This window comes from Adiantum capillus-veneris, chromosome 23, assembly GCF_014529385.1.
Source record: "Adiantum capillus-veneris isolate H3 chromosome 23, ASM1452938v2, whole genome shotgun sequence".
NCBI lineage: Eukaryota > Viridiplantae > Streptophyta > Polypodiopsida > Polypodiales > Pteridaceae > Adiantum > Adiantum capillus-veneris.
In genome coordinates this window covers 135,462,949-135,607,127 of record NC_140953.1, presented here as the reverse complement: position 1 = coordinate 135,607,127, position 144,179 = coordinate 135,462,949, and the positions used below count along the sequence as shown (strand labels likewise).

At 43.3% G+C, this 144,179-nt stretch overlaps 1 protein-coding gene across 1 annotated transcript; it reads right to left on the bottom strand.

The window, feature by feature from the left end:
• Nucleotides 1-34,375: 34,375 nt before the first annotated feature.
• On the bottom strand, nucleotides 34,376-114,204 carry ATNUG2 (GTP-binding family protein). The gene is made up of 11 exons (XM_086496451.1): nucleotides 113,946-114,204; nucleotides 100,465-100,598; nucleotides 100,222-100,351; nucleotides 59,231-59,391; nucleotides 58,850-58,951; nucleotides 58,675-58,779; nucleotides 36,225-36,353; nucleotides 36,000-36,140; nucleotides 35,779-35,879; nucleotides 35,591-35,648; nucleotides 34,376-35,504 (listed from the first exon to the last, which is right to left on the bottom strand). Exons 1-11 carry the CDS (start codon nucleotides 114,181-114,183, stop codon nucleotides 34,986-34,988), a joined length of 1,818 nt encoding a protein of 605 aa, XP_086352577.1. The 5' UTR covers nucleotides 114,184-114,204; the 3' UTR covers nucleotides 34,376-34,985.
• Nucleotides 114,205-144,179: the final 29,975 nt, after the last annotated feature.

Here is a 144,179-nt window from a genome sequence, read left to right as displayed (position 1 = left end):
CATACAATTTTTTTCGCCACTTGCATGCCATTTGCTTCACATTCGTCAATCATCCAAGTATAATTCTCTTGATCTAGTGCATGCCATATTTGTTTTCCCTCATGTTTTCAATGCATGTATGGCCTCAATGCACATTGAAAAAAGTGATTGCATTCACTTGAATGCCTTTGTGTTGCAATATCACAATCTAATGTAGACTTTCCTCATGCCACACTAATATTTGAAGATAATGTTAGTGTAATGTGAGCGTTAAAAAGCTCAAAAATAATGTTTCAATTTCAAAAGCTCGAAAATAAAAGCTCACAAATACATTAGGAAAAGTTTGGACTCAAAAAAGGACTTTTTGGCGTTAGAGAGAGAATGTTGTTCGACCAATAGAGTTTGAGTCACCACAATGGTAGCTCCAATTTATTTGATTTTTATCTCAAATTTGTGCGTTTTCAAAAAAGAGTTTTTTCTGTTAAAAAGATCTCAATAAGAAGATACGACGCGATTTGTGCCAATTATTCTCCTGCCATGGACGACGAACGCCGAATGTGCCATAACTCACATCCAATGAGGCACGTCTTTTGATGAACACTTTTCAAGCTACTACTTCTTGTGTAAACTAGTGAGCCTCTTTTCTTTTATCGTTTTTGCGTAGTGTCACTTCACAGCTAATAGAAGCAAAGATGGAAGAAAGACGACCACGACGACCATCCACCTCTGTTAAATCTGTGGAACTATTCAACAGCTTTGACTTAGACCATGGTCGCTGGATGTCTACCACAGTCACCATTGGTAGTTGGGTTCTGCTTCAAACAAGAAGAAGAAAACGAATGTCAAATGAATTCATCATCATCTACAAAGGACGTGTGAAATATTTTCGCTTGTCTCAAACGGGAAAGACAGTGAAAGAGGTGCTCATTGAGCATGCATATATGCACTCCGAACTACGACTACAACAGTCACCTTTGGGGTTTCCTGCTCATAGAACAAACTGTGTGACTACTATATTGCTAAAAAGTTTTTAAAGATCCTTCAAGTTATTTTGTTGACTATTTCTTGTGACCATTCTCTTATCTTTTGTTTTTGCAGATATTTATCCTTCTAACAAAGAAGACTGGCAACCAGTTGAGTGCATAATTGGTATTTTTTATGCTTTTCATGCTTCGGTGGGAGAACTTATGTACAGAATTAGTGCGAGAAGAGCTCTTGCAGAGAGGGGAGTTTTCTTTTACGACTACTTTTACAACGCCCCTTGCTCCTTCCATGGATTTGGCACTTTGAAACCTTTCCCTCTTCCCCAACAAGATTCCCCAAAGTGGCCAGTTCCAACTTCAGAAACCTCTGAGTGTTTTAAACTCAAGCTTCATCAGGAAATTTTGAAGTGTTTGCGACCAAACATTGCAAGCAGGCAAGTACGAGTCAGTCTTTTTATGCCATTACATGTCTTTATAGATTTCTTCCACGATGAGGGGGTTAGAAAAACAGAAACCATGTTCATCTGCAAATCCCAAACTTGCCTTTATTTTTTGGATGATAATTGGGATGTTAGTGATTTTGTGCAAAGTTGACAAGCGCTCGGTTGTGTGCAAGTGTATGATAGCATCACAGAATTTTATAGTTTCTTTCTACTACATGAGGTGGCATCGAGTGAATGGTCAGTTGGTAGCTATGGATCAAGATTTAAGTGACGATGCTTTTAATCCCTTGATGTCCATCGAGATATGGTTTTCAAATTCTTTGCTTACAGTTGTTGTGGTTAGATCAAATGTCACTTTAAGACAGGTTCGAGAGGATCTGTTAAATGAGTCCGATCTCAATTTGCCTTCAAAATTTGTTTTCAAGTGTAACATGCGAAAGGTACTAAGCTACGTGTATTACTTTTATACATTGATGTCTCTATCGTGCTCATGTATCCCAATGTCTTATGCGTACGTTGCATTGCAGGTACCTCACAGACAAGAAAAAAACGACTCTTTGTGCACCGATTACCAGCAACAGACTTGAAATAGTAAACACACATTACACAATGGTTCAAATACTATTCTCAAAGATTACTCGACAAAGGCAGCTCTCTACATTACCAAACACCATTGGATCCTCACTCTCCCATTTTTTTGGAAAATTGTACTTAACATTTTGTAAACTTTGAACCATAATCAAAACAAAAGTCAAATTTCGATCCACTGCTTGTAATCAATTTGTCAAAAGTACATTTCATAATCTCTTTCTAATCTTGTGCGTGCAGTGATGTGGGGGTTGTTGGTCGAGGTTGAGGAGAGGTGGTGGCTTGGGGGTTTGGGGGCTTTGGAGCTGCTTCATGAGTAGGAGAGGTGCTAGGTGGGGGGTTTGGGGGCTCTGGAGCTGTTTCATGAGCAGGAGAGGTGCTGGGTGGGGGTTTGAGGGCTCTGGAGCTATTTCTTCAGGACGAGAGCTGGTGGGAGCTTGGGTTGGGGAGGCATCTGGGGAGATATTGATATGTGCTTGTGTTGGTGTGGCAGACACGGGGTATCTTGTCGGCGGAAGCCTAGGCGTGGGCCTTGGTGCTGGCGGGATAAAAGCATCACGTGCTCCGTCTGGATGCATGGTCGCGCAATTGATCAAGTTTTCAATCATTCTGTTTCTAAACGAAGAAACATCAGCCTTTGAATAATCTGCCAAATTTCTTACTTGCGTTAAGAACATCATGTTTAGCAACATAGCTACTAACTTATTAAAATACAAATCTGTAAACGAGTGTCAAATGCTTACACTTCTACGACTTCCATCAAGCATGACCCTAACAAAATTTCTGCATTGAATAAGACCCTCCATCCACAAGAGTAGGCATCGTCCTGCTTAGGGACTTTACAACTAATAATCGTAAGATTCTCATATATCTGCTCTTGCGTTAAAGCTTCAAGAGCAAACACAAGCTTCCGAACAGATCTGCACAAAATACAATTAAATTTCATAAGCGACTTTTAACAAAATTCTATGCGATGTCAAACAAAATACAAAACCTCTTACCTACGTACTTCACCATGAAATCCATGGGATGCATTAGCAAGGTAGCACCGATTTCGTTCAAGGTGTAAGAGAACAAAACTCCAATGAGATCTGTTACAAATAAACATAAGCAAAACATATGTCATCACAATAAATTAGAGTTCAAGATAAAATAATTCACTATTGAAAACATTGCGTACCCTTCATGATAAGCTAGAACAAATTTTTTTGCCGTATCCATGTTCACTGACTGGAACTAGTCAAGTACTTCCACTAAAGATGTATCCTCGGCCATCAAAACGATCGAGAGGTTCGAGTCAAGGACGGCGACATCATCTTGCATATTCCAAGGAAAATTTGAAACTACAAAACTATAAAGTAATTCGTGTCATACAAAATTGAATAATTAAAAGAATTTATTGGGAAAAAAAGAATAGCACGCACCAAAGCAAGCAATTGATGATTGAGTCTGTGAGTTTCCTCGTCCGGTTCTGTAAAATTGCAATCTCGTGGGAGTGATAAGGAAAATACAGAATGCGTCCCCACACAGGAAGGCCAACATAGAAATAGGGAAACAGCAATGACAAATCATCAGCGTTGGCGTCGCTGATGGCATCTGCCATTTGTTCCTCCATCATCTCAAGGCGTAACTGCTCCAATCTCTCACTATCGTCTTTTGTTGTGTCCCGCTCGGTGTTGAGACGGGTGCTGTATCATTGCATTTGTGTAGACACTTCATGAACTTTGACCTTGTCAATAGGTGGTATTCTAAGAATAGTGTCCATTTTTTGGTCTGAAATACCGGCAGGCGGTATTGTTTTGTCATACCTGAATCTGAGAAGCCGAAGTGTGTTGATGTCTCGCGGCATCAATGTTGTCCTATGGGAGTGGGCCGAGAGATGCAGCCGTCCTGGAAAAGCTCTACAAGAAAATCCTCAGCGGCCTCGTGCAAGCACCCCATTGCACTTCGAGACCACCGGAAATTCAGGTTGTTTTGCTCGCAAATCTCGCGAACAACTCTCTGGAATGGCAGTTTAGGTATTGCCAATGAAATGTGCTTTTGGAGCTTACAAAGTTCGAGTAGAACACTCCTATTCTGCTCGTATCTTCTTCTTCGCATTGTTGCGCGTAACTGCGGCTTGGTCTTGCCCGGAATCACATGCGATGTTGATGGTTGCACTGTAGACGAGCTAGCCTGGCCCTACGGAACAAACTGGCCAGAATAAACCTTCCTTGCTGTTTGCTTTGTGCGGGCCATGACCTGAACGAGGAGAATGCGAGGAAATATGGAAATCTGGATGTGGGTCAAAAGGCAGAGTGACTAGAGACACTTCGAAAAAAACGGTGAGAAAAAAACGGGGGAGGGGGTTATATTAGCGGAATAAGTATAATGAGAAGAGGCGGCTGCATTAATCATGGCATCGTGAGGTATGACGGGAAGCGTGCGAGCATAATGATTACGCGCCACGTGGCACATCAGGACAAAAGCACCCCAACGGGTTGCCCTAGCAACAATGGTATGTCGCGGCACAACGCGAGGAGGCGAACCAGAATACTTTGCACTGGTCATATCGCGTTATGACGCGACAATTGGCTGTCGCGCCAGAACGCGATAGCGTTGCTTTTGTAGAGTGGCGGCACCCATTTCGCGTTGTGGCGCGACCATTCCACGGCGACTAACATGTGGCGTAATCGTCACGGCGACTGCATGATGAACGCGTGGTGCGACAAAAAAGGCATCGCGGCACAACGCGAGGAGGCGGACCACAGTACTCTTGACTGGCCGTATCGCGTTATGACGCGACAACAAGTTGTCGCGCCAAAACGCAATAGCGATGCTTTTTTGTGTGGCGGCACTACTTTCGCGTTGTGGTGCGACCGTTCCACGACGGCTGACACGTGGCGTAATCATCACGGCGACTGCATGATGCACGCCGGCCCGATGATGCAGATCAATCGATGTCATCATTGTCCTCGAGAGTCTTATAAATATGACTTGCTCCCCCTTTGTTTGGATGTTGTGCTCTCTCATCTATCTTCGCTTTTGAATTTTCCTTATGGACCCCTTCAATGTTGAAGCAGAGGAGGAAGTGCCTTGCTCTGAGGATGCCCACCAAGACAAACTATCTCATTTTCTATACCGCATTGGGCTTCAGCAGCGCGAGACAGAGATGAGGCCGATGTTCAATCCAGATTTTTCTTTGCATGAGTCGATTGTCTCCACGCAACATTACCTATCAGGTTTTGAGCAGACCTACCAGCAGCAAACGTCTGGTGGCATTGTCGAGATACAAGGAGTTCGTTTTGTTCACATGAAGGATATCAATTTGGACTCCTCCAAGAAACACATATTTTCTAGGAGTTGCCTTAAGCTGCCAGTGCACTTGCGGATAACAGACCACAAGTGTACACTTCATAACCGCAAGTGTCGAGTGGCTGAATATTATGCAGGTTTTATTTTATATTTGCATTTAATTTTGGATGAGCATGCTGATGCTGTAGAGGCCTCGCTAGAGGATTAGACTGGGGAGGGTCAAGAGCCCAAGTCTCGGGGAAGCCTTGCCTTGCAGGTTTCAGAGGGAGTGCAGCTTCCGGAGGGTGCTTTGCCTACTAGTGTTCTACCTACCATACCTATTGGTGATTTGCAGTTTGTCTTGCTTAACGACATTATGGAGCTTTTTGACCTTCGAGAGGACTATTGCCTTGCCATTGTGGAACAGAATCTCGAAGAGGATGATGCTGTCATTGACCCTGAGCACGACAAGTATTCTGTTATAGATGCCCATGTAAATGACGATGAGTTCGTTGACCCCGCAAGTGCACTTGTGATGATTTACAATGGTGTTGCTAGGTATGAGCGCACGCTTCCAACAGAAAAGGAGTTCATGGAAGTGCAAAAAAAGCTAGGGATTGAAGAAATGGGTAAGGCAAGCACTTCTTCATCAAGAAATGGGTAAGGCAAGCACTTCTTCATCATCTTTGGCCTCAGCCTCCAATGCGCCCACTGGAGGTCAGGGCGGCATCAACCTATGGAATGAGGACTTACTTGAGGAGATGAAAACTAGAAGGTAATCTTTTTTTATTTGCCTTAACTTTTCGGTTTCTACTTATCTCATTTCATGACTTTAATTTGTTGCAATTGGTGGTCTATGAGGATACCTTCATTCCTTGCCCTCGTGGACGAGGCATGGGAGATTTAGGGAAGAATTCCTCTCTCGGCCAATACTTAAAGAATCTTAAGTATCCGAGTTTTTTGGTCTTCCATTCGTCCTTCTCCAATGACAACGCGGAGCTACCCTTGATGACGTTGAAGACACTTTCAAGATATTTAGGAGGGGCCGTCATCAGGTGGAACGCAGATAAAATAATGCTTTTAGAAAAAAAGGCCGCATTGTATATGTTTGGCCAAGGGCCAGAAATGTATGGTTTGCGTAGTCGCTATTTTTTGACCCAAGCAACATATGGTTTGGCATGCGGAATCACTGACCCTGCACAATTACTAGAGTATGACAAGCATGCTTTGTTTGGCAATAAACAACCAATTGCGCATCTGCCTACTGAAGAAATGTCTCTTGTGGCTGTGGAGGTGGAGACAAAATGTACTGTCAACAAACGAACCTGCAGGACTAGGTTGCAAAAGACCAAGGCAAGAAGAAGACGATAACACACAGCAGGCAAAAAGGCCAGAATATTTTGTAACTTTTCCTGACGAAGATGAAGAATAGAGAAGCTCCAATGTATATTGTCGATGCCAAAAAATAGTACATTTTCTATCAAAACAATGAGTACATTATGTTTCTCACTTTTGTGACTGGTTGTCTTCTCTTGGCACAAAAAATTATATTGTGTTACAATGCGCTATCTTTAGGAAGTCTCAAACAACTTGGGTCGGAGTTGTCCAAGTTTTTCCAGTGCGTTCGTTTTGAAGTCGCCACTCTACATGTTGCGATGCCACAGAAGATGCCTCCCATATTTCCTTCTTCCGTCGTTTGCTTGCTAATCTCATTGCTTGGCCAATCTGACTGTCTTTGACACATTCCTTTCGGTGTGTTCTATGCATAAGTTTTCGATAAGTCCATTGATGTAGTTCCTCCAAACTGTTGGCTTTGTTTGCACCACCTCCATGACGAGTGTGGCTGAAATAGCCAGTACTGGCTTGGTAGTGAGTTTTCTCCATACCTTGTGTAGACCATATAGCCAAGCTACCATACTGCCTAGCAAACCAAGGCATGTGGTTGCATATGATATGCTGCAAAAAAAAACCAGCCTATTGTTTATATGTAAATATATAATCACAATTTTATCAAATAAATTAATATACCATGTAATGAGTTATGTGTTGATTTGTCCATGCAGCTATGAAAGACCTGTGGAAGGTCTCTAGAGCGTCTTGAAACAATGTATAGTTAGTATCTCTCCAAGTATTGAGCTCACAAAACTTGAATATGGAATCCAAAATTTTCCACACGTTCTCTTTGCGAGTCCTTGCTGCACCATTGTCTGCGTGGTCAACCACTGCATTGTGCAGGTTTCTCCACCGATTGTATCTCAATGCCAACCTTTCCTGAGCACTTTGGCTTTTGCGTTGTCTGCCACTTGTTGGCATCAACAAGAAGAGACGGGATTTCACACTGTCAATAGACAACTTCTTTGGCACATCTCGACCATTCTTAGACCTCTTCTCGTCCTGCTCTATTTTCACATGTCCTCCATGCAAGCCCATATATGAGAAAACTGTTTCCAATGATAATATAGCCCTTTGTTTTGTTGATGCTGGCCAAGTGGTCCAAGAAAAACAAATGTACAGATACATAAGTTTCTCAATGATTCTACAGAGTGCATGCATCGTGCAAATATGTACTCTGGATAGTGGAATATCCAACACTGGGTGGAAGTTAAGGTCCTGCAAGTGCCTGTTCGGTGCTCTCCTCCAATTTCATTTGTCAAGACCAATGACTCCTCCCATGCAATACAAACAAGGGCTTTTACTTGTTGCTCCTTTTGAGATGTTGTACATACACTTTAGGGTTTTGAGATCTCCAGCCATATGCCACTCTACTGTGTATGAACCCATGCCTAATACATCGAGTGTCTTTCCATTTCTCTGTTCGCTTATGACTTCAGGAATACTTGTTTGATGGAAAACCCAATTAAGAATATCGAAATTCTCTGTAGGCACCTGAAATGGAAAACCAAACCAATCAAATGAAACATGTCTAATCATTTTTTGAAGCAAAAACTTGTTGATATCAAACCTTGAATGTGGCTAATAAGAAAATATTGTTTTCGGATTGCACGCTAAAGTTTCTAGGGTCGTCTGAAGCAATGCTTTCATCTAATGCTCTATTCATAAGTGTTATTGTGACACGCTCAACCTTTGTCTCTTTCACTAGCTCGCACTCATCCAGTTTAAGCACAAACTTCAAGACTCCATTGCATTCCTCTTGAGAAACCTCGAACAATTGAACAATATATGTCTGCAAAGCTACTAAATCATAAAATATATTATTGTATTTGTCATAGACCACTTCCTCTGCTGATGGCGATCTGTACATTGCTTCAATGTGAAAAGGAGTGCCCAATATTCGAAGCACTTCCTGGTTGACCTCCAGTCTTGTCTTTCGAATGGAGAAAGGATTTGGCAGCAACGTGTGCTAGAGATTGAACTTCTTACTTTGTTGCTGCATAGTTCTGTAAACAGAAAATCAAGCAAATGGACTATTTACAAGTTTTCAAATGCTACACATATCCAATATACCTAAAAATTGCAGACATTTGATTTGACAGGTGAAGACAATTGATTCAAACACCAGACATACCTAAAAATTGCAGAATAACCTTTGTTGGATATTCCGTCTTCATCCAGAATTGACTGAACATCACGTGTTTGGAGTTGATTCTGTTTCAAAAGAGTGTCAAGTTGCTTAGCAACAATCTTGCAGTAGTGCTTATCGTCCAAAAGTCCGGTGACATCTTTGCATTTTAGTATGAGACCATAAGGAATTGAAGAAGTTGGTGTGTTGCTGTCAATATTTGACTGAGGATGTAACAACAATCTAAGCATAAATATGAAAAGTAAGATATAAAACTACAAATGTAAAGATGAATTAAACCTGCTTGAATGATAATCTTACTTGATTGCTTTAACCCTCTTCTTCAAACCCCCAAAACCAACCTTCAGTTGTTCAATGTCTCGTAAGCGTCGTTCTCTTAACCGAGGACCTAAGACATTATTTTTTTCTCTGAGATCCTGCGTGAGCTGCGTGATGCTTTCGTCCTTGCCTTTCAGTTGTTAAGCGCACTCTGTCACAGTTTGCTTCAAGAAAAATTTTTCTTTGTGTGCAAGGTCTCTCTCAAGCTTAAGAATATCACTTTTGACCGCCAAATGCTTGGTGTAGCCATATAAACCAGAATAACCGTCTCCTACATAGTTCAACAATGACGTTATGTTTTTGAACAGTGGAGTTGAGTTGGTGATAGGATGCTCAGGATATATCCTGCCATCCACCCAAAGATCGACGCTTTTTTTACCTTGAAATCTGAAGTTCTCTTTTGAAGCTTCGGAAAGGATGCCTCGCTTATTCTTCTTGTGGAGGGGCTCGTATTCTCTGGACAATTCGATATGCATATGATACACATCGTTTTGACTCCTCGTCTGAGTTCTGTGTGAAGATGATAATGACATTGAGATGACTTGGTGAATGAGAAAGCTCAAAACAGAGGAGAGCGCAAGAGTGAAGCAAATGGAAGAGTGCTCAAAGGAGGAGACTGCGCGCAGGCGGAAAGCAAGAGAGACACGAAAATGAGAAGAAGAATAACATTCAATGCACCTCGTTGAGTGCCAAATCTTAGTTTTGAAAAATCCAAAAGATTGAGACAATCGGCATTCAATTCGGAGCCGGTCGTATGTTATCATTGTCTGAACACTTTTTGAGAGTTTTAATAAACGTACCCCCCAAATTTGATATCCGAGTTTTTTTTAAAGTGAATATCAAAAATGAAATTAGGGACTTTTTATTATCTGTCTCTAAGCTGACTTGGCATTTCTTACAAGGCCCATTGTTGAGTCCAAACTTTTCCTAATGTAAAATCCCCAGCTCACAGGACATTTATGATAGCTGCTTGCCTCTTTTCAATGGTGAAAGTTTGAATGTAAATTCAAATGAGGCAAATGTATAGCCCATCGGGGTTTCAACCAATGTCACAGATCAGTCTATTACTAATGTAGATGTACATGATGTACTTGATGAGGAAAGGCCCGAGAATGAGCAGGCTAGAGGTATGCCAAAATGGTTGGTGCATACTTTGGTAAATTGGAAGCAACTTCGTCTAGTCGTACTCGCTCAAGTTCTTGCCATGCATCTTATGCATTAGATTTTTATGCTTTGGATGTGTCTAGCTTATGTGATGTTGAGGAACCAAATCTTTTCATGAAGGACAAAATTCAAAAAATTGGATGGCTGCCATTGAATCAGAATATGATTCACTTATAGAAAATGACACATGGACTTTATGTGATTTGCCTCCTGGAAAAAATGCCATTGGTACGAAGTGGGTTTGCAAGTTGAAACACAAGCCGGATGGTGAGATTGCTCGCTATAAGGCTCGACTTGTTGCAAAGGGTTATGCATAACATAAAGGCATAGATTATGAAGAGACTTTTGCTCCCACTTGTTTTATGACTACTGTGCATTTTCTATGTGCATTTTGGTTTGGATGTACATCAATCAAACAGGCGTCAGAGAACGTATCAGTTGTTATCCATGTCCTACTTAAAAACTCTTTGACTTAAACCTACTATCCTTTTTAGAGTATCAAGTAATCAAAGTATTTAAGAGACAAATAACCCTTCCAATGTAAGTAGATAAACCTAAAGGAGTGTATTTCCACAAGTTTTCATTGTGATCATAAGGCCACCACCCCTTCTAATCCAAGTGTCAAAAGATTCCTTTAATATTTCATTTTTATAAAGTGTGATGTATTTAAAACATGATGTAAATTTTTGAATTGCAAAACCCACTATATGGGCATCAAAAGGCCATTACCCCTTTTGATGCAAATGTCTTGCCAGATATTCATTCAAAATAGTAAAATTAAGATTGTTTACACACACACACACACACACACACACACACACACACACACACAGAGTCTTCCCTGAACCAATCAACCTTGGCAATGAATAACTGAATGTGTATACAATGGAGGCAAGGGGTTACATATATACCAACCTTACTAAATTGCCCTACCCAGACTTTGACAAATAAGTAAATTAAATGCCTAAAAGCGAAAATAAATAATGGGATCACATTGGGCAGTTCACTTGAGATGACAAAACTCTAACAAGTATGTGGGCATACATATACGTACCATTAGTTATTGGATATATGCTGATGTATCTATATTTACTTATATGCCTATGTGTATATATATGTTATATATTTATTTTGTACTTATTGTACATATACACAAGGAGGTTCTCGTCAAATATAGTTGCATGTGCATGTGAGTGTGTGTGTGTGTGTAAATGTTGGGTTAAAGGCCCGTGTGTCCGGCTGCCCGTTGTTCAGCCGCCCATGTACAGCCATTCATTTACTCATTCATAATAACTATACTCATAACTACACATTGTAGTGTGAGTACCGCCCTGCCACACACTGTGTCTATCTCCTTCTTCGTGTTGGCTCTCTGTGTGTGTGCTCTCCGATCCCAACAAGTGGTATCAGAGCTTGGTAATGAGAGCATTGAGAGCTTCATCATCATTGTTGAGTGTGTTGAAACTTGCTGCTGTTTCATTGCCGTTTTTCGGTTTCGCGCACGCGCGCATTTCCAAAGAGCAGAAGGTTTTTCTGAGCTTGGCATTGGAAGGTTCAGCACTCTGCGAGTATTTTCATCAGGCGTCCTGGGGTTTAACCCCCCTTTCGGAGCCATTCGTGCCATTAGAAATCCCATCCGAGCTACAGACTAGGAGCTACGTTTTTTCATCTCTCTTTGGTAGTTTTCTGCTGCCAGAGCTTCCATAGCCATTACAGGTGCCATTGTTGTAGTGTCTTCCACTTACGTAAGCCCACAGCTCATTTGAGAGTGTGTAGCCCCTTCTTGGAGTGGCCTCATACACATAGATAGAGTGGGAGTTTGGCGACATTGTCTTCTTCGACTACAGGTACAGGTACAGGTGCAGGTACAGGTACATGTACAGGTACAGGTTATAGGTTACAGGGAGCTTTGGATACAGGTTTCTTCTGTGGTTACAAAACATGTATTTTGACTGTGGGACAGCCATGTATATGGTTGTGGTCTGAGTGGGAGCTTCTACTCTTCTGGGCAGTCTGTTTATGTGTGTTCTTGAGCTACAGGTTTACATCATCTATGTATGTTGATGGATGTGGATATGGCAGTTTGACAGACACTCTTTATGCATGATATTGTGGAGATTTGGTTCACTTATACATAGAGCGGGTTTGCTCTTGCTTGCAGTGTTGCGGTTTGAGTACGGATAGGTACTTGGTTGACAGTAGAGATTGGACTTCGTTGAGCTTGTGCATTGGTTATATGCTCACTTGGATCCATTTATGCTCACGGATTTGTGTAAGCTTGGTCAGCTTATGTCTCTATTGTGGTTATTCAGACATGGAGTATGTTTATGCCTCTATGACAGCTCATTGTTGATGCATTTTGTGGCACAGTTTGCCTAGGCCGGTTGAGTTACAGGTGTCACGGGTTTATGCATTTGTTTGTGGATTTCTACGTACGTTTTTTGACCATATTATGGGCTGATTTATACTCTATGCGTTTGCTCTTTGATTGAGCAGCAGGTGTTGTCAGATTTGCAACACTACTTTGTTGTGGCAGTTTGTTGGTTGGTTACAGGTTTCTCATTGTTGCATTCTTGTTGTAATGGGCACTAAAGAGGACACAGTTTTCAATATTGAGAAGTTGGATGGTGCTAACTTCTCATATTGGAAAGATCAGATTTGGGATGTCTTGGTGCAGAAGAAACAGATTCGACCTCTAAAGTTGCAGGGAGTTAAGCCAGAGAACATGGAGAGGGATGATTGGGAGGAGTTGGATGAGATGTGCAGGTCTACCATTAGGCTTTCCCTTTCAAAGTCTGTTTATTACAATGTGAAAGATGCACAGGGTGGAGCTTATGAGCTATGGCGCGGGATTTGCGATATGTATGATAAGCATTCAGCTGCTTCTATGGTGTATTGGATTAAAAAGCTTATTGATTTGCGAATGGAGGAAGGTGCTTCCATGAATGCGCATTTGAATGAGTTCAATACAATTTTCAGCCAACTTGCTACGCAGGAAATTACGTTTGAGGAAAATGTAAAAGCTATGTTTTTACTTGTCACGTTGCCTGAGTCATGGGACACATTTAGGACAGCCATAAGTAACTCGGTTCCTGCGGATGAGTTGACAAGTACTAATGTGGAGTCTAGTCTTCTCACGGAAGAGATTAATCGAAAGAATAATGCAGGTAGTAAGTCTTCTAGTGCAATGGTTGTCAGAGGCAGGACTATGGACAAGTATAAGTCCAACAGGGGTAAATCTAGAAGCAAGTCCCGTGCAGGCACAAGTAAAAAGGATGTGGAATGTTTTCATTGTGGTAGAAAAGGCCATTTCAAAAAGGATTGTTACAAGTGGAAAAGGGAAAATGGAGATGGTAAGAAGAAAGACCATGATGCTAAGGACAAGCCTAAATCCAATGTCAAGATTGAGGAGTTAAATGCAACACAGCGAGAGTGTAGCTCTCAAGATGACCATGTATGTGCTCCGACTAGTGCTACTAGTGAAGAGCTTGGTGATGTGTTGCTTGCATCCTATTTTGATGACGCTTTTCTTCTCACTCATGAGCGTAGTATGCCTATGGATTGGGTCATTGACAGTGGTGCTTCTTTTCACGTTACGCCTCATAGGTCGTGGTTTCATGACTATGATGCTTCGAGCACAGGTACTGTCAGGATTGCCGATGGGCGTTTTATGCAGATTCATGGCATTGGGGATATTCATTTGGCTATGCCAAACTCTAAACAACAGTAAATATATTTACAAAGAATATAAATATTATTAACATGTATATTAACATAGTACATAGTGAAGCCCAAGAGATACATCGATAAGGGATACAACTAATGGATTGCTCATTTTTTAATAGTACATAGTACATAGTGAAGCCCTTGTTGGAATTAGGGTTGCAGAGAAACACACACAGCTTGGAGAAGACGAAGGAAGCTCAAGGCACACAATAGAGAGTATGTTACTTAGTGTGCAATGGAAAGATAGATAGCCGTAGAGTGATGGGCGTATATACAATGTACGGGGAAAAAAACCTCCTAAAGAGGGAAAAAATGCCCCGGCGGTCCTAGTGTGTTCACACACATCACTACCACATGTATATGGTAACAAATCCCCCCTGGAGTGATGCGGTGAATGAGAGCTGGCACATGAGTAAAGGGAAGTGTCATGCCCTAAGGACATGATCAGTCCACAAAGGGGAGTAAGCCCAAAGCTTTGCGGAAAGCTTCAAGCTTCCCACGAGCCAATGCCTTTGTGAAAAGATCTGCAAGGTTGTCCTGTGTTGGCACATAAGCCAAGCTGATCTCTCCTGCTGAGAGCCTCTCCCTGACATAGTGGTAATGCACCTCAATGTGCTTTGTGCGAGCATGAAAAACTGGGTTCCTCGCAACTGCCAATGCGCTCTGAGTGTCAATGTAGATAGTGTTGGCAGTGTCTTGTCCAACACCCAAATCAGCCATAAGGTGTCTGAGCCATACACACTCAACTGTAGCTGTGAAGATTGCCCTATACTCAGCCTCACAACTCGAAGTGGCCACAGTAGGTTGCTTCTTGCTCAACCATGATATACATGAACTGCCAAGCATGAAACAAAAACCACTTGTGGACACTCGCGTGTCAAAACAACCAGCCCAATCTAAGTCCGAAAAAGCATATAAGTTTGGCGGCAATGATCCCCCCTTGGGATAAAACAAGCCAAGATGTAAAGTGAAACTAAGGTAGCAGAAAATCCTCTTGACATCCTGCCAATGCTTACACTCTGGGCTATGCATAAATCTGCTGACCTATGAGACTGCAAACTGGATATCCGGCCTCGTGTTGCATACATAGATGAGGCAGCCAACAACAGTTTGGTAAAGAGTGACATCAGCAGGATCACCAGCATCATGTAGACTCAACTTCAAACCTGTTTCCATGGGAGTGGCAATAGGATAGCAATCCTCAAGTCCAAACTTACATAGCAATGTCTCTATGTAACTTTTCTGACACAAGGCAATACCACCATCACACTGCTTAAATTGTATACCCAAGTAATGATGCAACATCCCCAAATCTTTCATCTTGAAAGTAGCATTCAAATCAGCCTTAAATTCAGCAATATGTCTCTCATTTGGTCCAGTGATGAGCAAATCATCAACATAAAGAACCACAATGAGAAGTACATCATCCTCACGCTTTACATACAATGTGCTTTCTGTTGGACTGTTACGAAAGCCTCGTTTCACCAAATGAGTGTCAGCTTTCTCATACCAAGCACGAGGAGATTGCTTCAACCCATACAAAGCCTTCTTACATCTACACACTTTGTCCTCTTGTCCTTTTATGACAAAACCGCGAGGCTGCGTTATATAAACTTCCTCAAATATGTCACCATTCAAGAAAGCAATAACAATGTCTGATTGATGTACATCCCAACCAAAATGACCTGCCAATGCACATAGAAAATGTATAGTAGTCATACGACAAGTGGGAGAAAAAGTCTCTTCATGATCTATGCCTTTTTGTTGTGCATAACCTTTTGCAACAAGTCGAGCCTTATGGCGACAGTTCTCACCATCCGGCTTGCGTTTCAACTTGTAAACCCACTTCGTACCAATGGCCTTTTTGCCAAGAGGTAAATCACATAAAGTCCATGTGTCATTTTTTATAAGTGCATCATATTCTGATTGCATGGCAGCCATCCAATTTTCTAAATTTTGTGCTTCATCAAAAGATAGAGGCTCCTCAACATCATGTAAGCTAGACACAGCCAAAGCATATTAATCTGATGCATAAGATGCATGGCGAGAGCCTGAACGAGTACGACTAGACAAAGGTGCATCCAATTTACTGTCACGCAAAGTGTGCACCAGCCATTTTGGCATACCTCTAGCCCGCTCATTTTCAGCCCTTTCCTCATCAAGTACATCATGTATATCTGCATCAGTAATAGGCTGATCTAAAACATTTTCAGAAACCCCTATAGGCTGTACATTTGCCTCATTCGAACTTACATTCGTATTTCCACCACTGAAAAGAGGCAACAAAGTGTCATAAATGTCCTGTGAGCTTACATTACTATCTCTAGTACATGACAGCAAGGGCTGAATAGAATCTTCCACAAACACTACATCCCGAGAAACCAGAATACGTTTTGTTTGTGGATGATACAACCTGTAACCTTTGCTTTCAGCACTATAACCAACAAAAATACATTTGACAGCCTTATCATCCAATTTTATGCGCTGCACTTGTGGCACCAAAGCATATGCCAAACAACCAAAAACATGCATGTGCTCAATAGAAGGCTTTCTATCATGCCATGCTTCATATGGAGTAATAGACTGCAAAGCTTTTGTAGGACACCTGTTAAGTACATAAGTGGCACACATGATGGCCTCAAGCCAAAAAGAATGCGATAAAGCTTGACTTTTGACCATACATCGTGCCATTTTCGTCAGTGACCTGTTTTTCCTCTCAGCAACACCATTTTGCTGAGGTGTATAAGGCACTGTACATTGGTGTTTTATCCCACGACTAGCCAGAAATGCATTAAATTCATGAGACATATACTCCCCCCCTCGATCGGAACGGATGGTGCCCATAGTACATTTCGAGACATTTTCAGCCATAGCCAGAAATTGTTTGAAGCACATAAAAACTTCGGACTTCGCTTTAAGCAAAAATACCCATGCATGCCTGGAGTAATCATCAATGAAAGTCACGAAGTACAGGTAATTTCCCAAGGACGGAGTTTGCATGGGCCCACAAACATCACTATGAACAAGCTGCAACCTGCATGTGACCCGAACTGAACCATCCTTTGGAAATTTAGAACGCTACATCTTACCCAAAATACAGCCTCCACAAACATGTTTGACAGGTGCTTCAAGAGGCGGCAAAGAAGCAACCATATCAGATTTTTGCAAACTGGCAAAATTCAGATGACCAAAACGTGCATGCCAAAGTTTTGCATCTGAAATAGCCCTTGAATCTGCAACAGCATTTGTAAAATTTTGTCCACACTTGTCATACAAAGTGAGCTTATACAGCCCACGGCACAAAAGCCCAGATGCAACAATTTCATCACCAAAACTGAGATCATGAACTGTACATTTGTCATTCACAAATTTGGCTACAAGTCCAAGTCTAGCAAGTGCGGATGCAGACAAGAGATTCTTCTTGATCCCAGGTACATAAAGTGCATCAACAAGTGTGAAGGAATTGCCATTAGCAGCAATGAGCACAATCTCTCCAACTCCTTGAACTAGATAAGAGGCGTTGTTGGCGCAAGTGGCTGAATTCCCATGAGGGACAGACTCGAGAGAGGTAAACAATTCACGATGTGAGGTAATGTGCTTTGTAGCACCACTGTCGAAATACCACACATGTGATCTACAGCAACTGACAAGCATGCATCATGGTTAGCAGGACCGTAAGTGCACTCTGCGCTAAAAGCCCATTCTGCATCAATATCACTGAACACGGTCTCCTTTCACAGAAGACTCAACAATGGCTACATTTGTAGTGGAACCAGCATTTGTAGTAGAACCACCCTCTTTCTTCTTAGCCTCTTTGGCCTTCAACTTAGGACACGACTTGATCAAGTGATCATTGGCTTTACAATAATGGCAACACATTTTCTTTTTTCCCTTATCACCAGAATTTCCAAACGAATTGCTGTCAGCAGAAGCATTAGGAACAGAATGTTGGCCACTCGCAGAAGAACCATAAGAAGTGGCTGCATTGATGTTACCACCCTTACTTTGAGAAGCAATAAAAGCCTGTTCAATTGCACGCTGTCTAGACCTGTTTTTTCAGGAAAGTGACTCTTGCAACAGCAATGTGCATAATGCATCAAACTTGACAACTTCTGGATTTCCTTGGGTCATAAGTCTCCAAGTACTAGCAAAAGTCTGGTAAGGCATCAAGAATAGTCTGCACAAGGGAACTGTCTGAAATAACTTCACCTGTAGAAATAAGTTGCTCATTGATGTCCTTGACACTAGCAAGGAAAGTGTCCATATCATCTTCCTCATGCATAATCTTCGACTCCAGCTCTTTATGCAGCAAAGCAATTTTAGCCTCATTGCGGCTTGCATAAAGACCTGCTAGAATATCCCAAGCCTGTTTTGCAGATTTTGCTGAACGGATGTGAGGAACAATGGTGCGCTTCACAGACAACGCAATCAATGCATGAGCCTGCGCATCCTTAACATCCCAACCAGCTTGTTCTGCCGTAGGCAAAACAACTCTAATAGTTGCAATCCTTGCAGCAAGACCTGCAACATCCTCAACATCGCCTACATCCTCAGAATAAGGACGTACATCAATGCCCTGCACAATGTTCCAGACACCCTTTGACACAAGAACATGTTGCATCATATAAGCCCACATAGGGTAGTTGTCCCCATCCAACCTGTCCTCAACAGCAAACATCTTGAACACATCTGTGTTGTTGTTGTCAGCCATGGTAAATGATGCACCTGATGTGAAAACTGCCCGAAAATAGGAGAAACGGAGCGGAAACAACCTGTGCTATATAGCACAAACCATAGAAGACTATAAGGCACCTGTTATGCAGAAAACGGCACTGACAAAAATTCTGCACAAAATGACGAAATAGCCTGTGCAGTACTGTTTGTAGTGGAAACGGAGGCCGAAATGAGCCCAAATCAAAATTCTGAGCAGACCAGGCTCTACGAGTTCACCCAAAATATTTGTCAACCTGCAAACGCTTGCCAAAGCTCACTAAAATCAAAGAAAGTGAGCAGGCGTGTGTTGGAGTAGCTGGCGACTAAGCCCGGGAGGACGTGACCTGCTCTGATACCAATTGTTGGAATTAGGGTTGCAGAGAAACACACACAGCTTGGAGAAGACGAAGGAAGCTCAAGGCACACAATAGAGAGTATGTTACTTAGTGTGCAATGGAAAGATAGATAGCCCTAGAGTGATGGGCGTATATACAATGCACGGGGGAAAAAACCTCCTAAAGAGGGAAAAAATGCCCCGGCGGTCCTAGTGTGTTCACACACATCACTACCACATGTATATGGTAACAGCCCTAGAGCTGCATTCATAAGGGATACAACTAATGGGTTGCAAGGATATGACCATGAGAAGAAATCTCATTTTTGCTCGAGGGACATAAATTTGATGGACCACTTTCATGAGATTTTTCCATAGGCATCGACCACCTAAACAAAGAAATAGTAGATTACCATTTGCTCAAATTTGCGGAGCAGGCATCGTAGGGAATGGCCACCAGGTGACTATTCCTGACCTCTCCATGTACGTCCACCCCATATGGCCTCTGTGCTAGCCTGCTATAGGCCCCACCACAATTTGCACCACGTCGCCTCCATGCAGTGCTCAGCTCCTAGCCAATCGTCGTGCCCGACTCACCTTATTATTGGTGCTTCCTTGCCATGCATGCTGCCACAACTCCCAGACTTTGTAGCAAGCCGCTTCTACGCAGTCTCGAGGCATGCACTTAATTGTAAACTTCAGTCATCAACTTGTTTCTTTTATTGCTTACGCTGACTTGGTGTGCAATCATTGGAGCACACAAGCAATTATTCTGAGCACTGACTTGGCATGCAATCATTGGCAATGATGATTGAAAATGATTTGAAGAGGCAAGTCATGATTACACATGCTGAGTTGAACACCTGATATTCGTCGATTGCACCTCTGAAATTTTGTGTGCTTATATGTCATGCATCGAATAGCCCTCCACGCTGATTCTAGTAATGTGGGCGGGATGGACGGCCAGGATGTTCTGCCCCCTATAATTGGCTTGCAGGTGTTCAAATTATGGATGTTGAGGTGTCAGCAATCGAACGACTCCATGCCTTCATTCCGACGAGGAAACGCCAATAGATGCAGGGCCGCGATTTACAGCCCCTGACCCCCGACCTTGACGTATCACCCCCTCTATAGCAAGGTCTTTTAAAAAAGAACACCAGGCCTCAATCCCCTCTCTTACGGTAAGCATCCAAAGAGAAAACCGTGGTGTTTATTCTTAGGGGCTAAAACCTAAAAATATTGTTGCATTTAGCTCCCACAAGTTGTGTGTCACCATCTTTTATCCAAGGAGGTGGTATTGGTGATGGCATATTACTCATTCCTTGGCTTAAAAGCTGATTCTCATTTTGTGTTGGCTTCCACTCTAGGTGGCCTTGGGGATGTTAGTACAATTGTACCCTCTTCCCAAAATGCTATTCTACCTCCTCTATGCAAAAATGAAGGGGGGAACTTGCAATGCCCTTGTCAATAGCAAGTCTAGCCTAATTGGACGAAACTCCAATGAAACCAGAAACACTATCAAAGTATTGGTGGCAACTTTGGAAGGCAAGAGAGCTTAAACATGCCATCAATATCAAACCCAAAAAGGGTGGCCCCTACACAAGTGGAAAGGTTCTTGGTCAAAAATATTTTCTCTTTCCCAAAGACACATTGCTCTTGTACACTGGAATATATTCATGTATGTTAAATTTCCAAGAGACTCGACCCTATCCATTAGACACTTTAACTTCTCAAGGGTTTGTAAGGCTATACAAAAGTATCATAGTTGACATCACCGCCAAGGTGACAAAGAGTATCCACACGTTGTTTAATCCAACGTGAGCCTTCACCTAGTTTCATAATTTTTCTCTTCTTCAAAACTTTTCCTTGTTTCACCTTGGTTTTCCAAGTGGCTTCTTATCCTTTTAGCATTGATCAATAGTCTTTTTAACATTCTAGGATTAGCCATATCTTTGTAGTAGAACACTCAATCACAACATTTCATGTAGTGTGTACCCTCGTGTTTTTCTTTCATATTCTTCATCTTTGTGCATATTTGCAACCCCATTTCCAACAAGACCTTTGGGTGTACTAAACCTCATCTAGGTTGTGACTGATTAAAATTTTATCCGACTCCTTTGCATGTTTCTATATTGCTCTTCAATACTTACAAAGTCGTAACTTGTTCGAAACGAGCTTGTCTCATACTTCAATGGTGTCGAACAAAAACGCTTTCATAAATTGGAGAGAGTGAAGGAACCTAATGCCTTAAAGAGTTGGAGCCTAGATGAATAGACAAGGTCGTGGAAACCTTGTAGTTAAGTGCACATATGGTATAACAGTATTGGGATGTGTGACCTCCTAAGTGGGATGTGGGACCCCTAAATTTTTTCGCCCCCATGTAACTTCATAACTTTCTCTTATGAAAAGATCTGAGAAAGTTATTGAGTAGTGTAGCTCACAACTCTCAAGAGCAATTCAAGGAGAGCAGAAACACCCTCAATTTTCTTAATGTGCGAGGCTATGACAGATGTAATGCTTCTTTGGCATGTTTGGTGGATGGAAGTGATCCCAGGAGAGCAGAAACACCCTTAATAATAGGCAAGGCTATGACATTTATGCAATGCTTCTTTGTTTCGCACTCTAGCCAAAAAAAGTTGGCTTGTTTGGAGGTCTGAAGATGTCAATCTAGACATTGTTGTCTTCTTGTATGTAAATGGCCAATTATAGCACATCTTAGTGAATGGGTGAGATGATTTTCATGTATTATTCAATCATTTATAGGGTGGCTTGGTGATTTATGTCATAGCCCAAAAATTGCTCATGTTGTAATTTTTATTTTTCATTTATTAAAGATCAACCTTATAATAAAGTCCACTTTTGGATTTTCTGATTCATCTCATTTATTTGTGCATAAATCCTCATATAGACAAAGTTGAGAAATTTACACACATTTCCATAAGTTTTTCATAGCAATCTAATTCTTGCAAGAAATTATGCACTATAATTCCTTTTAGATGAGCTTAAATTACAAGATGGTTGTGAATTTGAAACCTTGAAAATCCTTAGGTGATAAACTCATCATGTTAATGAAAGAGGCATTGAAGCAAAACTCTCCTTTGTCAACGTTTTCAAGATTTGGTTCTTTTTATTATTGCAAAAAAATAATCTCACACTAAGTTATGAAGCTCGATTCATTGCTATAACAAGTTTTTTCTTATCCATACACCTTAAATCTATGCAAATTCTTCTTTCGATGAAAAATTATATTCAATTTATGAAAATTATGTTAAAACTGTAGTAAATTTTTATGATTTTCCCATCTTAAAACTTACCCACCATCATCTTAAGTTGCTATAAATTTTAGCAAAATTAAAGTTTGACTATGTTCTTTCACCTCATAGGTAGCCGAAGATATGAACGTAATCTATAAAATTTTTTCTAGTTTAACCAAGTAATTCTGAGAAGTGTCTAATCACGGAAATAGTGTTAAGAATGCTTGCCTTTGTGCGTAACGGCCCTATCTCTTTGTCTATTGTTAATTCTTCTAAACAAATGCAATTGACCATAACAATATGGTAGTAAGTTAGGGCCTGACTCACAAGGTTTGCAACATTTGGTTAGGTCCAGTGAAGGAGGCTGTGTATAGCCATCACCGAAGAAGATATTTAATCTCTGTGGAACTGAGGCAAAAATCTCTGTTCCGTCCAACGGATGAGTCGACTGCATCTCTCTCTCTCTCTCTCTCTCTCTCTCTCTCTCTGCCTGTCTACAAGTGAACACACTTCTCCAAATGGGGCATGTGTCTATTTCCTGCACTCGTCAAAAAAAAATCTCTTCCTGCGTAGGATCCAAGCCAACAATCCTCTCTTAGTCCGGTGCATCAGGGCCTGAGTAATTCAAATGAGGCATCTGTCCAGATACAGTACACTCGTCAAAAAACCTCTCGCCTGTAGACTATCCCTCTCTCTCAAGAAATCCATCTCAAAGGCTGATTCTGGATCTAACCAACATGCTCGTGTGCTAGAAATCCACTGTACATGATAAGTGGTCTACCAAATCCCAAAGAAACCACTACAAGAGACGACTCCTGGGTAGGTAAGATAACAGCCTTTTTCATTGGACGCCCATACTGCAAATTGTAGCGCAGATAGTGTGTCGTGCTCTCTACAGTGGGTGCTCCTCAGTGCAATGTGCGTGACAATCTCACTCGAAACAAGCTGGAAACAGGAAACAATAGACAACAACGCTCACAAACACAACAGCAACAGCAACAGTAGACCACACAACTGACTCGACTATCTCAAACAACTGATACAGAGTCTGGCTTGGCAGCACACTCAGCTCCAGCCCAGGACTCTCAGGTACAATGGGGGTGTCGAGGCTCAGATGTGTAGGGAGAGTGAAGAAGTGCTGTGAAGAAGTGCTCTGTGTATAGAATCACTCTAAACGACTACATAAAGATAAACCCAAAATGACCCAAACGACTACTCATATGCACAACCGTAGAGAGCCACCAACGGCTCATAAATGTCAGCCATCTAAGTCTATCCCGAAACTGAGTAGTGGTGACCTGGCCACGACGTCCACTAGGCCACCGTCCGTATCCTGCCACGTGTCATTGTCCAGCCTAGAGAGTCCGTCCAGTGTGAACCAGACCCGACCAACTGTACCAACTGTATGTCCTGTGAAAGTGAAAGTGACATTGTAGCCCTGCTACAGGTTGCCCACCACGAAACCACTCACCGTCCCGGTGAGAGAACCGCTGAAACTGCTAAAGACTGAACTGTAATAATAATTGACTATTGTACTGACATGGTGAAAAGACCGTCACTCATCATCCCAGAGAAGGAGTAGTTGCTATAGCTGCACTCGAAGGATCGGTCTCCGGAGGTGGAGCTATCAAATCAATGATGGCATTTCGTTGTAGGGACTGTTGAGTTGGTCCCCTGTGAAAGGAGCCGCCAGCTGCTGCACGGCAGAGGGTAACAACTGTCCGGAAGTGAACTGAGGACGGCGAGTGACACAGCCATGGCGGTGAGCCCCAACAACACTGTCGCAGCATGTGGGACGATGAGGACTGAAATCCGTGAGGATACTGTGGACTGTAGTACTGAACTGGAGGTTGAGGCTGTGTGTATAGTCCCGTGAAGTGCTGAGAAGGACCTGCAGTCTGCAATGGTGGTTCGGATCCAATCCATCCAAACCCTCCCTGAGCCTGAGCCTGAGCCTGAGCCTGAGCCTTGGCTTGGCGGTCTCCATGTAGAAGCATTTCCCTAAACATTTGTACCTGTGCCCGAAGGTCTTCAATGATGTCCGACTTTATCTTCAACGCTTGCTATAGCGTGAATATCGTAGCATCCCGATCCGAGATGGCACTTTCGGCCACCTTCAGAGATCCCGCCATAGCTACATATATGGCACAGTGGCGCTGGTGCGTAGCAGCTAACTCTTCTGCTCCAAGCCCTATGGTAGCGATAGCATTCCTGGGGTCTTGTAATACTTTCTCCGAAAGATGTACCAGAGAAGTAGAGTCGGCCACCCCTGATGATGTCCCAAGTGGCACCAGTGGGTCACTATGAGGAGGCACTACTGGTCGAGTAGGAGTTGAAGTAGGAGCTGAGACAGGATCTGAGATGGTAGTTGCCGGTGGAGTCAGATGTGTATGGGTGAAGACAGGGGAAGAAGGTAGAGGAATCTCCGAGGGAGAAGCCGCCGATAAATTCGGGAGTCGACACTGGTGGCGAGAGAGGGGTGGTAGACAGAGACCGCCGCGGAAGATGTGTGACTTTAGTCTATTGGCTCTCCGATATTGGCAAGGAGATTAGAGATTCTGCTGCATCTTTGGCCACCTTTGCTTTTACCTTCTTTTTCTTGTGGATTACAGGATCCGCATGAACGTTTAATGATTTCCTTTTCCCTTGCACACATTGCGTATCATCATCTACTTCGTCTGGTGTAACAGGAATACTGACAACCCATGCCAAGAGAGGGGCTGCAAAGCATTTGAAGCTGAGCTGTACAGATCTCACCTGGGTCTGAAATCTTTTTGCCCGAGACTGTAAAGATGAGAACAGGATCTGGTGAAATCCACAGGGTTGGGCATGTAGCAAACAGTAAAGACCGTCCCAGTGAGATACTGTAGTGGGCAGTTCACATTTCCCTTTATTTTGTTTGGCATCTTTAGCAAGAAAGTAGTACCTAAAGATTGCCAAGATCTGTTTATTTCTTTCATAGCCATGATAACTATGGTTTCTTCTTGAACTACTGATGTGCACACCTCGTGCAGAAAGACCCAATAGAAAAACACTGTCAATCGTGTTGGTTTTGAGGACCCAAAGACTGAACCGAGTTGGCCCAGCGACCTGGTTTCGAATTAGGAACAGTTGGGCGAATTTGGAAACTTCCGAACTGGGAACGGTGAGTGAAGGTGAGTGAAATTGTAAGGCACGCCTAATTGGGTGATATGAGGGGAGGGCCAATTTGAAGGAAAGGGCGAATTATGAGAGTGCCCGGCTAAGGGACGAGTTTGGAAAAGGGTAGGGCAAGAATTGGGTAGGGGAAAAGATTGACGACTGGTAGAGTGCGCAATTTGGGCAGGGGCGAAAAAGTGCAACAGAGACGATTTGGGTAGGGACGAATTCAGTCCCAGGGCGAATTTGGCCAAAGAGAAAAGGGACGAATTGGTAAAGGCAGAGGAGGGCGAATTATCTATTACGAATTCTTGCAGCCGGCAGCAAGGAAGCTTTTGCCTGGGCGAATTCAATTCAGCAGGGGGTGAATGTGACAGGAAAGGGGCGAAGTGTGACAGGGCAGAGAAGGGCGAAGTGGAGAAAGTGGAGGGGACGAATTGGGAGGGAATTGGGAAGGACGAGCTTGGAGGGTAGCGAGGCGAATTTGGGAGAAAGTAGGTGGACGAATTGGGAGGGGAGGGAAGGGGACGAATTGGGAGGGGAGGGGAGTTTTTGAATTGGGACAAAGGGGAGGGGGACGAATATGGAGAGGAGGGGGGACCAATATAGACCAAGGGGATGGGGACGAATTGGGAGGGGAGGGGGAATTGGAAGGCAGAGGGATAAGAGGGACGAATATGAATAGAGGGCGATTTTGGGAAATAGGGGACGAATATGAGGTACAGGGCTAATTTGGGAAGGGAGGGGTCGAATTGGGAGGCATAGGGGGTGAAAAGGGCAGGTGAAGGGGCGAATTGGGAGGGGGGAGAGGGACGAATTTGGGAAATAGGGGAGGGGTTCGAATTGGTAGGAGAAGGCAGAAGAGGGGCGAATTTCTGGAAGGGACTAATTCAGCATGGGCGAATTTGGGAGGGAAGTGAGGCGAATTTGGAGAGAGCAGAGGAGGGCGAATTTAAGAGATAGGGGAGGGAGACTAATTGGACAAATGGGATGATTGGCAGCCAATGCTGAAGACGAAATTTTGAGGCTGTGCCCCTCCTGTGAGGATACCATACATCACTTTGCACACTTTGCAGAGAGGCATACAGCAAAGAGTTTACCGCTGCTTGATTGCCCAAGCATATCCTTGAATTTTGCCCATTGTGACCACAGTGGAACAATGCCCAGCCATGTTCGAGGAAGCCAAGCAATGCCAAGGCTAAGAACTTACTTACCAAATCTTTATTGACAAGCTACTTATATGTGGCAGAACTTGACAGAAGGTAGTAACCTGAATGAAAAGATCACAAAAGAGAGCAGGAGCTTAGCTGGAAACACCTTAGTGCTAATGTCAAATAACATTGATGATAGAACAATTAGAGAAAGAGTGATTGAATTGTAAGAAGTTGAAGACAATACCCAATTACCGAGACTGAGTGGGAAATGATACTTCAGACTGAAAGATGGAAACTTCTACAAACCTAGCAGAGATTAAGACATAACAGAACTCCCAATCTGGTGGAAAGGTAGTTGGGATGAGAGAGATGGGATATTTGAACCTACATATGGCGAAATCGCTGCAGATTGCTTACTTAGAGTAATAGCACTTGATTCTGGAGCCATTTACCAGAGGCAATGGAACACCATCCAAAGTTATTAACTGGATTGCTCCTTGTGGCAAAATTTCATGCACCCTGAATGGCCCTTGCTAGGCTGGAACCAGTTTTTTAGCCTTTTTCAGATACTTAGCTTGATAAAGTAGCACCAGTGCTCCTTGCGTTATTTGCGGCTTTCAAAGATGGCGATCATGCCATGCTTTGCGACGAAGCTGCCCTGCTTCCAGAGCCCTGGAAGCCAAACTTCGACTTTCCTCCAGAAGGTAAAGACGAGAGACAGATGCCGATCCCAAATCTCCATTGGCACGCAGACTACCCCCTCACAGAGATCCTGAATTGAACTCGAAGGGTGCTATTGCTTCCAAACCGAAGGCTAATTGAAATGGGGTGTGATTGATTGTGGCTTTGAAAAAAGTGCGGTATGCCCAAAGGGTGCCGTGGATAGCTTGACCCCAAGTCGCAGGATGCAAATGACATGCTTTCCGCAGAAGTGCTATCAGAACCTTATTAGTGCTCTCCGCCTGCCCATTTGCTCTAGGGTAATAGGAACAAGATTTTCAATGAAAAATCTTGTAGTTGGCCAGCAAGGTTGAAATTGTTTCATTCACAAAGTGACTACCCCTATCACTGGTGATTTCTAAGGGACACCCAAACCTGCACAAAATATTTTCGTAGAGAAACTTGGCTACAGTAGTGCCAGTGCAATCCGTTGTTGCCAGTACCTTTGCCCACTTTGTTGCATAATCTGTAGCCACTAGTAGATACTTCCGATTGCCTGGTTGGGCGTAGGGAGTAATTGGACCCACAAAATCAATGCGCTATCTCTCAAAGGGCTGCCATGCCATAGAGACCTGCAAAGGACGGTTTGACTACTTGCTTGGTTTTGGGCCACAGCGCTGACATACATCACATACTTTGACATAGGCATTTGCATCTCGAAAAATATAGGGCAACCATAAGCCACACTGGAGAATCTTCTGAGCAGTAATATGACCAGGGTAATGGCCATCAGTGGGACCACTGTGGGCATCCTCCAAAATAAACTCCACTTCATGAGGGGAGACACACCGCCTCAGAACACCATCCTGTCCTAACTTGTATAGCTGGCCCCCAATTAGTGTGAATGGGCTTGCCTTCAACAATAGTCGTCGTTTCTACATTGGAGAAGCGTTCTTTGGGTACACGCCAGTAGAAAGAAGATGCAAAACATCCCCGTACCATTCCGGAGTGGTATCCACCTTAAAGAGGCTGCTATCTGGAAAGTCGCCTGCAATCCCTGTTGCTTCTTCACCCGTGTGAATGCGGGAGAGGTGGTCGGCAAGGACATGATGTTTGTCGGGCCTGAGTACCACTTCAAAATCGAATTCTTGAAATAGGAGTAGCCATCGCCATACTCGACCTGCAACTTGCGGCTTGTTGAGCAGATAGCGCAGGGCATGGTGATCAATAATAACTGTGAAGTGGACCTCTAATAAATAATGCCGAAATTTTTACAGAGCATACACAATAGCTAAACCTTCCCTTTCTGTGGTGCTATAGTTGCGTTCTGCCTTGGTGAGTAGGCGACTTGCATAGTGAACAGGGCGATTTAAGTTGTACTCCTTACTAGGCTGAGTCAACACAGCACCCACAGCCAATTGACTGGCATCAGTATGCACATGGAAAGGGAGAGACCAGCTACTAGGATAGGCGCTTTAGTGAGGCGTTTTTTGAGATATGCAAAAGCTTTAGCCTCTGCATTCGACCATTGAAAAGGAACAGTAGCACTGGTTAGGCGTGTTAGGGACCAAGCCACCTGCACATACATGCGTATAAACCTGTGATGATAGCCTGTGTGACCAACGAAGCTCTCCTTTTGGATTGATGGGAGGTGGTAACTTCAAGATTGCCACAATCTTCTATGAGTCAGGTGCTAAACCTTTAGCAGACACCACATGGCCTAGCAGTGTGCCCTCGGGGACCAAAAAATGACATTTGTTAGGATTCAGCTTTAGGCGCGTCTCTTTGCACCGGAGGAAGATAGCAGAGAGTTGAGCGAGGTGTTCCTCTAGATTTTCCAATGGGGTTGGACATTGAGCACCTGAGAAGGTCAAAAAATCGTCCATGAAGATGCGAAGATGATCCGTAAGCAAAGGAAAAAAGATGAGATATACCGCCCGATTGAAAGAAGGTGGAGCGTTTTTTAACCCAAAAGACATCCTAGTGTAGATAAAAATACCCCATGGAGTCACAAAGGCCATTTTCAACTGATCGCCTGGATGGATGCCCAACTGATTGTATCCACTAAACCCATCCATGAAACTGTACAAAAAAACATGCCCTGCTACATCCTCGAGCACACGCTCGGTGAAAGGTGTGGGGAAACCATCTGGGATAGTTACCTTATTTAGCGCGCGGTAATCTATGCACACACAAATTTTATTTGACTGCTTCTTAGGCGCTATCACCATGGGTGATAACCACTCAGAGTGCTCCACAGATACAATGATCCCTGCCTCTTGCATTTTTTCGAGCTCCGACTTGACAGCCTCTGCATACTTTGGGTTGAGCTTATAAGCTCGGCCTCTGACAGGCTTAGCCCCTTCAACCAAAGGGATAGTGTGGAGACCCAATTCTGGTGGGATCCCTTCCAAATCCTTGTAGGACCAAGCAAAAACATCCTTAAAAGAGCGAATAAAAGAAACTACCTGATCAAGTAATGCAGGATGCTCCCATAACCAAGCTGCTAAGAGAACGTACTGAGGGTCATCAGGGTCGCCCAGGTTGACTTTTTTGACAAGGTCAGGGGGTGTAACAGTGGAGGGTACTTGAGAAGTTGAGAACTGAGCTGCCTCTTGGAACCTCGAGACTTCATGTGCTGGTGTTTGATCGATTGGAAACTCTGCATACTCTTCTTGTAACCATCCTGGTGGAAGCTCCTCAACGGATAAATCTTCAGACACAGGTATAATCGAGTGCTTTTGAGGGGACGGGGCGTCCGACTTGGGAGATGTTAGAGGGAGGGGGAAATCATTGGCGAGTTCATGCAGAGGAGATTTTTTCCCCCTTCAGTGATGTGTTATAGGTTCCCTGAGGCCGAGGGCTTCCGTAGGAGGATCATCTGAATCATGAGAATTTGGGTCTGACACACTTACTTGTTGGACTGATCCACTGTCTGCTGTAGGACTACTATCTGCCGAGGGCTTAGGACATTTATGTCCGCTAGAGGAGTTGGGAGAGAGTGTTACCGGCACAGGTGATTTTTGAATCGAAACAATATAGCATGGCATCGAGGCGGTACCTTCCAACCACTGCAGCAGGTCTTCGTCAGACCCGCCAGGTGGGATGGGCTGCTCAGGGTCGGGGTTGGACTGTACTAACAATGACTTGTGATGAACCACTCGATCCATACCTCCTTCGAGCCGAATTGGTTGCACGAGGGAGCCAGGAGCATGTATCCACATGGCGTCGTTTCCCCAATCATGCACTGCCTTGGTATGCCGCAACCATGGTCTTCCAATCAGCAACGGAAATCCTCCCTCCACCTGAGGAAGACTGACCACCACAAAATCTAAGCTAAATGTGAAGACCTGTACCATCAGTGGCACCTTCTCTACTATGCCCACCGGGTAGACTGTCCTCTGGTCTGCCAATGTAACAGTGAATGGAGAAGGGCGGGTAGGCTGTAGGCCTAAGGCCAACATAGTAAATTCTGGCATCAGATTGATCCCAGATCCACTATGACGCCTGAGAATTGATACCCAAGAATAGACACAGTGAGACGAGGACTTTTGTAGTCGGTGAGGGGAGCAGCTGGATATGAAATCATATAGGACTCCAAGGGCTGCACAGGTAGGTGCCCACCACTAGGCCCTGCACCCGGGTATAGAGGCTGGATGATGGAAAGGGTGTCACTTCTAAAATTTGCATCAAGTCGAAGCATGTCGTACAGTGATACTTGCTGAAAAGTGTTTTTTAAGATAGACTCTGTTGTGGGCTTGTTTCCTTTGATGAGATCTTGCTCTGGTATCTTGACCTTCTGCAAGTCCTCTACTCCTTCCATGAAAGCACCATCAATATCAGATAGAAGCGAGGTAGGTTGGCTCTTGACACTACCTGCTGGTTTGGCAGGTACTACTGGAGTTTGACTCATTTGTATGACAGGAGATGGAAAGATTGGACCGCCAGGGAGGCTGAGACCAAGAGCAGCTCTCTTTGCCCGTGTGAGCACACCAGTTGGCTCTTCCACGTGCTTCAACCCATCTCAAGAGGCAACTACAAGCGTGGAAGGCGGGACCTGTGGAATGGAGTTTACTGTGATGAGGTTAAGCTTTGGGAATGTAAACTCCTGTTGATTCTGGCTTGTGCTTGCAGATGTGGACGCTCATTGTTTTGGGCAATCCTTACTATAGTGATCCTTAGCTTCCGGGCAATGTCGGCAAGGAGGGGACCCTTCTGGTAAGGGACATTTGCTGTGATAGTGTCCATACTCCCCACACCTATAGCACAAAATTGGCCTATTTGAGGGACGAGGTGGTCTCGGCCCTTGCTGCAAGGGACCGGATGCTGACGTGTAGAAGCTTTGGGGAACTGAAGGAGTATGATAAAAGCTGGGGGATGTAAAGTTGTTGTGCATACCTTGCATAGGAGGTGTTGTCCGCAGAGGTGGCATCCGGTTTTGAGGGCTATATGGTGACACCATGTTTGATGCAGGTGCTAGCCCTTGTTGGAGAGACGGACCTAGACTTTGTTGTATCTGCCGTAATCCCTTGATATAATAGCAATCCTTGTCTTCATGCCCAGACTTCTCGCAGAAGTGGCAATAAGCTCGAAGGGGACAGTCTTGTGCAGGATGTCCTGGAGAGCGACACGAGCTGCACCATACCATAGCTTTAGTCTCCTGTTGAGACCGAAGCTCTTCTAGCTCTCTCTTGATTTGATCCAAAGCCTCTAGATGTGGGGTTTTCTCCTGGCGAAGAGAGATATTTTTCTCCTTCTGAAGAGCACGTTGTAGTTTTAGAGCTTCAAGTTCTCTACGCAAGGAAGTCAATGGATCAGCAGTACTTTCCGAAAACACAGAGGGGGTCTCTATGTGAGAGGAGTTGTTGAACAGCTTCCAAGCCCCCTCTATCCTAGTAGCAGTTGTGATGAACTCCAAAGTGGCGTCGGATCGGAGACTCTCGAAGTTTTTGCTCCGATGTTTTGGGAAGCGCCTTCTCCACCCACTTCTTAACCATGAATTCACCGGGTTGTTAGGGAAGCTTGGCAACCAGAGACTTGGTCTTGGTCATAAGCTCTGCAAAAGTCTCCTCTGGCTGGGGCACCATGTTGGCCAACTCATCCAACACCTTCTCCTGGTAGTCACCTGGCCTGAAAGCTGCACATAACTGTTGTCTTAAGGCTGCCCAAGTTGCAAAATGATTTTCTGCAAACTGGCTGTACCATTTGTCTGCTAAGCCATCCAAGGTGGACGGAAAGAGTACCAAATAAGCATCTTCCCTATTAAGACCACGACCCCTACAGAGATACAAACCTCCTTGCATGGTCATCAGCATCTTCTGAAGCGAGTCCTTTGAATGTAGGGAACTTGATGTTTACCTTGGCCAAAATGCTAGCCAACGGCTCCATGTCCCCTTGTTGAGCATGTTGCTCAATAGCCTGCTGTAGCAGAATAGAAGAGAGCTTTACTAGAAAAGGTGATCTGGAAGATGTGGAACCGGATGGAGGAATGGGTGATGTCGTATGTGGAGGTATGGGTGACGAGGTTGATGGACTTCTACTAGGCAATAAGGGTCGTCTTCTATTGTAGTACTTCAAAGGGCTCAATAGTGTGCTTTGACGCTCGACCAACCGCCTTGTATGTGTCATGCAGTGACCACCAATCCAATTGAACCTTGGGCAAAAAAACCTGTACTGGTTGAAGACAGATCTTGACTCAGGTTGAAGACATGTCTAGACTCAAGCTGGACCAAGGACGAGGAGAGACTAAACCAAGGACGAGGACAAATTGGACCAAGCTAGAGAGACGATACCAATTAGACCAGGGAGGGACGAGGACAGATTGGACCAGGCTAGAGAGACCAGACCAATTGGACCAGGGCGAGATAGGACGAGATTGACTAGACCAGGGACCATACCAATTGGACTAGGGCGAGAGAGGACAAGCCCAAAAGGACAAGGGCCGAGAGAGGAACAGACCACCAGGCTACATAGTGCCAGGCAAAGCAGGCGAAGCTAGATAAACCCAACTAGCTTCAAGATTTGCACTTCACAGAGAGCGAGACTTCAATTGAGGTCCCACCGTGATCGCCAAAATGAGAGCACCTGTAGCGCAAATAGTGTGTCGTGCTCTCTACAGTGGGTGCTCCTCAGTGCAATGTGCGTGACAATCTCACTCGAAATAGGCTAGAAACAGGAAACAATAGACAACAACGCTCACAAACACAACAGCAACAGCAACAGTAGACCACACAAATGACTCGACTATCTCAAAGAACTGATACAGACTCTGGCTTGGCAGCACACTCAGCTCCAGCCCAGGACTCTCAGGTACAATGGGGGTGTCGAGGCTCAGATGTGCAGGGAGAGTGAAGAAGTGCTCTGTGTATAGACTCACTCTAAACGACTACATAAAGATAAACCCAAAATGACCCAAACGACTACTCATATGCACAACCGTAGAGAGCCACCAACGGCTCATAAATGTCGGCCATCTAAGTCTATCCCAAAACTGAGTGGTGGTGACCTGGCCATGATGTCCACTAGGCCACCGTCTATATCCTGCCACGTGTCGTTGTCCAGCCTAGAGAGTCCGTCCAGTGTGAACCAGACCCGACCAATTGTACCAACTGTATGTCCTGTGAAAGTGAAAGTGACACTGTAGCCCTGCTACACAAATGTGTCAGCATCTTATTGATGTAACTATGTGTAGCCTCCCCAACGTCAGTATTAGAAAGGCCATCCCGCGTTGCTGGACTTTTGAAACCCCCACTTTCTTGCCACCATGTTACATCCATTGTGTGTCCTAGTAAAGAGGGCAGTAAGCAGGGTAAAACAACTGGTAGGTTTGTTAATCTCGGCCATTGTATAAGTCGACAAAAAATTTACACATTGCTACAGTGCTCAAGAGTTTGCTTACTGGGGCCACTGTGTTTGTCGAGTAAGAATCGTTCTTTCTTGTTGAAGAGCTCAGTACAGTGATCAAAAGCAAGGTGCTGCACCATCTGATAGGCCACAACTAGCCCAATTGTGTACCGCATGGGTGAACAACAACAATGCCTGCACACTGCCTTTCAAAAAACAAGCCACTGCCAAAATTTTGCAAACAAAGGCAATCAAGAGACTACATCATCGCAAGTCAGCCCATGAAAGTTCTCAGAGATCGGAAACGGACAACATTCTTACAAGAGCAACTCAATGATGGGGCTATCAATCCGGGAAAATGCAGTCATGCCTTAAACCTACGATTCAAACCACTACAATATGGGGGGGAAAAAAAGCATTAATAAAAATCTGGTTAGTCCTGTCCCTCTCAAGGAAACACTGACATTGGCCAAGCACCTAGTTTGCCAATCTCCATAACATTTTGCAGAGCCTAGTTGCTGGCTTGTTAGCCAAAGATGTGACTAGGACAAAGAGGAGCATGTGCCGGTTATAAAGTTCATGTAGAAAAGGACCCAAATATCAACAGAGCAAGAAAATAAATGTCCCTGCTTGGATTCCAAGCTTGTTTTCAACTAAACTATATCAAAAAGGGATCAACCTCAAACACTGTGTAGATATGACTCGCGCTCTGCAGCTTGCGTTACCATACTGCACATACAATCTCCAACAAGCATCCTGAAATGTTACACCTCAGCCTTCTTATGACCACACATCTTCAATTTGGGCATGGCAGAACCACCATACTCCCTGCCGACATCCCAAGCTCACATTACCATCACGCGACAGATGACAATCACACATTAAATTTCTGCTTCTTCTTTGGCCTATCATTAGTGACAACTGCGTCAACTGGTGGTTCCAAACCCATTTCACTCTGCACACTCTTTAGAACATCCTCCCACGACAAATTTTCCTCTTCCTTATCGTACTCCTCTTCACTGTCATCGTCACCTTTGACATCAGCAGCTGCATGATCCTTTATAGCACCATCATTATGAACTTCAAGCGAAAGCATCCCCTCTTGTAGATCCTCAGTCCCTTCATCCTCCTCATCATAAAAATTCTTCTGGACTGGAACTTGGGTCAGCTGCTGCTTCTTGACAACAATATCTATTGCAGCTATGACTGAAGCATCCTTCTTCTCAGCTTTAGCTACTGCCTTGTCCTCACTTTCCATTGTTGATTCCTGGCCACTTTTATCAACCTTTTGCTCCTCTTCTAACCGTGGTGGTGGTGTAAAGAAAGGGATTTTGCCTCTTTGCCAATCTTGCAACACCATCTTTGCTGCTGTGGCAACATCTGGTTCTCCACCCTGCATCAAGATGAAGCCGGAAATTCAGCTAAGACATCAATAACTCGCCGAGTGTAAACTATTCCACTCATGTTAACAAAAGTCACCTTCAACAGCTTTCCTGTCAACTTGCAAAGCTGAGTTAAGAAGTCCTCATCATCAGTCCTGTCACACAATATGATGATTAGCTCACAGGAATGGGCTTCCACAAGGTCCTGACACCAATACTGAACTTCCAAGAGTAACTCAGCAAAGAAGCATTTGTCTTAAAGCCTCAACGTAAGTAGTGGATTACCAATGTTTAACCTTGTAAGCTCTTGTTAAATACTCTCTCTTCACACGACTCAAAACCTCCCTGATATGTTCCGTGGCATCTTCCAAGTTTTCTACCCTAACCTGCCAATGACACAAGCAATGAAGGTGTCCAAGTCGAAATTTGCAAACTAACATAAACACTAAAAGCCCATCAATCGCCCTCAAAATTTCATGAATGATTGAAGATGAAAGAGCACTTACTACTCCCTTCAATACAATATCTGTTTCAGAATCGTGATTTTGATACACAACACCAGGGCAATCAATAAGAAAGATCCTTTTTGTTAAGGTTATGTACTGCCAAACTTTAGTTTCACCAGGTATGGGAGCCACCTTGCAGACCTGTTTACATCACAATTTTAATACATGCAAGCAACAAAAAGAAGAAGATTCCAGATTATTCACAGAGAGAAAAAAGAAACCAACATTCTTTGTGCGGAGTGTGTTGATGACAGAAGATTTCCCCACATTTGGATATCCAACAAAACCGACAGATATTGCTTGCTTATCACTTTTTAACCGTGCTAATTGCCTCAACAGCGACAATAGAGAGCCCTGGACATGGCAGAAAGCAGAACATAAGACCAAAACGATTGTAAAGGTAAGAAAGGCAAATGGTGATGATGTACCCACAAGAAAAGAAAGGGCCTTGGGTTACTTGGTTAAGGAAGGGGTTGGGTTAAGGGAGAGGTTTTGCGCCGAAGTTACTTCCATTCTATGGTTCCATCCCTTTGTATTGATGAGACTCGAGAGATTGAAACAGAACATAGGAGAGAGCATCAGACTCTCCCTCAAAAGTGGTAATAGGGCGTATGATTGGATACTCATTATCCAGGCGCAAAGGGATTGATCTTATTGGCATAGTTGTAACCGTGCAGTCGTACGGCAACATAAGGTACAGTTTTGTACAGAAAAATACATTGACATTGTACGGTATGGATTCATATGGGGTATTTTTTTGAAATACTCTTAAAAACCATCAAAAACTTTAGCAAGTTACCTAGGGCCAAGGTTAAAGGGCCTTGAGAATCATAAAAATAACCTCGGTAATGGGCACTGAGAGCCAAGCCTCCAGGCAACGCCTGCAATAACTTTTAAGAAAAGATAGCCTGTATTCAAGTCAATACTGCCGTACAGCTGTACGATATCAGCAGTCGTACACCATACGGAAAATTCCATGCTTTTTGGTCCAGTGGTATCAGGACTTCAATATCGCTGCTTTTGGTGATAGATGTCAAGTTCCTAGGTTTCTATCGACGCTATCTTTTCCAAATTTACCAGGATAATTTAGGCATGCCTGATGTTGAGGCAGATGACATCCATTTTTTCACACACCTTCCACGTGCTCGGTACAGCTCCAAACACCTGTACCATCTATAAAGATGGTGGTTATCTATAATGATGGTGGTTATTCCCTCCACGCAATTTGAAGAGACCATTGATTATGAGTGGAAGGCATAGCATTCCTGCAACTCTTTTCCGACTCGATTCCCAAAGTGCTTCGTGCAAAACAACTCTGCTTTCGTGGACGCAAAGTCCTTCCTTGAGAATCCTCAACTTCCGGATCACAACTCGAGAGTCTACCACTCTCACATCCGTGGATCGACTACCCAAACTCGAGTATGAAACCCTTGGGCTGATCTAGCTCTACTTCCTCAGAGCACTTTTTCCTGCACAGACTCATGCCTTCCTCTACTCCTACTCCCTCTCGACGAGGAAGAACAACTGCAAACAAATACTCTCAGAAATCGTTACCTTCAAAGTCTCGACGCTCGAAACGCAACTCAGTTCTCGAAAAGCAATTCCCTGAAGATATCTCAAGACAGACGATCCTCTCTTCCAATCGTACACATGGAAGAGGTGTGTTCCTAGGTTCCTTCTCATAAATCAGCCCCGTCCTCGTCGTTTATGGGCTGAGAACTGAGAGAAACAGCAACTTGTCACGATAGAAACTTTCTCCATAGGCACTTCTTCACGATCGAACTTGCGCACTAGGCCTTGGCGACATCTAGTACACTCGGGGCAGCCATGGGCATCACCGGCGACGGCATCTTCATGGCTGAAATCTGCAGCAGCCTCCCCTTCTTGCTAGCGCTGGCCTTTCTGTTTTTTGTGAGTGAAGGTGAACATGCTTTTGATGCTCCCGGCAGCCACCTCGCCCGGTAGGAATAGGGGAAGGAGAGGGGCACCAGAGAGAGGGAGAGAAGGATTTGCTTGTGCCATTAGCGAGAAGGCAGGAGAGAGAGATCTTACGCTGCTATAGAAAGGCAGCGCTGGGTTATTTTTTCTCTTCTTTTACTTTAAGGGTGGCTGCCCAGTTATTAAGTGGACGACCGGTCCTTTTTTTTAAAATGGCCTCAACCTGCCCAAAAACTCAATAAAACCTTATAAGCTGAAAACAATGCTTACACAGGACTTTCCACGCGTCCTTGGATGCTACAACATGCACAGATGCAATGCAGACTTAGACTTCCTCGCGGGAAAGCATCTGCTTTCCCGAAAAGCAACCCGCTTTCTCAAAAAGCATCTATTTTTCCTCAAAGTTTCCTCTAGACCCATCTTCATTCAAGTGCTTGCTCATCCTTGTGCACAATTATAACACAGTTCGGAATTTCCTCCCGCCTATGGAATCCCTTTCCGATGCCCCCGTCACCCACCTTGTGACGCATCAAGAATACTCCCACCTAGTTCTTTCCTACCGAACTTATGGTACAATCTCCTTTGTGATGCTCTATGTCATCTATCCTATGACGCATCAGAGATGTCCGTTCTCGGATGGTCGAATACTTCTTCCCGATGCTCCCTGTTACCCATCCGATGTGACGCATCAGAAGTACCCGTTCCTTGTGGCCTTACAAATATTCCCGTACACAATGCTCCCGTCGTTACTCTGAATGACGCACTAGAAATATTTGTACTCGGATGTCTCCAGTGAGAAAAACCCTCTCACTTAAAATTCCAATAATTCATTTAGAATTATTTTTCCTAGCGTCCCAAGCGAGAAAACCCTCACTTAAAAAATCGAATAGTTCACATGGAATTATTTTTTTGTAAGATAATGCCATTTTAGCAACATCCCTCTCACTTATAAATAGTTGTCCTCAACTGTAGAGGTCCAACTAAACTGCCCGGGGAGAAACCGGAAGAGTTCCAAATCTTGCTCAATGGTGAGTTGAGCTGGTCCTTTCTCAAAAGAGAACTTAAAAATTAAATTACACAAAAATTCAAAGATTCAATATTCTTCTAGTACCTCGAGGATATTCTTCACCAATCATCAAACTTACGAGCCACGTACGAACTCGTCATTCGCGTCTTTCCAACAGATCGGAAGTTCCCTTGTCTGAGAATCTATTAACTCGATTCCGTCTTCTCAAGCTCGAGAAGAATAATCTTTCTAGAAATCAATCTAGATATATATTCTTGCACGTAATCATGCCCTATTAGCCTTGAGGGTATTAAACCTCTTGTATTCCTTCCGCAAAGGGAATGTCCAAATCATAGAGTATTGATCTCATGTGAGCATGGCTTCCTTTGGTAAATAGAGTCTGTCATTGCACTAGTAGTAGAAAGTTCTTGTTTTGGGCCTTTGCTCAAGGTAGGCCGACTATTCCGATCCGAAGATCCCTTGTGCACTGCGACACTACTTTCCGCAATTTCCTACAACGGGTGTTACCACCAACGGTGTTGTCCTTGATGAGCGCGCGGCCGTGTGTGCAAGTGACAGAGCACGCGAAGATGTGCAGGCCTTGAGGCTTGAAGCGGAGGCACTGTGCTGCAGAAGGGAAGCGCTAGCAGAACGAAGAGGAGAGGGAGAGAGCTCACGTTTTTGGGGAAAACTCAATAAGTGAGTTTTGGGTTTTCCCACTTTTATTATAAGTGACCTTTAAAAAATGTGTCTAGGTTCATATTGAACCTAGACAAAGTATAAAAATGTACAAAAAGGGGTTATTCAGACCTTTAACCCAACAACCTCCCACTTAAAGGCATAAATGACGCCTTTAAGTTAACCAACTCCCACCAGCTGTATGCAATGCTCATGTTGAGCCTTAGCAAGACTCTTGGTGAGAAAATCTGCAGGGTTATCCTGTGTATGGATCTTAGCAGGGTGGTCTCGTACCGTCATGTACGTTTTGTCCACGTACGAAGGCGTAGGTACTCATCGAACTAGAAAATTTTATGTCGTATGACATGGTTACGTACGTTCAAAAATAAAAACATGCAATTCTTAACCCTAGATTTTACACTTGGGACAATTAGACAATTGATTATCACAGTGGGGATGTCGTGGTATTTAGTCAATACTATGCATGATGGAGCTGATGGTTATATTGTCTTGTGGGTGACTACCATGGGTCTATACCTTGCACTTTCCTTTAAGGGTGAATCTGGGCTTATCCTGGATTCATTGAGCCATTGAGCAATCTCTCATGACTCATGAGAGAGCTTGAGAATGACTCGTGAGCTTGAGCCTTGAGTTTGAACATAATGGAGAAGAACAGAAAGAGGGCATCCATATATAGAGTTAGAGTGTAGATACTTGCCCTTGAACAAGAGAGAGTTAGATGAGAGGATGGATGAGAGAGAGAGAGAGAGAGAGGAGCCTAATGGAATCCAAGGTGAAGGACCAAAGCAATGAGAGAGAGGGAGAGGGAGAGGAAGAGAGAGAAGAGTCTAATGGAATCCAAAGCAATGTGTGTGTGTGTGTGTGTGTGTGTGTGTGTGTGTGTGTGTGTGTGTGTGTGTGTGTGTGTGTGTGTGAGAGAGAGAGAGAGAGAGAGAGAGGAGGCTCAGGGCATGTGGGAGGTGGGGGGAGGGGGATCCTAGGCTAGGTGGGAGGGATCCTATGCCAAAAGGTAACCCAAAAACCTCCCAAAAAAAAGCACAGTCAACGGACTAAAAAACTGGTCAAACGTACTAAAAAACCACCGGACACAACGGACGCCTTGACCGGACGGGACGCCACCGTACGCCTCGTTCCCTCCGACGGACGAGAACAACCCTAGATCTTAGTCAAGCTGACTAGACCATCCTCCAATACCTGTCGTATGAAGTGGTACCGCACATCTATGTGTTTGGTACGAACATGAAACATGGCATTTTTTGCTAAATAGACAGCACTCTGGCTATCACAACCCAACACGGGTGTATAAGCAGGCATGCCAAGTTCTTTTGCAAGTCCGCCCAACCAAATGGCCTCTTTTGAAGCCTCTGTGGCTGAATTATATTCAGCCTCAGTAGTACTCAATGCCACAATTTTCTGTAACCTAGAACACCAAAAGACTGCACCACCAATGATGGCAAATATATATCCACTGGTAGATTTCCTAGTATCCATGTCACCTGCCATGTCTGCATCACAATATCCCTGCAACTTTAAGTCACTTTTGCCATAACAGATACACTTTAATTGTGTACCTTTCAAATATCTCAGAATGCATTTGACAGCTTCCCAATGCGCTTTGCCAGGATTCGACATGTATCGACTAACAACTCCCACTGCATAAGCAATGTCGGGCATAGTAACAGGGAATGGCCGTTTTCAGGTCTCCGTTTCCCGTTCCCATTCCAAGTTCCCGTTCCGAATCCCCGTTCCGTGTTTCAAACGTGAGTACCCGTAACAGGGAATGGCATTTTGTTCCGCGTTCCCGTTCCTGGTAACTATGATGTCGGGACGAGTGGCAACCATAGCATACATAAGAGAACCACAAGCTGATGCATAAGGGATTCCCTTCATTGCTTTCAATGCCACCTCATCCTTTGGGCAATCTGCTTTGCTAAGCTTAGTGTATGGAGGTAAAGGTACTCCAAGAGGCTTAGCATCAGCCATATTAAACCTGTCAAGTACTTTTGCGATGTACCTTTCTTGAGATAAAAACAGCAATTTCAGCTTTCTATCTCTTTTAATACGCATGCCCAAAATATGCTCTGCATCACCCAAATCCTTCATAGCAAATGTTGAATTTAGCTTATGTTTCAGAGCATCGAGACTAGTCTTATGTTTCCCGGCAAGCAGCATGTCATCAACATAGAGAACAAGTATGATGGGACTACCATCTTCATCCGTTTTCATATATAAACAATGATCTCCATGGCTGCGTTTAAAGCCTTGAGACAGCATAAAAGTGTCAAACTTCTTATACCACTGCCGTGATGATTGTCTCAAACCATACAGAGGCCTTTGGCGATGAAATTGCAAAATCTCGCGTGGAAGTTGACCTCCTTGGCTAAAAATCAATGTTTGCAAGTTTGGGAGCAAACCCTAATTGGGCTCTGATACCAGTTGATGAGCGCGCGGCAGTGTGTGCAAGTGATAGAGCACGCGAAGATGTGCAGGCCTTGAGGCTTGAAGCGAAGGCACTGTGCTGCAGAAGGGAAGCGCTAGCAGAACGAAGAGGGAGAGGGAGAGAGCTCACGTTTTTGGGGAAAACTCAATAAGTGAGTTTTGGGTTTTCCCACTTTTATTACAAGTGACCTTTAAAAAATGTGTCCAGGTTCATATTATGAACCTGGACAAAGTATAAAAATGTACAAAAAGGGGTTATTTAGGCCTTTAACCCAACAGTCTTGACGCCCATTAGCGTGTCTTCCTTGCGGAGACCATTAGAAAAAAGATTCACCTTGCAAGCATCAATGACGGCTTGCAAAATCTTAGGCAGATACGATTCTAGCCATAGCATTTTCTGAACGTATGTTAAACTTGGTTCACAATACAGCAAACCCACTTTGGATCTCAAGGATGTTCTCCCATATGTGGTTAAGGTCTGTCTTTTCGTCTTGGAACAGTTGGCCGATCATTACATGCACGAACAAAATAGTTTAGGTTCATACTAGCAGTATATACGCCAATGGTACTTGACCTACTTATGGAGAAGCGTATGCTATAACCATAACTTGCTACTTTAGTGGTCAGTCCACGTAACGTACTTGATGATCATCGACCATCAGAATACCCTTCTCAATAGAGAAACTCAAAGCTACAGATCATGTCTCAAATAGAGATTCTCGTGTCGGAATATCATTGCCGCAAAAAGGCGCTCGAGAGAGGTGTCACAAATACCAATTCACTTTCTGAAAGGAAGTTGGCTCATCTCTTTCTATGTAGTAGAAAAAAAAATTTGACCGGTAGTCGACTCACCTTGACAACAAGGTCTGCATCTTCAAGCGTTATCCATGTACCCAAAAGTGTACATTATACTCATGTTGTGTTATAGGTTTTGTGAATTTGGAAGATTTCCTTCCTTTCGTAAGATTCTCAAAGCGAACACGTTCAACCAAATGATTCCTCGACTTGTCGACTTGGTTCCAAAGCACAAGCCATAGCCGTCTCTTGCTCCTTCCCTCATAAAGAGAGTGTTCATTCACTTGTGTGAAAAGCACTATCATATCTTCCTTTACCGGGTAAGGGTGTAGGCTCATAGGGTACTCAAGCTTGATAAAAGATTTTCTTTTCTTGAAAACTCGGAATGATTTCTTCGTAATGTCCTACCCGCAGTTGCACGAAATCTAAGAGAGAACTACTGGATACCAGATCAATTATTGACCTTCGGGATGGTTTAGCAACCCAGTTCATCGCATAGAACAATGTTCCAACTCGATCCTACTCTCATAAACACTCGAGAGCGATCGTCTTGGTTAGAAATATGCATCTCTTGTGCAAAAAAGAAAACACACTATACGATTTCCTCAAAGATGTAATTTTGATCAGAGACTTGCCCTCTCACTTAAAGTTTGAGAGTCTTCGGTTCAAAATCTTATGATTTAGTTTGAATCCTACACTCCAAAACTTTCTTCGGATAACAATGTATCCTTCGAGGAGAGGTAACAAAAATTCGTTGTTTCTGTGTTCAACGGTTCCCTTACCATTGCAGGGATTAGATTCTATGTACACTGAGGTCTACACTTCCAACGTGTATTGCTGACTCCTCTGTCTGCTGCAAAATATCTTGCGGATGCGTTTACAAAGTTCAGGTAAAAGTTTGAATTTCTTCATCTTTTCTTCCACAGAGAGCCACCTTGGCAAGAGTGAACCGATACATGTCCTCGTAATGTGTGACTCGCGTGTCCTCCTATTGGGCAAACCAATCCCAATCTTCTCCAATACCTTCCTCAAGGTGTAGAGGGAAAAAAATTTGTCAAAAATTCAGCCTTGAATTGAATCCAAGTCTTGTTGTAAGTTCCTTGCAGAGCTTTGGTATATCACCAAGTACTTGCAATCCCCTTGAGGTGTTTGGTCACATGCCTCACCTTCGACGCATATGAGAAATTGCTCTTTACAAACGCAACTTCAAACTGTCGAATCACAGCGGTAGCTTTCGGGACATCTTCCCTTCCGTCACAAGTATCAAACTTCGCTGAAGTGTTCTAAGGTCTAGAGAAGTTCTTCATATCCTTCCCAGAATGACGGGATTCTTGGCTATGGTTCAGGATTGATGTTCATGGATATTTTATGGGTTCTGAAGTATCTTGAGCATTTCGCTCCTCGGATTCTCTAGGTTCTTGAGCATCATGCTCTTGTCGCCTTCTCAGAGATTCCCAAGTCTTGTCTATCCACTTCATGCAAAGAGAAAGAAGAAAGTTTTTCCCAACTCTGCGAACTTTTCCTGCAAGGTTTAGGGTTCCGTCTGCTCACTTCTCTCTTCACTTGTCATAGCTTCTTTCCATATCTTCCTAAAGTCGACCACCTTTACATAGAAAAAGAGGAGACAATGCTCTAATACCACTATCACAAGCGAGAGTGCATAATAATATCAAATGTTCTCGGATAATTAGAATTTAAAACTTAATACTGAAGCCAGAGGCTATAGAGAGAGCGAAAGAAATAGAGAGTGAGAAGATCGACACAATACTGGGACCAGAAGATGGACTAGTCCCCCCCCCGTGATAGTATCTTTATTACGGAGGAGAAGTTTATACAAGCACTTGAACCGAACATATTAAGTCGTTCTAGAATATGAAGCGATGGTTTTGTTCCTGGAAGCCTCAGCTTTTTATTCCTAGGGCAAAACCCTTTTCCAAGGAACTTCCCTTTCCTATACCGAATCTGCAAGAATCTAGGTTCTCGCATCTGGATCTCACCTTCCAGACTCACGGCATAGTATCCCTGGAACTCTTTTCCCACTCGATTCCTAGAGTCCTTGCAGAACAGCTCTGCTTTCTTGGTCGTGAAGTCCTTCTTTGAGAATCCTCAACTTCCGGATCACAACTCGAGTCTACCACTCTCACATCCTTGGACCTGCTACCCAAACTCGGGTATGAAACTCTTGGGCTGATCTGGCTCTAGTTCCTCCGAGCACTTTCTTCTGCAGAGACTCATGCCTTCCTTTGCTCCTACTCCCTCGCAAAGAGGAAGTACACTTGCAAACAAATACTCTGAGATCATAACATGAAAATTGTTACCTTGAAAGTATCGACGCTCGAAACGCAACTCAGTTCTCAAAAAGCGATTCCCCGGAAGAGATCTCAACACAGAGGATCCTCTCTTCCAATCCTACTGTCACGAGGATGTGGCAACTGTTAATTATTGTCACGAGGACGTATCAGAGAGTTTTCTCACGTGAAAACACGTCCGATTCGAAGGGGAGTTGTCCCATTGCGTGTGGAAGCATCTGAGACACACGTAGACGTGTTCGCTCCGCTCGAAACGGTCCAAAACAGAGAATTACAGCCTGCTGTGTTTTTCTGCAGGTTTAGGGTTTCGCACTTAAACTGCGGGGGATCGCCAGCGGAGCCTCGAAAAGGCCTTGGGATGCATGTACAGGGCTGTAGGCACCTAACAGTGGCAAAACAGAAAATTACAGCACGCTGAAATTGACCTAGAGCGTCCTAGGCATGTACCATTGACCCACAGGGATTTCGTGCCGTTATACTGGCGAAATTGGGTCAAAAACCTGTGATTCCAGCCATGGACAGGTCCAGACAGCTTGTGTTTTTCTGGAGGTTTAGGGTTTCGCACCTAAACTGCAGGGGATCGCAGCGGGAGCCTCCGAAAGGCCTTGGGATGCGTGTATAGGGCTGTACGCACCTAACAGTGGCAAAACAGAAAATTACAGCACGCTGAAATTGACCTGCAGCTCACCATAAAGCTTCCACAATGCGGGGAAAAGCGTCCTAGGCGTGTACTTTTGACCTACAGGGATTTCGCGCCGTTATGCTGGCGAAATTGGGTCAAAAACCTGTGATTACAGCCATGGACAGGTCCGGACAGCTTGGTGGGAGTTGGGTGAAAACGATCGGAATCGTTTCTTTGCACTAAGAATAAAGAAATACCAAAAGGGGTGCCAGTCTTTGGGGCCAACAGGTGTCGGCGTCTGCTTGGTAGCGCTCTAGCTTCCAAGGAGTGTGTTTGAAGTGTCAATTCCCGTTACAGGTTTTTATTTGCAAAGTTTCTCTGTGTCCTGAAGTCTAAAGTAAAGTTTCGGGTGAAAGCCAAAGTCTACCACCCTACGGGCTGGTTTCACCTACACAAGGAAGAGGTGTGTTCTCGGGTTGCTTCTCGTAAATTAGGCCCATCCTCATCGTTTATGGGCTGAAAACAGAGAAAAACAGCAGCTTGTTGCGATAGAAACTTTCTCCGTAGGAACTTCTTCGTGATGCAACTTGCGCACTAGGCCTTGGCGACATCTGGTACACTCGGGGCAGCCATGGGCATCACCTACGGCGGCATCTTCACGGCTGAAATCTGCAGCAGCCTCCCCTTCTTGCTAGCGCTGGCCTTTTTCTACTTTTTGTGAGTGAAGGTGAACCTGCTTTTGATGCTCTTGGCAGCCAGCAGGAATAGGGGCCACCTCGCTCGGCTTGCGCCATCAACCAGAAGGAAGGAGAGAGAGATCGTATGCTGCTATAGAAAGGCAGTGCTGGGTTATTTTTGCTCTTCTTTTACTTTTAAGGGTTTTTTTTTTTTTTTAATGGTCTAAACCTCCGAAAAACTCAATAAAACCTTATTAGCTGAAAACAATGCTTACACACCACTTCCCAGCGTCCCTGGATGCTACCACATGCACAGATGCAATGCAAACATAGACTTCCTCCAGGGAAAGCATCTGCTTTCTCAAAAAGCAACCCGCTTTACTAGAAAGCATCTATTTTTCCTCAAAGTTTCCTATGAACCCATCTTTATTCAAGTGCTTGCTCATCCTTGTGCACAATTCTAACACAGTTCGGAATTTCCTCCCGACTGTGCAATATTCCCTTTCCGATGCCCTCGTCGCCCACCTTGTGACGCATCAAGAATTCCCCCACCTAGTTCTTTCCTATCGAACTTACGATACAATCTCCTTCGTGATGCTCTATGTCACCCATCCAATGACACATTAGAGATCTCTCTTCTCAGAGGGTTGAATACTTCTTCCCGAAGCTCCATGTCACCCATCCGCATTAGAAGTACTTGTTCCTGGTGGCCTTACAGATATTCCCGTTCAGAATGCTCCCGTCCTTACTCTGAATGACACACTAGAAATATCAGTACTCGGATGTCTTCAGTGAGAAAAACCCTCACTTAAATTCCAATAATTCATTTAGAATTATTTTTCTTAGTGTCCCAACCAAGAAAATCCTCTCACTTAAAAATCCAATAATTCATTTAGAATTGTTTTTCCATCCCTAGAGAACTCCCATATGTCCTCATCCAATATCATGTAGAGTGACTCCCCCTTGGGCGATGCATAATGAGATGTGCTGGGAAAAAAATAGCATATTGCAATGTAGAGTGGCCTCCCTATCTCCTCTCTCACTCTGACCCACATATATCTAGCCTGCTTATCCATCCGAACAATACGAATGAGGGGTTGCAGCTCCTCCTTGAATAGGACTGCCACACCTCTTGACCCCCGTCCTCTATGCGTGATCTCACTTCCTGCCTACAAGTAGTCTCCCAACGGTATCCCGTCACTCTAGGTAATGTGCCGCCAAGAGTCTGATGCGTTTCCGATATGTCTCTTCCCTTAACGCTATTCTCAAATGCGCCTACATCTAGCTTCATTGATCCGTTACAATTCCATGCTGCCATTTTAAGGTTGGTCCCATAGGTCTCGCACCATCATGCAGTGCGTTTTTCCAACACCACTACTTCCCTCCCCTGTAGAAATCAAATTTCCTTTTCTCCCTCGCCGCCTTGATCTCTGGCATCAACTCTTGCATGTGTGCTACCTGTGTAAGAGTGAGGTCATCACCCAAAAATATCCCAGTTTGCTTGAGTGTTGTTCTCTTCTTGAGGAATTCCTCCCTAGCTTGCAGTGTAGGGAAACGTATAATGAGTGCTCTTTCCTTGGGCCTTCCTTTCTCACCACTTCCCTTCTTGCCAACTCTCCAAGCACATGTGTGGGGGTTCACAAATACCCATGCGCTTCAAGAGATCTTGCACTTCTTCTTCTACTTTTCCAGTGTCTTTGATGCCTGTAACACACACAGGAAGGGCTCTAGTCTTTCTCTTTTGCTCCTCCTCATTTGTCATGTTAATGATAGTCGATGTCGGTGTGGCTTCAAGCATCTTATCTTTTCCTCTCTTTGCGTCCTAGATCCATTTTCAGCTTTATCAACCTTTTGTTGTGTTTTGAATAGGTGCTCCACCCATGAAGAGGTTGTTCGTGCCTTTTGCTCTTTCTCTTCTCGTACAGTTTTCACCTCTCCTTAATGCTTTCGAGCTCCTTGATCATTGAGGGTTGATTTTCTGCCTCCTTTGCGGGGGTATATTTGCAAGCTACAAGGCCTCCCTTAAGTGCTTCGATCAGCATCCTTTTCATTCATGCATTCTTCCATTTTTTATTTCCAAGATTCAAACATAGCAAGTGCATCCTCTAATCTTTTTTGCATCATACATTCCATTACATTCACTTCTTCCCTCACAATCGTCTGCATTTCAACCTTCAATGAGGTGTACATCTCGTCACGCTTCCTAAGCATCTCTTTATCCAATTATTTCCTCATATCTGGATACATATCTTTTTTGTAAGTTTTCACATTTGCATGCATCACGTTTTCAATGTCACCCCTCAAGAGGCTCAGCCCCGCCTTAATCATCACATGTACATTCTCATGCATTAACTCATCTTTGACTCTAGAAAGTTTCTTTGCTCTCACAGAACCTTGCGATAGTGTGCTCTCTTGAAACCTCTGCCTAAATGTCGCTCTTGATTTAGGCGGGGTTTCATAAATGTTGCCATCCCCGACATCAATTGGTTGGTCCATCCTCAAGCACCCTGAGAGAGAAAGAGAGAGAGAGAGAGAGAGAGAGAGAGAGAGAGAGGAGTGTACGACCTGTTCTCTATTCTTGCAAACCCTAAATCTATGAGAATCCCCTTTCCTTTGCTTCTGCCGCAAGGGTGTGTTGCACAGTCGCTCGTCTGCTATTGGTTAACGCACCCTATTTGGACCTGGTGGTGAGAGTTGCTTTGCTATTGTTCTGGCTGCTGTTCCAACGCACATTAACAATAAGCACAAACATGCCTGAAAGTTGTTGAGCAAGCATCCTAAGGTTTATTGCGAACCCAAAACTGCGTGCATAATTTTGATACGACTAGTTCGTGAAGCTATTAGCCGGGTTGTTGCAGGCGAGAGAGAGAGAGAGAGAGAGAGAGAGAGAGAGAGAGAGAGAGAGAGAGAGCGTCAGAATTCTGCTTCCAGATGCACTAGCCCCAAAGATTGGCACCCCTTCTTGTATTTCTTTATTATTGTTGCACAAAGGTATAATGTCCAAGGGTCCTCTCTCCACAGTGCTTCCAAGCTAATTTGCCACAAAGAGAGGCCTTGTCTTTGCTTATAAACATTTTACATTGGCCTTTGGCCCAAAGCACCTGTTGTGAAAAGCTATGGAGTCCAAGAGCAATAACTTTAAAATTTGGGGCCCCTGAGTCTGCAGCACAAAACGTGTGCGTTCGTATGGTGCCACGTAAGCAATCTCGTAAAGCATGGACCGTCCATACAGCAGTGCCACGTTAGCAGCCTTATGCAAATTTGGGTCCTTACTTTATTTTTGAACGACCCTCCGCCGGGTTCTGTAAGTTGGGTAGGGTTAGGGTTTTAACCCTAACCCCCCCTTTTGATCCCCTCAGCCAAAATCTTCGAGGTAGGCCATGCCACGTCACAAATTTGAGACATTTCCCCCTCTTGCAAGAATTGTAATCACCCTCGATTACGCTTGCAAAACAGCAATAGGACAAAAACTAGCTCAATAGACATTGACTCCAAGTACTGATGTATTAGACTGTACACATCCAGCACTTGCACAAAGACAAACGTCACTGAAGATTCACATCACATTCACATCATTATCCCTGTTGAGATCCTAGATGAAAATCATGCTCATTGTAGCTTATTTAGCAATCACATACAAACAACGCTTATCTTTTCATGAATGTTTTGATCTACTAAATCTTGTTACTATCACATTCACATCACTTGTCATGTGGTTAGACCAAATGCTACAGTCATTTCATATTTTCGACGCATACTCAAGCAATATACACATGAGAGAGCACATGTAACAGATTCATTTTAGGAATTCCCATTTCAAAGGTACATCTTTTCATAAAGTCATTCAGTTGAACGCTGTCAGCCTATTTAGTATCCCTACAATCTCAAAGAGAAATCAATGACTTTATTCCCATCGAGGTAACCTGAGATGACGAGAGGACATGCAACATTAGGAGGACTAGAAAGGATATGTTTACAGGTGCATTTTCAGGAGCCATGCACTAAGTAGTGGCTATTTGACACTTTGGTCACTTCTACCATGCTTTTGAAGTGCAGATATGGGGACCTAGCCAGGATCATCATAGTAGATCAAGGAGCACATATGATACCACCGATTCCAGTGGAAGCTCTTGCTAGATCAATATCTTCCATTCATAGCACATGGGAGCTCCCACGCGACAAATATGCACAACAAGCACCTGAGTCATCGCGACAGTTCGCCAGTGAGGGTAATACTTCATGTTGGTTTGCACAAATATCCTCTTGGTTTGAGCTACATGGATTTAGTATGGACAAGACCTTTTTCAATATTCCATAGATGCACCATCTCTCACCCTCACACATTGAAAGATTAGCAGGATTATTGAACATGATCTCTATACTAGGAGGACTTCACTGTCTCTGTCCCATGGGGTCGAAGATGGCTTTTTATCGTGACCATCTTCTTCGCACGACAAATGATGGGTCCATTTGGCAAAAGAAGTCTTATTGGTCAGCTACGACCTCATCTCACTAGTTGGAGATAGAGACTGGCAAATACAAAGGTATGCCCCCAGAAAAGGGATTTTGCCAACTTTGCCAAAGGGAGCTTTGGCCCCTTATCTCGCACCATGGATTGCCGGAATGGCGGAGTGACGGAGTTCCACCCCAAGAGAGCATTGGCCTAGATGTTGGTGCCCCTTTCGGTATTTCTTTATATTGCTTCAACTCAGTACAACTCCCATGGCTCTGCTCTGCATCTCCCGCGGGTAGACTGCCAAAGTGAGAGCCCATGGGTCATATTTGAAGGCCATTGGCCTCTAATAGCAGTTTACATGAAGAGCATTCAAATTCAAAAGCTTCTAGTCCAAAAGAACATGTTGAAAACCAGCCTGCACGATTTTAGGGAATTCGTACACCTGCCACGTCAACGGCCAGCGATCGTGAATTGTGCAGGTCCATACAATCTGCCATGTGGCACTGCGCGCAAAACGCGGCGTCCGTACAAATGCCACATCATCATCTGTTACACATAGTCTTTTGATTTTTTTCGGCTTTAATATCGTTGTGTCACTTGGGCCCCATCGGACGGGGCCCATAAGTTGGTGGGAACTTCTTAAAAAATACGGCACTCCGTAAGACTTTGCAAGTCGGTAAAACTTCTTCTGGTGCATCTTCTTCTCCTGTTGTTTCTTCTTCTTCTGCTTCTAGGTTTTAGGCCCCTCGACCAGGATCTGCAGGTTGGCTCCGTTCTTCAGTAACTTGAGACGTCAGCAGTTTGTGACATCCCCCCTTCTTGAAAGAAAGTAATCGTACGCGATTAAAGCGTAGCTGCAAAACAAGTCAAGTTAGCTCAAAAATTCCCGAGGGTCATTTCGAGAGACATTCCAAGGGACAATCAGTTTTCTCATTCCAAATTGGAGCTCTTAAAATCTCATCCAATAAGGAGTATATTCTCATTCAAATCGGAGCTCTTGATATTCTCACGTAGCAATACTAGCCATCACACCCAGACCTGAGACCGCGTTGATCTCTAACGAGTGTCTTCATGTACTAAAGTTACATACCCACGCAATCTCACCCAATTAGGAATATTCAGTGGTTGTCACATCACAATGCAACACAAATGCTCATATATGCATGTTACAAAACACAAACATAAAGCCGCCGATGAACACTTCCCCCGCAAATAACCATCCACGTCCGGGTCATGAGTTGTTCAACGACTCTCTCATCACTCCTCCCGCAAATAACCTAAAAAGGTATGGGCCATGAGATATAGATGCCTTTTACAACCAAACGCTCAGATTTCTTAATATTCCCCTCGTAAATAACCACAAGGGTCCAAGCCATGAGTAAAAACAACACTTTTCAAACATTCAATACTCCCCCCACGAATAACCACAAGGGTTCGGGCCATAAGTAAAAACAAAACTTTTTAAACATTCAATACTCCCTCCACAAACAACTACAAGGGTGTGGGCCATGAGTATGTGCAAGCGTTCTCAAACATCATTTCTCACTACTCCATATCACCAATCATTGAAATCCGTATTAAAACCAGAGTCACAATTCAAATCAGCACCAAAACAGGTTCAAAACAGATACCATCCATTTCAAACAAATTCCAAATACGATCACCAAACAAGTTCTCAAACAAAATTCAGAAAATTGCTAAATCAAACTAAAAAAGCATTCTCGAACGTTAATCGAGCTCGGAAAGATGACTGGCTTTACATTCTAAAACTTGCACCAAAAATTAGGGTTAGGCTTCTTCCATGAGTGATAAGGTTGTAGCAGACCGCAGCATGGTCCATAAGCTCTTGAATAGTCGAAACAGGCCTCAACAAACATTGTTCATGTGGCCGTGATGGTAGTAGCAAGACATAGCAATCACACTGGACCTCCAAGGTTATCAGCTCAAGAAGAGATACCTACGAAGAGATGTCAAGAAATTTCAAGTTGTAATTTGCGAGGGTTTCCGTGGCAAGCATTCAGGATACCCCACTCTGCCACGAGATGCACTCCGAAGGAAGATGTCAGAAGGCATATAACTTGGGGCAAAATTTTTCTTGAAAGCTTGCCAAGTCCTTGGAGTGTGCGGCTTGGTAACTATAGACATCCAGCACTTCATGGCACTGCCTCTGAGAAAAACGGTGGCTCGAAAAAAATCTTGCATCCTTCTCTTGCAATTGATCTTTATGGCTTATGCCCTGTAAGACAGAGCGATGAAGACAAGAGCGCGCCCGATGCGCGATGGAGTCAGGGTGGGAGTGGCTAATAAGTCCAGGATCGGGACACGAAGATTCTTTGATAAAATTCTCGGTAAAACTTGGAAGTTACGAGAAGATTCTTTGATAAAATTCTCCGTAGACTTCGAAGCACCATGTTGCTCTGTCTGCTCTATTGTAGGACTAGTATGCTTTCAGAAAAGCACACAACTGAAGCTTTGATACCACTGTAACGGGGATGGGCACGATGTGCCAAGAGAAAAGAACAAATTGAACAACTTTAAGCACTTCAAATAACAATTGAATTGAGAGAGAGAGAAAGAGAGAGAGAGAGGTGGCAGAGTTCCACCCCAAGAGAGCACTGGCCCTAGACTTTGGCGCCCCTTTCGGTATTTCTTTATATTGCGTCAACTCAATACAACTCCCATGGCTCTACTCTGCTCCTGGCCCGGGTAACTCCCAAAGTGAGAGCCCATGGGTCATATTTAAAGGCCCTTGGCCTCTAAAAGCAGTTTACATGAAAAGCATCCAAACTCAAAAGCTTCTGGTCCAAAAGCACATGCTGAAAATCAGCTAGCGTGATTTTAGGAAATCCATACACCTGCCACATCAGTAGCCAGCAACGTGGCACTGTCAACCCATAACGCGGGACTGCCACATCATCATCTGTTATGTAGAGTCTCCTGAGTGTGTTTCCGCTTTATTTAATAGCTTTGGGTCACTTGGGCCCCATCGGACGAGGTCCCATAAGTTGGTGGGAACTCCTTTAAAAATAAGACCCTCGGTAAGACTTTGCAAGTTGGTGAAACTTCTTCTCTTGCTTCTTCTCTTGCTGCTTCTTCTCTTGCTGCTTCTTCTTCTTCTGCTTCTAGGGTTTAGGCCCCTCGGCCAAGATCTGCACGTTGGCTCCATTCTTCATTGGCTCATTAGCTGTCATGTGATTGTACCCCTCCCCATATGTCTTGAGATGATGTATTATGTGATGCTGATATGATGATGTTGATGACGACGATGATGATGATGATGTGTAGGTAGGCTTACATACCTACCCACTATAGGTACCCTCATTTAGTGTTCCCAGACATTGTACTAGAGTCAAAAATGCATGTAACCTTTTGGTCTGATAGGTCAATTTAGCCTTTTGCGACATTAGTATAACAATGTCTTCAAAAGGCTTTTAAAGACATTGTTAGCCTTTTGAAGACAATGTAATGGCAACTAGCATGCTGGAGAAGACAACTAGTTGTGTGCCCATTGGAAGGCCTTTAACAAATGAGTGAGTTTCTCCAACAATTCTCCGCATGATGGATGAGGCAACACGTGCAAGCGAAGAGAAACCAAGAACTTGTTTTTGCTCTTGTTTGTTGATGATTCCATGCTAAATTTTCAACTTGTACACTTGTAATTTAGGAGGAATAAACATATTCCTGTGTAGGTGACCGGCCATTTCCCTCTTGAATAACAGGTCTTGAGTTCAACTCCTCGTCGGCTAGATCTTTAAGGTCTCTTGGGATAGTTTCCTACGACGTTAAAACTTTCTTCTTCTTCTTCTTCTCCCTCCCTCCCTCAATTACATAAAGTCAACTAAAGGTCCATATCCAAGCCTTGGAAGTATAGCCCTTTTTTTAAAGGGCCAAATATCTCTGAAGTGGAATGTACGTGGATGGATGTATTTAATCTATCCCCTGTAGGTCAACTTCAGCCTTCAAAGGACATAATTATGCCTTTGCATTACATAAAATCGACCATATGTCCATATACAAGAAAAACCCTCAAAGGTATACAAGAAGATCATGGGGAAAAATCGCAATCACACCACAGGAAATATCTTAGGATAAAGATACTCTAATCAGGTGGTGAAGAATAGCTATCCAGATAGTGATCAAGTCTACACAAATCTGCCCAAAGCTCTATCCACCTCAAGCAATGTAGCGAAAACCACAAATTCCAATGTTGAGTATCTGACTAATGTATCATGTAAGGCATCCGCTATAAAAACGTCCTATAGGAGCTCACAAAAGCCAAGGGACAGTGAAACCCCCAGGTCATGCCTCCAAAATCATCCACTCAAACATTTCCTAATGATGTACTCTAATAAAGGAAGCAAATCTGCAGCACAACCAAAGGCAAGAGGGACCCATTCACTGTCTAAGGGAAGGTACCAAAATGCACACCTTCTATCCAAACCACTCCCCTAAGGCCTCTCTCACTCTCAAACAAATCTGCAAACTGCCTAATATCCATAAAGTGATTCGCCTCAACCATTGTCTGCTCCTGTATGGTATCATAGACAGCCTCCCTCGTACCTAAAATTCAACATTTCTATAGAAGAACTTTCAAAAGGCTGTGACAACCACTAACTTTAGTTGTTGGTTTCTTTCCCTTGATTTTCATTTAATTCTTGGGACCCTCTTCTTGAAGTCACAAATGGTTGGACATTGTATAGCGGGTACAAGGAAATTAAACCAAAACGAGTAAAGTGGACACATGGCAGTAGGAGAACTACATGCAAGCCAACACACACTCTCTAGAAGTTCATCCCAAGAGGGGGTGCCCAAAATGAAGAGGGGCTGATTTTTGTTCATTAAGTGAACTAGAATGTGTGTGAGTAATGGGTGTAGGTGATCACAGCTTTACTGGAAAGCTTGCCTTCTCCCTCGTCTCATGTAGCGCGATGATTTGCTCTCATGCATCTTTCTGTCCCATTTGCACATATGTTAATGCCTCATTAGTTGGGCTTCTCAGATGACCATGTACAATTCTAGGGTTTTATGCGTGTTTGCCAAGGCAAGAGGCTTCTATACAGGAATTAGATTAGCTAATTGCTAATCCTCAACAAGTACGACAGTTCCATCGCAAAGGATTGCAAAAACAGAGAGTTTTCTCACTTGAAAACTTGCCCAATTCAAAGGGAAACTATCCAATTGCATGCGGGAGCACCTAAGACACGCATAGCCGCATTCGCTCCACTCAAAACCATATGAAACAGAAAATTACACCCTGCTGTGTTTTCTGCAGGTTTAGGGTTTTGCACCTTAACTACAATAAATCACCAAAGGAGCCTTGGGAAAGCCTTGGGGTGCTTATACAGGGCTTTGGGCACCTGACAATGTTTTTGTGCAGGTTTAGGGTTTCGCACCTAATCTGCAAGAAATCACCAGGGGAGCCTTGGGGTGCTTATACAGGGCTTTGGGCACCTGACAATGACCAAAACAGGGAATTACAGCATGCTGAAATTGACTTGCAGCTCACCGGAAATGTTCCTTCTGACCTACAAGGGTTTTTGGCGCTGTTATGCTGCCAAAATTGAGTAGGAAACCTGTAATTACATCCCTTGACAGGTTTGGATAGCTTGGTGGGAATTAGGTGAAAGTGTTTAAATTGTTTGTTTGCAATTAGAATAAAGAAATACCGAAAGGGACCCTAGTCTTTCGGGCCTACAGGGTGTCGCTGTCTACTTGGGAGTGATCTAGCTACCAAGTCGTTAAGTGTCTTTAAGTGTTGAATTCTGGTCAAAGGTATATTTGTGCAATTGCTTTGTGTCATAAAGTACAGGTAAAGTTAATCAACGTAAGATCGGGTGAAAGCCAAAGTTACAACCCTTTACGAGTCTACGGGCCGGTTTCAAGAACTCTCTCTCTATCACATATGTTTGTCTATTCCAGAGATGGATCTCTTTGTTGTCAGAGTAGCAAAACACAACCGAGCAAGAAGTGTTTGTGTTAGTGCAATCTAAGATTGTCACATTTATGACCCGCTATGTCTGGCAAATAATAGATTAGACGAACTAGGTGAGGCGACACAACAATGGAAAGCACCCCGGAACTTTCCAAAATGAGTTGCAAGAAGATAGATGATGTATGTTAGTTGTAGTCTGAAATTACAAATTATAAGAGTGACTAAAAACACACAATCAAGGCATACAAATAGGATAAAGAAAAATTAAATCACTAAATACCTCAGCTGTTTCAAGACACAAAATGGATAAAAACGAAACAACATTTACTTAAAAATGCTTTTAGAAAGATCAAGGCAAAATAAACGAGAGAAGCTATTTGAATGAAATTCTGATACAAATACTCAACTTTAAAGACAATCACAAGGATAAGGTAGGACAAAAACTTGATTCCTACAAATCAAACTCAACAACACAACACATACAAAAGACAAAAGAGCAAAATCTTGAATCCTAATATAAGCAAAGATTAGGTGAGAATCTACTACGTACCAACCTAGGTGACCAATTTGTGGAGGAGATAACCAACGGTACAGGACAAGAGTGAGGGATACATTACGGTAGTGGAAGAGATGGAGGCTACAATAGTATGCATAAGTGGAGTAGCTTTTGCAGTAGTAGATAAGTCAAGGAATGGACTGATGAGCGCGCGGCGGTGTGTGCAAGTGAAAGAGCACGCGAGGAAGTGCAGTGTGTGTGTAGAGAGGGGAGGCGAAGGCCAGCAGGAGAGGAAGCGCTAGCAGAAGAGAGAGGGCTCACGTTTCTGGGGAAAACTCAATAAGTGAGTTTTGGGTTTTCCCACTTTTATTATAAGTGACCTTTAAAAAATGTGGCCAGGTTCATATTAGGTTCAATATGAACCTGGACAAAGTATAAAAATGTACAAAAAGGGGTTATTTAGGCCTTTAACCCAACAACCTCCCACTTAAAGGCATAAATGGCGCCTTTGAGCTACGTGACTCCCACCAGCTCTATGCATAGATGATGTTGTGCTTTGGGTAAGCACTTAGAGAGAGCATCGGCTGGATTTTGTGATGTACGGACCTTAACCAATGTAATAAGGCCATCCTCAAGCACTTCTCGTATGAAGTGATACCGCACATCAATATGCTTTGTGCGTGCATGAAACATGGCGTTCTTTGCCAGACATATAGCACTCTGGCTATCACAACCAAGCATAGGTGCCTTGGCAGGCAAGCCAAACTCACTGCATAGGCGTGCTAACCAAATAGCTTCTTTGGAAGCCTCAGTGGCTGAAATATAATCAGCCTCTGTAGTAGACTATGCAACAATTTTTTGCAATCTAGAACGCCATGAAACAGCACCTCCCCTCACTGCACACACACTTCCTCGCGTGCTCTTTCACTTGCACACACCGCCGCGCGCTCATCATGGACGGAGGCAGCAAATAGAAAGACGGCATAACAAAAATCATAGTGAAACAATGTCAGGGCTCATTGAAGATAGAGGGCATAGTGGCTATATATAATGGACTCACTGATAAGAAGATGAAGGGTAGCCCATAGGCTGAGTGCCCGTTTCCTTAGATTTAGGCCACATAGATCCTCCAACATCCAGACTTGTCTGGGGGCTTTATTAAAAATCCAACTCATATTATCTTCCAGTCTTTCACTCTTGGAGTCTTCCACTTACTTCAAAGCTAATTGTCCTTGCAAACCATTTACTTCTCAGAATGGTCCTTACATCTTTGTAAAGCAAACTGAGGAGAATGTTTGGTAAGTACCTTGCCAAATGGATTCGTAACACTAGCATGAAATGCAAGAGTCGGATACTCCCGGGACAGAACGTGCAACCATCCTTTTGTGGCCCATGATGGAACTAGATCACACTGCACATAAATACCATCCATGATGAACAATTTCTGTTAAGTTCATAGTGAGCTTGACAGCGCCAGAGACCTTGTTAAGCAGAAGAACCAAATGTTTGTGTTTACAATTCTCTTTCAAATGCTTCTCCAGGTGGTGGCATCGAGTTCCTTGAGGATCCCTTGCATCCAAGACCTGCACAATTGTAAACTATGTTATTTAGTAGGCAGCCAGTGTGAAAAAAGGTATATCACCTACGATAAATGCATGTAAAATGGAATGCCTTTTTGCTTCTTAAGCAGCTAGTATGTGTTGATGTATATCATCTATGGTAAAATTATACAGAATGTTCCCTTCTGAAAAACCAAGGGATCATTTTTCGCAAGGGGGATATGGTGGTTCTGTTTTTTTTAAGAGAGGGGGGGGGGGGGGGGGGGCAGGGGGGAGGGGGGGGTTGTTAATTGAAACAAGTACCTGAACAACCACATCCGAAGAATCGATAACTTTGTAAAGCTCCCCCCATATTCGTTTACTTTGACCTTTTTCAAACATACAATGACGAGCTCGTTGTCGAAAACCATCATCCTTCTCCACTAGCCCGAACTGTTCTGTATTGCCCTGGTTTCCAAATTTTTCTGTGGACAGGATTTAAATTGAACATAAGCACTTATGGTAAAAAAAAACAAACAGGAATACTACAAATCAACAGAAGACAGTCTTGAATTCAGGCCAACAGATTTGCTGCATCCCTCGTCCTTCCAATAAGCATAAAACTTATCTGCCAATATGGTATTAAAAATCCTGGAGTGTCTTATTACATTTTAAACATTAAGGAGTTGAGCCATTAACTTCTAAACTTTAATGTCTGATGTTGAATGCGCAGCGTCCAGAAAGAGGATGAGCGATCCATAATATGACAATTGCTCTAGATGAGTGTGCTGGCAAGTGGCTCGGCAAGTGTATGCAGGAAAGAGTTAGAAAAAAAAGATAGCATGCTGATAGGCTCGTACTACTGCTTGCAGAGGGCAATTTAGAGTGCTAAGCTCTGATGCCACTGACCACTATGGACTAGTGGTCAGAGAATACGATTGTAAACTACCAAAAATTGCAAGACTTGAATCAACGTTAACACTTCAAAACAATTGTACAATTGGACTAGCAAGAGAGAGAAGGGAGATGGAGAAGATGGTAAAATGGCATGTTCCTGCACAAGGGAATCAATGGCCCTGTATCTCCACTGTTGGCGCCCCAGTTGAAAGAGAGCAATTGGACAACAAGAAACTAAAAGTCCTCTTTGAGCTGACCTGTTTTAAAGAAAGCTTTTCCAAGTACACAATTCTAGCTTCTGAATATCCATTCTAGATTCTTATGAAAAGATAAAAGCCGTCAATGCACTCGACCTACATATGCACATACGAGCAACCTTTCATGATCATGTCATCTTATCCTCTGCTGGCCAATCTAGACCGCACTCCTAGGCATAAATCCTTTTTATATACAGGTCTGACCCCATTATGTAGAGTAACAAGTCACATGCGCCCTTTTGGGTGATCTAGGTGGGAGTATGCATTATCCATGTTCTAACCCATCAGGTGGGTCCACCATACCCTGTGACTGCTCATTAGTGGCTATCCTAAATTGCACTTTTCTGGTTATTTTTAGTTATTAAAAGAAAAAAAAAATCTTTTATGATAATTGAGCTCTTAGAAAAAGGATACACGTCCTCACACGCCGCACACATTCACCTGAGTGCACGCATGCACACACACACACTGAAACAAACAAACGGAGGGGATCTCTCGACTACACCAACCGCCTATAGACACGCGTCAGACGAACCACCCGACCATAGTTACCATCCGGCAGCACCCCGTGCTCGGGCAACGTCCGAGGATGTAGGCGTGCACCTATAAGACCGAGCGTTCCATACCACCCGGCCTCACCTACTCGAGGTAACCTCGCGCACTCTTACCTTACGGGCTAACCATTCACTCTGTTAATGGGGGTCGATAACTACAAATGAGGTCTTGGCCTCCCTTTTAAAAGAGTGGCCGGCCACACTGGCCAAGTTCACACTACGTCCACCCAGACACAGAACGCCCATCCTTAGACCAGATCCCTCTCTTGTAGGCGAGGCATAACATACTTTCCCCCTTAAAAACCATTGATGTCCTCATCAATGAAGTGGGGATATTGAGCGCTCTAAGCTCTAACTGATTCCCAAGTAGCAAACCTTTCAGATTGACCCTTCCATTTAATTACGCACTCATCATAAGCATTTCAGCGCAAATGACGGGTACAATGATCTAGAACAGCCTCTTGTTCTCGAGGGATATACTCAGTATGCATATCTTGCCATACATTTTCCTTGATAGGCACAACAATGTCAACTTCACCTAATTTTTCTTTAAGGCGACTGACATGGAAAACTGGATGTACAACAACATGGCGTCCATCCTGATATAGCGTTGCACCAATCGCATAATCAAAGCACCCGTTTCAACTACAAACGGATCACTAGGATCCACAATATGCAATATTGGCACAGTAGTCACCAAAAGCTTTAGTGTCTTGAAGCTCTCATCAAGACGCACATTCCAAACAACAGGGGGATTATCTTTACGGTGAGGACCTGAAGTCTTCGATCCTTTCACCCCTCCTTTTACAAGTTGTGTAAGAATTGTGTAAAGCCTAGAAAGGACTTTACTTGGCGTACATTCTTCAGAATGGGCTACAAATTCCAACCGCGAGTAATGATATGAACCTAATATAGAAGCTCTTTCTTAAAATTCGCACTTAGAAACTTTAACATAAAGCTTCTTAGCTCTTAGTACTTTGAAAACAACGCATATACGTGCCACATGCTCAGATAACCTCCGGCTGTAAATCAAGATGTCATCGAGAAATACAACAACGAAGTTGCTTAGAAATGGTCTCAACAAATCATTCATCATCTGCTGAAACGTAGCAGGAGCATTGGTCAAACCAGAGGGTAAGACCAAAAATTCATAGTGACCTTAACGTGTGTGGAAACCTGTTTTATCTTCCAATTTGATTCGTATTTGATGATAGGTTGATCGCAGGTCTATCTTCGTAAAATACAATGCTCCATGGAGCCGATCTATCAAATCATCCATACGCAGGAGTAGATACTTACGCTTGATAATGAGTTTATTAAACCCCTTGTAATCCATGCAAAAGCACATAGTGCTATCCTTCTTCGAGAAGGTAGCACATGTGCTCCCCACGGGGATTTACTTGGCTGAACAAAACCTCTGTCAAGATAATCTTTCAACTATCGCTTAATTTCGTCCTCCTCAGTTTTACTAAACTAATAAGGTTGCTTCAAAAAAGGCTGACTACCAACCACCAACTCAATGGCTTGATCTACTCCTCTCGAAGGCAACAATCCAAGAGGTAGATCGTCAAGAAAAACATCCTTGAAATCAGTCATAATTTCTCAGATAAGGGTGGATTCGTGAAAATCCCGAAATTCAACAGAAGAACATATTAAACTTTTTACGAAATTCAGTGACAGAGGTACCAAGCACTAATGAATCAAACCATGCAGATGGTATATACTGATAAAAGTCGACATCAAAATACTTTGTATCCTCAAGAAATTTCCAAAGCAGTAACAATTGGTATTGCAAACCCATTATTTACAGAAGTCTAATTACAAAGCGAACAGATACATGAGGCATGTCTTTAACAAAAACAAGAGAGTGATGTACATAGTCTATGTACAATGTATCTTGTGTATCAAAAAACCATGGAATTCCTAAAATAACATCTGCTCTATCTAGGCGCATGTTGTGGAAATCCAGGTTCTCTTTGTAATCAGCTAGCTCAAGCATCAAGTCCAGAACCATTTGATTCCATACATCCGTATCCTCACCACGAGCCAGCTTCACGCGATACTCATGGTCACTGTCACGTGTCTGCAGATGCAGTTTTTGAAGTAATTTTGCATCCACAAAATTGTATGAGCTTCCATTATCAAGGACGACGGTCATGTCATGACCATTGATCTTTTGCGAAAGAGAGAAGATCGTGCTTATCAAACACTTTGGTGCTAAAAGTAGAATTAGTGCATGAACTATGCACTAAGTGATGGATTTCAAGTTGAATAACATCAGAGTTACCTGAGATCTCATGAATTTGAACCAAAGGACGTCCTTACAGTTTCTTGGACTTCTTTTTAGGGCAGCCTTTAATTCGGTGACCCATCTGGCCACAACCAACGCAACCCCCTTTTTCATTGCATCAACAACAGCAGCATTCCTAACTTTCTTCTTCTCTTGTGAAGGTCTCGACAACAATTTGGACCTTTGTTAGAATCAAGGCCGCTTTCTCCAAGTGCCATCACCGGATTGAAGATCTGAACTCCATTTATCGAATGGAACGTTCTAGCCTTTGCCACCAAGTCCTCGACATCAATTGGGGCTTTATCTTTGATCAAGGCCCAACAATAATCCTCATGCAGACACAGCAAATACATGTGCACAGCATGCATAGAATCCACCTTGCAAAAGATGAGCACTTCTTTGAAAGCCGTTGTATACTTATCAAAAGGCAGAGTTTTCATCGAAAGACTGCAACTTTGCATAAGCTTTCAAAGGGTCCGTTTTGGCGAAATTTTTCTTGAGTTTCACAAAGAAATTAGCCCACGTCGTAGGCTTCTCTGCACGAGGAAAGCGCCTTACTACGCAAATAAAGAGGAATCATCTGAATCCTCCGTTCATCATGCTCCGATGGAGATCGAAGTACGTAGTCCACTCATGAAGCCAGTTATTTAGAGCCAATTCCGTACACTCTTTCTCTTCCCCTAAGAAATTGGTAGTCTTGTCAACAATCATTCCATTAGCGCCACCATGTGAGCCCCCAGAAGCAGCAATCTGTGTCCGCAATTGCTAGAGATGGGTACGCATAGTCGTCACCTAAGTTGTATTTTCAAAAGCAGCAAGAGAAGCATTAAACCCTTGCACGGCCCCTTCAAGAGAGGACAAGTGAATGTTCATCTAAACATTTGCGTTTTCCAAATGGGATATATGCTAGTCGAGGCTCTCGGAAGTACCTGTGATCCATGTGTACAGAGCATGCGTGAACGGAATTTGGTGTGTCTTCATGTTGTGCACCAGCATTGGAGGAATCCATGGCAAAATCCATTAGAAAACTGGACGTTGCACACAAAAATGGGCCTTTTTTGCACTTTTTGGTTGCGAAAAGTTGAACTCTGGGAAGCTCTCCCCATCGATGTGCCCATCCCGAGGTGAGCGGGTACGGCGGGAGCGCGTGATCGCAGGCAAATGGGAGAGAGGAGATGTCACGATTGTGACTATGTTGCACTATTACATCTACTCCTAGTTGCAAATACGCAAAGTGCCATGCCAAGGAGAACCCCTACGCTTGAATGGTCACAACCCTTCGCCCAAAAGACATGCCTCTTCGCCAAAAGCCACACTCCTTCGACGACTGGTCACATGCCTTCGCTCTTCGCCCAATGGTTGCAGCTCTTTGCCGAAAGAATGTGTCTTTATGTCTAAAGTCGTGTCTCTTCACCAAGGAACATGCCTTTTCATTTGTGTCTCTTCGTCTCCTACATAACGAGCCTATTGTACTCAGTTTTCAAGCAATCATCAATCAATCAACACAGAGTCTTCTAAGTCTTGTATCTGAGTTCAGTTCAAGTTTCTTAAGTCTTAATCATGAGTTTAAGTACTTAAGGATTAGTACCTAGAATCCTTACAAGAGAGAAGCATAAGAGTTAAAAAAGAGTTCTCTGTAAACTTTCACTCTCTCTAACTGAGCTTTAATTATCTGCAAGTTTCATACCTTACTTTAAAAATGTCATGACCAATAGAAATAACAAGGCCACTTATAATATAACTCAACATAGCAAAGCGATCTTGTATTTTTTTTCTTTTAAATCAACAAGGGACTGAGGCATTGCAAACGCGTAGAGAGAGAAAAAAAGAATCAAGATTGTGCCCACTTGTGCGCCACACACGAAGGACCTATCCACGCCAATCCTCCATGTTGGAAAGGGAGAAGTCTGCGATCGCTATCTCTCTTCCCAAACTACACCAACAGACCCTCTTCTTGCTGAATAATCTCTCTCTAGCGTTGAGGACTCCCTTTCTCTAGCACTAAGGATTTTCTCTCTCTAGCGCCGAGGAGAAACCCCAATTGCTTGCAGTGCTTGCAGGTAGAGAGATACCTCTCTCTCTCTCTCTCTCTCTCTCTCTCTCTCTCTCTCTCTCTCTCTCTCTCTCTCTCTCTCTCTCTCTCTCTCTCTCTCTCCTGCTTCGTACAAAAGAAAGATACAAAGAGATTAAGGAAGATCCTGTATGCTGAATTTACTCTAAATTTAGCAAATTAAAGAGTAATTCCATAATTTTCACTGAAAATCACATGAAAATTCACCGAACTGCGTTCTATTGCATAAAAGCACAAAAAAATCAAATAAATTTCTGATTTTCAGCCCATCTGTTAAATCGCTGATTTTTTATCAAAAATCAGCAACAATATGAATTTTCACCTAGACACATGCTTGAGAAGAAAAACAAATAATTTCAGCAATTCGTGATTAGAAATTACACAAAATTGAGGTTATCCGACTCGAACGATTCATAGGTCTACACCCGGTCCTTCCTACAACCAAGCCGGCTCTAATACCATGAAACAAACAAACAGAGGGGATCTCCTGGCTACACGGACCGCCAATAGACACGCATCGCACGAACCACCCAACCATAGCCACCATCCGACAGCACGAGAGTCCTGGGGCCAACGTCCGAGGACGTAGGCATGCACCTATAAGACCGAGCGCCCCATATCACCTGGCCTCACCTCCTCGAGGTGACCTCCTTGCCCACTCCTAGCCTCAAGGGCTAAGCACTGGCACACTGACAGTGGGGATCGATAACTACAAATGAGGTCTTGGCCTCCCTTTTATGAAAGTGGCCAGCCAAACTGGCCGGGTTGTCACAAACTGATGACGTGGCAATGCCCGAACACACACACAAACACACGCTGTACGGAAAACCGAGATTCGCCTTGACTGCTGAGTTGTAAGGACGCCGCAGATCGCGCTGACTACCGACGTGGCAGCGTACGGACCTGCTGACGTGGCACTGTACGGATTGCTGATGTGGTGTTGTACAAGCACCACTCTTTCACGCTGACATGCTGACGTGGCACTGTACGGATTTTCGCAATTGGCACTAACTGCTTTTTGTTGGCTGATTTTAGCCCGTAAGGTTTTTGGGACAGTTTGCTTTTGATTTTGAAAGCTTTTGGGGCTCTACTTTTAGCATCCCTTGTAACTCTTTGTAAGTCACTCAACCGAGCATCTAGACGCAGAGTCTGAGAGCGAGCACTCGTGGGTCGGTTGTACTTTGCTCAAAGATTAATATAAAAATAAATACCGAAAGGGGCGCCAATCTTGGGACCAATATCTCTTGGCACGGAACTACGTCAGGCCGTGTCGACTCTCTTTTCATCCGTGAAGTATTTTGAAGTGAATTTATGCTGTGTCGCAGTAGAATCTTGACTTGGAGTGTCCAAGTTTGTTACAATGGTATCAGAGCGCTGTCGATTTCTCTTCTACCGGAAAATCCGATCCCTTTTCTCGCGACAATAATGGATTCGGAAAGGAATCAGTCGACTTCTTCTGCAACCGCTCAGGCGAGAGGACACAACGCAGATGATTTAAACGAATTACAGAAGAAGAGTACGGGCCACCTCGGCCAACACAGGTTGAACTTCAAGAGATGCAACGTTGACAACACGTTGACGAGTGCACAAAGCAGATGCTACAGTTCGCTAAAGATCCTCAATCTGCAAAATTTTTGTCTCAGCAATCCATCGCTGAAGTGCACACGCAATGGCAGAAAGCCACCGAGCCACCGATCAAACTAGCAATCAAGAAACCTCCTTCTCCAAGGATGTTTATAGAACAAGAACTTCAAGAGGTGGTTCAATCCCAGATCAGTCAGCTTTTGGGCACGAAGAATAATACGAAAAAGCAATTAAAAAAGCACAAGAAGGGGACTGACTACCCTGGTTATTCAGGCCGTCAATCTTCTTTTGCATCTGCAAGAAATCAGAAGAAGCGTGTATGCTTTGAAGGACTGCCCAGTTCTTCTTCTTGCTCTTCTTCTGACAATTCTTCTAGCTCTTCCGACTCCAACGAGGAGGACAGAAAGGGAAGAAATCGAAGCAAAAAGCAAAGCTTCGAAAAGAGCAAGAAAAAGCCAAAGAAACTCATACTCCCACCAGTTTCTTATAGCTCTACGCTCTTTCAGGCAGTGCGTTATCACAAATTAATTATCAATGCCAAAAAGAGTGAATTTTACTTGCCGAAGATACACTTTTTGGGGCACATCGTCTCAGCAGCTGGACTACGCATGGACCCGCCAAGATTGACACTATACGTGAGTGGAGATTTGAAGATTGTTCTTAGGCTTGTGGTCTTACTACCGATGGTTCAATCGAAAGTTTGCACAGGTAGCTTCCCCTTTGCACATATTGACTTAGAAGGGAGTCCCTTTCTCGTGGGGATCGACAGAGGTGACTACCTTTCAGACACTTAAAGAAAAACTCACTATTGGACGAGTGTTGACTTTGCTGGACTTGCAAAGTCATTCAAAGTATATTGTAATGCTTGTGGTCGTAGTCTGGGAGTGGTCTTAATGCAAGAAGGCCATGTGATTGCCTATGAAAGCCGATTGTTTTCAAGGCCACAATTGACAGCACAGGTTTATGAGAAAGAGCTATTGGCAGTGATCCATGCTCTTACTCAGTGGCGACATTACCTACTCGGAGCCGATTTCACAGTCATTACTGATCGTTAGAGTTTACGCTACTTCTTGTGACAAAAGCAGCTTTTGGAAAAGCAGATGCGGTGGGCTAACTTCTTCTCACAATTTCACTTCCAGATTGTCCATCTTCAGGGACAGAAAAACTTGGTAGCAAATGCACTGTCTCGAAAGCCCCTAGTCTTGGTTATTTCCACGATTCATCATAAAAACTTTGAGGATATGGTTGATTACTAGGCCATAGATCCGGATTTTTCCGATCTATTCACTCGATTACAGAATCGGGATGTAGTAGCGAGATATTCCATACGGGATGGCAATGATGAAAACGATGTTGTGCGTCACACAGTCGTTGAGGGAAAAGGTTTTGACTGAGTGCCATTGTTCACCTTTTACGGGTCACCACGGCATCGACACCACCTTGAAAGGTGTGGAGCATTACTTCTTTTGGCCAAGACTCAAGAAGGATGTGGACGACTTTCTTCGCGGTTGTTTAGTATGCCAGAAGGTCAAGTTTGACAAGCATAAGGCACAAGGATTACTACAACCTTTACCCATTCCCACCCGCCCCTCGGAAAGTATTGCAATCGATTTCATTTTTGATCTCCCAAAAACAGAGTGGGCACGATGGCATTTGGACTATCATCGATAGATTTAGCAAGCAAGCTCACTTCATTCCAGTGAAGAAAACAGTCAAGCTGTATCATTTAGCGAGACTGATCATCGCACAGATTTTTCGACTACATGGCATGCCCCGATTCACGAGTTTGTTTTGGAGGGCTATTTGGGAGAACATTGGCATACGGTTGCAGTTCTCGTCATCATTCCACCCGCAGAAAGGTGGGCAAGATTGCAAATTCAGTTGTTCTGGATTTATCAAGTCTTACATTTCTGATTCGAAGACTCAATGGAAAAAAAATTTGCCATTGGTGGAATTTTCCTACAATAACACAATTCACTTTTCAACACGGAAGGCGCCATTTGAGATCATTGAAGGTGCTCCGAAGGTTCCACCCTTCCTTAACACTAAAGATAAGATTTTTGAAGCGGACCAGTACACAAGGGACTTGGACACTGCTTTTGCCAAGGTTCGAGAGGCTTTAGCGAAATCTCAAGAACGACATAAGAAGGCAATAGATCGACATCGACGAGATTTGAAATTAAAGAACAACGATTGGGTGCTCTTACGTTTTGAGAAAGCCCGCCTAAGAAAACGAAAGGGAAAGGAGCGGCTTTTTCCAAAGCTTAGCATAAGGTATTATGGCCCTTTCCAGATAAAAGAAAAGAAAAATGATGTCTCCTTTCGATCCAAGCTGCAAGATACTTGGAAGATTCACAATGCATTTCATGTGAGTCTATTTAAGCCTTTTAAAGGTGGTGCCAATTGATGGGGAGCCTGATGAGCAACCCGAAGTGGAAGAAAGCGAGGAGATACTCAGTCCAAAACAGATTTTGGCACACAAGGACAGAAAGATAAAAGGTAAAGAAATTAGGCGGTTATTGGTTAAATTCAAGAACTATCCTGCAATGGATGCGAAGTGGATGGAGGAAGAGGACTTAGCAGATACTCCTCAGATTTTGAAACTTTACCTTGAAGCATTGGGTTTAGCATAGTCTACTTCGATAGAACCCCGAATTCAGCAAGGGTGAATCTAGTGCAGTGGGTTTGCACAAGAGGGGAATTACTCCGCTCCTTTGTTAACAGATTACCCCAATGTTTGAATAAGGTCATTGATGTCCCTTTTGGGTTTCAGGGATACTAATGGGTTGACCAGTATTCTCCTATATGAGTTTATGACATGGAATTCCCGAAAATGAAAATGATTCGTACTCTCTCATTTGATTTGTTTTAGTGGAGCAGCTGAAAGACGAAATGACTATAGCATTCCCGTCTCATAAATCTCTATAGACATGATTGCAATAAGGATTAGTTAATCGGGCATCAGTGAGGTTCGGAATGGATCTACGTGCAATTACTAAATACGTTGCCGACGGTCATGGTCTGAGATTTGGAATGGATTTTTATGTGATTTGTCATGTGATGTCCAGTGATGTCGAGTGATGACCTGTGATGTGAATATCGTTTTGTACAAGTGCTAGATGTTTCGTGTCTAGTGTGTCGATACTAACAATCAATGTCTACGAAGACAGTTTATGGCCTCTGTCTGTTTTGCACGCGTAATCGAGGGCGATTATAATTCTTTCAAGAGGGGGGTATGTCACAAACTGATGACGTGGCAGTGCTCGAACACTCACACGATGTACGAAAGTCTGAGATTCACGCTGACTGGTGACATGGCAGCTATACGGACGCCGTAGATCCCATTGACTACTAGCATGGCAACGTACGGACCTGCTGACATGGCACTGTACAGACTGCTAACCTGGCGTTGTACGAAGGCCCATCTTTCGCGATGACATGCTGACGTGGCACTGTACGGATTCCCGCAATTGGTGCTGACTGCTTTTTGTTGGTTGATTTCAGCCCATAAGGCTTTTGGGACAATTCGCTTTTGATTTTGAAAGCTTTGCTTTTAGGATCCCTTGTAACTCATTATAAGTGACCCTAGGGGCTCACTCTGCGGAGCATCTCGAGGCAGAGTCTGAGAGCGAGCACTCGCGGGTTGGTTGTACTTTGCACAAAGATTAATATTAAAAAAAAACCGAAAGGGGCGCCAGTCTTTGGGGCCAATATCTCTTGGCATGGAACTACACCAGCCATGTCGACTCTTTTGATCTGTGAAGTATTTTGACATGAATTTCTGTTGTGTCACGGTAGAATCTTGACTTGGGGTATCCAAGTTTGATACACGGGTTCACACGACGTCCGCCCGAACACCACACGCGCATCCCGCTGGTGACTTAGACCAGATCCCCTCTCCTGTAGGCGAGACATAGCACACACACACACCCGAAAAGACCTACATCCAATGTAAAAGGCCAATCCAGTAATACCGCATGCTAAGAATGATAAGGCTGAATGCCGTAGTCATCTGCACAAGAAGCATAGACAACCTATAGTACGGGCATACGAGGGGACACCATCGCATAGCGATACACGTGGTTGCCAACACCTGTGCAAATTGCAAAGACGCACGCCAATCAGCACCTCAAGTCTACTTTCAGCTAGCATACATTGAGGCACCAAACAAAGGAGCACTCGCGAGAGGGCCCAAGAGGCAACAGCAAAAGCCTCAGCTGCAAAGACCGGGCGCTTGGACAAGTGAGCAGATAGCACCACAGCAAGCATTGCAACTCTCTCTCTCTCTCTCTCTCTCTCTCTCTCTCTCTCTCTCTCTCTCTCTCTCTCTCTCTCTCTCTCTCTCTCTCTCTCTCTCTCTCTCTCTCTCTCTCTCTCTCTCTCTCTCTCTCTCTCTCTCTCTCTCTCTCACAAAGTAAGGGGCTTGCTTACAGCAAGCAAGGGTGGTTCTTAAGCTCATTTAGGGCTTGCTTCGCCGAGGACCTCTCTCCAAATGGACTGTCACAAACGCGAGCCCACACGAAAAATAATTAAGCTAAAATGAATAAACTTTTCAACTCGAAAGAGATGAGGGAGAAGATCAGCACAGTATTTGCGACCAGAAGATGGGATGTCCCCCCCCCCCCCCCAAAAGAGAATCTTTATTAGGGGGAATCTTTATACAAGCACAAGAACCGGAGTGACCCCTTCGTTCTAGATCATCAGACTCGATGGTCAAGTCCTTCCCGTGCAGAAATTCATAGGAGACGAGCTGTAAATGTTGTTTTCGTCTATACCTAGGGTGTGAAGGCCTACAGACCATTCCTAATTCCGTTCCGAAAACAACAATTCGTAGAGCGTATTCACAATTTGTACATGTCACTCCAAGAACGGAAAAACGATCCTCGCACACTGGTGTCACACAATCGCTTGCAGATTCCCCATGGCAACTTCTCCAGAAACTAGTGCTGGCAATTGTGTCTGTCTGAGAGAGAGAGTGTGTGAAGAACACGCTTATTATGTGTGTTTATTCATAGTTAAACTTAGATGAAACTGAACTCTCAACGGAACTTGAGAACAAGAGACTCAGAGACTGAATGTGTTTGATTGATTGAAATGTGTTACAAGGACATTCCTATATAGAATCTAAAAAGACAAGATGAAGAGACATGACCCTAGGCCAATAGTTGTGTCCCTCTGCTGTACAGTCATGACCATTCGGCGTAGAGATGCAGCCATTCGCCAAAGAGGCATGGCTATTCGCCGAATAGGTGCGACTCTTAGACGAAGAGGCACATTCATTCGAGAACAGAGGTCTCTGATCTGGTACGTCTTCGTATCTGCAAGAGAACCAAGCGAAAAAGGTAATACAATCATGAAGAACACGTCACAATCGTGACATTCCCTCCCGTTTAAAATAAAACCCTGTGTATTAAATTATAGACATTCGTTTATCAAAGAACTCTTGTAGAAGCTGAGGGTATTGTTGCATCTCTTCATCCGTTTGCCATGTAGAATCTAATTCATCAAGATCCATCCACTTGACTAGGAATTCTGTAATAATCTTCCGTCTTGTCTCTTTCTAACGATCATCAAGAATAAGTTCTGGAACTCGAATCAAGTGTTCTTCCTCTATTTCTGGAACATAGGATGAGACATCTGGAATAACTGAATCTCCTGGAATATATTTCTTAAGCCAGGAAATATGAAATGTTGGATGAATCTTTCCCCATGCTGGTGGAAGTTCAAGTCTGAAATTGACTGTAGAATACTTCTTCAAAATCTTGAAAGGACCATAATATTTGGGCCGTAACTTTGGAAAAGCAGACTTCATTGTCTTATATCGATGCGAAGCAACATATAGTAACACCAAGTCACCTTCTTGAAACTCTGTATGGGACGATGTTTATTTGCTTGCTTTTGATATGTCTATCGAACAAGTGCCAACTTATCCTTGATCTGAATAAGGATATCTTGCATTTCATTTACCAATTAATCTGCCAAAGCAACCTTATGTTGTATCACAAAATTTGTAGGAATCAATGGAGAATGTTCGAAGGCTACTTGGAAGGGAGTCATGCCAATTGCTAAGTGAAAGGAGTTATTGTAAGCAAACTCCACCAATGGCAAATATTCTTCCCAAGAATTCAGTCGAGTCTGTATATAATGTCATAACATTTCCTCCAATATTTGATTCACTCATTCAGTTTGCCCATCTGTCTGTGGACGATAAGGGAACTGAATAAAAGATTCGTTCCCAATGATTTGAATAAGGAGGTCCAAAAATGTCCTGTAAACTTTGGATCTCGATTTGAAATGATTAATTTTGGTAATTATATGTTGCACAAATAATGAAGCAATATCTGGTGCGGACGCAGTAATTCTGCAAGGTATGAAATGTGCCATTTTGGAAAATCGATCCACTATCACCAATATCTGATTATTTCCTTTGAAAGATTTGGGCAACGTTGTGATGAAGCCCATGTTGATGCTTTCCCGGCGTTCCTTTGGAATCGGTAACGGCTGTAACAATCCTTGTGGTAATTGTCGTGATGCCTTCATAATTTGCAAAGAGTGACAAGCTTTGACAAAGTTCACCACGTCTTGCTTCATTTGAGGCCAATAATAAACAGCTGTCAATAGTTTGTACATTTTGTTGATGCAGGGATGAGCAGCATAAGGTACTTCATGATGTTCTTGAATAATCATTTTTCGCAAGCGCGAATTATGTGGTACACAAATTCTGTCCTCATAATACAACAGATTATCCTGCATTGTAGAAGCTGCAACCAAGGTTCATTTCTGCCTGTGTAGGAGTGTTTGTTCGAAGCACTCAAAAAATTTCAACAAAATCTGGATCAGTCAAGTACTCATCCTTAAAACAATCAAGAATATCAAATGTAACTGTAGAAATTGCCATATTCGTAGCTTAAGGCATTCTAATAAGTGCATCTGCTACCAAATTCTGAAGTCCTGGCACATATTCAATGACCATGTGGAAATTTACTAAATTCCACCCAACGTCCTTGTCGAGGGTTTATAATTGGTTGTGTAAAACTATACTGCAATGATTGATGATCCGTCTTGACAACAGAGTCAGCTCCCAAAAGGTAATGTTTCCATGTACGATATGCATGGACAATGGCTATAAACTCTTTGTCATAGACTGGATAACGGATCTATATAGCAGTAAACTTCTTGCTATCGAATGCAATAACCCTGTCGTTTTGCATTAATACACCACCAGAAGCATGATCTGAAGCATCTGTCATCACAAGAAATGATTTTGTAGGATCCGCAATGGCCATGACTGGAGTAGTTGTTAAAGCCTGTTTGAGATCATTAAAAGACTTTTCTGCTTCTGAAGACCAGGTAAGCTTGTCGAATATCGTCAACTCTGATAGAGGAGCAGCAATATCCGAAAATTTATAAACCTTGGTATGATAGAAATTTGCTAATCCCAAAAATGAACGAACATCAGATATTGTTGTTGGAAGAGGCCACTCCATAATGACTTTGATTTTCTGAGGGTCAACTGCTATTCCATCAGTTCATATAACAGGACCAAGATACTCCATCTGATCCTTGAAGAACTCACTCTTTTTCTTGTTATTAGTCCGTAATACCAAAAACGTCAAACGAAGATGCTCTTTGTGTTCAGCAATATCTTTGCTGAAAACCAAAAGGTCATCAAGTAGACGATGACAAATTTATCCAGATATGTACCAAAAATTTCATTCATTAAGGTCATAAATGATGCAGGAGCATTGGTTAATCCGAAAGGTATTACTAGAAATTCATAATGTCCATATTTTGTTCTCGATGCCGTTCTGTACTCATCATCTGCTTTGATTTCTGATTTGATGATAACCAGACTTCAAGTCGACCTTCGAACTTTAGCACCCAAAAGTTGGTCAAACAGTTTATCAATCCATGGAAGAGGAAATTTGTTTTTAATTGTTAATTTGTTTAATGCACGGTAGTCAATACACAAGCGCATCGAACTATCTTTTTTTTTAACCAACAAGACTGAAGCACCAAAAGGACTTTTACTTGGCAAATGTGACCTTTATCTAACAATTCTGCTAGTTGTCTCTGAATTTCCTGAGATTCAGAATATGAGACTCGATATGGAGCTCGTGTAGGCGGAGCACTACCAGGAATTAGATCAATCGGATGATCCACTGGTCTACGAGGAGGTAAGGTGCTCGGCAAGTCATCAGGAAAAAGATCCAAGTATCGTTTATAGAATGGTTGCTCAAGGTAAGCTGCTGGCTTTGGTGCTGGTTTGGATTGAACTGTATCAGTTGCAACATCGTCGATGCTACGTATCATTAAAAGTGTTGTAGAATTGTCGGTTTTTCGTACCATCCGTTTACCTTGCAATGCAGAAACGACAGTCACCGGTTGTACACGAAATAGGCTATTCAGAGTAATAAGCTGACCATCTTTGCAAAGAGTTATAGTATATCCTCGGAAACTGATCAGAGGGTCATATTGGTATAACCAGCATTGGCCAAGAATCATATCATAAGTGGATAATGGCATTACTTCGAAAGTGAGACTGTCCTGATATTCTTGAACGTCAAAGGGCAACTGTTGAACAATTGTGTTGCACGTTAAGAATGACCCATCTGCTAACTCATCATCGTACGGTTTTGTACTCTGGACAATAGGTGGGCATAGTATTCTTGGCATTTTTCAATAAAAATGTAGCCACCTTGGAAACGCGTATTGTGTTAACAACACGTTTGCCTCTCTCATGCTGTTAAGTAGAATCGACAGATTGGTCAGAATTAAAGGTAACACTGTAGGTGTCTCTGCATTAGCATTTCGTCGGCAAGTTAGACGGTTGAGGCCGTTTATCACATTGGAACCAACGATGAGGTCCACCCCAAAGGGTACATAATCCATCTTTGGATGGTTGTGAAGTAGACTACTGTGGAGGAGCAACAGAAGTTGCTGCTTGATTTCCATATGAACGTCTCTCCAGATAAGAATTTTGTCGAAAAGATTGTCAGCCTCGGCGACGTCGATTAAAATTAGACCGATCATTTTGAAAATTGGTCTGCTATTCTACGCTCTCGGACTCCAAACACTAGATCGGGACAAGGAACTAGCAGTTGATTGGGACTGTGAAACATTAGAACCAATATGTGATCTGTTGCCTGAATAAGGGACGTCACGCTGGTTTCGAAAAAGGGCACGGGATCCACGACCAAATGGGCGATCACCGCTCGACCAAGCGGAAAGTGGTCTCTGCGAAAGTCACCTAACCGTTCCACATATGAAATGGCGTCCTCAATTGTAGGGGGGTTTGCCTTGTGTACATCATCGCAAAGAGTGGACTCTAGTCCATCGACAAAAAAATGCAATTTATCGTCGGGAGTAATGGTCATTATCTCCAAGTTCACTTGTTGGAATTGACATATGTGAGCAGCCACAGAGCCTGTTTGCTTTAAGTGGCACAACGCAGAACGCACATGAAAATCAGCACTTGCTGGGACAAAGGCTTTGCACATTGCACGCTTGAATTTTGCCCACGTCGGCGTTTGTTTTCCTAAGGCAACCCGATTTTGCCACCAAAGAAAGGCAGTGTCTTTCAGGAGGCTAGTAGCCAAAGCTACTTTTTTTGTTCCGTTACGTCCAGGTTATTAAAATAATTGTCCATCTTGAAAATCAATCACCCGCTTATTGCATCGACCATCATAAGGTTCAAGGGGTTTTATGTCCACTTTTTTTTATTAGATTCTATGATTAAGCGAAATAAATATTTAAGTTCAAGATTGTTAACCTCATCAGGTGGATCCGGCATGGCTTGATCTTCGCCGCGTACGGAAGATGTAGAACTGTCATCCTGCTGAGGTGTCGGCTGTGTCAGGGCTTTGACTTCATTTGACAAGGACTGGAGCATGGACTCGAACTGGGCCTCTTGTGAAGCTTGGGCCTCAAACTGTTGCTGAATAGCGGCCAAGAGTGCGGCTCCGTCAACCTGTCCCTGCTGTGTACCTGAGTCCGACATGGCGAGCTCAAAGCTTGTAGCGAGGTGAGGCTAGAAAAGACCAACATGTAGGCAAAGTAGGCGGTGTGTGTAGTGGCTCCACGAACTCAGCGAATGTCGGGTCGTCCTCCGTGAAATCCTCGATCTCGTCGAGCTCTGGAGTCAATGGAGTGTAATCTGGCACGACCTCCTTTGCGTGAAAAGGAATCAATGTGTGGGAAGTCTGGATCTCGGAGAGGTTATTCATGTAACAAGCCAGAATGTTGGTGTGCGATGAATGGGAAACGAGTCAAAAGCAACTCGTAATGTGGCAACTCTGCATGCTCGCACCGAATGGTAATCCGCCACACTAACCACCTGTGGAACGCGAAACGATGTTGCGAGATGTGCACCAGGTACTCTCTTTCAAGAGGGTTAGGAAGTTCGGGAGAGCACGTGGGAGACGGAATCCCCAAGGTACTTCCGGAACGGCCTGCTCTGGGACTGGTACAGGAATAGGTACAGGTGCAAGGGTCTCCGCAATTTCCGGCTTTGGAGAATCTGGAATGAGTATGATGTCAAGTTCGAGCAAATTGAAGATGATTATAATTTCGCGGGGAGGAGGATTTTCAAGAAGGATTTCCTCCGGCACGTCGTCTACGTACGACAGGTACAGAACAGGCACGTCGTACGCGTCATCATCCATGAGGAGGTAAAGTCTACGACGCGTGATGTGCAGCTAGATGAACTGCTTCTTGCGAAGGCCAACGCTGGAAATTTTTGATGTTAGGCTGGTTCGTTGCTTGGAGTAATTTTCAGCCACGCTTAGGTGATGTGGTAATTTTTTTTAATAAAACACCTCTTTTGGCCGGTCACCCCAAATTTGGGGCGGTTGGGCACTTTAATAATTTATAAAGCTTATGAAGGACAGCCAGCCAGCGTAAAAATAAACCTCAGCGTAAGAACTCAGCAACGCTCAAAATTCAGTCAGCGTGGGGAAAAAGAATTCAGCCAGCACAAGGTAATATCAAACGTTGTTGTCGCTTGGTGATGTCGCTTGGTGATGTTGCTCTATTGCTTGGGAAAAGGTGCGGCAAAAAGGCACAACACTCCATGTACCGGCTGTACACACGAGCCTTAAGGTACATGCCGTGCACAAGTCTCCGGCTACGCCACACACATACTCTGGGTACGCCACAAACTCGAACACACTACAATCTGCCCTCTTTATATTCTTTTTTCTCTGATGTTCATAGAATTAAATAGAACAGTTAAGAGTTACTGCATACACGTTGGCAATTGGGCACTGCCTTTCCTCTACTGTTATACAACTCACGAGGTGAGGATTGTGGGAAGGGTAGGCAATGACGAAGTTAGGTAGACGCCAAGTCCAGAGATCACTCAAAAATTTTGCTCTGATACCACTCTGAAGAACACGCTTATTATGTGTGTTTATTCATAGTTAAACTTAATTGAAAATTGAACTCTCAACAGAACTTGAGAACAAGAGACTTGGAGACTGAATGGGTTTGATTGATTGAAATGTGTTACAAGGACGTTCTTATATAGAATCTACAAAGACACGATGAAGAGACATGACCATAGGTCAAAAGACATGACCCTAGCCCAATACTCGTGTCTCTCTACTATAGAGTCGTGACCATTCGGCGTAGAGTTGCAGTCATTCGCCAAAGAGGCATGGCTATTCGCCGAATAGGTACGACTCTTGGGCAAAGAGGCACATCCTTTCGAGAACAGGGTCTCTGATCTGGCACGTCTTCGTATCTGCAAGGGAACCAAGCGAGAAAGGTAATACAATCATGAAGAACACGTCACAATCGTGACAAAGTGGGCTGCTTTTATAGGCACCCGCACACGGTAGAAATAGTCGGTGCGGTGCTAGCCAGAATACCTGCAAGAGGTAGCGCTAGATATGGAAGGAGGTTGGTGGCACCTCTGGCATGAGGGGAGAGAGAGAGAGAGAGATCGCAATCCTTATTTCAGCCAAAATGCAAGCGCTGATCTTTTATTTTAGTGGCCTTGATTTATTTTTACTAATTTGCCCACCTATTAAGTGGGCGGCCCGTTGTCTTTAAAAATATGTGTGAACCTATTTGAAAACTCCATAAAACTCAGTAAGCTGAAAACTGATGCTACACAACACTTCCCAGGCGTCCCTGGATGCAGTTCTCAAGCACAGATGCAATGCAAACACAAATTCCTCGTGAGAAAGCATCTGCTTTTCCCGGAAAACAATTAAAAATATTCCGCTTTTAAGAAAAAGCTTCTCAAAACCCATCTTTATTCTTGTGCTTGCGTCTTTACGCGTATTCCTTTCCACAAATTTCCTACCATATCAATAATATATTCCCTTTTCGATGCTCCCGTCACCCATCACATGAGTCATGACGCATCAAGAACATCCATTTCCCGGTCTCTCTTACCGAACTAACGGTACAACACCTTCACGGTGCTTAATGTCACCCATTGTATGACACATCAGAGTTGTCCATTCTTGATGGATTTTAATAATTCCAGTAGATCTACAATTCTTGACCTTACGGTTCAAGTGCACACAATTAAATATCCTAATTTCAATAAATACAAATTACTGAGAAAAATATATTAAAAAAATCCATTTAGCAACATGGACCTGCACTGATTTAACACACACAGATGATGGATTACCCAAATAATACCAGAGATGCAAATGCATATCAATCCCAAAGGAAAGATTACATATAGGCCGAAAAATCGGATGAGCAAATTGCCTCTAAGAGCAGAGAAAGTCCAAGGTAAAGGATGATCTAATATTTGGGAAGGTACTATTGATGATTAAGATGGAGTTGAACCTTGTGAGTGTTGGGTTAAAAGGCCTAAATAACCCCCTTTATGTATATTTTTATACTTTGTCCAGGTTCACATTGAACCTGAACACATTTTTTAAAGTCACATATAATTAAAGTGGGAAAGCCACAGAAACTAATAAGTGGGTTTTCCCCAAATCGTACCAGCCCCCCCCCCCCCCTCTCTCTCTCTCTCTCTCTCTCTCTCTCTCTCTCTCTCTCTCTCCTTTCGATCTGCAGCGCCATCTCCTTCTTGCAGTCACGCTTGGCTCTACCCGGCCAAAACCTGCACTCTTTCACCTCCGCATCTCCCGGTAGCCTCTCCTACGCGCTTTCAATTGGTATCAGAGCACTAGGGTCGGAAACAGGACCTACGCAGGCTGCTGGACAGCAAGCTATATTGCTTTCCCGCGATGATTTTCACTTTCATGGCCAAGCCCCTTGCTTCCAGGGTCGAGAAGGTCACCAAAACTGCCAAATCAGCCCACAACAAGCTGTTTTTAGGTCAAAACAGGTGATTTACAGGTTATTACAGGTTATAACAGCAATACGTAGGTGTACCAAATATGAAATCACATGTATTGATGTTTTGTGCGAGGATTTGAGTGAAAAGCTGAGTACAGGTGATTTAAATCACATATTCAGCTGAAATTCAGATTTTGAATGTTTCATGTAAAGAAATTGTGGCCTTTTGTATGCAAAGTCATGTGGTTTCTCTTATTTGGTGAAATCTTCAGCCTATTGCATCTATCTTGTATACACACTTAAGATGGATGCTACCTCTTCCGTATCTGACACGAAAAGTTTAATGGAAATCAAACGGTTTGATGGTCAAGGTTTCGACCTTTGGCACGCATGCAAGGTATTCTTTTCTTAAAGGTTGTGAAGATGCATTGGAAGAGAATAAGCCGCAAGATTTGTTTGACTTAGAGTAGGCCAAGTTGAATAAGAAGGCCATGGCCTACATCAAAAATGACTATCAATGATGACATTTTGACGGATATCAAGCGTTTTGACACTGCTTATGCTATATGGCAAAAGCTAAAGTCCAATTATGAGAACACGACGCCTGTGAACCAAGTGCATTTGATGCAAAAGTTGATGAATATGCAGCTTGATGACTCAAAGTCGGCTTCTGAGCATTTTAGTGCTTTTACACGTGTGTTGCGTCAATTGCAAGACAATGGGCTTCAGCCATTTGATGATGAGCTAAAACCTATTTTCTTGCTTATGACATTGTTAGATACTTGGAAGACATTGGTTGTCTCCTTGAGTAACAGTCCAAGCCTCACGTATGACGGTGTGAGAGGGTCTATATTCTTAATGAGGAGATTAGACGCAAGTCTAGTGGGGAAGGTGGCAATGCCTACAATGCAAGAGACAGAAATCAAAAGCGTGATGCGGGCAACGGGACTCAAAATAGAAGTAAAAGCAAGACAAAGGATAAGGATGTCACTTGCTATCAATGTCGTAGAAAGGGTCACAAGAAACCCGATTGCAAGTATTTCAAGAAAGAGCAGGATAGGAAGAAGGAAGCGCAAGAGAAGAAGAAGAAAGATGAGAAGAAAGGGGAAAAATCAACAGGTGATTCCTCCAAGGATGTTGAAAATGCAAATGTATCCTCTAATGTGGTCATTGAGGAGTTGTCAGACGTTGAGGAAATCTTGGTTGCGCCTTCATGCCCCTCATATTTGGTGATAGCTAATGCAGAAGATATGCTTATCTCAAAGAAAGATGTCATTGATGCATTGCTAAGTGCTAATGATGGCCTATCCCAGTTTTGGATAGTAGATTTTGGTACTTCTTTCCATGTGACTCCATCTTTGGAGTGTTTTGCTACATATGCTACAGGCAATTATGGCAAGGTGTACCTTGGTGATAATTTTGCTTGCAATATTGATGGAATGCGCACCATGCGCTTGGCTCTTAACAATGGTCAAGAGCTTGTATTGAATGATGTCAGGTTTGTGCCACGCATTAAGAAAAGTTTGCTATCAATTGGCCAGTTAGATGCACATAGTTTTACTACCATCTTTGTTGGGGGTTCATGGAAGTTGCTTAAGGGCTCTATGCTTGTTGCAAAAGGGTCTAAAAGAGGTACTTTGTACTATCTTCGATGCAAAGCTTTGCCGGGTAAATTTCTTGTTGTTGCTGAAGTTACTTCACATACGGAATTGTGGCATAAGAGACTTGGCCATATGAGCAAAAAGGATATTGATGTGCTTTCCTCTTTGAAGAGGGTTGATGTAAAAGACAAAAACTTGGATTTTTGTAACGATTGTCTTAATGGAAAGCAAAAGAAATCTTCTTATTACTCTGGTGTCTCTCGCAAAGCTAATCCTCTTGATCTTATTCACTCCGATGTATACACTATGCTTGTTAAGTCTTTTGGTGGTGCATTGTATTTTGTTACATTTATTGATGACTGTACTAGGAAAGGATGGGTGCATTTGAAGTAAGAGTGAGACTTTTAATGCTTTTAAGAAGTTTCATGCTTTTGTCACTACTCAAAAGAGTGTTAAGCTTAAATGTCTCAGGTCCGATAATAGAGGAGAATATGTATCTGCTGAATTTCGGTGTTTTTGTGATGATAATAGGATCAAAAGGGATATGACAGCCCCTTATAATCCGTCTTCTAATGGTGTGGCTGAGAGGTACAACCGTACTTTATGTGAGAGAGTGCGTTGCATGTTGTCCACCGCTAATCTTTCCCATGAACTTTGGGGAGAGGCATTAAAAACTGCACTTCATATGTGCGATCGCTCTCCTAATAGTACGTTGAAAAATGACATTCCAGAGGAAGTTTGGTCTGGCAAACCTGCCTCTTATGATCACTTGAGAGTATTTAGCTGCGAAGCTTTTGTTCATGTATGCAATGACTTGAGAACAAAGCTTGATATGAAATCCATTAAGGGAGTCTTCCTAGGTTATGGGGAAGAAGGTGAAATGTGCTATAGAGTTGGTTACCACAATTTAAAAAGGTAATTCGCAGCCGAGATGTAGTATTCAATGAGGCAAAAATGCTTAAGAATGCTACAAAATCTGATTCTGACAAGAAAACAATCAAATTTCAGCCTCTCGTGCCACCCACCATTGATGTTGAAAAAGAGCCTCATGATGCATTACCGCAAGCTGAAATTGATAATCAGCCGGTTAACCTTGAGCCAGAAGAGGTAGGACACGATATTGATGCTCCTAATGAGGATGGACAGCCACCTGAACTGGTTGAAAATGATTTTCAGCAACATGATGGAGCTGAAAATGAGTTGTCTCATGATGTAGAACAGTTGTCTGAGAATGTAGATCATTGGGTACACAGGTCAACTCGTTTGAGAAGGCAACCGCAGAGATTGAATCCCTCTTTGCACCATGTATTGTTGTCAGATGAGGGAGAACCTCTTACTTATAAAGAGGCTAAGTCATGTGAGTCAACCAGTAAGTGGGAGCTTGCAATGCAAGAGGAAATGATTGGAATTGAATCAAATGGATGTAAAGACACCGTTTTTGCATGGTGACATTGAGGAGGACATATACCTGAGGGTTCTGTAGTTCCTACACGCAAGAAACTAGTATGCAAACTGAAAAGAGCTCTGTATGGTTTGAAACAATCATCACAGTAGTGATATAAGAAATTTGACACTTTTATGCTGTCTCAAGGCTTTAAACGCAAACATGCAGATCATTGTTTGTATACAAAAAGGGATAACAATGGTAGTCCCATCATACTTGTTCTCTATGTTGACACCGAGAGACATAAGACTAGTCTCGATGCTTTGAAGCGTAAGCTAAATTCAGTATTTGCTATGAAGGATTTGGGTGATGGAGAGCATATTTTGGGCATGCGTATTAAAAAGATAGAAAGCTGAAATTGTTGTTTTTATCTCAAGAAAAGTACATTGCAAAAGTACTTGACAGATTTAATATGGCTAATGCTAAGCCTCTTGAAGTACCTTTACCTCCATACACCAAGCTTAGCAAAGCAGATTGCCAAAAGAATGAGGTGGCATTGAAAGCAATGAAGGGAATCCCTTATGCATCAACTTGTGGTTCTCTTATGTATGCTATGGTTGCCACTCGTCCCGACATTGGTTATGCAGTGGAAGTTGTTAGTCGATACATGTCAAATCCTGGCAAAGCGAGTTGGGAAGCTGTCAAATGCATTCTGCGATATTTGCAAGGTACACAATCAAAGTGTATTTGTTATGGCAAAAGTGACTTAGAGTAAGATCAATACACAGGATAACCCTACAGATGTTCTGAATCTTTCTAAGGCTCAACATGAGCATTGCATACAGCTGGTGGGAGTTGGTTAACTTAAAGGCGTCATTTATGCCTTTAAGTGGGAGGTTGTTGGGTTAAAAGGCCTTAATAACCCCCTTTATGTACATTTTTATACTTTGTCCAGGTTCACATTGAACTTGGACACATTTTTTAAAGTCACTTATAATAAAAGTGGGAAAGCCACAAAACCTAATAAGTGGGTTTTCCCCAAATCGTACTAGCCCTCTCTCTCTCTCTCTTCTTTCGGTCTGCAGCGCCATCTCCTTCTTGCACTCACGCCTGGCTCTACCCGGCCCAAACTTGCACTCTTTCACCTCGCGCATCTCCGGGTAGCCTCTTCTTCGCGCTTTCTATGAGGGGAGACATTGAGAAAGAGATGTATGCAATCGTTGAGAATTATAGAAATGCTATGTATGCATATATGAGCAAAGAGCTGGACAAAGAGATGCTCCGTAAGTGTAATGAGATGTAAATGGCACTGACAAGGAAGATGCAAGCTATTGTGAGGGCAAAGGTGCAAGCAATGGAAGCTGTGATACAGAAAAGGTTAGATGATGCTATTGCTACTAAAGAGTCGTGGAAATCAGAGATGGAAAAATGCGTAAGTGAAAAAGATACATTGATTGAAGAACTTAAGGGAGAATTAACAGCTTGTAGGAGTAAAACTTTTCTTGGAAAGGAGGAAGAAATTCAGCCCTTAGTGATTAACGAGCTCGGAAGATCAAAGACCAGAACCAAACTCTCCCGGAAGAGGAAGAGCAAAATCGGAGAACAACTTCTTCATGGGCGGATGTCCTCATCAAAACGCAGAAGAAGGTTGCTAAAGCTGAAGAGTGGATTGAGGTTGCAAAGAAGAGAAAAACCAAGATGGCTCAAGCTACACTGGCAGCCACCATTATCAATCGGACCATGAGGAAGAGCAGAAGACGAAGACTGTTGACACATCCAATGAACCATGCAAAGATATTGGAGAAGTTAAAGATCAAGATGCCCTTAGTCTCTATGATTCAGGTTCATGTCTATGCCTGTCTCAGGAGCTCTTGCACGCAATGGGACACTTCCCCTTTGATTTGGACGAGTTTTCACACAAGCAAACTCTCTCTTTTCGCAATTTGTCGGATGGAACTATGCATACATGTGAAGGATTAGCAATAAGCTAATCCGGTTCCTATCGGTTCCTGTTCAGAAGGCCCTTGCCTTGGCAACGTACATAAAACCCACAAAACTGTACATGGTCATCTAAGTAGCCCAAATAATGGGGCATTACCATATATATAAGGAGGGAAGAGATGCACAAGAGCGAAATCATCATGCAATATGAGACAAGGGAAGAAGGCAAGATTTCCAATAAAGCTTCAAACCTGAAAATCCACTCATAGGGCTGAAAAATGCAGCCTCTACTCTCATATTGGGCGCCCCCAATTGGGAGAGGCTTCTTGGAGTGTGTGTTTGGCCTACACATAGCTCTCCTACTGACATGTCTCCAACTTGCCCCTCATGGTTCAATTTCCTAGCCCCTCCCAACTTATACACTTGTCAATGACTTGCTGAGTGGCCCAAATTTCATTTTGGAGCACACAAGCTTCCATACTCATCAGAATTAAGTGTTGACTCCCTACCAGTCCTCGACTCATTCCTAGATTCTCGATGTGAGAAACCTGTTTGGTTGCAATAGTTTCACACTAGCCATGCAATGTCCACCTGCACCTTTTCAAGGGTTCCGAGGAAAACAAGCAAAAATAAAATAAATGAAAATATGTAGTACATATTAAAAGAAGGCAACAAGAAAAATACACCTCCTAATGACACTGGAAGTATTGATGGATGGAGATGTATGGAGAGGCCTCTTGTCTCTATGATTTCCCACATAACTAGGTGTAATCACTTCCGACGACGATCCAGACCGAAACACAGAGATAGCTACAAACTTCACACTAAGCAATACTCTTAACACTACAAAACACTTGAATAACTGCAAGAGAGAGGACACGACTTCGCGGAGTTCCGAGCCAAGAAGTATTGGCCCCAAAAGACTAGCGCCCCTTTCGATATTTCTTTATTATTAATGTTCGCAAAGTACAACTCCGGAGAGTCCAACTGTCTCCGAGATTCTACGTCAAGATGCTTACAAGAAGTAGCCTTTGGGCACTTATAAAGAGTACAAGAGATGCCAAAAGTAGAGCCCCAAAAGCATCAAATACAAAAGCACTTGATCCTAAAAGCATCTGAACTAAAAGCTTGTGCTAGAATCTGCCCAAAACTGCCATCACGTTTTGCGGAAATACGTACAACTACTAAGTGGCATGTCAGCGTAAATCACAGAAAAGTCCACACTCTCTGCCACATCAACATGTCAGCATAATTTGCGGGTTGTCCGTACTGCAGCTACCACATCATCACTTTTTACGCAGTTGTTGGGGGAGGTGTGTGTGTGTGTGTGTGTGTGTGTGTGTGTGTGTGTGTGTGTGTGTGTGTCCCTAGTTTTGGGCCCCTCTGCGAAGCTTTCTAAGTTGGGAAGCTTCTGTTTCTTCTTCTTCTACATTTTAGGCCTCTTGATCGGTTCCTACAAAACTAAGTCTAGTTAGTCCAAGACTCGAAGGCCTTTGAGGTATCCTAACATCACGTCGATGGCGTTCAAATACAACTACTTCCTAGAGAAAACTGATCACAGCTCAAAGGATTTCGGCTTTGACCAAGAGGTTGGCATGGAACATCTTTCTAGGGGGAGTGAGTTTGGGGTGGGCGAAATGAACACATTGATCCGATGTGTCTATGACCTCGACGCAATACCCTAACCCTACAACCCATCACATACCGCCTTCTAAAATCAAAGCAATCGTCCTCGATTACAGGTGACCATAAGAATGCTCATACTTCTAATGTTCATGCAACTTAAAATCTCACAATCAGTCATGCATTCTTGTGTCATGATGGCCGTAAAAAGCTAGCTACAGACACCTCGATTGCATCTAGCATTCAATCTTATGGCCAGTTTCTTAGCCAATGCCTATAAAAGGTTATTGGATCTTGCTTGGATGTCGATCACACACCCACGGTCTTAGCCAATGCCTATAAAAGGTCATTGGATCCTCCTTGTGGTGCATGCACACACACAAGATTATAATCTTTATTAATCATAAATTCGTACAAAAGAATTCTCAATACATCATCAATCTTTATTCATGGTTTATTTCCTTCACTTCTTGCTTCTTAGTCGCTCCTTGAGTAGCTTGCTTACCAAAGTTCAACACCAACTCTTTGTTCTTGTTCTTCAATTGGATGGTTCATTCTCTTGCGTCAAAACGGATATGATACTTGTAGAGCCCAGGCATGCCTAGTAGAACATCACATCCTGCCAAATCCATAATAAAGAAGTCAATTGATCTATAAATATTTACACTTGTAGTCGACGTGATCCGATCAATGGTGTCGATGACGTGTAGGTTTCATTAGCCATTTGTGCTTCAACCTTGGGATATTCCTTAATACCTAATCTTGCGGCTAGTTGTACGGAGGTAAAATTTTGCACGGATCCTAAATCGAAGAGCATAAGAGCATCTTGGTCTTTAACTAGCTTTACATGGTTCCTTGGATAAGTCGACATTAGGAACACCTATCAAATAAGAAATCAATCCAACTGACGGTCGGGATTTCTTGTTTTCTATGCTTTCATATGTGGACGATCTTTTGTTATTGGGGTTTTCCGGGCAGTCCTAGGCACTATGGCTATGTAGGCAACATTTGTAACAACTTCCTTCTCATTGGTATTGTGTCATCTCTTCAGGAGTCAGCCGTCAATCAGATGTCTTGGCAACTGTACTAGTTCACGGTTGTTGGGTATCTTGGGCGAGGGATCGAAGATTTGGGTTGATTTTCTGGGAGAGGGCGGTAATGTCAATGAATACTACTACTTTCTTCATAATGTAATAGTCCACTCTTGCATGTAACATAAGTAGTGGTATATTTGATACCACTTTTCCTATGCAATAATCTCGTAGTGGAAAAGGTAGGCACTGCAGTACTGCAACCGCGTGCCAATGTTCTCCCAAATTGCCCTCCAAAACAAACTAGTGAATCGGGGATCTCTGTCCAAAACATTAGACTGATACATACCATCAAATCGGAAAATCTGCGAGAGATGCATTCTCGCCAAATGATCGGGCTTCACTATCTTCTTTACCGGAATGAAATGAACCTGCTTACTGAATCTATCAATGACTGTCCAAATGTCATCATGCCCACTTTGAGTCTTGGATAGATCAAAAATAAAGTCCATAACTATGCTTTCCCATGGTCGAGAAGGTATGGGTAAAGAATGTAGAAGACCTGGTGCCTTATGCTTGTCACACTTGACCTTTTCGCATACTAAACAATTGCGAACAAACTCGTCCACATCCTTTTTGAGCCTCGGCCAATAGAAGTGACGTGCCGCGGTGGCCCGAAAAAGGAGGACAATGGACAGTGGCACTCTGTCATAACCTTTTCCCTCAATGGCTATGTAACACAACATCGTTTTCCGCACCAGATAACCTTCCCGTATAAAATAGCTTACAATTGACTACCCGATTAAAGATGTCTGTAAAATCAGGATCAAGGCGTATTGATCTACCATATCCTCGAAGCTTTTATGATGAATCACCGAAATAGCGAGAACCAATGGCTTGCGAGACAACACGTCTGCCACTAAATTCTTTTGTCCCTGCACATGGACGATCTCGAAGTGAAACTGTGACAAGATATTAGCCCACCACACCTACTTTTCCAAACGCTACACAAGAGATAGAAAGTAGCGTAACCTCTGATGGTCAGTGAACTAGTAAAAGCGGCTCCAAGTAGAAAATGTCGCCACTGTGTAAGAGCATGAATAACTGCCAAAGGATCCTTCTTATAAATCTGTGCAACCCGTTTAGGACATGAGAACATCCCACTCTCGCAAGCTATAACACGGCCCTCTTGCATCAAGACTGCTCCCAAACTGCCACCACAAGCATCACAGAAAAACTTCAAAGGGCTTTTGCAAGTCTGGCAAAGCCAACACTCGACCCATTGTCAACTTTTCCTTAAGAGTCTGAAAGGTTGCAGTTTCCGACGGTCCCCAAGTAAAAGGAACCCTTTCTGAGTCAACACATGCAATGGAGAAGCTATCTCTGCAAACTTTTGAATGAACCGCCGATAGAAAGAGCACAAACCCAAAGGCTTCCAACTTCATGAACACTCAAATCTGGCCAATCATGAATGGTCTCAACTTTGGCTGGGTCCATCTTTACAACTTCCCCTTAATCAATGTGTCCCAAGAAATGGATCTCTGGCAAGAAAAAATCGCTCATTTTTCCATTTATTACCAATCGATGTTGCCGCAGTGCTTGGAACACCTATAACAGATAGTGTCTGTGCTTTGCCTCACTCTTGGAGAAGACGACGTATATCATTGAAAAAGGTGCCTACAAATGATCTATACTCTTTAAAAATCCTGTCCACATGCGATTGAATGTGGCGGGAGCATTCGTGAGACTAAAAGGCATCACCAAAAACTCGTACAAACCAAAAGACATCCTCAAAGCTCTCTTGTAGACAACCTCGGGAGCAACTCGCATCCGATGATAACCACTCTTCATATTAATTTTGCTAAAGCAAGTAGACCCTAGAGTCTATCTAGTATATCCTCGATTCTCGGAATAGGGAATCTCTTTCCTTGATGGTGATTTTGTTGAGAGCTCTATAGTCAATGCACATTCTCCAAGATCCATCTTTATTTAGAACCAGTAACACAAGCGAATAGAATGGTGAAGTATTGGGCTCAATGAGACCCTCCTCAAGAAGCTCTTTCACCTGGTTCATTATTTCTTCATTTTGGGCTCGGCTAACTCGGTAAGGTGGCCGGTTCGGTGGTGTACTACCTGGAATCAGGTCAGTCGTGTGATCTTTCAGACGTGAAGGAGGTAACTCTCTTGGTAAGCCTTCAAAGAAGCAATCAACCTGAGCTTGCAGAAAATCTTGTCCTTTTTCTAGGACGGACATATTTGACCTTTGAGTGTCATTCAATTCTTTCAAGAAGATCGAGTAAACAAAAAGATTGGATTTCATTAATTTAGAAACGGCCGAAGCCGATGCAAGTGGGAGAGACTCGCCCTTCAATTTTACATCAAGTACAATCTCTTTACCCTTCTCATTCTTCAAGATGGCTTTTCTTGCCCTATAATCAACCACTGCGTTGTTCTTGTGGAGCCAAGGGATTCCTAAGAGAACATCACACCCTACCAAAGGCATAATGTACAAGTCCTCGTGACCTAAATACCCCTGATAGTGCAACCATAGTTTGCCAATGACACGTGTAATGGCAACATCCCATCCGGGTGCCACTAGAACTGCCTTTGCCCGCGGTCCCATTTCCTCTGGCATAATGCCAAGTCGAGCCGCCAATTCGGTTAAGATGAAGTTGGCCTTGGCTCCTCCATCGAAAAAAATAAGGGCTTCTTGGTCTCACACTTTGCCCCACGCTCTGCAAAGTTCAATACTTACGTCCATCTGATCAGGGTCGATCCCCACAAAATCAGGCTTTTGTCTTCCCTTTCCGTGCACACTCTTCTGATGCTATAAAACTCTTTGGCTTTCCTTTGGCCGCCCTCTGGGTGCCTTGTGTAGACACTGGGCCAACACATGCCTGAGTTCTCCACAACCGAAACACTTCCCCTCCTTAAAATACTTAGCTCACTGTTTTGCTCACATCTGAGGGCCTGAAGTTTTCTCTTTTTGATTCTTCGGTTACCATTGTTCGAATTTGTCCAGCCCTTGCTGTCAAGAGCTGATTAGTGGGATACATAAGAGTACCCGTGTGCATTGCAAATCCTTGTTTGACATGCCCCTTTAGTTGTTGTATGGCCTCGGAGTTCTGCAGGAAACTGTAGTCCCGTATCTCTTTAGGTAGACCACAGCAAAATCGCTCAATCTGTTGCTTAAAGGTGATCCTTTTGAAAGAAGAGACCAAAAAGTATCCCAAAATCTCTGGCTGTAAATGTCCAATGTATCTTCTTTGGTCACCGCAAATGATTCCAAGCGGTGATCACGTCACATTCATACTCACGAGTTAGCCAAGAAGAGGTAAAAATCCACTTGAATTGTAGCCACTTCGTCGATGCTCTCCTTCGTGACAGTAGGGTAGACCACCATGTTCGCGCGTATCCTTAAGATAAGATGTTGCCCTTCAGACCTTGTAGTGCTCTGAGTAGCGTCTTCCGGAGTAGGCTATGTCGAGCTGTTGGATGAAAGCGAGGGCCTTATGGGTATCTCGAAAACCCGAAAAAGTATCAAATTTTAGCGCTTGCCCACCCTCCTTGAAATCTTTAGACTTCTTGCCCGTATCCTTGAGAAAAACATATTGGTTGGCTCTATAAAAATGCTTCCTCTTGGTATTGAACGTCTGCTTATCGCAGTTCGAACTTTTAGAGGAAGATGAGTCCTCATCCGAACTGTCAGAACATTTCCAAGATCTCCGGTGGGATCTGCTCTTCTTTGCCTTCTTCTTGCTTTTGCCATGCCTCTGATTCTTTCTTTCCCGTTCTTTCTGTCCTCGTCGCTAAAGTCAAAGGAGGACGAACTGTCCAAACTGTCAAAGGGGATGAGGATGAGCTGGAAACACCCTCATCACACACACTTCTTTGTCTTTCGTGCATTCTCCAAGGGAGATTTCCGACCCAAGTAGCCAGGATAGTCCGCTGCTCGATTTTGTCTCCTTGGCTGCTTCTTGGCCTTCACGAGTCGACTAACTCGCCTTTCTACTACTTCCTCAAATTCATCCTTCGAGTACACCCTCTGAGTGGGTGTGACCAACGTAGGTGTTTTCTTCAGGGCTGACTTCAGAGGTAAATTGATGGCCGTACGCCATCATGAATGTACTTTGTCAATCGGGTGCGGCTGCTTGATCAACAATTTCGCATATTGACGATCTTTTGAGTATCGGAGCATCTGCTGGGCACAGGCATCAACCTGCTATTGAAGCTGCATCTCCATTCGTTCATACTCCGACCCGTACTCTCCTTGCGAGTCAACAAAAGGTGGTCGTCGTCCATTTGAATCTAATGTGTTTTCACCCGAACTTGAGTGGTCACGTGCAACACTTTCCTCTTGACGGGAATCGTCAATTGAATCTATGTGTGTTGTGATAAAAGGGGTCGGATCCTCCGTAGAAGAAAGAATCAATTGAGCTCTAATACCAAGGCGAGAATCTCATGCAACACACGTGAGAGAAACTGAAAACAACTTAACAGACTTGAACAAAACTAAGAGAGAGACGACACGCCATGGCGAAGTTCCCCGCCCAGAGAGATTGGCCCCAAAGTCTGGAGCCCTTTTGGTATTTCTTTTTATATTAATGCTCAGCAAAGTACAATGTCCGAGGGTCCTCAACTCTGTCAAGCTCTCAGCTTCACATGGCCAAAGTGAGGCCTTGGCAATTATTTATAGGCCCATGGCCTTCCAAAAGCAGTTACATGAAAAGCAATAAGTCCAAAAGTATTTGGGCTCAAAGCCTTGCGCCAAAAGCTAGCAGCGCAAATCGCGGAAATCCATACAGGTGCCACGTCAACAGTCAACGCAAATTGCAGAGCTTCGGTACAACGGTTCACGTCAACAATTGGACGCAATTTTTAATGTCTAAAGTCCCCTGGCCCCCATCGAACAAGACCATATAAGTTGAAACAAGTTATAATTTGAAATCTCTTATTTTCACTAGGGTTTGTCCAATCGGTCATGCCACGTCATCACTTTGTGACAATGTACTTCTCAATCTGCCCTGCAAAAGTAATATCTCAAGAGGTGGAAATTGGCATATAGGCATCCCAAAATCTTTGGTTTTAAGTTGGAAGAGTGTCCAAGGGGTACATTCTAAGGCCAGACCACGCTGTAATTAGAAGCGAGCTTGAAGTCATGCCAGGTCTTTGGACTGTCAGGTTTCTTGGTTAGGGCAATCCACCATGTCAAAGCACTATCTTTGAGAAAAGAGGTGATTTTCATAGCAACTTGGATTCTATTGTAAAATTTCCATTACTAAACAGGACGTCAAACTGTTGTAAGAACTTGAGGGCATTGTGGGACACTTGAGAAAGTGAAAAATTTAATCATAGCACCACCATCCTTGAAGGGTTTTGAACCTGAATCTACCACTTGAGGTTTGAGTAATAACGATAATGGTGATGGTGCCCATCCGTAGTAGGTGGGTTGCAATAGTTGGTGGAAGGACATAGGGCGGGGTGAAGATCTTTTGTGTTACTTCGAAAACCACACCCAGTAGTTCTCTTGAAGCCATGTCACGTGCGCACTTCACTTGCGCCACGTGGACACGCTTCTACCACAATCTAGCATCAACCATAGCCTAGCTTAGGCTTGAGCATGGCACTTTGTGAGCCTCTAGCAGCACGTGCATGCCCAGGCCGGTCATAGTTGCATACCCTCTCTTACACAATACAATCATCCCAACATGAGCATTTTCTAGAGCATAGAACCCTTTTTGTCAAAGTACACATTTTTCGCTTATTTATTAATAAGTGACTTTTATTGGAAAAGTAGGTAGGGCAAATTGATAAAGATCTATAAAAGAAATCAGCCAACAGCCACCAGCGTTTCAGTTTTCAGCCCTTAGCTTCGCCGAACCGCAACTCCCCATTGCAGTTCCTCGCCGCATTGAGCAGTAGATGAGTCTGGCGTTTTCAGTTTTTAGCCAAGACAGCCAGCGTTTTGCCATTGCAGCCCAGATCAGCCAGCGTTTTGCGTTTCAGCCCAAGTGCGACTCGGCGGTTGCAGATCCAAGCCGTAGTGCCGCAGCGTAGCAGAACCCCAGCAGGAAGCCTAGAGTTTTCAGTTTTCAGCCTTGATGCCGTCATCGACACCATCGTCGTCGACATCGTCATTGCAGTCCCTATCTTGCTTCATCGTCATCGTCATCGTCATCGTTATTGCAGATCCCTATCTTGACGATGACACCTTTCTCGCCATTGATGCACTCCCGGACTTGACGACGACACCATCGTCGTCATCGTCACAGTCACCGTCGTCGTCATCGTCGACCTAGACCGGCAATACCCGTCGTCGACTTCACCGTCTTCGACACAGACCGTCGTTGACTTCATCGTCACAGTCACCGTCGTCGTCATCGTCGACCTAGACCGGCAATACCCGTCGTCGACTTCACCGTCTTCGACACAGACCGTCGTTGACTTCATCGTCATCGACAAAGACCCTCAGTACCTCGTCGTCCACTTCATCGTCTTCAACATAGAACCCACAGTACCCGTCGTCGACATCATTGTCATCGACACAGACCCATCAATACCTCGTTGTCGACATCACCGTCGTCGGCAAAGACCCCTTCAGTACCTCAGTACCCAGCATTAGTAGTGTCAGTATCCATCGGCATCGGCATCAGCATCTCAGCATTTAGTCATTGTATCAGCATTGTGCAAGAATAAAGAAAGTACTTGCTCTGGCAAGAGAGGAATGGGGCCCTTGAGGGTTGGGACCCGACATCCCTACATCGTCTCTTTTCTCTCTTATCTCTCTCTTTCAGTTCAGTTCAATTTAGTTCATTCAAGTGAAGTAAAGTCTCCCTTGTGTTTGTGTGCGGAGTACTAGATCCGAGCAAATACAAGGGACACTTTACTTCACTTGAAAGAACTGCTACAAGATTGCCTGTGCTCTCTCTGATTCTCCTGCTTCTTCTGCTTGCACTGAGTGCCCAATGGTTTCTTTTATAGATCTTTAGCAATTTGCCCAACCTACTTTTCTAACAAAAGTCACTTATTAATAGATAAGTGAAAAATGTGTACTTTGGCAAAAAGGATTCTATGCTCTAGAAAACGCTCATGACGGGATGATTGTACTGTGCAAGAGAGGGTATGCAACTATGACCGGCTTGGGCATGCACGTCTTGCTAGAGGCTCACAAAGTGCCAGGCTCAATCCTAAGCTAGGCTATGACCGATGCTAGACTGTGGCAGAAGCGTGTCCACATGGCGTAAGTGAAGTGTGCACGTGACAAGCCATATTCTTGAAAAAGCCTCCTAGAAACTGAGAGACATCTCAAGAGTTCTGCCAAGAAGTAGTCGGGTGATTTTGAGAAGCGTCACGTGGAAGAGACGTGTAAAACTAGGAAGGTTGGGGTGCCATAACAGGGTTAGCAAGGGGGTTCAAGGTGCTCAAATAGCTATGCAAAGCTTCCAAGTCAATCCTATCATCCGTCCGCCTCTATCTCTGTTGTTCTACTAAATATACCAATTGTCGTACCATATACTTGGCATATGTCTCATCAAGAGAGCCTCTGGGTGGATGGGCTCGGTGGATTTCCTCCTCCCGCAGTGTGATCTCCCGATTCTCTATCCATGTCAATAGGATCGTGCTCCGGTTTGCAGAGGGCAAAGCAAGCTGAGTTCTAATCCCATTGTAATCACTTTCGGTGACGATCCAGACAGAAACACAGAGTTAACTGCAAACTTCAAACTAAGTAGTACTTGTAACACTTCAAAACACTTGAATAATTGAGAGAGAGACGACACAACTCGGCGGAGTTCAGAGCCAAGATGTATTGGCCCAAAAGACAAGCACATCTTTCCATGTTTGTTAAATATTATTGCTCGCAAAGTACAACTCTCAAGAGTCAGACTCTCTCTAAGACTCTGCGTCCCGAAGCTCGAGAGGAGTGGCCTTTGGGCACTTATAAAGAGTACAAGGGATGCCAAAAGCAAAGCCCCAAAAGCATTGGATACAAAAGCACTTAATCCTAAAAGCATCTCCACCAAAAGCTGGCGCTAGAATCTGCCCAAAACAGCCAGCACGATTTGCAGACATCCGTACAATTGCCACATGGCATGTCATCACAAATTATGAAAAAGTTCGTACAATCTTCCAGGTCAACATGTCAGCATGATTTGCAGGTTATCCGTATTGTAGATGCCACATCATCACTTTTTACACAGTTTTGGGGGGGGGGGGGGGGGGGGGGGGGGGGGGGGGGGGGGGGGGTTTAGGCCCTTCGACAAAGCTTTATAGGTTGGGAAACTTCTGTTTCTTCTTCTACGTTTTAGGCCTCTCGACAGGTTCCTGCAAAGCTTAGTCCAAGTTCCGAAGCCCTCAGACTGTCCTAACATCATGTAGATGGCGTTCACATGCAACTACTTCCTAAAGCATACTTATCACAGCTCAAAGGATTCCAGCTTTCACCAAGAGATTGGCATGGACCACCTTTCTAGGGGTAGTGAGTCTGGGGCTGCCCAAACAAACGCATTGATCCGATGTGTCTATGACCTCGACGCAAAAAACCTAACCCTAAAACCCATCACATTAGGGCCAAGGCCTTTGTACCACATGAGATTATTCGTGTAGAGCTTGCTGCTTCCCCCTAGTCATAGAGGCACTTACCAAATCCGCGTCCCTTTTATACACAATATCTAGGATCTTTCCAAAGATGGATATGCTCGCCTACCTTTGGAGTCTTCTCAACAGCTTGTCTCACGGGGAGACACGTCTTGTTGGTAGGCACAGATGACATCCTGGTTTCAACCACATGGTTTTAGTATGAACAGACTACCTATAACCGGCCTGTACACCGTAAAGGGCGGTACTAATTCAATTACCTGTTAACTTTACACAGAGCATTGGGAAGAAAAGAGAACGTCGATGTGCCCAACGACTAGAATGTCACTGCGCACATGAGACCGACACCCTCTGTAACAAACTGCTGACGTGTCAAAGCCTAAAGAATGGCGCCAACTTACAAATGCGGCCGAGGGGCCTAAACCCTAAGAAGAACAAGTAACAGAATAAGTCCTACCAACTTATGGAAACCCCGTTCGATGGGGTCCCAAGTGACATAAAGGAAGAAAATAAAGCAGGATCCGAACACATGCCAAAAACTGATGACGTGGTAGATTTCCGAAAATTGCGTTGGCATGATGACGTGGCAAGCTGTACGAATTTTCGCGTTTTGCGTTGGCTGATGATGTGGCAGTCTGTACGGATTTCCGTAAATTGCGCTAGCAGCTTTTGGCATTGCTTTTTGGACCAGAAGCTTTTGAGTTAAGCTTTTTACTGTAATTGCTTTTCAGGACAAGGGCCTTCAAATATGAGGCTAGGGCTCATACTCTGGCATGCTTCCTGGAGAAGGTGCAGAGTCTAGAGTACTGGCTTGTACAGTGTTGATGCAATATAAAGAAATACCGAAAGGGGCGCCAAGGTTTGGGGCCAATACTCTCTGTGGTGGAATTATGTCACTTCGTGTCGCGTGTCGTCTCTCTCTCTCAAGTCAGTTGTTATTTAGAGTGCTAAAAGTCTGTTCAGTCTGTTCTTTTCTATTGGCATGTGGTGCCCGTCTTCTGACACCCTGTAGGCCCCAAAGACTGGCGTCCCTTTCGGTATTCTTTAATCAATTGAAAGTAGACAATCCAAACACTTAAATCAAACTCTCACAAAGCTGTCCAAACCTAGTGAGGGCTGAAAATGCACGTTCCCGACCTGATTTCGGTAGCATAACGACGCCAAAACCTCTGTAGGTGAAAAGTACCTGTCTAGGACGGATTCCTTCGCAATTTGGAAGGTTTCTAGTGAGCTGTAACAGAATTTCAGCATGCTGCAATTCCCTGTTTTGCCACTATCAGGTGCCCAAAACCCTGTACACGCATCCCAAGGCTTTCCACGGGCTCCCCTGGCGTTCTCTTGCAGTTTAGGTGTGAAAGCCTAAACCTGCAGAAAAACACAGCAGGCTGTAATTCTCTGTTTTGGATCCTTTTTAGCGGAGCGAACATGTCTACGCGTGTCCCAAGGGCTCCCGCACACAATGGGACAGTTCCCCTGTAAATTGAACGAGTTGTCACGCAAGAAAACTCTCCAAATTCGCAATCTTTTGCGATGCAACTGTGCGTACATGTGGGGGATTAGCAATTAGCTAATCTGGTTCCTGTGCAGAAGGCTATTGCATTGGCAAACGCGCATAAAACCCCCACAACTGTACATAGTCAACTGAGTAACCCAACAAGTGGGGCGTTACCATATGTGCAAAGGGGAGAGAGAGATGCACGAGAGAAAATCATCGCGCTACATGAGACAAAGGAAAAGCCAAGCTTTCCATTAAAGTTGACTACTCACACACACTGTAAGTCACAATGAACCCAAATCAGTCTCCTTTGGGCGCCCCTAGCTGGGATTGACTCAGCGTTGACCTGCAAGTTGCTCTCCTACCCTTTGGTTAAATTCCCTAGTTCCCACCAACTTATAAAGTTGTAAGTGACTTGCTACGTGGCCCAAATTTCCTTTTGGCACACACACGCTTCCATACTCATCAGAATTCAGTGCTAACTTTCCCGACCAATCCCACACCAACCGGCCTAGACTCCCGATGTGAGAAACTTGTTCGGCTGTAGCCGTGTCACACTAGCCATGCAATGTCCACTTGCACCTTTTCAAGGGTTCCGGGGAAAACAAGTAAAGATAAAATAAATAAAAATATGTTACATATTTAGAGAAGGCAACAGAAGAAATACACCCCCTGGTGACACTACCCCCCTTCTACTACTCACTGGATAATTTCTACAGAGAGCATCTTCTCCAGCTCACAGAGGATGAATTTATGATCAAACCTGTCTATATGGACACTCATTTATACCATGGGATACGATGTGCTATTGGTCAAATGCGCACATCATTGCACCAGCTAAAGTTCGACAATGGTAGATTGAGAAGAGTACTGGAAGAGGCCAGGATTTGCATGTAGTGTCATACAGAGCCAGAGACAGACTTACATCACATATGTCATTGTCCAGTGTACTATGAGATGCGAGGCCGCTTTCACTGTCTATTCAAAGAGGGCTTCGGACCACTCGCTAGCGTTATAAGATATCAGGTCAAAGATGTCTCGGGTGTTTTTGCTAGAGTTGAGCAGATACAGGGAGAGTCTCCTCATGAGATTAAATAGTGGGAGACATTCACAGAGGGAAATCACTGATTTCTTTGAAGCAGAGACTCAGCACTCAAGTGAGCCACAGACTTCAAAGTCCACCTATACCAAAGGTATATTGACTAAGAGCCATTGAGCTTGGGAGGGCTAGACGCCCACCTGTACGAGGGCCACCACGACATTGACGGAGGCTTCATCAGAGGATCAGGACTATTCTAGCACAGCATGGGAGACATCCCTTACGACTATTTACTAGCGCAGACATTGACAATACTCTTCAGCGACCGATGCATTACATCCTGAGACAGCGCCTGATGCTGAGCCTCCTCAAACACTGATGTTCATTTTAGTTCTGAGCTTTTATTTAACTTCAGTTTATTTTGTACCCAGACATTGTATTAGATCCACCAGGATTGTATCAGTTTGGTCTCATACGTCATTTTGGCCTTCTGAAGACATTTTATTTCATTTCATCTCTCTCAAAGGGGGCTTGGCACGCTTTCGTATTACATAATCAAATCATAAGCCTGAAGCCATTACATCTGCCCGGAGGCACACAAAATATAACTAATCTGATAGTGAAAAAACCCCTGAAATATTCAACAACCACAAACCTAAGGGGAAAAACTACCTATGATACAAACTTACATAAGATGCAAAAGCTAAGAGCAAGGGACTAGGGGAAGAAGGCAGCATAAGCTAAAGCACAAACAGGCCACCGAAAGCTCGTCGAGAAGTTTGAATACAACAGTGCATCCTTGCAGAATAATCCACCACTGCAGAAAAACCCTGTACCAAAAATCTGGAACAGACAAGGTCTCCAAGCAATCGCTCGTGGTCTTCAGCCCTCTTCCACCTGCAAAAATAAGCCTATACGGATAGCAAGTCGAAGAAAAGGCACAAACTCCAAACCCGAACCACCTCCTCCATCCTCCACATCCCAGTGATCTTACCTAGCTATTCAAAACTGAGAAGAAAGAAACATGCAGCACCCAACCATACACGCGCACACACCGGCACAAGTAGACATGCAAACACAAGCAGAGAACGTACAAACAAACCATGCATCACATACAAAAGAAAGAAGCCACAGGCAGCCAAACAAGCAAAGAATGCAGACAAACAATCAAAGCGAAGGAAGAAACTTGCATGAGAAAGAAAGCAGCAAACAAGGAAACTTCGCAGGCCAAATAATGGCAAGGCAGACCAAAGGAGGGAGGAAAAGGGGCGGATGTTAGAATTGGCCATGGAAGCATAGGGCTGTTGGTCCAGTTCTTCTTCGCGCGGGCAGACAGCAGGCAAGGGCGTAGAGACCATGACTCATGATCAGAGCGAAGCTTGCGCGGCGCGACAACAGATGGACAATCGGAGGTGCCTTGGCTCTCTCTCTCTCTCTCTCTCTCTCTCTCTCTCTCTCTCTCTCTCTCTCTCTCTCTCTCTCTCTCTCTCTCTCTCTTTCTCTCTCTCTCTCTCTACACACACACACACACACACACACACACACATGCGGGCGCACACATACACATGATATATCCAGTCGATCACCTAAAAAAGAGGCTCAAGGCGCCTTAAAATACTTAATAAATTAATTTCAATAGCAACTAACAATAAATCACATAGAAACAAGCCATAGAAATAAATACCTTGAGTATTAGACACTTTTTCAACAAGATCCACATAATCCTCAATATTTAATTTTGGACGCCTTCGTTTCTTTTTAGGTCCAAATGTATCTGCAAACTTTTCCGTGTCTAAAAGGTGCACCCTTGCTTGCTGTAATCAAAACATGCAAAATCCAAAGAATGAGGCACACATTTGAACACTACCTTACAAACAAATTAGCAATATAGCATTCAATAATAAAAGGCAACACAACAAAAACATACCTTTTGATGATCATTCAAAAGAGAAAGGGGTAGCTTCTTTTCTTTCAAAATTACAGTGTAGGAGTCGGACATGCGTGTCCTCATGTCCTCTCGAAAGCGTTCAAGCTCTTTTTGATTAACCACTCGTGTATTGCCTGGTCGTAACAAACAAGATACAAGCTTTAGCATAAAAAAACAAACACGTGAACAAATACCTCATTATTGATTTTTACAAAAGTCTCAACCTCGTCCTCATACCACATGTGGATTCAGATGCAAGTTTTCTACTCACAAAGGACTGTTAATTCTTCTGTACGGTCCACCCTTCTACTGAACAAGGAAGCTCCGATTAAATGGTTGAAATTCAAAAAGCTTTTTAGTTCTTCTTGGCTCACTCGGGAGTACGAACGAGATATACGAACTGCTTGGAATCATTTCGGATGACCAAGGGAGATTCTTTGGACGCGTATTGCGACAGATTTTGGAGCTCTTTTCTACCAGCTTCTTCATTTAAGAAGATCTCGTTTAAAGAACAGATTGAGCGGTTTTGCTGCGGACTTCCTACAGAGATCCGAGATCACGCTTAGAACAAAAGTCAGATTCTATTCAACAATTGATGGGTCATACGAAACGAGGTTTTGCCATACATTCAAGCAATCTGACTTACCTCACAGATGAGATCATGACTCAGAGAACCGAACAGACTTCTAATAATAAAAGTAGAAAGAAGAAGAGCCCCCAAGAAAAGAAAGATAAGGATTCACGACCCCGACTCACTCTTCGGGAGAGAGCCAACTACATCAAAGAGGGGAAGTGTTTTGGATGCGGGGAACATGGGCACCTCTCCGCGAAGTGCCCTAAAAAGGCACAGAAAGAACAAGATGAAGAAAGGCCACAGAGTTCGAGAGCAGCTGAGGAACGTGGACGAAAAGGCAAGATGAAAGCAAGACTGGTTCCAGATTGCATGGCTACTAACCCAAGCACAATTGATGAAAGTACAGAACTTTGCCAAGCTTGGGGCAAACTGAAAGATCAAGAAGCCCTGATTTTCTTTGATGCAGGAGCCAAGATCAATTTCATTCAACTTGAATTGGCGGCGCGGCTCGAGATTACACCCGACCGGATGGGACCACAAGCAGAAAGAGGCAATTCTAGCGGCACCTGGCAGGGACGTGGCCATTACACCTGTCATTGGCAAACTTCGGTTGCATTGTGAGGGGTATTTTGGGGCACGAGGAATTCTACATAATGACCTTGGAAGGTTGTGATGTCCTCTGGGAGTCCCTTGGTACCATAAGAACGACGCCGTGGTCGATTATCGGGCGCCGAAACATTGTACTTGATGTGAAATTGAAGGGCGAGTCTGTCCCTATTGTATCGCCTCCTCTTGCTATGGTGTCCTGCAGGCTGCTCTCCTCCTGCCAAGTGTCCAGTTTGCCCCTTTGAGTTAATTCCCTAGTTCCCACTGACTTATAAAGTTGTAAGTGACTTTCCGAGTGGCCCAGACTTCATTTGGCGCACACAGGCTTCCATACCCATCAGAATTCAGTGCTAATTGGCCCGACCAATCCCAGACTGAACGACTCAAACTCCCGATGTGAGAAACCTATTCAGCCACAGCCGTTTCACACTGGCCATGCAATGTCTACTTGCACCTTTTCAAGGGTTCCGGGGAAAGCAAGTAGAAATAAAAATAAATTAAAATATCTAGTACTTATTTACGAAAGGCAACAGGAAAAATACACCTCCTGGTGACACACCCCACCCTTGAAATACTACAAGCGACCTCACTTGCATGGCAATAATACATGTGGATATCTCCTGATATCACATATATTCTATGATGGGAATCCAAGATATACATGCTTCCAAAAATGTAGCGTTGGACCATCAAACAATCCCACCAACCTGGCTACAACACATATATCAAGCATAGAAGTCTTCTAATGTACGCTCGAGCACAAACTTCTCTAGCTAAATTCCGTATGGAAAGAGTAGATACAATTGCTTAACTACTCTCTTGAGCATCACGAACCATGCTCTTGCCTTGCTCCAAAAAGGGTACATCAAGTCATTGTGGGTTCCATCTGAAAGGCTTCAAGATACAATTGCAATAGCTGAGGTGAATCAACCAATTCAGACTCTTCCATGCATTTGGCATCTAACGATGCATAGTTCTTGAATTGCGTCTTGCAACCTTTCCTCTAACCTTTCTTTCTTTATGTGCCAATATTTGTTCAGGAACAAGGATTTCATCCAATTCTTCCACTTCAGGTTGTTCCTCATCAAGCATATTCTCTGGCACATCACCAACAAAGGGTCTTAGAAGGCTGATATGAAAAGCATTATGTATTTTCCAGCCTTCTGGTAGCTTCAACCTGTAAGCCACATCGCTAATCTTTTCTGAAATCTGAAAAGGACCATAATATCGCATAATGAGCTTAGGAAACAAACGTTCCTTGCCTTTCCTTTTCCTTAACCTGGCTTTTTCAAAGCGCAAAAGCACCCAATCACCAAGTGAAAATACAAGTTCACGACGGTGACGATCAGCAGCTTTCTTTTGCTTAGCCTGAGTCTTCTCAAGAGCAATATTTATCTTCCTATATGTTTCATCCATATCTTGCACATACTTGTCTGCCTCAAAAATCTTGTCCTTAGTCTGCGAAAAATGGGCGGGACTTTCTTCCCTCCTTCCACTATCTCAAATGGTGCCTTACTTGTTGACGTATGTACAGTGTTATTGTAAGCATATTCCACCAATGGAAGATGGTGTTTCCAAGTTGCCTTGTGCTCTGACACATAACATTTGAGCAGGTCCAAGATAGTAGAATTTGCCTCTTCTGACTGTCCATCAGTTTGCAGATGAAACGAAGAAGAGAACTTCAGCGTAGTGCCCATGTTCTCAAACAATGCCTTCCAAAAAAGACTCGTCATACGTGGATCCCTGTCACTGACAATTGATTGAGGCATCCCGTGATATTTAAAGATATTGCTCGTGAATATCTTGACCATGTGTTCTGGCTTTATCTTCTTCCTCACAGGAATGAAATGGGCTTGCTTACTGAACCTACAAATGATAGTCCAAATCCCATCATTGCCTGTTTGCGTTCTTGGAAGATCAAAGATAAAGTCCATTGCTATGCTTTCCCATGGCCTATCTGGGATCGGCAATGGCTGCAACAATCTCGATTGCTTTTGCCTGTCAAATTTGACTTTTTGGCAAACTAAGCATGATCTTACAAACGTATCAACATCTTGACGCAAAGTTGGCCAATAGAAGAATGCCTCAACCCCTTTCACTGTCGCATCAATTCCACGATATCCAGCATAAGGTGGAGCGTGACTTTCCATCAAAATCTTTGGCCGTAACTGTTTAGTAACCCATAACTTTCCATGCATCATGAGAAAGTCATTCTTAAGCATATAGTGCTCATGATGTTGCCCATCAACAAGCTGGTCATAAATCCTTGCAAAAGAATCTTCAGCATATCACTGCTGAAATTTGGGGCTTTCGTGACAACGCATCAGCCACCAAGTTCTTTTTGCCTTGCACATGCACAATCTGAAAATGGAACATTGACAAGATGTTTGCCCATCGCATGTGCTTCTCAGACAACTTCGTCTGTGTGAGAAAATATCGCAAGGTTTGATGATCCGTTTGGACAACAAAATCAGCCCCTAGCAGATAGTGTTTCCAACTAGTGAGAGCATGAATTACTGCCAGCAATTCTTTCTCATAGACTTGCAAGTTCCTTTCAGTCTTCAAAAGAATTCTGCTCTCATATGCGACTACTCGGCCATTCTGCATTAAAACTGCACCAAGACTATGGCCACACGCATCACAGTGAACCACAAAAGGTTTCGAAAGATCTGGCAAAATGATTACCGGATCTGAACTCAGCTTCTCTTTCAAGTGTTTGAACGCTAAAATTTCTTTGGCTGTACACTTGAAAGTAACTCCTTTTCCTTGCAGTGCATGGAGTGGAGAAGCAATCTCAATAAAATTTTGGATGAACCTCCTGTAGTAGGAACATAAGCCTAGAAAGCTTCGAATGTCATGTACGGACTTCAAGTCTGGCCATGACCTAATTGCTTCCACTTTGGCGGGATCCATGTGTACCCCATCCTTTGAAACAATGTGCCCAAGGAAGTGAATTGTCTTGCAAAAAGAATTCACTTTTCTTCACATTAACGAGTAGCCTGTTCTTACGTAACTCATTGAAAACTGAAATCAAGTGATCCCTATGCTCCTCTTCAGACTTCGAGTAAACAATCATGTCATCAAAGAAGGTACCCATGAAGTTTCTATGTGGTCTAAAAATTATGTCATCATTCTATTAAACGTGGCAGGAGCATTTGTGAGACCAAATGGCATGACAAGAAACTCATAGAGACCAAATGTTGTCCTAAACGCAGTCTTATGGACATCTTCTGGCCTAATGCGTATCTGCTGGTAACCACTCTTTAGGTCTATCCTTGTAAACATTGACGCTCCCTCAAGCCGATCAAGAATGTCATATATCCTCGGTATGGGGAACCTGTTCTTGATGGTATTCTTATTCAAGGCACGATAGTCAATGCACATGCGCCATGAACCATCCTTCTTCTGCACTAAGAGTACAGGCGAACAAAAAGGGGATGAACTGGGCTGAATCAGCCCCTTTTCTAAAAGCTCGTTGACCTGACTCATAATCTCTTTCTGCTGGGCTGCATTAACCCTGTATGGTGGTCTATTCGGTGGACTAGAACCTGACACAAGATCTATAGTATGATCCTCAGGTCTCTCAGGAGGTAACTCCCATCAAGGACATGAGTCTTTCCTCTATGTACAAGGGTAATCTTTTTGTTGTAAGTATCCACCATAACATGCAACCTGTAACACCATGGGATACCCAGTAACACATCACAGCCCTCAAGTGGCATAATATGAAATTCTTCCGCATCCACATAGCTCTGAATGTGCAGACGAACCTTTCCCAAAATGGGAGTAACGGCCTCTGAATGACCTGGGCATGCCAAACCTACTTCCCCTGTCATACCCATCTCCTCTGCACGAATGCCCAACTTTGATGCCAATTCTGGTGATATGAAATTTGCACGGGCTCCTGGATCAAAGAAAACCAGCACTGTCTGGTCTCTAACTTTGCCCCAAGCTCTGCACAGCTCCGTGGCATCTGTGTTTGGCTGGTCTCCAACCAAATCTAGAACAAGTCGTGCACTTGGCTTTGGCTTCTTCCCTTTATGGTCTGACTTGTCATCTTTATTCTGTGACTTCTTCTGTGGGCATTCATTTGCAAAATGTCCTTCCTGTTCACAAATATAGCATTTCTTGGCCTCTCTAAGAGCTTTCCTTTCTTCAAAAGTTTTGCCAAGAAAAATGCCTTTTTTGTCCTTGTCCTCGTCCCGAAGAAGATTTAGACTGCTTCTTGGACATATCAGCTTCTTCAGTGGAGGGCTTCTTTGTGGGAGGCTCAGAAGGCTTTGCTAACATTGCCCTTGGCTGAAAACTGTTTGCCCCGGGACCCTTTCTTGTGGTTATTAAATCCATCAGAATCTCCCTTCGACAGATTGCTGGCCACTCTTGCATTCTCTATCAACTGAAACATATTCATGACAGTAGTCTTTGTGCAGTAGTCTCTGATTTTCTTGGGCAATCCGCAACAGTACTTCTCAATCTGTTCTGACAATGGCACAAACCTCTAAGAGGTGACTGGCAACAGTGAGGCCCAAAATTGTTTATTGTACTCTTCCAGATTCGCACACAGTTTAGCATTCAACTCGTATCATTCTGTCATCACATCCACTTCAAAAGTGTTTGTCAACCATGCAAGCGCAAAAAGCTGTTTGAATTGGACCCACGTTGTTGGGGCTTGACCCCGGTTCAACAATGCGCTCCACCATTGAAGCGCATTCCCTTTCAAGAAAGTGGTAGCCTTGCGTATCTTTGAAGATTCCGTGAAGTTTCCTCCAACATAAGTTGCATCGAGCTGCTGTATGAAGGTCAAAGCATTCAATTGGTCCTCAGTTCCTCTAAAAGTTTCACACTTCACTTCCTTCCCACCTTCCTTGTAATCCTTAGGCTAACTCAAAGGAGCCATATTATCATAAACAGGAGCCTGTAACGGTGGTGCTCCATGATTGTTCATTCCAGCACTCGCATCAACTGTTTTCCCTGTCGTATCTGCATTTAGTACGTATGGCTGCGAAAAATCAGCCATACCAAATTGTGTTCCAGGCACTCGAAACTGGCCATAGGCACCCTGAAAACCTGGTTGGACACCCATGTTCGCGTACATAGGGTTACCCATGCCTGTTTGCATTGTCCCGAACACATTCCCTGGCATATAACCTGTGGAAGGTCCAGCCATAGCTTGAAACACCGAACCACCTCCAAAATAACCAGGATAAGTAATAGGTAATGGAAGGGTCTGACGCATAGTGTGTTCATTACTCCCTTGACCATTCACAAACGGTTCCTGTCCAGCTAAAGCAAGTTGCTTTGGATCATTGGACACCGCTAGGTGCTCAATCACATGGGCTTTCCCTCGAGCATCATGAGTCCTCTGCGCATTGGAAATCTCCTTTTCCTGCAACGGCTCAGTCATGCCTTGTGTAGGAGGCTGAAAACCCTGTGTCGAGACCTGTAAGAACTCTTGCATCCTTGGGTTGTTAGCCAATTGCTGAAACATGTTCATGCAGCAACGCAGTTGAGTTCTAAACAACCTCTCCTCTTCTTGAAGAGTTGAAGAAATTTTCTCTGTGCCATGTGAGGAAGAAGATCCCTCTTCAGGTACTTGGTCTCTCTTCTCTGCCATACCGACAAGCTCTATGTTGCTTTCACCCACAACAATCCACGCTGCACTTTTTGAAGAAAAAGTGACTATCCCGTCGATGGAACCATATAACCGGCCTATACAACGTAGAGGGCGGTACTATTTCAATTATCTGTTAACTTTACACAGAGCACTGAGAAGGGAAAAGAACACAGTTGCGTCCAGCGACTAGAATGTCACTGCGCACACGAGACCGACACCCTGTAGGCCTCAAAGACTGGCGCCCCTTTCGGTATTCCTTTATTCAAATTAAGGTAGACGATCCGACCACTTAGCACAAGCTTTCACAAAGCTATCCAAACCTAACCAGGGCCGTTTGTTTTTGTCTTGTGTCTTTTTTGCAGGCATACTCGAGGGCGATTACAATCCTTTCATGAGAGGGGTATGTCACAAGTTTGTGACGTGGCAAGACAAGGGGCCTGGGGGTTAAGAGGTTTAAAAACTCTACACCCAGACCAACTTGAAGAGCTTGGCGGAGGGGCCCTAACCCAAAAACAAAGAACTGCAAATCTGTTGTTGATGTAGCACCTCGATAGATTCCGAAAATTGCGCACTAACGACGTGGCATGCTTGCCCACAAAACGCGTTGACTGTGGACATGGCCTGTATGGAAGGCCCTCGGCTTATTTAACACCGTGTTTAGGGACAAATGCTTTGCTTTTAGATTTGATGCTTTTGGGGCTCTGCTTTTGGGGCTCTGCTTTTGGGCAACCCTTGCACAGTTTATAAGAGTCCTTTGGGAACCACTCTGGAGAGCATCTAGACGTAGAGTCTTGGAGAGCTGGACCCTCGAGGAGTTGTACCTTTTTGATCGGCAATCAATAAAAAAATACCCGAAGAGGCAGCAGTCTTTGGGGCCAGTGCATCTGGGGACAGAACTCCCACATTCTGTCTCCCCCCCCAACCCTCACCCCCCGTTCAAGTTCAACTTAGTTATTTGTAGTTTCTATTCGTATCTTGCTATTGATATCTCGCTTGGAGAATCCAAGCCTGTAACAAATTGATTGTTGCATATGAGTGTTCACTGTGAGAAAGTAATTGATTTGTGGAATGCACGTAGTGTGAGCGTACTATCTAGTGGCGATGGTCATCGGCAAGTCTGCAAGAAATGTGAGAAAGGATATGAATCAGATCATGACGAGATTTAGTAGATCGAGACATCCCTTAGAAAATCAACAAAGTCTATGTCACAAAATGATGAGGTGGCATGTCCGAAGTTGACGACATTTAAAAGTTATAAAGTTGTTCCAACTTTTAGGGTCCTGTCCCATGGGGCTCTAGTGACACTAGAGAACTAGAGAGAGAGAGAGAGAGAGAGAGAGAGAGAGAGAGCGCTGATGTGGCAATTGTGCAGACGCTTCGTGTTTTGCGCTGGTTGATGATGTGGCAACCGTATGAAATTCCCTCATTTGCACTGGCAAGAGTTAGCGCTAGCTTTTGGGGCAATGCGAGTAACCTCTTGCTTTGCCATCATGTCCATCATCGACTTAACCAAAGCCTCCATGAGGTTTGGTGCAATTCCTCGCGTAGATGGCGAAGGGGGAGGGTCAAGAAAATCTCCCTGTTGCTGAAATTCTTCTTCACTACTTTCTTGCCCATCACTCTCATGCCCGGTATCCATTCCGCTTCGGGTGATGACCATGCACTGAAGTTGTGGGTTCTTAAGTTCACGAGGAACTTGGGTTCTTGTGGGTCTTGGGTTCTTGAGGTTCTTCTTTTGCTTGCAATCTGTGTTAGAGAAGGATCTTCTCTTCACCCGAGTTCTGCTCTTTTTCGCGGGCGCACCCCCTTGGCAGCCTTGCGCTCACACCAAGGTTTCTTTTTCTCACCTCACGTCAATTGGCCGGCCGCTAAGTGCACGGTCCGCTCTCAATGAGTGAAAAGAGGCACAAGGGGAGGCTGGACAAGCCCTTCATTCCTGGGATTCTTGTCACTCTTCAAAAACACGATTAGGAATCGACACGCCCAAGCGAACTTGGGTTCGTGCGATCGCAACAAGCAAAAAAAATTATGTGGTTCTTTCCTTGAGTGATACAAAACACTGTCAAAGCTCTGATATCAATGTAAGGTGCAGCGGAATGAATGTTTAAACTTTGCTCAAGATGAGTGCTCCGAACTGTGCTCAAGGTTTCTTTTGTCCTTATGGAAGGGAGAGCCTTTCGTTCTTAATGAGAGAGTGCGATGAACACAAACAAAGTGAATGAATGAGAACTGATGCAAGTCTAGGGCTATGTCGATGTCGACGACGGGGATGACGAGACCGACTCTATGGCTGAAAACTGATGCACTTGCTTTGCTGTCCAAAAACGCCAATGGGCTGAAATCTGCTGCTGCAAAAACGCAAGTGCTGAAGCGAGTAAAACGCTGGTTTGCTGCAGATTTCCGTGCCTTTGGCTGCCCTAAAAAACGCAGATTTGCGGGCCTTTGAAGTCCTCCAAAAACGCTGATTTGGCTGGTTCTTAAACGCTGAAATTCTGATGCTTAATCGCTGAATTTGCTGATGCTATGGTGCTGCTGAAAACGCCAAGAAAAGGGGGCGATGAGGCCACTTCTGGAAAACGCTAGGGTGCTGGACTTCTGGCGATAATGGCTTGCTGAAAACGCCAAAGTGTGGGAGGTCTTGGCGATGATGCTATTGCTGAAAAACGCCAGCAGAGGGGTGGTCGTTTGCTTGGAGGATAAAAACTACCAAGGGGGGAAGTCTTGCTTGAGAGAGAGAAGGGGAACCTGCTGCCTTTGGCCTGTGTTCTCCTTGCTCTTCTGCCAAATTTGCCCTATTCAGTTCCCAACAAAAGTCACTTAAAATAATAAGTGAAAAATGTCAAAAATAGGGAAAATAGGTTAAATGCACTGGAAAATTCCCCTGAAGGATTCTGATGGAAATGCTTATGATCATGCTGTGTGCAACCAGAGGATATGCATGTACACTAAGTGTCTGGGCATGCACGGTCTGCGAACACTCACAAAAGTGAAAGAACAATTGCTAATCTAGACTGACTGGACTGACGAAACCCTTGTCATGAAGTAGCTTGTCCACGGACACATAGGGTTGGATGTGTCACGTGACACAAGACCACCATGTGTTGACCATTCACATGACCATAACACTTCATGAGAGACTCATCAATGGGAGGATCATGAGAAACTTGGGACACACTCATGTTCTCATTTATGGCATTAACAGAGGATGTGGGTTCTATGGGTTTGTTAGATTCGCTACATTCAATCTTAGGGCATGTTCTTTTTATGTGACCCTTGATGTGACAATGATAACATCTGCTTTCTTCTTCCGACATGATGTATACATCCTCCTAAAATTCCTTGTTCTGCCTTTTCATATGGAGTGAGCTTAGGTTTAGCAATTGTGTTTGCTTTACCCTTAGATTCATTTTGTGAGATCTTTTCTGAGAGACTAGATCAAAATTGGTTGGAAGAGTTACCAATCTTACCATTCTTACCATTCTGAGGGTTCTGAGAAGTTTGAGAGGTACTTTGAGAAGACTTCTTCTCCTTCGGCTTTCCCTTATTGTGCTTCATCTCCTGTCCGAGAGCAATCACTACCGCCTTGTCGAGATCGATTGGATCGAGTACTTCGACATCATACTTGATATACTCATCCAATCCATAAAGGAATGCCTCTTTGCGCTCATCATCCGATTTGCGTAATTCGGTACCAAGTTGCAACACGATTAGAGAAAGACATAACTGGCATACCATTTTGCTCGAGACCGCGCCAATCGTCCTTCAATCGTGCTAGGTACTGGGGTGGCATAAACCGCACCTTGAGCTTGTCTTGGAAGTCGGCCCAATTGAAGGAGAGGGGCACGTCTTCGTCGGCTTCCTCTAGGTGCGCAGTCAATTGTGCCTCTTACCATGCATGATACCAATTAATGGCATCACCAACAAGGTACATGGCTGCCGTTAAAACCTTGCTATTCCCTGTTTTCTTAGTTGTCGCAAAATAAGCATTAAATTGATGCAACCAAGAATGAATAACACTAGCATCCATCTTACCGTCATACTTATTGAACGTAATCTTCTCTATGACAAGGTTGTTGAGGTTCGAGTCTCTGCTACTTGATGAACTACCAACATCTTTGACGGGGTCAGGTTTCGAGGTGAGTACCTGTAGGACCAACTCTTGCATGCGTTGGTCTCTCTGCACCTCACGCTCTAACTCCAAGACCGCTTGTCTGTCTTTGGCCGCTACTCGTTGGGCTTTGCGTGTTTGCTCACGTTCAAGCTCAATAGCTGTCTTTCTTTCTTCAGCCACCAAGCGCGCTTGCTCACGCTCACGCTCCAAGGCTACCCAGTTCGCTTCGGCCGCCAAACGCGCTTGCTCACGCTCACGCTCCAAGGCTAACCATCTTTCTTCGCCCTCGCATTCCAATCCCACCTTTCTTTCTTTGCGCTCGCGATCCAATTCTGCCTTTCTTTCTTCGCGCTCGCGCTCCAAGGTGGCACGTTGCGCTTCTTGTTGCAACATCATGTCCATCATCGTCTTGACCAAAGCCTCCATAGGATTTGGTGCAATCCTTGGCGTAGATGGGGAGGGGGGAGGATCTAGAAAAACCTCCTGGTGGGGAAAATTCTTCTTCGCCACCTCCATGCGAAGTATCCATTCCGCTTCGGGTGATGACCATACACTGAAGTCTTGGGTTCTTAAGTTCACGAGGAACTTGGGTTCTTGTGGTTCTTCGATTCTTGGGTTCTTGAGGTTCTTCTTTAGCTTGCAAATGTGTATAGAGCGGTACGGAGACTGATTGCTGAAAATGCAAAACGTTGATGCTATGGTGCTCCTGTCGCCAAGGAACTGCAAAAACACTAGGCTAGTTGCTATCCCAAAAACACTAGGGCTGATGTTGAAGAACGCTACACAATCTGCTGTGGAACTGCTATCGTCAGGCTGATCTGCAATTGCAAAAACGCTAGGGCTAATCTGCACTTGATGAAAAACGTTGGTTGATCTTTGGTGGCTGAAAACACTAGGTTGCCTGCCCGGGGGGTCTTGTTGAGAAGGTGCAATGTCAAACACTTGGTCACTGTTATCTCTTCTGCCAGAGAGTGCTAGCGCTAGGTTTCCTTATATATTGACTTGGCCAAATTGCCCTACCCAGTTTCACAACAAAGTCACTTATTAATAATAAGTAAAAAATGGCTAAAATAGGAAAAATAGGTTTTGTGTACTGTTAAATGCTCATGATGGCTATTGACTGTAATCTGATGATCATGTTGTGTGCAACCAGAGGATATGCATCGAAGTGTCTAGACATGCACGGCTTGCGAACAGACTCACAAAGGTGCCAAAACACTTCCTAAGCCGAACTGAACCCTTGTCATGAAGTAGCTTGTCCACATGCACATAGGGTTAGGTGTGCACGTGACAAAAGGGGAAGGAGCGAGAGAGAGCCTATGTCTATATGTGTCACAAGCGCCAAAGGCCTACAGCAATTGTACCATAACACTAGTATAATGTAAAGGGGAGCCAAGGTACCTGCTTCCATATATATTGCCTCTAGACGAAGGTTACGGTTTAATGAATTAGGGTTTAGAAATAAAGGCAACAGTACCATCATAAACATTCCAAACACAATTTAAAGAGCGGCCAAGCTCCCCACATAACTACATTGCCTCTACACATAGGCTTGGTTTAGAGCTTTCAAGTCAAGGGTACAGGATTCAAGGTTTCCAGTTCAGGGTAGCACAAGACATCAAAAAAACCGCACTATAAAAAGCAAGGGTGCCCATAATGACTAATCAAAGAGTCACTCTCGTAAGAGGGACGGCCTGCCTGACAAGTGGGTGGTAAGTTTTACATCTAGGGCCCCATATGCGTATATACACAAATGATATTAATAGGAGTACCTAACGAGATGGCAAGGGATTGACAACATGGGTCTTACTGTTTAGGAAGCTTGGTTAAAGGTCGGGAAGCCATGACCAGGACTTGCCACAAGGAATGAGCTCATCTCAAAAACCGAGATACATGGACAAATTCCACAAGGTCCTCTCCCAAGGAAAAGTCCTCCCAAGTAGTCCCCTTCTCACTCAAGATGTAGAGGTAGTTATTTAGATCCATCAATCTACATGAGAGACAAATTATCAAACTTACTAAAATAAGATAAAATTCAAAAACATTTCAAATACATAGAACTTGCCACCGACAAATTGATATCTTGCCGATCAAGGCAACTTCATCATTCCCATCTCTTCTCATGTCCTCTTCTTCCAGAACTTATTCTTAACAGCCCATTCAGTCCTTGCTGATCAATTGTTGTAGTGAGACAACAAAAGCTTGGCTAAAATTGGTCCACCAAATTGGCACCAATATTATACAGATGCCCAAATTTGCCATGAAGCTTATATGTGAGCATTCTAATAAGTTGAATTAGTTCTTCCAATGCTTAAGCCAACTCACTGAGCAATTATCTCTCCTCTAATCAGTCCTTGACTGAGATATTCTGCGACTGTGAGAGAGCTGTGATGCTCTTAACACGTTGATTGAGCAAACAAGACCCATCACATTACGTAACACTGAATTACTTATCATTCTTTCAAATAAATCTGCATCCTTACCAATGACCATTCTTAAAATCGATAATTAATCTCTCTCTCTCTCTCTCTCTCTCTCTCTCTCTCTCTCTCTCTCTCTCTCTCTCTCTCTCTCACCAAACCACCGGCGGTCTGGCTGTATACGAGTGGAGGGCAAATCACGCGACTGAAGGTCATGATGGAGAATGCGGCCCTCGCTGTTGCGCACCGGCCTAGACTTGTACATGCTAAGGCGGCGCACAGTTGAGGAGCTTCGCAAGCTCTCGCTCTTCTTCTTGCCATCGCGCCTCTGGTCATCCAGTGAATGCTTGGGCTTCCCCTTAGCTGCAGGCGCCTTGCTCCTGTGCTTACCCATCTCGCAGGAAAAGGACTCAAAAACACTTCTAGGTTGGTATTTTGATTGCAGTTATGCTAAATGCATTATTTTTGGCTCTTGAAGAAGGGAGTTAGGCCACATAACGGTAGAGGGGCAAGTGTAGCCAAGGCAAAACTTAATTGGAGGAGAAAAACAGGAGCGGCGTCCGGACCCGCCATCTTCATGGGTTCCCTCGACCCCTCGGAACAGGGAATGTCCACGACCGTTTCAGCAGAAAATGTGGATAGGTGTTGATCTCACCACCACGTAATTTGGAAGCAATACCCTCAACCAGCTAGACGAAGACGATCTTGTGCTTAGGATCTGCACATTTTCAATGTATGTAGTCTAAATAGATTGTGCTGGAAACTTTAAAAAATTTGGTAGCCGATAGATTTGACAAGAGTTCTTGGGCAATGTTTTGATTGCAGTTTTGCTTATTTTTGGCTCACTAAAAACAAGCCTTGGTGAAGAAGGAAGTTAGGCATGGTTTTGACAGTCAAATACATTTGACACACACTCAAATTTTCTTTGATATTTCACTTTGTCACAGAGTCCTTTCAAGTAAGAGCATCACATGCCTCAGGACTAAATGACACACAACTCCCCAAAGGGGATCAATGGTCCATGTCAAAAGGCACAACCAACGTTCATTTACGCCATTGAATCACGGTTGTTCACTACAAGGATATGATTATAATGTGATCTTGTTTTTTATCACAATGTAATCTTGACATTAGCTACACACAGTGTGTGAATAGCATGTCAACTATGTGTGAACATGATATGAACCATGTATATAATCACAGGAAAGATAAAACCCGACCTTTACTTCATATGTTATAGTTGCCCTTTCCATATCAACTCGTGAGAATTACTGTGGTGGCAAGGTGATGGCCACGTGTTGTGAGTTCAATCTCCAGCCTGTATGGCATTTTTTTCTCTCCAAAGATAGGGATGGCTCGTAATCATTTTTTCCTCTCCGGGCCCATGTCTTCTTACGAAGAAGTAACTCTCATCTTGGCGGTTTTCCATTTTATAAAAGCCATCCATATCCTCTTCTGCTTTTATAGCAACCACATGGCTTGTTTTCCAATTGCTAAAGAAAAAATACCCCAAATGAATTCCTTTCAACCTTTGGGAACCCAATCATCACGTAGCTTGCATATCATAACGTAATAAACTCTATTGCATGCATTCTTACATGCATCAAGTATGGAACGTTGCACCCGACAAAAAAGGCATATGCATGGTCATTTTCTTATTGCATAAACACTCCTATGATACTCGAATAAAGGGGAAGTGTTAATGATAATAATTCCATGCCATCACAAGAGAAACCAAACGTTGCATCTCATAACCTAAAATGTAACTGCACCTAATCACATATAACACATTCATCTGCATGACTCTCTCTCTCTCTCTCTCTCTCTCTCTCTCTCTCTCTCTCTCTCTCTCTCTCTCTCTCCCAAGGATTGTAGCAAGATCGTTCACGACGATGAGATTTTTAGCCAAAGGATTGTTGTGGAAGAGTTCAACACGAGATTATTAGTCGGGTTTTCACAAGAAGATTCACAAGGAGATTGTTGGTCAATGCTATTGGGGGGAGAGATGATGGAGCAGGCAAAGAGGGTAGGGTGCGGAAGAGAGAGAGAGAGAGAGAGAGAGAGAGAGAGAGAGAGAGAGAGAGAGAGAGAGAGAGAGAGAGAGGAGAGAGGTGCAAAGGGGGGAAGAGGAATCTTCTTAATTATTGATTTATTTATTTTTCAATTCACCAAGTAGGATAGTCTATAGGTCTATAACAATTCCTAAATGTAACTTGTGTTATTGATTACTTTACAGGATATGATTCAGTTCACATCATGAATTAACATGAACTAGAACAAAGTATGTCCCCTACGATAATGAAAATACAAAACAAAGGGGAATCTATGGGGATTCTAAACATTTCCTATAACATTTCCTAAATGCAACTAGTGTTCTTGATTACTTTACATTATGTGATTTGATTCAAGTCACAAATTAACATGAACTAGAACAAAGTATGTCCCCTACAATGATGAAAAATAAAAACAAAGGGGAATGTATGGGGATTCTCCCCTCTCTTTTTTGCATTAGAATCGAATCTCCCTCTCTTTTTATTTATGGAGATCTCTCTCTCTCTCTCTCTCTCTCTCTCTCTCTCTCTCTCTCTCTCTCTCTAAATGTGTGCAATGCAAGTGACATCAGTGGAAGGAAAGGCGCTCTGTGTTGTTTCACCAATTGCAAAGGGAAGGCCTTTTATGAGGAGAATTCACAAGAAGATTGCGAGTCAAGGGCTATGGTATAAGGTGTGTTTAAAAATCATCGTGCAAAATGTGGTCAATTTGTGAGTGAACAGCACTTAGTTACATAGATTGTGAATGTGGACAACAAAAGTTACCGATATGCTTTGAAGATATTATTATGAGTTCATGCTCTCAAAGACATGTAAAGAAAGCGTGTTCTAGGGACAAGCTTGTTGTATGGTCAAATTTAGTTGAGAACCATATGATTTTTGCTACGATTTTGCTAGCCCGTCATTTTTGCCCCCTTGAAGATTATCATGGATGAACGATGTGGGGAAAACAAAAATTTATGCAAGAATAGCAAATCACCATTCTGAAGCTATCGACCTCCATCTATCCCAGCTGTCATCAAATATCTAATATCTAACCAACCCAAATGATTTTCTCATATTATCACTTAATATGGGATAATAAACGGGAACAAGGGTTAGAATATAGACATGTGCTTACGGATCTATCTCAACATGGGGCCAATGGTAAGGGACCCAAATGAGAGATGGTCTACCAAAGAGCAAGGTTAATTAATGAAGCTTAAAAGACCTTAGGGTTAGCTTCATTAAAGACCTCCGATGGTTAGTGTTAAAAGTCATTTTGACCTTAAGCAAGCTAGGGTTGTGCTTGAGGTGAGAACCTTAGGCAAGCTAGGGCTGTGCTTGAGGTGGAAACCCCATCTAAACTTAGGCAAGCTAGGGTTGTGCTTGAGGTGGGAACCCGACCTAAACTTAGGCAAGCTAGGGTTGTGCTTGAGATGGGAACTCCACCTAAGGTGCTTGTCATGCTTGATGACTAAGGTACTTGAGGTACTTGTCACATTTAATGAGGAAGTTGCTTGAGAAGCTTCCTATGCATGGGGGGTAAGATGCTTGAGTAAAAAGGAGAACCTACTCACTTAATGAGGAAGTTGCTTGAGAAACTTCCTATGCATAAAAATCTGAAAGTTAGGGGAATTCTAAAAGACCACATGGGACACATGTCAGATTCTCACTAAGCTTAACCACATGGGTGCTTGAATACTATTGGTTGGGGTAAAGAGGGGTCCAATGAGCTTTTACTTCCACCTAACAAATATCTACATATTTTCAAGCTCTCTCTCTCTCTCTCTAAGGGGTAAGGAGGACACTTGTCAAAAGACTACCCATATGCTTGACTGCATGCTGGATGTGATTGGCTAAGGGGAGAGGGGTCCAATAAGCTTATAGCAAGTAGAATTTTTGCCCAAAGCAAGAAAGGGGGGTGCTAGGGGGATATACACCATCACACACACTCATTGGAGACACCATTCTCACTTGGTGAAAGTTGAGGAACACCACCTCCTTCTCCAAGCTTGTGAGAGTGAAAGCCTACACCAACACTCTTGGCTATGGAATGCAAATCCAACCAAGAGTCATGCTTCAATGCTTAAGCTTGCCATCTTCTCCATCTCCATTACTATGCTATTATGTGTGCTAGCAAGAAGAGTAATGATAAGTGAGGAACTACTTCTTTCTCCTATGTAATGTTTCTTCTTCCTCTTCCCTATCCTCATTCCCCGCTAGCTCTCTCCACCTTCGAAGGTGTTTGAGGCCTTGGGATAGTTAATGCTTTCTTCAAGTTTATGTTATGTTATGTTTGTGATGCATGAAGCTTTCCATCTTCATTGCATCACCAAGGTCACAAGGAACACAAAAATTGTATTGTACCAAGTCTCTCTTGATGGGAGAAACTATAATACAAATGCCTATTGGAGGGGGGACCAGCTCCATATGAATCCGGTCCTCAACTATTGTCATGTTCTCTAAACTCTCTCTCTTGCAAAAGTATTGTTCATGCCAAGTTAACTAAGTACCATGTTTATGTTGCTACCATCAATTAAGTTCACCCGCTATGCTCACAAAGTAATCTCTTAAAAGTGCTTCACCTACTTTCCTAATTCCGCTACTCTCAAAGTTCATAGGCCATTTCCATTACATTGGTATCAGAGCATTTGGTTTCTGTTTTCTTGCTTAAGAAGAGAGGTCCTTAAGTAGCCTATTAATCGTTGATTTTGTTAATTATATTAGGGTAAGTGGGACTGGGATCTATTATCGGTTTTGTTGAGCCCACTATGTGGGATATGGTGCACACCTCGGGAGCTTTGGACTTAATAACGGAGTCTATTTAGACTTGCCTATGGCTTTACCATTATTGAGCCATAAGAAGTCCGAAAGGAGCTATCCCTCGACAACTTCGCTAAGACTCACTCCACTACTCTCTATAATTAACCAATTCGAGCCGTGGGTGTAGATACTTAAGTGCCTATTTTCAAAGGCTAAGAGGAGTAGCAACTAAGGTTTTGAATTGCCAAAGCATACACTAAGTAAACACGTAGTTTTAATTAGCATGGCTGACAATAATCAAGAGAGGAGAATGAACATTGATAACTTTGATTTTGCACATGAAGGTGCCAATGATGATGCTCCCGTGTTTGTTAATTATCTTGTCACGAGGTTGCAACAAGCTATGGGCAACCCCAATTTGCAAGACGAAGTTACTCAACAACTTCGTGCTTATGGGATTTCCTTTCCTCTCCAAGAGGAGAGAGAGCTTACGAGGCCTCTTGAAGAGACCCCCAAAAGAAGACTCTCTCCCATACAAGAGGAGGAATCCAAAGATCAAGAAAGCAATGAATCCCTAAATTCCTCCGAAGATGTGGCTCCACGAAGAAGAAGGACTAAACGATCGCCAACTCCTCCCAAGAGAAAACGGTTAACGCATAGTCCTTCTCCTCGTCACTCCAAAAGGGAAGAGAGGAAACCAAGGAAGAAAAGGGAAAGAAAGAGGTCACCCTCTTCTCCTTCTTCTTCACCTTCCTCCTCCACCGATGAAAGCTATGGCTATTCTCCTAGAGAATATAAGAGGGGAGGACATCGCAAATCTTACCCTGCATGGCAAAGGTCACAAAAGCTCAAGAAGTTCAAAGAGGGAGGAAAGAGTATCTCTTTTCTCACCTATGATGGAACTTTTGGTGCTACAGACAAATTATTGGCCTTCATCCAACAATTTGATGCGGCCTTTGGAGACGAGGGCTGCACGGAGTCCTCCAAGCTACGCCATGTAGCTATGCACTTCCAAAAATCAGCTCGTCAATGGTGGGCTAGTCTTCGAGGCAATGGCGAAGCACCAAAGACATGGAAAACTCTACAAGTTTCCATCATGAAGCAATTCCTTGCAAGTGATGCGAAGGACAAAGTGCTCACTGAATGGCGGAGTTTAAGGCTTCTCTCTCACGAGTCTATCCACAAATATGTGGACAAGTTTTGGGATTTACATCTCAAGGCTACTGTCTTTCAAAAGATAGACTTTGCTGAGCAAAAACAACAATTCTATGCAGGATTACCTGAGGAGATGGCCAAGTATGTCAACTCTCAACGGCCTGACTCTATCAACGAAGTAATCCACCATACCATGGTTGTTTCACGCATCAATTTCCAACAAGGGGTTAGACAGAATGTCAAACCCATGGAAAACAAAGACAAAAGTGATGCAAAGGGAAAAATTAATGCCCAAAATTTTTCCCACGGCCATTCCAATAGCAACAACAACAATCGGTCCAAGGAGAAAGGAGTTTACAAAGGTAAAAATAAACTCTCTCTTGAAGAGCTTGAAAATTTTCGCAAGGATCACAAATGTTTTAAGTGTGGGGAGCAAGGACATGGCTATCGTTCTTGCCCCAAAAGAAATGCTCGCAATGAGACTCCCAGAGCTTCCACTATCGAAGCTTCAAAAGAGGATACTCATAGCAAAGGATCACCTCTCTTGTATGCTTGGGGAAAGGTAAGGGAGCATGATGCTTTCATCCTGTTTGACCCTAGTTCTGGTCTCAACTTCATATCAATGGAGTTAGCCACCAAGTTGGGCATTCAAGCTTTTCAGATGGGAGATGCTATAACGGCCGATGCTGCTTTCAAGGAACAACAAGCCTCCGTTACTCCCTTGATTGGGAAGTTGAGGCTTCATGTCCAAAGCTATGTCGACAAAGAAGACTTCTTCATCTCTCCTCTCCAACATGAGGATGTTATCCTAGGGATACCATGGTTCAACCTCATGGCTGCCAACATGAAGTTCCCTGAAAGAAGAATCTACTTCACCTACAGGGGGAAGACTATGTATATAGATGCTAATGAGTCTGCTCGTACTATACCACTTGTAAATCCTCTCGCCCTTGATAAATCAATGAAAAGCTCAGTTTCTGTGTACACGATTTTTGTTAAAGAATCCCAAAAAGATCCTAATGTTTCATCAAAGGTGAATGGTAGGAATCAAGAAGAGTTAGACTTGTCTAACTTTCTAAAAGGATTCCAAGATGTGTTCATTGATGATATCCCTATCTACTTACCTCCAAAACAAGGGGATGATGACCATCGAATTGAGCTCCTATCAGGAAGCTCACCGCCTAACAAACCTTTCTATCGAGTTTCACAAGCTCAACAAGAGGAGATCATGAGGCAAGTACAAGAATTGGTAGACAAAGGAATGGTGAGGCCTAGCTCCTCTCCCTTTTGCTCTCCAATCCTTTTAGTGCAAAAGAAAGATGATACATACCGCATGTGTGTGGACTATCGCGCACTAAATCATATCACTATCAAAAACAGATTTCCCGTACCCCGGGTAGAAGATCTGTTTGATAAGCTACAAGGCTCTACCTACTTCGGTAGGATTGACCTTAAAAGTGGCTACCATCAAATAAGGATAGTGAATGGAGATATCCTAAAGACTGCGTTTCGTACAACGTTTGGCCTTTATGAATAATTAGTCATGCGTTTTGGCTTGACTAATGCACCAGCTACATTCAATCCATTAATGGAGAAAAATTTTAGACCCTACCGTAAATTCACTGGAGTGTTCTTTGATGATATCATCATCTACTCCAATTCCTTGGAGGAACACAAGCAACATCTCCAAGTGATTTTTCAAGCATTAAGGGAGAATAAGCTTTTTCTCAATCAAAAGAAAAGTGAATTTTTCCTTCAAGAGATTCAATACTTAGGTCATATTATCTCTCGAGATGGTATCCGTACGGATCCATCAAAGCTGGAGGAAATAAAAGCATGGCCTAATCCAAGGAACCTACATGAGCTAAGAAGCTTTATTGGTATGTGTGCATACTATAGACGCTTCATAGCAAAATTCTCTCAAATAGCAGGACCATTACATGACTTAACAAAGAAAAACGTTAAGTATTCATGGACTGCTAAGGAGCAAAGTGCTTTTGACAAGCTCAAAGAGAAGCTTATCTCCCAACCAGTCCTCATTCTTCCGGATCTCTCAAAGCCATTTGAGGTCCAATGTGATGCTTGTGGTGATTGCCTTGGAGCAGTCTTGCTTCAAGAAGGGCATGCCATAGCCTATGAGAGCCGAAGGCTCAACACGGATGAATGGGTCTTAGGCATTTATGAGAAAGAGTTGTTAGCTGTTCTACATGCCCTAGACACATGGAAGCACTATCTATTGGGGACTCCATTCATCTTACGAACAGACCATCAAAGTCTCAAGTACTTCATGACACAAACAAAGCTTTCTGACAAACAAATGAGGTGGGCAATTTTTCTTTCACAATTTAATTTTCACATTGCTCACATTGCTGGTAAGCATAATCAAGTGGCTGATGCACTTTCGCGACGACCAAAAGTTAATGTTGTGTCAATAGCAACTCACAATGATCTATCTTCTATGGTAGATGAGTATGCTATTGACCCTGATTTTAAAGACATAATGTTAGCCCTTGCTTTGGGGAAGAAAGAGGAACCATTCACCTTGAAGGATGGTTATCTTCTCCATGGCAATAGGCTATGTGTTACCCACTCCCTTCGTGAGAAAGTCATGTATGAATCCCACGCTCCTCCCTATGCGGGGCATAGAGGCATTCAACCTACTCTTTGAGAAGTAGAGACGTACTTTTATTGGCCTACCATGAAAGTGGACATACAAGAGTATGTTTCAAAATGTGTAGTATGCCAAAAGACCAAGTATAATAGAGGGAAGCAACCCGGATTACTCCAGCCATTGCCAATTCCTAATTCACCATGGGAGAGTATATCCAAGGATTTTATCTTTGGATTACCAAAATCTATCCATGGGAATACAGGAATATGGACAATAGTCGACAGGTTTAGCAAGCAAGCACACTTTATCCCTGTCAAGAAGACTATTAAAGCACACCAAATGGCAACTCTCTTCATATCACAGATTTTCAAACACCATGGATTGCCAACGTCCATCGTGTCAGATAGAGATCCTAGAATGACCAGTAATTTCTGGAAAGGTCTCTTTGAAAATCTAGGTACAAGATTGAATTTCTCTTCGGCCTATCACCCACAAACGGATGGCCAAAGTGAGATAGCCAATCTTACGATTCTTGATTTACTAAAGACCTATGTCACAGAAGTAGATCAACGTTCACAATGGGAAAAGTACTTACCTCTTATAGAGTATGTGTATAATAATACTATCCATACTTCTACGGGAAAAGCACCTTTTGAAATCATAGAAGGAAGACCTAAAAGTCCCTTGCTACTCAAAGTACATGGGAAGATCTTTGCTGCCAATGAGTATAGCCATGACCTGCAAACATCTTTTCAAAAGATTAAGGAGGCTATATCCATCTCCCAACTAAGGCAAAAAGTTGTTGCTGACAAGCACAGAAGGGTCTTAACACTCAAAGAAAATGATTGGGTCTTACTTAAGTTTCCTAAGGCTCGATTGAGGCAAACGATGGGCAAAACCCTACGGGCCATTAAAAGTATTATGCTAAACTAGCAAAAAGATACTATGGTCCTTTTCAAATTTTGAAGCCATTCAATGAGGTAGCTTATCAACTCAAGTTACCTAACCATTGGCTCATACACAATGCTTTTCATGTGAGCCTACTCAACCCCTACAAAGGAGAACCTCCAAATGAACCAATTATTGAAGACCCTCCCGAAATCGAAGATCAAGAAGAGGTACTACAACCCGAAGCTATTCTTCAGCATGAAGACAACGTACTACGACATGGTAAGATTATCCGACGATATCTTATTAAGTTAAAAAATTATCCTTTTGAAGATGCTAGATGGATGCAAGGAATCCAGCTTAAGGATAGTATGAACCTTGTCAACGCTTACAATGCTACATTAGAGTAACCAAATGTACATGTTTCTTTCAAATGATTGATGTTTTTTGTCTTACAAGACTAATTCTCTCTTTATTGTGCACAAATTTAAGTAGTATGCATACTAAGAATCATGTTTGGGATGACGACGTCTCTCAAACACCATGCAGAATTTGTCACTCTACTTGGGAGGATGAAATGGACTAAAGAGCAGACATGCTTGCGGTAGCTATGTCTCCCAAGCACCAAATGGATTAGTCATCCATCTTGGAATGATGTCGTAGGGTAAAAAGGGATCCTCTACCCGCTAAGACAAATTGACTAATGGCTATGACTTTATCTCTTTTACTTCATAGTCGAGGACGACTATGATTTCAAGAGAGAGATAATGTCATCAAATATCTAATATCTAACCAAGCCAAATGATTTTCTCATATTAAACTGATCATTTAATATGGGATAATAAATGGAAACAAGGGTCAGAATATAGACATGTGCTTACGGATCTATCTCAACACGGGGCCAATGGTAAAGGGGCCCAAACGAGAGATGGTCTGCCAAAGAGCAAGGTTAACTAATGAAGCTTAAAAGACCTTAGGGTTAGCTTCATTAAAGACCTCCAATGGTTAGTATTAAAAGTCCTTTTGACCTTAAGCAAGCTAGGGTTGTGCTTGAGGTGAGAACCTTAGGCAAGCTAGGGTTGTGCTTGAGGTGGGAACCCAATTTAAACTTAGGCAAGCTAGGGTTGTGCTTGAGGTGGGAACCCGACCTAAACTTAGACAAGCTAGGGCTGTGCTTGAGATGCGAACTCCACCTAAGGTGCTTGTCATGCTTGATGACTAAGGTACTTGAGGTACTTGTCACATTTAATGAGGAAGTTGCTTGAGAATCTTCCTATGCATGGGGGGTAAGATGCTTGAGTAAAAAAGAGAACCTACTCACTTAATGAGGAAGTTGCTTGAGAAACTTCCTATGCATAAAAATCTGAAAGTTAGGGGAATTCTAAAAGAGCACATGGGACACATGTCAGATTCTCACTAAGCTTAACCACATGGGTGCTTGAATGCTATTGGTTGGGCTAAAGAGGGGTCCAATGAGCTTTTACTTCCACCTAACAAATATCTACATATTTTCAAGCTCTCTCTCTCTCTCTCTAAGGGGTAAGGAGGACACTTGTCAAAAGACTACCCATATGCTTGACTGCATGCTGGATATGATTGGCTAAGGGGAGAGGGGTCCAATGAGCTTATAGCAAGTAGAATTTTTGCCCAAAGCAAGAAAGGGGGGTGCTAGGGGGATATACACCATCACACACACTCATTGGAGACACCATTCTCACTTGGTGAAAGTTGAGGAACACCACCTCCTTCTCCAAGCTTGTGAGAGTGAAAGCCTACACCAACACTCTTGGCTATGGAATGCAAATCCAACCAAGAGTCATGCTTCAATTCTTAAGCTTGCCATCTTCTCCATCTCCATTACTATGCTATTATCTATGCTAGCAAGAAGAGTAATGATAAGTGAGGAACTACTTCTTTCTCCTATGGAATGTTTCTTCTTCCTCTTCGCTATCCTCATTCCCCACTAGCTCTCTCCACCTTTGAAGGTGTTTGAGGCCTTGGGATAGTTAATGCTTTCTTCAAGTTTATGTTATGTTATGTTTGTGATGCATGAAGCTTTCCATCTTCATTGCATCACCAAGGTCACAAGGAACACAAAGATTGTATTGTACCAAGTCTCTCTTGATGGGAGAAACTATAATACAAATGCCTATTGGAGGGGGGACCAGCTCCATATGAATCCGGTCCTCAACTATTGTCATGTTCTCTAAACTCTCTCTCTTGCAAAAGTATTGTTCATGCCAAGTTAACTAAGTACCATGTTTATGTTGCTACCATCAATTAAGTTCACCCGCTGTGCTCACAAAGTAATCTCTTAAAAGTGCTTCACCTACTTTCCTAATTCCGCTACTCTCAAACTTCATAGGCCATTTCCATTACACCAGCAAAGCTGCATGGCCAATGGAAGTTGCCCATCGTGAACCTTCCTTTTTTATCAACTTTTCCAAACTCTTTAAGAAAGGGGCACATGTTTTGCAAAATTAAAGAGTGTCTCGTAGGAGATAGAAAGAGTGCCTTGTCAATCGACATTGACTATGCTACTTTCCAATGGAAGTATATTATTATACATGATACTTGTCCTATAGGTTAATTGCGAGCACATGTATAGTATTTATTTTGAACCTCGTAACATTGAAGAAATCGAGAGAGAGTGGATGTTGATGAGATGGAAAATTTGGAGGCATAGGTTTAGAAGATCGTGATGAATGCATTATGTGCTTGCAAGATTGTGTCCGCTACAAAAAGGAAAACACCATATGTACATATGGCTCATCGACTTTGATAAACCACAGTAGCAACAATCTATGGACCTTCGTAGGCACCTATTGGGCATTTTCAATTGGGTTGGCTATAGAGCCCATGGCAATTGCTACACTTGTGGCCGCATCAACCACGCTTTCAAAGAGTGTACTATAAATACCCCACCCAATGCTAGTTTTATCAGGTGCCCTAATACTAATGAAAATTCCAATAACAAGAGGCCTCGGCCTTTTCTCAGATTGATTCCATATCTAGTAGGATAGCCAATTTAGGATCCATTGGGAGAACCTTGTAGAGCATGGGGATGGGTTTGAGACAGGGATTTCCTCATCTTCTTTGATCTCAATGTTACAAGACTGGGCACCCTCCTATTGTATGTGGTTAGCATTACAACTGGGATAGCTAGTGTGTAATGGTTAATTATTGTATTATCTTTTATTTTCACTTATAGTGAGTTGATACTAAAGTGTAAAGAGGGGCCTTTAGATTTTGGCACCAATAAAACCAATAATAAAAATTAAATACTCAACTCCACAAGAGGTGCCGTGGAGTTTGTGGGCTACAATTTTAGGCCATTCGCTTACAAGATTCCTCTCTCTATTATCTTATGCTAAGTTGTGGGCAAAAATTGTGTCTCCATCTTCTTCTCTTATAAGCTATCGTTGTCATATCTATTCTCTTATGTATAAGTGTATGATGTCCTTGTCTATTTTTTTATACTTCGTTAAGGGAGAGACGATGAGAGGTTTGATGGGTACGTGGGCGAGGAAAGTTGAATAATTCTAGCACCCGTTCTCTTGATCTCTCAACAGTGGTATCGGAGAAAATGTTTGCAGCAATCGGTAACTTGATTTTAATTTTTGGAAGAGGACTTTAGAATTGGCAACAACGGATTTGAAATTTGAAGTTCAATTGGTAATCAAACGACATGTAATCAATAAATTTTCCATCAAATTGTGGTTATCTACAATCCTAGTCAGGGAAAATTGTCCCGACAGTCCTAAGTGTGTTCACACACATCACTACCACATGTATATGGTATGAACGAGAGCTAGCACATAGAGTAAAGGGAAGTGTCATGCCCTGAGGATATGATCAGTCCACAAAGGGGAGTAAGCCAAAAGCTTTGCGGAAAGCTTCGAACTTCTCACGAGACAATGCCTTTGTGAAAAGATCTGCAAGGTTGTCGTTTGTTGGCACATAAGCCAAGATGATCTCTCTTATTGAGAGCCTCTCCCTGACATAGTGGTAATGCACCTCAATTTTCTTTGTGCGAGCATGAAGAACTAGGTTTCTCACAACTGCCAATGTGCTTTGACTGTCAGTGTAGATAGTTGGCAGTGTCGTGTCCAACACCCAAATCAGCCATAAGGCGTCTGAGCCATACATACTCAATCGTAGCTGTGAAGACGGCCCTGAACTCAGCCTCACAACTAGAAGTAGCCACAGTAGGTTGCTTCTTGCTCAACCATGATATACATGAACTACCAAGCATGAAACAAAAACCACTTGTGGACACTCGCATGTCAAAACAACCAGCCAAATTTGAGTCCGAAAAAGCATGTAAGTCTAGTGGCAATGATTCCTTCTTGGGATATAACAAGCCAAGATGTAAAGTGCCACTGAAGTAGCGAAAATTCCTCTTGACAGTCTGCTGATGCTTAGACCATGGGCTATGCATGAATCTGCTAACCAATGAGACTGCAAATTGAATATCCGGCCTCGTGTTGCATACATCAATGAGGCAGCCAACAATAGATGGTAAAGAGTGACATGTGCAAGATCACCAGCATCATGAAGACTCAATTTCAAACTTGTTTCCATGGAAGTGGCAATAGGTTTACAATCCTCAAGTCCAAACTTACATAGAAATGTCTCTATGTAACTTTTCTGACACAAGGCAATGCCACCATCACACTCCTTGAACTGTATACTCAAGTAATGATGCAACAGCCCCAAATCTTTCATCTTGAAAATAGCATTCAAATCAGCCTTAAATTCAGCAATATGTCTCTCATTTGGTCGAGTGATCAGCAAATCATCCACATAAAGAACCACAATGAGAAGTACATCACCCTCACGCTTTACATATAATGTGCTTTCTGTTGGACTATTGCGAAAGCTTCGTTTGACCAAATGAGTGTCAGCCTTCTCACACAAAGCACGAGGAGATTGCTTCAACCCATACAAAGCTTTCTTACATCTATACACCTTATCCTCTTGTCCTTTCTTGAAAAAACAACGAGGTTGTGTCACATAAACTTCCTTAAATATGCCACCATTCAAGAAAGCAGTAACAATGTGTGATTGATGTACATCCCAACCAAAATGAGCTATGAATGCACATAGAAAATTTACAATAGTCATACAACAAGTGGGAGCAAAAGTCTCTTCATGATCTATGCCTTTTTGTTGTGCATAACCTTTCATGCAAAATATGCACTAGCCATTTAGGCATACCTCTAGCGTGCTCATTCTCGGTCCTTTCCTCATCAAGTACATCATGTATATCTGCATCAGTAATAGGTTGATCTATAGCATTTTCAGAAACCCCCATAGGTTGTACATTTGCCTCATTGGAATTTACAATTCAAACTTCCACCACTAAAAAGAGGCAACAAAGTGTCATAAATGTCATGTGACCTTACATTATTGTCTCTAGTGTATGATAGCAAGGGCTGAACAAAATCTTCCACAAACATAATATCCCACAAGACCAAGATACGCTTTGTTTGGGGATGATACAACCTGTAGCCTTTGCTTTCAACACTATAACCAACAAAAATACATTTGACAGCCTTATCATCCAAATTTTCTACGTTGCGTTTGTGGCACCAAAGCATATGCCAAACAACAAAAAACATGCATGTGCTCAATTGAACTCTTTCTATCATGTCATGCTTCATAAGGAGTCATAGGCTAAAAAGCTTTTGTAGGACATATGTTAAGCACATAAGTGGCACACATAATAGCCTCAAGACAAAACAAATGCGAAAAAGCTTGACTCTCGACCATACATCGTGCCATTTCCATAAGTGACCTAATTTTTCTCTCAGCAACACCATTTTGCTTAGGCGTATAAGCCATTGTACATTGGTGTTTTATCCCACGACTAGCAAAAAATGAATTAAATTCATGAGTCATATACTCCCCCCCTCAATCAGAACGTAGGGTGCCCATAGTACATTTGGAGGCATTTTGAGCCATAGCCAAAAATTGTTTGAAGCACAACAACACTTCGGACTTAACTTTAAGCGGATATACCCATGCATGCCTAGAGTAATCATCAATGAAAGTCACAAAGTAAAGGTAACTGCCCAAGGACGGAGTTTGCATGGGCCCACAAACATCACTTGCACAAGCTGCAATCTGCATGTGGCCCTAACTCAATCATCCTTTAGTAACTTAGAACGCTGCATCTTGTCCAAAATACAGCCTTCACAAACATGTTTGATAGGTGCTTTAAGAGGCGGCAAAGGAGCAACCATTTCATATTTTTGCAAATGCAGCAAACTGGCAAAATTCAGATGCCCAAAATGTGCATGCCAAAGTTTTGCATCTAAAATAGCCTTGAATCCACAAGTACATTTGCAAAATTCTGCCCACACTTGTCATACAAAGTGAGCTTATACAGCCCACGACATAAAATGCTTGATGCAACAATCGCATCACCAAAACTGAGATCATGAACTGTACATCTGTCATCCACAAATTTCACAACAAGACCAAGTATAGCAAGTGTAGATATAGACAAAAGATTATTCTTGATTTCACGTACATAAAGTGCATCAACAAGTGTGAAAGAAGTGCCATTTGCAGTAATAAGCACAATCTTTCCAACTCCCTGAACCGGATAAGAGGCATTGTTGCCACAAGTAAGTTGAATTCCCATGAGGGACAGACTCAAGAGAGGTGAACAAATCACGATGTGAGGTAATGTGCTTTGTAGCACCACTATCAAAATACCACACATGTGAATTTGCAGCAAGTGACATGCATGCATCAGGGACATCAATATTATAAGTGCACTCTGCGCTAAAAGCCCATTCTACATCAACATCAGCATTACAGTTTCATTTCACAGAAGACTCAACAATAGCTGCATTTATAGTGGAACCAATATTAGTAGTGGAACCATCCTCTTTCTTCTTAGCCTGTTTGGCCTTCAAGTTAGGACATTGCTTGATCAAGTGATCAGTAGCTTTACAATAATGGCAACGCATCTTCTTTTTGCCCTTATCACCAGAATTCCCATATGAATTGCTGTCAGCAAAAGCATTAGAAACAAGTGATTTACCACTCATAAAACATCCATGAAGAGTGACTACATTGTTGTTACCACCTTTTCTTTGAGCAGCAATAAAGGCATGTTCAACTTCACGCTGTCTAGTCTTGTTTTTTCTGGAAAGTGACTCTTCCAACATCAATGTGCATAATCCATCAAACTTGAAAACTTCAGGATTTCCTTGGGTCATGAGTCTCTAAGTACTAGCAAAAGTCTGGTAAGAATCTCGCAAGGCATTAAGAGCAATCTACACAAGGGAACTGTCTCAAATGACTTCACATGCGTAAATAAGTTGCTCATTGATATCCTTGACACCAACAAGGAAAGTGTCCATATCATCCTCATGCATAATCTTCGACTCCGACTCTTTACGCAGCAATGCAAATTTTGCCTCATTGTGACTTGCATAAAGACCAACTAGAATATCCCAAGCCTATTTGACAGATATCATTGAACGAATGTGAGGAGTAATAGTGCACTTCACAGAAAATGCAATCAATTCATGAGTTTGTGCATCTTTTACATCCCAACGAGCTTATTCTACCGTAGGCAAAACAACTCTAACAGCAGCAATCCTTGCAGCAAGGCCTGCAACATCCTCCACATCGCATGTATCGTCAGCACCAGGACGTACATCAATGCCCTACACAATGTTCCAAATGCCCTTCGACGCAAGAACACGTTGCATCATATAAGATCGCATAGGGTAATTGTTCCCATCCAATTTGTCCTGAGTAGCAAACATTTTGAACACATCTATGTTGTTGTCGGCCATGGTAAATCATGTACCTGATATGAAAACTGGCCAAAAAAAAGGAGAAGGAAAGCGGGAACAACACGCTATGCACAAATCATAGAAGATTGTAAGGGACCTGTTATGCAAAAAACGGCACTAATAGAATCTCTGTACAAAATGACGAAATAGCCTGCACAATACTGCCTGTAGTGGAAACGGAGGTCAAAATGAGTCCGAACCATAAATCTGAGCAGTCTAAGCTTACCCATGATATTTTTCAACTAGTGAACGCTCGCCAAAGCTCATAAAAATTCGAGAAGTGAGTAGGCATGTGCTAGAGCTGCTAGCGACTAAGCTCGAGAGGACGCAACCTACTCTGATACCAATTGTTGGAATTAGGGTTGCAAGAAAATACACACAATTTGGAGAAGACGAAGGAAGCTCAAGGCACACAACAGAGAGTGTATTACTTAGTGTGCAATGGAAAGATGGATAGCCCTAGAATGATGGGTGTATATACAATGCCCGGGGAAAAAACCTCCTAGTGAGGGAAAAAAAGCCCCGACGGTCCTAAGTGTGCTCACACACATCACTACTACATGTATATGCTAATAGAAAATTATTGATCTTGGTCGAACTAGTGAAGAAGAATTTGTGAGGAAGTAAGACAAAGAAGTTTATGAAGAGATTAGATTTGACATTGGAGTGCTTTTAATGAACTCAAGATGAACCGATTGTGGTTTGGGTAGAGAAAGAAGAAGTGACATATTCAAAATTCCTTTTGGAAGAGAAGTTGGAAATTTTTGGAAGGGCAATATGGGCTTGCAATGAGGCAAGGTTGAGTTTAGGATTGTTCAAGACTTTGAATCTCCAACAAATTTGAAGGCACAATATGAAGAATCAGCTTCACACTTGGGAGAATTCAACGTTACTCAAGAAATTCTTGAGTTTAAGAGGGAATCAGTTCAAGATGCGGAAATCGAGAACAAATACAAAACCCCTCGGCATCCTCACCTATATTCAACCCAAAAGAAAGTCATTTTAAGCAAATTTTCTATATGCTCGGCAATTTCGTGGAGCCAGTTCGCATTTTCCCCTTCCTTTCACATGCAAACAGTTTGTTTGCAGTGCCCCAAAAGGGCAGTGCAAGAATTTGACAAGGGTAGGGCGAAACGGCTTGAGTTTTGTGGTAGTTAAAGATTGCCATGTGACCCTTTCTTTCTGAGTTGTTATTTTGCCTAAGGGAATTTCAAAAAATCATTCATTCATTAGCAAGAGGATTACGAGGACTACCTATCGCAACTCAATTAACTAGGTTGAGGTTAATCTCTTTCCCCTATAGAGTCTTTACTTAGTATTTAGTGTTGTTTGAATTCAATCGACGGATGGAAGGGAAGGGGGAAGGGAGGGGGGGCAGGGAGAGAGGGGGGAGAGAGAGATTTGTTTGAATCAAGTTCTCTGAAACAATGGAGCATGCTTTGTCTTCAAATCGAACATATGTGCTAGCAATTGGTTATATGATGAGAGAGATAGAGAGGGAGAGTGGTTGACACAATTTGTGCACTTGTTTTGTATATTTTAGTGTGTGGAATCTTGAATTGATATTTAGTTTTTTTTAAAACCATATTTCATTGTTATATTACTTGCTATATTTGTCATATGAATGCAAAGATGTGTCATTTGTAGAAGTTGTTGAGACTATTTGGTATAGTAATATATGTATAAAAATATTGTGCCTTGAGTATTTTCAAATAATAAAGTGTGCTTCAATGAGGTTGGTGATGTATCTTGTCGAGTGCCGCTGGACAAAAAAAAAAGGCTTCACTTTAGATTTTACATGGTCCCTTGCAAGTTCCTTTGAGCATTTTTGTGTTATTTAGGTCGATCTAAATAACCAAGTGATAGGATCACAAGGCCTGCCACTGGGTGGTACAATTGCAAGTTTTACGAACAGTGTGGATCAATTGACAAACTCTCTACCACACCAAATACAATGAAGTCAAAGTCAAAATTTTCTTATGAATGTATTTATGCTTGAATTGTGAGAAACCTTCATGAACATCACATGTGCATGAGCATCTTTCTCAATAAGAATGCTCATGCACATTGATATTTAATTTGTTTGACCTATAGAAAAATGCAACTTCTTAGAGTGCACTTTGAGCTTCTTTTGAACCACTTACGGGTGGCACAACGCGAAGGCACCAACCAAGAATTCAGGGCTTTGGATGTTGCATTTAGGATGTCGCATCAATAAGGCAATCACTAAGCTTTTGTAAAGGAAGCACCACAGAAAACATCGAGCTAGTAATATAACTTCAAATTCACATTGTTTGCGATTAAACTTGAAATTCACCACAAGGAGTGTGAAACATGTTCCTATACAGCTATCTTACAAAGAACTAAACATAAATAGCAAAAGTCCAAAGGAGTAAAAAGGGAACCCTTTCTTATACATTTATACAACAAAAAAGAGAATAAATCAAACGACCTTACGTAGAAATGTTTATATAGCAAAATGTGTGTGCTTTCTGCTTATATAATAAAGTATATGCCTCAAAATACCTACATCTAGGTTGAAAGTCCTAACCTCCTAGCCCTACTCAATATGTCTTCCAAACTTGCCTTGACACCCCTACTTCTCGATGAAAATGCTCAACTTGTACCTGTGAAAATACCCAAACTTACAAATATTCAATCAAGACACACCACTTGAAACAATCCACAACAAGAGACACAACTCACAAGTGAGCATGAGCACCTACATACCCGCACAAAACTATGATAGGATATATTGTGCTTGACTCACAATCCATTTACAAAGCTGCTGGCCTTTCATGCATAGTCACCGTACCATAGAAGTCCATACATCAACCACAACACAAAGAGAGTATGAGGGCATTACCTGTCCTACCATACTTTGGCATGTCCATCGAGTGCCCAAATGATTATGATCCTCATATATATGATGTGTAGGTAGGTGTCCTTGAAAGGGTCGTAAAAGACTAATGTGGAAGGCAGTGTGAATGTGTCAGTGTGAAGATAGATTTAAACAAAATAAAACATCATTAATTACATGAAAATCTTAAAAGTGTTACCATATACATGTGGTAGTGATGTGTGTGAACACACTAGGACCGCCGGGGCATTTTTTCCCTCTTTAGGAGGTTTTTTCCCCCGTGCATTGTATATACGCCCATCACTCTAGGGCTATCTATCTTTCCATTGCACACTAAGTAACACACTCACTATTGTGTGCCTTGAGCTTCCTTCGTCTTCTCCAACCTGTGTGTGTTTCTCTGCAACCCTAATTCCAACAATTGGTATCAGAGCAGGTCACGTCCTCCCGGGCTTAGTCGCCAGCTGCTCCAGCACACGCCTGCTCACTTTCTCCGATTTCAGTGAGGTTTGGCGAGCGTTCGCAGGTCGACAAATATTTTGGGAGAACTCGTAGAGCTCGGTCTGCTCAGAATTTTGATTTGGGCTCATTTCGGCCTCCGTTTCCACTACATGCAGTACTGCACATGCTATTTCGTCATTTTGTGCAGATTTTTTGTCAGTGCCGTTTTCTGCATAACAGGTGCCTTATAGTCTTCTACGGTTTGTGCTATATAGCACAAGTTGTTCCCGCTCCATTTCTCCTATTTTCGGGCACTTTTCACATCAGGTGCAGCATTTACCATGGCTGACAACAACAACACAGATGTGTTCAAGATGTTTGCTGCTGAGGATAGGTTGGATGGGGACAACTACCCTATGTGGGCTTATATGATGCAACATGTTCTTGTGTCAAAAGGTGTATGGAACATTATGCAGGGCATTGATGTACGTCCTGGTTCTAAGGATGTAGGCGATGTTGAGGATGTTGCAGGTCTTGCTGCAAGGATTGCAGCTGTTAGAGTTGTTTTGCCTACGGCAGAACAAGCTCGTTGGGATGTTAAGGATGCGCAGGCTCATGCATTGATTGCGTTGTCTGTGAAGCGCACCATTATTCCTCACATCCGTTCAGCAAAATCTACAAAACAGGCTTGGGATATTCTAGCAAGTCTTTATGCAAGCTGCAATGAGGCTAAAATTGCTTTGCTGCGTAAAGAGCTGGAGTCGAAGATTATGCATGAGGAAGATAATATGGACACTTTCCTTGCTAGTGTCAAGGATATCAATGAGCAGCTTATTTCTGCAGGTGAAGTCATTTCAGACAGTTCCCTTGTGCAGACTGTTCTTGATGCCTTACCAGATTCCTACCAGACTTTTGCTAGTACTTGGAGACTAATGACCCAAGGAAATCTTGAAGTTGTCAAGTTTGATGCTTTATGCACATTGCTGTTGCAAGAGTCACTTTCTAGAAAAAACAGGACTAGGCAGCATGCAGTTGAACAGGCTTTTATTGCTTCTCAAAGAAAGGGTGGTAACAGTAATGCAGCCACTTCTTATGGTTCTGCTGCGAGTGGCAAAAATTATGTTCCTAATGCTTCTGGTGGCAGCACTTCGTCTAGCAATTCTGGTGATAAGGGCAAAAAGAAGATGCGTTGCCATTATTGTAAAGCCAATGATCACTTGATCAAGTCGTGTCCTAAGTTGAAGGCCAAAGAGGCTAAGAAGAAAGAGGGTGGTTCCACTGCAAATGCTGGTTCCACTACAAATGCAGCCATTGTTGAGTCTTCTGTAAAAGGAGACTGTGATGCTGATGTTGATGCAGAATGGGCTTTTAGCGCAGAGTGCACTTACAATCCTGCTGTCCATGATGCATGCTTGTCAGTTGCTGCAGATTCACATGTGTGGTATTTCGATAGTGGTGCTACAAAGCACATTACCTCACATCGTGAATTGTTTACCTCTCTCGAGTTTGTCCCTCATGGGAATTCAGTCACTTGTGCCAAAAACGCCTCTTATCCAGTTCAGGGAGTTCGAAAGATTGTGGTCACTGCTGCTAATGGCAGTTCCTTCACACTTGTTGATGCACTTTATGTACCTGGGATCAAGAAGAATCTCTTGTCTGTATCCACACTTGCTAGACTTGGACTTGTAGTCAAATTTGTGGATGACAGATGTACAGTTCATGATCTCAGTTTTGGTGATGACATTGTTGCATCTGGGCTTTTGTGCCGTGGGCTGTATAAGCTCACTTTGTATGACAAGTGTGGACAAAATTTTGCAAATGCTGTTGCAGATTCAAGGGCTATTTCAGATGCAAAACTTTGGCATGCACGTTTTGGTCATCTAAATTTTGCCAGTTTGCTGCGTTTGCAGAAATCTGATATGGTTGCTTCTTTGCCGCCTCTTGAAGCACCTGTCAAACATGTTTGTGAAGGCTGTATTGTGGGTAAAATGCAGCGTTCTAAGTTTCCAAAGGATGGTTCAGTTAGGGCCACATGCAGGTTGCAGCTTGTGCATAGTGATGTTTGTGGGCCCATGCAAACTCCGTCCTTGGGCAATTACCTGTACTTCGTGACTTTCATTGATGATTACTCCAGGCATGCATGGGTATTTCCGCTTAAAGCGAAGTCCGAAGTTTTTATGTGCTTCAAACAATTTTTGGCTATGGCTGAAAATGTCTCAAAATGTACTATGGGCACCCTCCGTTCCGATCGAGGGGGGGATTATATGTCTCATGAATTTAATGCATTTCTGGCTAGTCGTGGGATAAAACACCAATGTACAGTGCCTTATACACCTCAGCAAAATGGTGTTGCTGAGAGGAAAAACAGGTCACTAACGGAAATGGCACGATGTATGGTCAAAAGTCAAGCTTTGCCGCATTCTTTTTGGCTTGAGGCCATCATGTGTGCCACTTATGTACTTAACAGGTGTCCTACGAAAGCTTTGCAGTCTATTACTCCATATGAAGCATGGCATGATAGAAAGCCTTCTATTGAGCACATGCGTGTTTTTGGCTGTTTGGCATATGCTTTGGTGCCACAAGTGCAGCGCAGAAAATTGGATGATAAGGCTGTCAAATGTATTTTTGTTGGTTATAGTGCTGAAAGAAAAGGTTACAGGTTGTATCATCCGCAAACAAAATGTATTCTGGTTTCACGGGATGTAGTGTTTATGGAAGATTCTGTTCAGCCCTTGCTGTCATGTACTAGGGACAGTAATGTAAGCTCACAGGACATTTATGACACTTTGTTGCCTCTTTTCAGTGGTGGACATACGAATGTAAGTTCCAATGAGGCAAATGTACAGCCTATGGGGGTTTCTGAAAATGTTTTAGATCAGCCTATTACAGATGCAGATGTACATGATGTACTTGATGAGGAAAGGGCTGAAAATGAGCAGGCTAGAGGTATGCCAAAATGGCTGGTGCACACTTTGCGTGACAGTAAATTGGATGCACCTTTGTCTAGTCGTACTCGTTCAGGCTCTCGCCATGCATCTTATGCATCAGATTGTTATGCTTTGGCTGTGTCTAGTTTACATGATGTTGAGGAGCCTCTATCTTTTGATGAAGCACAGAATTCAGAAAATTGGATGGCTGCCATGCAATCAGAATATGATGCACTTATAGAGAATGACACATGGACTTTATGTGATTTGCCTCCTGGCAAAAAGGCCATTGGTACGAAGTGGGTTTACAAGTTGAAACGCTAGCCGGATGGTGAGATCGATCGCCATAAGGCTCGACTTGTTGCAAAGGGTTATGCACAGCAAAAAGGCATAGATTATGAAGAGACTTTTGCTCCCACTTGTCGTATGACTACTGTGCGTTTTCTATGTGCATTGGCAGCTCATTTTGGTTGGGATGTACATCAATCAGACATTGTTACTGCTTTCTTGAATGGTGACATATTTGAGGAAGTTTATGTAACGCAGCCTCGCGGTTTTGTCATTAAAGGACAAGAGGACAAAGTGTGCAGATGTAAGAAGGCTTTGTATGGGTTGAAGCAATCTCCTCGTGCTTGGTATGAGAAAGCTGACACTCATTTGGTTAAACAAGGCTTTCGTAATAGTCCAACAGAAAGCACATTGTATGTAAAGCGTGAGGATGATGTATTTCTCATTGTGGTTCTTTATGTTGATGATTTGCTGATCACTGGACCAAATGAGAGACATATTGCTGAATTTAAGGCTGATTTGAATGCTACTTTCAAGATGAAAGATTTGGGGCTGTTGCATCATTACTTGGGTATACAGTTTAAGCAGTGTGATGGTGGTATTGCCTTGTGTCAGAAAAGTTACATAGAGACATTGCTATGTAAGTTTGGACTTGAGGATTGCAAACCTATTGCCACTCCCATGGAAACAGGTTTGAAGTTGAGTCTACATGATGCTGGCGATCCTGCTGATGTCGCTTTTTACCAAACTGCTGTTGGCTGCCTCATTTATGTATGCAACACGAGGCCAGATATTCAGTTTGCAGTCTCGCAGGTCAGCAGATTTATGCATAGCCCAGGGTCTAAGCATTGGCAGGCTGTCAAGAGGATTTTCCGCTACCTTAGTGGCACTTTACATCTTGGCTTGTTTTATCCCAAGGGGGGGATCATTGCCGCCAGACTTACATGCTTTTTCGGACTCAGATTGGGCTGGTTGTTTTGACACGCGAGTGTCCACAAGTGGTTTTTGTTTCATGCTTGGCAGTTCATGTATATCATGGTTGAGAAAGAAGCAACCTACTGTGGCCACTTCGAGTTGTGAGGCTGAGTACAGGGCAGTCTTCACAGCTACGGTTGAGTGTGTATGGCTCAGACGCCTTATGGCTGATTTGGGTGTTGGACAGGACACTGCCAACACTATCTACACTGACAGTCAGAGCGCATTGGTAGTTGCGAGGAACCCAGTTTTTCATGCTCGCACAAAGCGCATTGAGGTGCATTACCACTATGTCAGGGAGAGGCTATCAGCAGGAGAGATCAGCTTGGCTTATGTGCCAACACAGGACAACCTTGCAGATCTTTTCACAAGGCATTGTCTCGTGAGAAGCTTGAAGCTTTCCGCAAAGCTTTGGGCTTACTCCCCTTTGTGGACTGATCCTGTCCTCAGGGCATGGCACTTCCCTTTACTCATGTGCCAGCTCTCGTTCACCACATCACTCCAGGGGGGATTTGTTACCATATACATGTGGTAGTGATGTGTGTGAACACACTAGGACCGCCGGGGCATTTTTTCCCTCTTTAGGAGGTTTTTCCCCCGTGCATTGTATATACGCCCATCACTCTAGGGCTATCTATCTTTCCATTGCACACTAAGTAACACACTCACTATTGTGTGCCTTGAGCTTCCTTCGTCTTCTCCAAGCTGTGTATGTTTCTCTGCAACCCTAATTCCAACAAAAAGGGTCATAAAAATGGAGAGCAAGCTTTACAAAAATATTGATGTCAACATTTTTAATTCTACGCTTTTCAATTTAAAGCATAACATGATCACCTTCTTTGCTTGAGGGACTTGCTTCGTGCTTGGGAACATTTTCTTCATGAGAGATCTCCTTGTTTTTCTTATTCGTCTCATTAATGCCTTGCGGCGCATATTTTGTTGCTTAATAGTGCGATCTTCACATATAAAATTTTTTGTATCCTTCAAATAAATCCAACTGTTATCAAATTTAATCTTTTGTTTAGTCTCATCCGGCATGGTGCACACAATTGGTCGTTCCTTGGAGCGAGGAGCTTCTTGCTTACCCACTCTATGTGCTCCCTAAACCATAACTTTTGGACATACCAAAGTGGGTTTTGAAGAAATGTTTGATAAAAATAGCAAGAAAAAGAAGTGTCTAACTTCTCTTTGGGAATTCCATGAATAAAAATGTTCGCTTGATGTTTATCGACTTTTACAACTACCAGGTTGTTGGCGGAGCTTCTTTTTCCCTCTCATTTTATGGCACTTTATGATGAAAGATATTATCATCAATTGTACCTTGTACTGGTCTCATGGGCTCTTTTTCCTTTTAAGATCTTTCTTTCTTCCTTTCGGCAAAGCGCTATGGTATGTGCTAGCGAGTATGAACTTACTTTTTCTTGAATGTTTGGTATCTTGGTCCTACATCAAGGCAATGCATTTTGTGGATGTCAATTTTATTGAGAGAAGCTTGCAATTTTTGGCGCCCGAATTTTCATCCATGATCATGATCACACTTTGCATGATAGCTAGCACAACTTCTTGATGTATTTGGAAGACACATTGCTCTCATGTTTTTGGAAGCAGAGCCTTGTGGTGATCTAGTTTGAGCTCATTCACTATCGTGCTCTCAAGCCGTGGCAGAGTGCAAGTAGGGCAGCCTTCATTTCCCTATGGGGTCAAACTTCCATCTTCTTCACCTGACCCAACTGTTATTCACTTTGGGCTTCTCGACTCTTCATAATCAACTTCTCTCAAACACAAGGATGCAAGCAAGCTAGAAACTTCTCTAGCTTAAAACAATCCGCATTGATCACTTGGGTGGCAGCCAACAAAAGGCTCCAACAAGCTTCAAACTTTTCAACCAAAGCATTGAGCCCTCCACTTACATCTTGACGCAGGCCTTCAGCAGCTGACACCACCCTTCAAAACCTGTGTAGAAACTGTTCTTGGAAACCAATCCAATCCTACTTCTATGTAGCTTCTAGACCATTGAACCATGCCTTCACTTTACCTTGCAGTACCAATGGCACTGTCTTTACCTTCTCTTCATCACTTCATCACAACATAAACAACTCAAAATCTACAAGCCACTGGTCCGCATCTTCATCACCATTGAAAATTGGGCCAACATTCTGCCACATCTTTAATCACGAACTCATCACTAGGGAACAATGAGTATGCTCCTCCATGGGGGCACCAGATATGGAAAGGGGAACACACCCGGAACACAAACAAGCACCTCTCTATAACCCAAGATATACACAGACACCAACATTGACAACTCAAGCAAAGCACACGAGTAGGAAAGAAAGGGGAGTCCCCGAGGGGGATTTCACGGCGCCGTGACAACCCCTTGGGTTCATTCTCTCCTCAATAAAAAGATAGGCCGTTTGAGGCCCTGTGGGAACAAGCCCTACATAACCTACCATCTCAGCACTGACGAACACAACCTTCGACCATCGTTGTCTAGCACAACTGCCTTTGGTGATGCCAAAATGTGTCGTCTACAACCATCACAATCGTTGCGAGTAGCGCCCACATAGGCTCATAGCCTAGCTCCCCTCTCCACGCCTCACATTGTCAAGGGGGATTGCACCCTCTAGGTCAAATACCCCACGGCCCCAGTTCCCCGCAGTGGATGTGATGACTTCAAGTGCCACGTGGCAAATCCTCGTGAACTTGACCCCCTAGTCCCTCCAAGGTCTTTATAGAAAGTTCATAACCCCCCCCCCCCCCCCCCCCCCCCCCCCCCACTTTGGCACTTAACCATTTGGTGGTCAGGGTTCCAACCTCCAGTCTGTCAAGCCACCCTCGAGCTCCCACTCGCCGACTTTGGCCCTTGTAGATTTTGCCACATTTTGAGAACCTGAAGCCCGCCTATCTAGGCCCTAAATATAGGCAAAAAACATCTGATGCCTTCTCTCCACTAATTGTACCAACATTCCCAACCCTGTAACTTGGGAATTGTGCCCCCGATGGACGAGCCATCAATTCCTGTGGTCTTCCCTTGGTGGATACTAGCCTTGCAAACCCTAAGAAGGCATAAAATCTCCAAGTTGGAATGCTTTCCAATGCAATCAAGTAGGCACATAACTGGCCCCCATAAATCTTTCAACTCACCATATCTTTCAACTCACCATATCTTGCACATCTAGGATTTGATTTTCAATCCGAAAGGACCGGCATGCTCCACAACTTGACCACTTCAACCCTCACCACTGGCATCAGCTCGGACCAACTGTCCCTACTTGTCCTACCCATCGAGGATCTACAAAACTTTTCAACTTCAGACTAGCAAATCTTCCACATCGATGCTCCCTTTGAGAAGCCGCTTGCACCGGCTGGTAGAGCATCTCGAATAACACATTATAGGGCGCCGTCTCAACACTTCAGACACCTAGACCCGACTCCCCAATTGGCCCTTTTTGGAGCCCTTTTCGCCTAAAAAGCGGAATTAGGCATACATTTCCTCTATCACTTGTTTTCCCAGGGCCTTCATACTTGCTTTAAGCTCTCCGGATTGCACCTATTTGCATCCTGAGCGCTGCATAGCACACTTCACGTCATCGACCAAATTTGGTTGCACCATCATTACCCAACCCCCTTTGTTGAACATTCATGTTTGACCAAAAGCATATTTACAGAACTTGAAAAGATGTCACACTGAACAGACAATCCAAAGCATTCACAAAGCACAACCATATGTACAGAAGCTGACTCCTATTTTCTACCGCTTTTGCTCAAGTGGGTTGCCCAACCCCCTATTTCACAACATGGCTTACACCTAGGTCAAACACTTGGCTTTGGTCTCGTCCAACCACCTTCAGCCGCTTCGTCTAGTGATGCATCCGAGCACATAGCCAATGATCCACATAATGTGTCCCTAGCATAACTCCACCGCTCCAAGCATCCATAGGCTAACTTCCCACTTCTAGAAAAGCATACACATACTCCTCCACATCAACTTTTGTTGGCACAACCATAGCAGCAGACCGTTGCTCTCCCAAAAGAACCTCCACTTGTAGAAGGGCAAACCCTCGCATCACATGTATCCTGGTCAAAACTTTACCGACAAGCACCCATGTCTCTTCATCCATTTCACCCACTGGGTCATCAAACCCCCAATTCATTTCATCTTCATTGCATACCTGACCAAAAGAACCTATTCCCAAGGCATCACTTGTGCAATCTAGAGGCAACTGCAACTGCATGTGATGAGCAAAGGAGGCTACTCAACTCCCTTGGTCTTCACTTCGCCATCCTCAGCCTTGCCTTTCTCTGCACAGTTGCAGACTAACTGCACCGCTACAATGCTCTCAACTGCAACTCTCATCAGCATGGCCATCAATTTAGTGCTACATGCCATCTTCAATTGCATATCCACCTTGACTAGCCCTGACACTTCAACCTGCTCTTCTTTCACATTGTCAACCACCATATCTTTAAACATATAGCAGGTAGCCTTACCTTTACCATCACCGGCTCATTGAAATCTGTCTCCTTGCCATAGGAGGCGGACGCACCCGCTTTATCCTCCTCTCTTGTCTACCAAAATCTTGAGTTGGTACTCTCGCCCTCTTTACCATAGGCTGATTTGATATTAGCATCTTCATCTTCTTGCTGCTCCACAAAAGCTTGACCATCATCGTGGATCTGCCCACTTTTTTCATACAACTCCGAGCCTTTGGCACCTATAACCAGGCCACAATCTGTTACCCTTTCATACAAACACTCCACAAGAACAAGCTCCACCTCTTCAAGTTGCAATGGCATTTGGCATCTGCTAACTCCTCTGTGTAGAGGCTCTCTTTAACAAAAGGCTCATCTTTGTTGATGAGCTAGGCCGCAATCGGCATAGACATTTCAAAATATAGGCAACTCCAAAGAAACATAATTTATCATAGGCCTTACCCTAACAGGCTCTGTACTTGGCTCATTTGGCACCATCCTCGATTGGTCCATAGAACACCTTGTCGTTCAAAATACCACACATGTGAATTTGTAGCAACTGACATACATGCATCATGGACAAAAGGATCATAAGTGCAGCCCATACGTGAAATCTTGTCCTTAGAGTTTGTTTGTTTGTGTGTGTGTGTGTGTTCCTTTTGTTGCCCTCTAAGGGCTTGATTTTTGGTGTGTGTGCACGTGTTGTGAAAGCTTGTCTTGTCTAGTTTTTGCTTTTGTTTTGTTATGTTTACTTTCCTCCTCTTTTCGTTGGGTTTTTGGCTTGGATTGCTGCTGGGGCTTGTTGGTTGCTGGTATGTTTAGTGGTTGGCTAGCTGCTCGTCTTTGCTCACTCTACCAAGATTCTTCAATCAATTTTCACCTACACATTGTTTTCAAGGCCGCCTTCATTGCCTTCTTGGAATTCTCTCTTTAGCTATGATTTGAATGAGCCACCTTCAAGAAGTGGACTCCTCTCTATTGTGGATGATAGCTTCTTGCCAGTTCAGTTGCAGCACTTTGTTACCCACCTTGTGCCATCCTCTTGCCGTTTTTTGGTGATGTCAGCTGTTGTCTCTTCCCCCTCATCTTGTGAAATTCACGTGCCTTGCAATATTTATTAGCATTGTTGTGAATGCTTGATAGCAGAATGAACACC

Coding starts and splice junctions, on each gene's coding strand:
- ATNUG2 (XM_086496451.1), bottom strand. CDS start 114,183: ATGGGTAAGCACAGGAGCAAGGCGCCTGCAGCTAAGGGGAAGCCCAAG. Junction 36,141..36,224: donor ACACACTCCGCACAAAGAAT/GTTGGTTTCTTT, acceptor TGATGTAAACAG/GTCTGCAAGGTGGCTCCCAT. Junction 35,505..35,590: donor TGACAGGAAAGCTGTTGAAG/GTGACTTTTGTT, acceptor ATCTTGATGCAG/GGTGGAGAACCAGATGTTGC.